This window comes from Marmota flaviventris, chromosome 3, assembly GCF_047511675.1.
Source record: "Marmota flaviventris isolate mMarFla1 chromosome 3, mMarFla1.hap1, whole genome shotgun sequence".
In the NCBI taxonomy this organism is placed as follows: Eukaryota; Metazoa; Chordata; class Mammalia; order Rodentia; family Sciuridae; genus Marmota; species Marmota flaviventris.
The window spans coordinates 103,523,192-103,640,666 of record NC_092500.1 but is presented as its reverse complement, the minus strand read 5'-3'; the positions used below and the strand labels follow the sequence as shown (position 1 = coordinate 103,640,666).

The window sequence follows — 117,475 nt, the reverse complement described above, 5'->3', positions numbered from 1 at the left end:
TAATGAAGAGTAGCAGGGAGGAGGTAAAGCTCTGTAGGGCGGCTGACCAAGCCGCTTGATTGGTCTTGGAATTCCCCATAGTAGTAAGGGAGGAGTCAAATTTGGTGGGCCTTGCAATGGATTAATCCCAGTTGGGAAGGCAGCTTGGAGGCTCGTAGTAGGCCAGAAATAAGTGTGGAATTAATGACTGCCATCCCTCTGGAGGTCAATAGCCCCCTTTCTTTCCAAATGGCTGCTTGGGAGATCAGGATATGGAAGATGTATTTGGAATCTGTATATAGGGAGAAGGCTTTTCCCTCATCTAGCTCGCATGCCCTTGTGGCAGCTATAATTTCAGCTTGTTGGTTGGTGGTATTGGGTGGGAGAGGTTTTGCCTCTATGATGGATGAGAGAGAAACAACAGCATACCCCACCCCTTTAACCCCTTTGTGTATAAAGGAGCTACCATCTGAGAACAAGACGAGGTCTGAAGAGGGCAGGGGTCCCTCAGAAATGGTGGTAGGGCAGGGTAAAATCATCTCTAATACCTCCAGGCATTTGTGGATGGGATCTTGTTAGGGAGAAAATGGGAGGAGGGAGATAGGGTTTAATGGAGAGCAGGGCTGAAAAGAGATGAAGGGATATTTAAGGAGAGACACGGAGGGATAGAACCCTGGAAGGAGGAAGTGACTGTAGCCCCTTGTAAGTGAGGAAATCCTTTCTTTTTTATTTTTTTAAAGAGAGAGAAAATTTTTAATATTTATTTTTTTTAGTTTTTGGCAGACACAACATCTTTGTTTGTATGTGGTGCTGAGGATCGAACTTGGGCGGCACACATGCCAGGCGAGCGCGCTACCACTTGAGCCACATCCCCAGCCCGAGGAAATCCTTTAAATGGTGAGGAGATGAGAGTGGGGAGCCAAAGGTAAGCTTGTGTGCTTCTTTCTGGAGGTCATGGGCCACTTCTAGGGCTCTGAGGCATGGGGGCCAGCCCCTGATGGTGGAGTCGAGCTATTTAGGTAGGGCACTGGTGCAAATGTGGGGCCATATTCCTGAATTAGAAAGCCCAGACTTTGTCCCTGTTTTTCATGTAGAGGGTGAAGGGTTGGGAGAGTTTGAGGAGATGCAGGGCAGGTGCCTGGAGGAGGGCCTTTTTAAGGATTGTAAAGGGCTTTCCTACCACTGAGGGTAGGGGTTCATCTTGGGGGCCCTTGGCCAGATTATATAGCCACCTGGCGAGGAGGAAGAAATTAATTGTAGAAATCCCTTAGAATGGAGCTTTGGTGTAGGTATAGACACAATAAGATGTTTTCTCTCTATTGTATTGGCCTTTTTCCCTTGAGAGATAGAGAACCCTAGATATGTGACCTCTTTACATGCTATTTGGGCCTTTTGTGGAGAGGCCCAATATCCCTTTAAGGCCAAGAAATTAAGTAGGAGAACTGTGTCATCTGTTGAGCACCCTTTGGATGGGCTTTGGACAGGCTAGAAGAATTTGGAGAGGTTTGCAAGAGGTGCAGAGAGCAGGATTGGATTGAAGCAAGAAAAAAGCCTGGAAGAGATCCCTTAGAATGGAGGGATCCAGGGACCCAAAAAGGGGCCATCTGCTTTGGTTGTCTAAGGGATAAGTGAGCCAGGCCTGGGTGCTATACTTGATCCAAAAGGCATTGTAGAGGAGAGTCAACTGGCAGAGAGTACACATTACCCATGTAAGGAGGAGGGAAGAGGATGAAGAGAAGGAGGAAACTGATTTATTGGCAAAAGGGGCGTCCCCGCTAGAGCCAAAAAATCAGGAGTACCTAAGTGGCAGATTTGAGCTGCAGAGATTGGTGGTCACCGAATCCTAACAGTCGAAGCTCTTGTCCTGGACAGAGCTGGAGCCATGGGAGACCTTTGCCAAGGCTTTTCAGGATCCCTCCTGGAGAGTCTGGATACTCCCAGGGATGGAAAGAGGAGAGAGGCAGGGCAAGAGAAGGGAAGGGTAAGCATCTCTCTAGCGGCTGAATCTTAAAGGTGAGAGGACTAGGACTTTAGGAATCTGCTCAAGGAAGGAGTCCCTAAGGGCCACCGTAGCCTTAAAGGCTGTGGTGGGGTGCTTTCCTCCCTGTAGGTGGGCAAAGTGATTTGCCGGATGATAATCAACATATTGCAAGAGGGTGGATTCAGGGCACTGGGGGTGAAAAGATTAGAGATCAGAGGTCAAGGTTTGTCCATAGAGGTGTGGACTATCTCAAGATCCCTGAGGAAGGACAGTCCAGGTTAAAGGCAAAAAGATATCCTTTAAATCTATGACCGAGAAGTGAGTGGCAGTGTGGGGGATCTGAGACAGCAGGGTGCATGGGTTGGGAACCAAAGGATGTATGGGCCTAAAGGAGGTGTTGATGAGTAGTAGGTCCTGAACTAAGTGATAGGACCCGTTGGGCTTTTTTACCACTAGTATGGGAGTATTGTAAGGGGAATGAACAGGACAGAAGTACTCCTTGCTAAGAAGGTCCTGAATAGGTTGTAGGCCCAGAAGAGCTTTTGTGGACAGGGGGTATTGAGCCTGATTGGGGAAGGTGTTGGGATCTTTGAGATGAATATTAACTGGTGGGCAGGAAACAGTGGAGGGGGTGTGGGTATCCCATACAATCAGGTCAACCAGGTAGTGATCCTTTTTAGTATGGTGTTTCATGTCAGCCTCACAAGTGGAGCAGAATGGCCAGTCTTCTGCCAAAAGGGCCAGAAAACATGAAAAGGCCTATTCTGGGGCCTGACTGATGCCAGGAGCCTGGATGTTGATTGTTGTATTAAATTTAGAGAGAATATCTCGGCCAAGCAAAGGAACTGGCCATTGGGGCATAACTAAGAATGTCTGAGAGAATGGGAAGTTGTCTATGGAACAGAGTAATAGGGGAGTCTTTTTTGGATAGATGGTCTTTCCTCCTACCCCGACAATAGGAGAGGTGGATGGCACTGTTTGCCCCCAGAATTCTGTCAGGACTGAGAAGGTAGCCCTGGTGTCAAGGAGAAAGTCAACTTTGCTCCCATCCACCTGAATCTGCACTCTGGGTTCCTGTCTCCTTATGGCTGGGGACAAGGACCCAAGGCTCCATCAATCTTCGATTGCCATGCCCAGAAGGTCGGAGGGTTCCCTGGCCATAGGCCTCCTATGGGATCTAGGACAGAGCCCCAATGACCTTGTTGTTGATATTTAGGGCATGGGGTACGCAGAGTGCATGGTGCAGGGCCCAATGTCCCTCCATGCCATGCTTGAAGCAGGCGCTGGGGGGTTTTGACCTGCGGTGATGGGCGGAGACCCGAGGAAGCACCCTGCAGGGCCTGGGCGAGCATCTGAAATTTCTCAGTCTGGGGGGTGGCAGGGCCTTGTTCTAGCTTTTTTAGTTTGGCCCAGAGGTCGGGATAGCTCTGCAAGAGGAAATATGTCATAAGGACATGATGGCAATCAGGGGTTTCGGGATATAGGTTACTGCTGAAGGGCTTTCGTAAGCCGATCCAGAAATTCTGATGAGTTCTCTTGTAGTTTTTGGAAACTGACAGCCTTACGTGCTGCTTTTTTGAGCCCAGCAATAATACATGCAGAGAATTGGTCCCTACTCTGTATGCCAGCTTGTGTATTATAATCCCAGTTGGGAGTTTGATCTGGGGCAGCAAGTGGCCCGGGAGGGATTGGAATTAACTCGGTGAGTTTCATCCACATGGGCTCTGGCAAGTTCCCAGACTCTGGTACGTTCCTCAAGAGGGAGAGTATTAGCCAATAACATATAAGTGAGGCTATAAGCCTGGAGGACCCATTGAAACTCTCTTCTGTGGTGAATGAGCCACTTGAGTTGCGTGAGGTCATTCATAGAGACTGAGACATGTACCCAGATAATGCCCTCAGGTCCAGCAACCTCTCTTAAGGGGGCCATGGTTTGTGGGACTAGGGAGCGGGACCTAGTTTGGGGGGGACTAAAGGTGTCAGCAAGTCAAGGGGAGCACCTGAGGGGCTGGACGGAGCCGATGGGGGAGGTTGGTAGGGAGGGGTTTCATCTGCTGGATAGGTTGGGGTAAGAACGAAGAAGAGAAAAAGCCTCAACATAGGGGATCTCCTTCCACTTTTTCGAGCACTCGCAGAAGTTAAACAGATCTCTGAGAATTGCTAGATCTAGGGATCCTCCTGGGGACCATTGATTTTGATTGTCTAATTGATAGTAAGGCCAATCTTGTGTGCAGAATTTAATAAGGGGGAGTCTGTATGGAGGGAAGAATAGGCCCCCATAGGTCAGGAAAGGGACAAGGGTGGTTAAGAGAGAGAGAGAGAGAGAAAGAGAGAGGGAGGGAGAGAGGAGTGCCTGTTCTTCCACCCCTCAGGACCTCCCGCTCATGAACCGGGTTCCAGAGAGTCCATGGTGACCATGAAGTTTGTGGTGGTGTGTGTTCTCTCCTCCAGAATGGGCGTCAGAGGTTTACGGGACGATCATGGTCAAAGCCACTGCGTAGCCATCTGAAGTTGGATACCCAATAGGAGAGCTCACCTACTGAAGAGCCGGTGTTGTGTGAGTAGGAGCAGCGCTCAAAAGAGTGGACAAGGATGGTAAGCCTTGAGAGAGGGGGCCCTCGAGCAGCGAGGCATTCCCTCTCCTGGGTTTTGGCACCAATGAAAGAATAAACAAGGCTCATTGTTGGAGAAAATGCCTGTTTATTGAGGAACAGCTCTGCATATTTATAGAGCTGAGGGTGGTTTGACAGTTATGACAGTTTAACAGTTTAATGGTTTGTAAGTTGGCATGGGGTGCTGCCACAGTCTGGCTGGGCACAATTCATGAGCCACTTATCAAGCAGAAACGAACTTTATTTTTAGAACACACACGCCACACCACACGAGCTCTTCAGGAATTCCTTCAGAGCCAAACTGCCACCACTGGCTTCCCAGGAGCCTCCCAACCCCCCCCCCCCCACTCCTCCTGCTCTTGAGGCCGATTGGCTGGGTGGTGTGGGCGGAGCCAAAAGAGTCCCCTAATGAGCAGCTCCATGGTCTGAAAGGGCAGGGAAACAGCCCAATGAGCATCACCACAGAGGAGCCAATCAGCTGGCAGCTGGAAGTTTGCTGGGGCCAAGGTGAGCCAATCAGCTGGAAGTTTGCTGGGGTCCCTTTGGCTGTGGCTCTCAACATCTCCCCCTCTCTATTTAAACAACAAGCATGTGGCTTAGGGACCGTGCCTGCTTTAGGTTGTCCAATACTACATATGGTCCTTACCCGTCATCGGATGAGCTGACCTCAATGCGTCAGCCTCCTGTCTTGGGTTGGTACCATTGCAATTGGATCTTACCCGTCATTGACTACTGGTCCAGCATACAGCCACACCTGTGGATAGGCCTTTGTACCAGCGGGGGATGAGGCTCTTTTCCTCACCTCTAATGGTCCCCAAATTTTAGCTGAACGACCATCACAAGCAGAAGGGAGGCGGATACACCAAGCCAATTGACGGCTCCTTTTGGAAAAATTGTACCATCGATGACACCATCAGCAAAAATACCCCAACACTACCACAAGTCACTGCACCAACAGATAGTTCACAATGCATACAAGTGATACATAGTCCAGACAAGTTCTGCAAGCAGTTCAGTGATAGCTATTGCAGAAGCTGTAGATTGGTTTTATCTTTGTCTTCAACTGGCACTGGGATGAAGATAGGAATTCTGGCAATAATGGCTAAAGAAAAAATTATGTAACATTCCAGCAGGCACTAAAAGAAAACAATTTTCTGAACAATTTACATTATCCTGAACAGAATTATTAAATATAATGAAAAGGAAAGGTGAAAGTAAACAAACAGATCTGTTAACCTACTTTTTTGTTCACATATTAAAACAATCCTCAACAGCTGTTTACTCAATGTAAATTAAACCATTTAAATCACATGAATAAGAAAAAAAAATATTTGGATCCATTTTTTCATGAGCGCTCATCATATATGATATATGGGCATACGTACATACAAACATAAAACACAAAACACAAGTGTGCACACATAGTATAATACACACAACACATAACATAATAGTAAAGGCCTTATAACTTTTTACAGGTGAAATCTCCATTGCAATGTTTAAAAACTCTATAGTCAAAAAATAGAACTGATCAGCAAAACATTAACCTAGGTTTGTATGAGCTCAAAAAAACAAAATAGAACTTCATGATGTGGGAAAAAGCAATAATAAAATAGATATTGAAAAAAGCATCCTGGTTCTGTTGCAGATGTAAGGATAGCCAAACTGGAGTTTTGGATATCAGCTGTTATGGATTTGAGCCAAATCATCTTCTTTTTCATCTGTAGAAATCGCTTTAGTTAATCTCTCTGGAATCTAAATCGGCTGCTGTTCTCCCTGTGGAAACACACAAACAGACCCCGGACTCCAGACAATCACTGGGTCAGGACCTTTCCATTGTCCTGTTAGAATATCCTTCCAAAGTACCTTGGGCTTATGTACATTTTTTGGACACATATGCCTTTCCACAGCACTAAGCCCTGATGAATCCAAATTTTAAAAGTTTAGAGTAAAAAGCTTATTTTAAGTTTATCTTTGGGGAATATATACCCCTTCCCAATTCCCTCTTTTCTGCTTTAATAAGTACATTTTAATAGTTTGATGAGCTCTTTCAACTATGCCTTGTCCCTGTGGATTCTATGGGATTCCTGTTATATGAGTAATGCCAAATGATGAGCAAAATTGTTTAAAAGAGGTAGAAGTATAACTAGGACCATTATTTGTTTTTAACTGTTTTGGAACTCCCACAGTGGCAAAATTTTGTAAGCAATTAGCTATAATATCTTTAGTTTTTTTCTCTGGCATTAAGGGAGCCCATCAAAAATCCAGAAGAAGTATCAACTGTAACATGCAAATATTTTAATTTTCCAAATTCTGGCAAGTGTGTGACGTCCATCTGCCATATATGGTTAGGTATCAGTCCTCTAGGATTGACTCAAAGATTAACTTGTGGTAAAAAGGTCACACAATTTTGACTTTGTTTTATTATTTGTTTAGCTTGTTCCTTAGTTATTTTAAAATGCTTTTGTAAAGTATTAGCATTGACATGGAACTTTATATGAAAATTTGTAGCTTCTTCTAGTGTAGAGAAAATATGTATGTCATGTGTAGTTTTATCTGCTAAATCATTCCCCAAACTAAGGGCTCCAGGCAATCCTGTATGTGCCCTGATATGTCCTATAAAGAACGGATCTTTTCTGTCCCAGATTAGACTTTGTATAGTGGAAAGCAAAGAGAAAACAGTAGAGGAAGGGGAAATCCTACCAGCATCTTCAAGGGATACTATAGCATTAACTATATACTGACTATCGGAAAATAAATAAAATACAGAATCTTTAAACATCACAAAAGCTTATAATACTGCATTAAGCTCTACATTTTGAGCTGATTGTTTGGGTACTAAAAATATAAAAGTTTGATCAGGTGTAACTATTGCTGCTGTACCATTATTTGACCCATCAGTGAATATATTTGGAGCATTCATGATAGGTGTTTTTCTTGTCATTTTTGGAAAAATTATAGGATGCGATGACCAAAAAGACAATAAAGGATTAGATGGTAAGTGGTTATCAAATGAAACATTAGATTTGCACATGATTATTGCCCAAGTATTTAACTCATTAGCTAACTCATCAATTTGATCCATAGTATATGGAGTAATAATTTTATTGGGAGAAATTCCAAACACTCCCTTTGCTGTTTTTATTCCTTTGAGTATTAATTGTCCTACAGCCTCAGGATACCTAGTAAGAATAGTGTTAGGAGAATAAGATAAATGTATCCATAATAATGGACCTTCTTGCCAAAATACTCCTGTAGGAATATTTTTTGTTGGTAGTACAATAAATAACAAAGGCAAACTTATATCAATTCTATCCAAATTTATATTTTCCATATATGTTTCAATGATTTTTAATGCCTTTCTTGCTTCAGGTGTTAACATTCGGGGTGAATTTGGATCTGATGGACATTTTAGGACATCAAATAAATGTCCCAACTCTCCTGTTGCTATGCCTAGATAAGGCCTTATCCAATTTATGTCTCCTAATAACTTTTGAAAGTCGTTAAGTGATTTGAGTTGATCTACTCGTATTTGAATTTTTGGTGGATGGACCATGGTTGAGGATAATAGAACTCTTAAATAATTAATTGGAATATTTAATTGTACTTTATCTATTGCTATCTCTAGATTATAATTTTTAAATAAGTTTGTAAGTATGGCATAACATTCTAGCAATGTGTTTTTATCTTTGTGTGCTAATAATACATCATCCATATAGTGAAATATATGTAGTCCAGGATTTTGATTTCTAAGTGGCTGGATTACTTTGTTAACATAAATTTGACACATAGTTGGGCTGTTAGCCATCCCTTGAGGGAGTACTTTCCATTCATATCTCTGATCAGGACCTTCGTGATTCAGTGCAGGGATAGTAACTGCAAAACGTGGACTATCCTCAGGATGAATTGGAAGTGAAAAAAAAATCTTTAATATCTATAAGTAAAACACACCAGGTTTTTGGCAAAGCAGACAATTGGGGAATCCCCAATTGAGCAGGTCCCATAATAATCATCTCATTATTAATGGCTCTTAAATCTTGCAATAATCTCCATTTACCAGATTTCTTTTTGATGACAAAAATGGGAGTATTATGGTGAGATACAGAAGGTTGTATATGTCCCTCCACTAATTGTTGTTTGACCAGGTCATGGGCTGCTTGTATCTTTTCTTTAGTCAGGGGCCACTGAGGAACCCATACTGGTCTTTCTGATTTCCAAGTAATTTTTATTGTCTCAGAGACACCTCCTGAAAATCCAATCCATGTCTGTCTGTTCCTTGATCTATTTGTATTGGTGCTGCTATACCTTGTTCTTGTTCTCCTAATCTTTTCCCTTTCCTAAAACCTTGTCTAGCCATAATAGTGGACACATTTGAATTGATGTTATTTGTTAATGTTAGTCCTAATTGATCTAGGACATCTCGTCCCCATAAATTTACGGGAAGATGATCCAATACATATGGCTGTATAGTTCCTGGTGAATTTACTGATATGCCCTTTGGAGAACTGGCTATAATTTTTATTTCACCTTCATAATCGGGATCAATTACCCCAGGACTTATAATAAGTCCTTTTAGAGTAGAAGAACTGCCTCCCAATATCTATTGATATGATAAATTACATGTATTGATTTCCATATGTTAAATTAACCTCGAATTCCTGGGATGAACCCCACCTGATCATGGTGCACTCTGTTTTTAATGTGTTATTGTATATAACTTGCCAGAATTTTATTGAGAATAATTTCATCTTTGTTCATCAGGGATATTGGTCTGAATTTTCTTTCCTTGGTGTGTTTTTGTCTGGTTTTGGTATCAGGTTGCTACTAACCTCATAGAGTGAGTTGGAAGGTTTCCCTCCTTCTCTCTTTCATAGAATTATTTGAGGAGTATTGGTGCAAATTTTTCTTTGAAAGTCTTGTATAACTCGGTTGAGAATCCATCTGGTCCTGGGCTTTTCTTCGTTAGTAGGCATTTGATGACCTCTTCTATTTATTTGCTTGAAGTTGATCTGTTTAAATTGTGTATGTCCTCCTGATTCACTTTGGTTAGGTCATATGTCTTGAGAAATTTTTAGATGTCTTCATAATTTTCCATTTTATTAGAGTATAAATTTATGAAATAGTTTCTGATTATCTTCTGTATTTTGGTAGTGTTCATGATATTTCCTTTTTCATCACAATTTTTAGTAATTTGTATTTTCTCTTTATTAGTATGACTAAGGATTTATAAATTTTATTTACTTTTTCAAAGAACCAACTTTTTGTTTGTCAAGTTTTGAATTGTTTTAATTTCATTGATTTTAGCTCTGATTTTTCATTATTTTCTGTCCTCTACTGATTTTGATGCTGATTTGTTCTTCTTTTTCTAGGCTTTTGTGATGTAACATTAGGTAATTTATTTGTTGACTTTCTATTCTCTTAATTAATGAGCTCAATACAATGAACTTTCCTCTTAGCACTACCTTCACAGTGTCTCAGATATTGATATGTTGTGTCACTATTCTCATTTACTTTTAAGTATTTTTTTATTTCCTCCCTGATTTTTTTCTACTCTCCACTGATCCTTCAATAGCATATTATTTAGTCTCCAGGTTTTAGAGTAGCTTCTATTTTTTTATTTATTATTGATTTTATAGTTTTATTCTATTATAATCTGATAGAATTCAAGGTGTTATTTCTATTTTTTTTATTTGCTAAGAGTTGGTTTGTGACCTAATATATGGTCTATTTTAGAGAAGGAGCCATGTGCTGCCGAGAGGAAAGTGTATTCACTCATTGCTGGATTAAATACTCTCTCTATATCTGTTAAGTCTAAATTATTGATTGTATTATTTAATTCTATAGTTTCTTTTTTGCTTGGAGGATATATCCAGTGGTGAGAAAGGTGTGTTAAAGTCACCCAGTATTATTGTGGTGTGGTCTATTTGCTTCTTGAAGTTGAGAAGGGTTTGTTTAATGTATGTAGGTGTTCCATTGTTTGGGGCATAAATATTTATGATTGTTATGTCTTGTGATGTATAATTACCCTAACCACTATGAAATGTACCTTCTAATTAATTTTGGCTTGAAGTCCACTTTATCTGATATGAGGATAGAAACCCCTGCTTGTTTCTGTCATCCATGTGAGTGATACTTTTTTTTTCACATCCTTCATCTTCATCTCCAGTCTCTTTGCCTATGAGGTGAGTCTCTTGGAGACAGCATATTGTTTGGTCTTGTTTTTTGATCTAATCTATCATTCTATGTCTTTTGGTTATTGAGTTCAGGCCATTAACATTCAAAATTATTATTGAGGTATGATCTGTATTCCCAGTAATTGTTTGTTTCTGGTTTTAATTTGTATTAGTTTCTCTTTTGATTGACTTTCTTTATGTAGTTCCTCTCTTTGTTGGTTCCCCCCACTCTTTTTTCACTCCATCTTCATTGGATATTTTGCTTAGAATGTTCTGTAGTCAAGCAACAAGAGCAGAAAATAAATTACTGTTTTGATCTCTAGAGCTTGGACTTGGAGTCTGCTGCTTCTGGGAATGTTTCAGTGCAATGATGCTGAAAGACATGCCCATTTGCAGGTAGCTGCTCTTAATGAGTAGAGTCCATGCCTGATGTGGAATTTATGGATTAGATAGCTTTGAATTCAGATGCCTGCTCTTCTGGGGTGGAAGATATATGGGTGTGCTCTATAGCCTTGTGGTGCCAGCTATACCAAGCCTAGAGATGATATCATGCAAGTAGGTGAGCTCCAATTAGCTTGTTCCTGCTCAACTTGGCTTTTTGTTTGCCTTAAAGAAGTTTTCTTTTACAATAAATCCTTTTAATATATATATTTATATTCATATATAATAAAGAACATGTGCTTTTCTTCTTTGTTAGGGGTTGGACCCTTGGGTTGAACAACCCACAGAGTCCTGCTTTTTAAACTATTTTCATGCTTTTTTCTTTATTACTTCTGAACTTTATTTTCTTAGCCAGCTCACAGCCTGCAAGCAATTAACTTCTCACTCACTGTTCACTCACTGTGCATGATGGAGCAAGATCTGGTGCCTGAACCTAGACCACTGGCTAGGTATTCAGAGAGAGAAGTTTCAGGTGAGCTTGGCTGCCCCTCAAATCAGGAGACACTCACATTAGTCAATTTAAAGAGAGGATGGAGTGGGGAGTTTTTAATAGCTTGCTGTTAAACATGGGAAACTAATTCTAAAGAGAGTGAATATTTTCTCACAATACTTAAAACTATGCTAAGACAAAGAGGAAATCCAGTAAACAATGCTCAGCTGGCACAATTTTTAAAAGTGGTACTGAAGATTTGCCCATTGTTTCCCAAAGAGAGTTCCTTTAATTTGCATTTTTTGGGAAAAGGTTGGTAGAGAATTATGCACTGGATATAACTCAGCCAAAATATTCAGGTGCATGATCGATTATCTCAGAGAATATGTGGACTTAATAAAACTTGTTTAGATTCAGATCAAGAGAGTATAACATGGTCAGCATGTTTTAAGAATGCTATCAAAGGTTATAAGCCCCCTCAGCCGGCCTTCCCCAGTCTCTTTGTCTGCAGAGAGCATGCCTGAGATGGAGGATCGAGATGAGCTAGAAGCAACTGAGTCAGAACCAGCTGAATTAGATGGAGAGATTCAGAGTGATAAGGGAAGGGAACCTGAACAGGAATTTGGGGAGGATTCTCAAGAGTAACTAGAAGAAGGTGAATTAGTTAGTAAGCTCTGTAATTTAATTTAATTAAATACAATGCTCCAGCTCTCTGCAAGGCCTGTGAGAAACAAGAGTGTCAGAGAAGATGTGACCAGATTCTGATTATATCCCATCTTTGAGTAGCCTGATCTTGCCCTGTCTTTTTTGTTTTTTTTTATAGGAGTTATCCTAATGAATATGAATATAAGATACTTATTATGGTTTTGGCTTGCATTTCCCTAAAGATTAGTAATGCTGAGCAATTTTCCAATGCTTATGGGCTATTTGCACATATATCTTCTTTACAGAAATTTTCATTCAAATCCTTTAGCTATTTTTGAATCACATTATTTGTACTTTCTTGTTGAGTTTTTAGAATATCCTACATATTTTGGATCTAAATCCCTTATCTATTATTTGAAATTATCATCTCCCATTCTATGGGTTGCATTTTTACTCTGATAATATTCAGGGCATATAGCTGAAAGAATTGAAGGCAGAGTCTCAAATATTTGTTCATAGTTGTTCACAAAAATAGTATTTACAATAGCTAAGTGATGGAAGCAAACCAAATATCTACCTATGGCTAAGTGATAAAACATGCATACATGCAATTTTTTAATAGCCTTAAAACAGAAGAATTTTTGACAAGTGGTACAACATGTGTTAAACCACAACTCAAATAAAAGACCACGGACTCCAATTTTAAATCGAATTCAAGCAAGCTTGTATTTCCAGCCGGGACTGTCTCTCCCAAAATCCTTGGGTTAGAGAACAGTACCCCAGCTCTCTAGGAGCATAGTTTTATAGCACCAAAAGTTGTAAAAGGGAGCTGTCTTGAGAACAAGCATAATACAAATGCAGATAATAGATTAATGATCTAAATGTTCAACATTTCAAGTTAGGGAGTAAATTTAGAACCCAACACCAGAATTTATGAGGGGCTGCTAAGGTTTCAGAGAGGGCTGTTATCTGGTCAAGGAAAACTAGAATTTATGAGGCACCACTAAGTTTTCAGAGAGGTTTGTCAGGGAAAGCCAGGCATGGGTGAGTTCAAGGCATAGGCAGGCTTTCCAAGCAAGTTTAGAAATTGCAGTACTTTATAGTAAAACAGAAATTAACTTCTCATGACTTTATGACCCAAAGATGACTCCCAATCTTAAGATATAATTAGGCTGGGTTCATCACATGGAGGAAACTTGAGGACATTATACTAAATAAAATTAGCCAGTCACATGATAAAAAATATGGTCTGATTCCTAATTGTTAGGTTCCCTACAGTACTCAAATTCAGAGACAGAAAATTCGTTGCCAGGCTTGGGGAAAAATGGGAAAATGAGGAGTTATTGTTTGAGTTTCAGTTTTATAAGATGAAAAGAGTTTTGGAGATGGATGGTTTCACAACAATGTGAGTGTATTTAATTCCTCCGAAATGTACACTCAAATATGGTCAAGGTGGTCAATTTTATGTTTTGCTATAGAGTGTTACTGTAGACAAATTTAAAAATTGTAAAAAATTGAAATTATTCTGATGAACCCAGCCTAATTCCATCTTAAGATTGGGAGCCGTCTCGTCACAAAGTCATGAAAAGTTAATTTCTGTTTTACTATAAATTACTACAATTTCTAAACTTGTTTGGAATTCCTGCCCATGACTTGAACTCGCCCATGCCTAGCTTTCCCTGACCAGATAACAACCCTCTCTAAAACCTCAATAGTGCCTCATAAATTCTGATGTTGGGATCTAAATTTATTCCCTACCTGAAATGTTAAGCCATGTAGATCATTAATCTACTATATCTGCCTTTGTATTATGCTTGTCAAAATCCTGTTATCTGTAAGTTCTCAAGACACCTCCCTTTGCAACTTTTTGTTTTATAAAAATATGCTCCTAGAGAGTTAGGGTACTGTTCTCTAACCCAGGGTTTTTGGGAGAGACAGTCCTGGCCAGTTTCAGTGTACATAAATACAAGCTTGCTTTAATCTGATTTAAAATTGGAGTTGGTGGTCTTTTCTTTGTGTTGTGGTTTAACAATTCAATCGACTGTAATATTAATCCATAAAAGGAAAGTTCTCTCCATGTTAACTCTGCTATCTTTCCATTTGTAAGCTCTGTATTTATAGAGAAAAAGTTTTATTTTGGCTATTTATTTAATGTCTTTAAGCCATAGGTTTTTCTAAGAAACAAAACTGTACAAAAGTGAACAAGCAGATTTTTAATTGTTTTTACAGGGTCATTGTTTAGTTATAATTTTTGCTTATAAGTCAATGAAGATAATAAAACAAAGGTAGTAGGTCCTCTGTTTCTGCAGTTTCCATATATGTAGATTAAATCAATCATGGAGCTACAATATTAAATATATATATTCTTAACAAAATCAGGTGGTTTTTTCCTGTCATTATTCTGTAAACATGATAGCATAACAACAATTTACACAACATTTACAATGTATCAGGTATTATGAATAATCCAGAGATGATTTTAAGTATATAGGGAGATGTTTGCAGGTTATATTTTATTTTATTTAAGGGACTTGAACATTCACAGATTTGGTATCCACTGAGGATCCTAAAAACAATTCCCTACATATACCAAAGGAGAACTGTACATACATTCATATATAGAACTTTGTTTAAACTTCCAAGTTTTCTTAGAATCCATCTTAACTATAACACAATAATTAGTTTTTTTTTTTTTTTTTTTTGGGGGGGGGGCTGTTATTTTTGTTAGTGGGGATTGAACTCAACCACTGAGCCACATCCCCAGACCTATTTTGTATTTTATTTAGAGACAGAGTCTCACTGAGTTGCTTAGCACCTTGCTTTTGCTGAGATTGGCTTTGAACTCAACAATCCTCCTGCCTCAGCCTCCAGACTCCTGGGATTACACACATGTACCACCATGCCAGACATTTGGGTCTATTTTTTTTTTTTTTTTTACCTGAGATTTAAGAAGTAGAAATTCAGTAGTAGATATAGTTATAATAAGCAATTGTCTGCTACAAAACATATTGTGAATTTTTTGAGGTTTGTATTTTCCTTTAATACAATAGTTTACCCATTGGCCCACAAAGCTTTGATATGGAATACAAACACTACCAAAAACTTCCCTATCAAATATCTAAAGGAGAAAACATGGTTTATAAAACCTTTACGTTACACCGCAATACACTGTAAATGTCAAGCTTTTGGGAAAAGGCACCAGTGCACAGAAGTGCAGGCCTTAATGTGCTTTAGCAAGTACAGGGGAGACGTGAAGGGGCACCTTTGGGGCTGTAGAAGGCTGGATTCTGCAATCCACAGAGCTGCCTTGGGCCTGGACAGACCAACCACGCCCTCCAATCTTTACTACTGTCTGGCTCCCCGGGAATTCCTTTGACCCCGCCCTGCAAGAGCCCCGCAGTTGGTGGCCACGAGACCCAGGCGTTGCATTACAACCGCCATCACTGTGGCCAGGCCGGTTAACCACACAATGCTGTCTCTCCTGATAATCCTCTCAGGCCTGGCGTGGCCGACCTCTGGCGGCCAGAGTAAGTAAAGGGCTCAACTGGATCTGAGGGCAGCCTTTAGCAGAGACCTTTAGCAAGATGAGCTTCAGCCTCCTCGCTCCAGAAAGCTCAGACTGGTGAAGGATGCAGCAGAGCCAAACCTGTTTCAAGGCTCTGATCCTTGAAGGCCCCTGAGCCCTGGTGGTGAGAAGGCTCCCTGCAAACCCCGGGATACTTGTCCCTCATTTATGTGACCTGTATAAGAAGAGGTGCATCTCCTGTGGAGGTGCGGGAAAGAGAGAGTCTTCATGGGGTCCGGACCCTGGGATGGGGTCTTCCGTTCAGGGCTGAGGTCAACAGGCCCCAAAGTGTCTCTGGATAGCAAATCTCTTGCTCTCACAGGATCTTCTACCTGGGATCAGCAAGGTGTAGTTTTGGAGCTTGGAGTGTGTGCAAATGCTGGGGCTTGGGAGTTTAAAAGGTGATGAAGGGAAAGTAGACAAGTGAAGACTGAAGATTCTGCTCCCCACTGGGGAACGTTGACCTGTGCTTTTTCTTGCCGCAGGCTCTAAATCATCACTTCTGCAAATTACAGTGCCGGAGAAGTTTGACAAAAACACCAACCGTAAGGATGTTACAGAAACACACGTAATTAAGAAATCAATTTTATAAAATTTATCCGTGCTTTATTTTTACTGCACTATGGCCCATATCAATTTATGTACATTCCTTTGTGAAATTCTGTTTGTGTTCTAATTTACCATGCTAAGGAGTGTTTTAGTTTGAGAACAATGTTTGATTTTTTAAAAAATTTTTTTAGGTAATGTAGGAATTATATGTAATTATTTTAAAACAGAAACTGAAGAACAAAACAATACAAACAGTGCCCAAAATTTTTGGAATACAAAATGGAGTGTACCATTTACAGGACTCTTACAAAATATATACATTTAATGATGTATGGTCTTGCACATGAGATCATGCTAACATTGACCTTGTACCAATTTTAAACTGGAATACAAAATAAAATAAAAAAACAAAAGCCAGAAAACTTCATGGCTATATAGGTATCCATATGTATATATAAAACCTTCAGAAAAAGGACATTATATCATTTAAAAAGGATGTACATTGCAAAGTTAAATCTAGACAGCACAAACAATTGTGAATACAGTGAATATTTACTTTGATTTTAAAGATAGTAAATTTAAAGTATGTGAATATTTACACATGGACATACACATTTGTAATGATCATCTGAGTCTTTATATGGTTGTAATATCACATATTTTACAAAACTTTTGACATGTACATCGTTTCATAAGGCTTTGGTAGTTCATCTACATAGGATCAATGAGTACACAGGTAAATATTTTTAGGATATGTATTTCAAAATATCTTCACTTCTTTCCAAATCATATAGTTGCTCTTACACAAATGGCACACTACCTTAATTATCATCATTTCATCATAAGTCTCTGAAATTTGGTATTTTTCTGCTTTTGCTTTTTTTAATTATTTTGCCTGTTTCATTTTTTAATATGTAAATCTTGTACATTGTCTTGCCAAATTTTACAAACAGCTTCCTGGGATTTTGTAATAGATAATATTCAATCTACAAGTCAATTTTTGAGTGAAATGAAATTTCAATAATATCAAGTTAATTTATGAATGTGATTTTTTTTCTATGTATTTGTCTAATTTTATTGTTCTCTGTCATGTTTTGTATTTTCAATTATAAGTAGACTGCATATATGCTTTAAAATTTTTTTAGATGTTGATGAACCTTTATTTTATTCATTTATTTATATGTGGTGCTGAGAATCAAACCCAGCGCCTCACACATGCTAGGCAAGCGCTCTACCACTGAGCCACAATCCCAGCCCAAGTCTGCATATGTTTAAGGTTTACTCACACTATGTAAAATGGTATTTTTAAAGTTTATTTTATAATTGTTTCTCATTGTATAGAAATAAACCATATATTTGTGTATGTAACTGTATATATCAATACTGCAAATAAGAATTTTAAATAGTTAATAATAGTAATAGGTTTCTGTTTCTTTTGACTTTTTATGCATTACATACATATTATTTACAAAAGAGCTTCATTTTTTCCCTATCCTTAGGAGTTTTTTCCTTTTTTTCATTTTTATTTCATAAGTAATGATGAGAAGCTCCCACATGACATTAAATATGAGTTAATAAATAGTTCATCAATTTCATCCATGTTTTTTTCTTTCTTTATTTTGTGCTTAACAGGCACACAAGTGTATCTGCACAGGAAAAATAACTAGCAATGTTCTATAGCACAGCAGCAGAATTATGGTTGACAACAATTAATACTATATTTTAAAATAGGTAGTTCAGAGGATTTTGATTGAATTTAAATTTAGTTATGAATAATTCTGTCATAAACTTCAATTTTGAGGTGTGCAGTACATAATTCATGTGTATGAAAGAGTATATACATATAAAAAAATCTTAGCTTTTTACTTTTAAGGATCTAAAATTTCTAACGACTATTTTCTCTTTTAAATACTTTGCTGCAGGTGACCTATAGTATCACTATTGAGGAGAAAACATACATTCTCTCTCTCAAAAAACAGTAAGTGTCCATTTTTCTTTTCATACAGTTGTTTTTATAATCACCACCCTAAATTGAGCTTAAATAAAAGCATAAATACTTCATTTCTTTAACACATTGTATCTGCTTTGGAGTTAATGTTAGGCTTGAATTTCAAACATTAATTGTGATTTAATAATCTAGCCAAATTCTAATTTAATGATAGAAATATTAATGCATGTTTGATGAATGAGAATTATTCTATTTTACTCCTTAAAATGTAAGCAGAAGTGCAATAATCAAAGGCCTTTTTTATGTCTGTTTAATTTTTTTTACCTGTAGAGATCATTTTACATATTTATATTTTTTAAGCATCTTAATTCACATTACACTTGTCAAAATAAAAATTAAAATGGAGATCAGGCCTGAGAAGTTCCTCAACCAAAAAAAAGAAAAAGAAAGAAATCAGATAGACCATGAAAATAGCCGTAAGTTGTACACATAATTACAACTTAAAGTGGGTCTTTCTTTGTAAATACCAGTGTTGGCAAAATAAAACTTAAGCCCAGCGAATCTAAAGTGCTCAAGTAAGGCATAATTATATGATCAGGGACCTTCCCACAAGGGAACTAAAAGAAAATTTTATAACCATAGCCAATAACATATTTCCTTTGTTTTTACTTCCAAAGTTACAATGTAGATACTTGCGCTTCAACTCTTCTCTGATTTTATGCTTTCCATTCATGAATTGCTGTGAACTGAAGTTCACTCTTTTTTAAGTTCTTTCACATTTTGTTGCACCTCACAATAATGTTTTTATCATTTTGCTACAGTTTATCCTTTTTTCTCTTAAATTCTCTTTTCTCCTGTTAGAAAACCAATGGCATTAACTTTGTACATAACCTTCAATAATTTCCTATTCTAAATTCTATCTTTTAAACAACACATAGAAATGGACAGAAAAGTTTGTTTTTCTACAAACATCTACATTAATTTGAAACTGGTAGATTTTATTAATAATGTGCAATGTATATCTTGTTATTCTCAGCATGACATTCTTTAATAGATAACATTCCACATTATGTAGAATCATGGATAATATTATTTTTAGGGAGTGTCTCTCTGGAACCCTACAGTGAGCATCCTTATATATAAATTCTTATACACATTTTTTGCTTTATAGTTTTGACATCAAGAAATGGGATGCCAGATCAAGAAGTACCAATAAAATGACAATAATAAATAGCAACAATGACAAAAGTGGCTGACATTTATTAAGCACATACTGCTTGCCAAACAGATTAAATTAACAATTTCCATATACTTATTTAATTTTCACAATAATCTCTAAGGGCAGGCATTGTGTATTACTCACATGTTTTAATGCACTAATAGTTCTAGAAATATTTTTATATAATTATAATATTTTATATAATTATGACCAATTATTTTCTGAAAAGTCAGTACCAGTTTAATTGTCCAAAATAATGCATGATGTGCCAAAATATCTTTTCTCAAGGTAGCATATCGTGTCAGGGAGCACATCGTAAAGCAAGCCATTTACCTGATAGCTGAGAAGCAAATAAGAGAGAATGAGGAGGAGACCAAAGTTCCCATGTACCCAATGACCCAAAGCCTCCTACAATAACCACAACTCTTAAAAGTTCTACCACATTCCAATAGTGCTTATAGCCTGGCGACCTGTCATTTAACCCATGGGCCTTGGAGGACATTGCAAATGCAATCTATAGCCACCTACTTGAATGCTCTGTTATTGCTCTATTGAGAGTCTTAGTCATTTTCAATAAGGGATCTTGCATTTTCAATTTAGTGTTGGCCCCCAAAATTAACTAGCTCATTTGTGGCTATGTTACTTAATTTGTTCAAAGAGTGTTAGCTGACATAAACAGAGGGTTGAAAACAGCTTTGTGATTTTCTGCTTCCCATCAAGTTTGTCTACCATTGCCATGAAAATATACTTGAACTAACTTTCTGGAAGCAGTGTCACATGGATTGCAGCCAAAATACCCTATAAGTCTCATTCAAGGTCAGCCAAAATTCACTTGAATCCTACACCAAATCTGGTTGAAGTTAGTAAAAGTACTGAATCTACCCTCACATTACCCAGAAAGGGACAAATATTTGCTTATTTTTTTATTGTGCATATTGTAGTTTTCTGGTAGTTTGGTATGTAGCATTTTATGTAAGATCATTATTTAGGATTGATTCATATTGATGTATATATACAAAATGAGTTCATTTATATTCAGTGCATATGTAGACATCAAATCAATATGTCTTACCTATTATTTATCCACCAATATTTGTAGGGATGTCCATTAATTTTACTCAATTGATTAACAACAATACCAAGAAAAGTTGTCTGTGGATGTCATTGTTCTTGTTCTTGACTTCCTCCTCGGAGGCACCTGTGAAATTGTTACGTCATAAATGAGAAAACATTCATGTGTGGCATACACTGCAAATATTTTAGTTGAAGAAGTGCATACTGACTGCCACTAACAATTCAAAGCTATCTCTAATCTCTATATCCTCAACCAAATGCACAATTTTACTCTTTTATTATTGCCAATTAATACATAAAGGATTCCACTTCATAGTAAAACAGTTCAAGATATATTTCCCTACTTTTTTTCCACTACTTATTAAGAGCATGCCATATGTTTTCAAATATTTGTCCACCATTCTAATTGAACCCTTCCCCTAGATTTAGCTTTTTCTTTGTGGCTTTATTTTTATTCCCTTGGTTTTGAAATATTTATTTTTAATATATAATTTATTTTTCTTTTTAGTTTTTTTTTTTACAATCAGCTTGGGAGAAATTATATTTTCTGTGTATATTAACCCTTTGATTTGTTCTAGATGTTGCAGGTATGCTGCCCAGTCTATCGATTGCCTTCTTTTTAGGATTTACGGCTATAAAAATTTAATTTTCATTTCAACAGTTCTATTCATATTTTGTCTGATTGATTTTAGAATTTCCCACTTATGTTTCTTACATCTTGAATTTGTATCATAATGATCCTTCAGTGATACTAAAAGTGTTTATACACTTCAGATGAAAATATAGTGCTGGTTTTATTGATTATCACTATCTTCTTATTTTTCTTGATATTGCAACTTTTATGCAGACCCTGATATTGGTTAGTCAGAAAACTTGCAGATTATTTTCTTCAGTTGAAATAAATGCATAGAATGCTTTCTGAATTGGTGTGTTTCTGCAAATTTTCCTTTTGTTTTCAATGAACAATACCTCATGAATCATATTCATTCATATATTTTTTTGTTCTAAAAGTTCATCTTAAGTGAATTTTTCAGTACATGTTTTGTTGTTGTTGTTTATATTTGTGTGTGTATGCATATGTGTGAATTTTGAAGTATTTATGCTTTACCAATTCAGTTCTTGGCCACCAAAATTTCTTTGATATATTTATTAAATTAAAAATTTTCAGTGTGATATGTTTCAGTTTTAGAATGCCCATTTTATTTTTCTTGAAATGATCTCCTTTGAAATCAATTAACTTTCCTTCAAATTCTAATTTTACTCTTAAATCAGTGCTACTTCAATAGAAAGTAGCTTTAAATTTCTTATTTATTTTCCTTACATGGAATATTGTTTTTTTAGTGATCAATTATCCCTTTGCTATTTAAGCCAGACTCCTTTGTAGTTTCATGTAGGAGTAAAAAAATATACTTCTGAGGGCCTAAGGTGAATAAACTTGAAAACTGAAGTGTTATAATTATGTTAGATTTCTTTTAACATATAATTTTTCCCCTGAATACGACTTCTGTATCCTATTTCCACTACCTTCATTTGCATGCTTTACAGATACAAAAATGTGACTCTGCTTTCATGCCATTATTTATTATCCAGGATCTTGCACCTAAATTTAGATATTTTCCTTGAATCTATACATACATTCAGTTTCCTTGAATAAACTGATAAATAACATTTTTTTTCTGCATTGGGAAGATTACAGTTTTGGTTCTAAATTGAGAAGAAAAATTTGTCAGGAATGAGAGAAAATGAAATAGATATAAAGAGTGAAGTGGGACAGAAAGAAGTCTGTGAGTGCCCCAGCATCTATTCTAGTCTGGCCTTGAAATGTGTTTTGGTGCCTGTGATCCTGATAGCTTGCTGCTTAATCTTCATTTCATCCCATGGGAAAATAATACCTCTCACCACTTTTTGTCAAGTGCATCCACAAAAATTGTTTAGCTTGTGAAATTTGAGCAAAATACCAGTATCCCCTTGAACTAAGCTTTAGGACTAACATATGCTTACACAGCTTCTTTTGCCTTTTTGCTACAAAAAGGCATGTTTAAGGGTAAGGCATGCCTTCCCTAGATTCCAGAGTGAAGTTGAGACTCCAGGAGACTCATGAACACTCATTGTTCTTTTTAGGGCACTGAGGAATTGAAGGTTGTTTTAATCATAGTATAATTTCATGAAAACTATTTAATGAAAAAATAGATTAACCCATTTTTAAGTGTTAGCAATTATTATTATTATTATTATTATTATTATATCTCATCCCATGGTATCTATTGAAGGTGGATCTTAAATAAAAGTCTCTTGAAATCTGAAATTCCTATTATTGCATGTAAGTTTGCATTGAACAATTTATCATTCTGAATTCATCACAGCTCCATACTAGTCCTGGTTATAGTAGTTACTTTTGTTTTGTAATTTTTCTTATGTAGATAATACAATATTAAGACAGGTGAGTCTATTTTAGTTTAGATATTTGGACTTAAAACATTGATAGTAAATCTTGATTCATTTCACTGTTCTAGAAGTTATTATTAATGATATTAATACAATGAAATTTCAATGTTTGTTTGAAATAGGTCATATTTAGCCCCAAATTTCCCAGTGTTTTCATATAGCAAGTGGGGATCATTACAAGAAGAGTCTTTATTTGTTAAGGTAAGTTTTGATATTTTCTGTGTTTTAATTTGGTTAAGGTGCTAGTGTTGGCAAGAAAACGGATGCTTTATACTCTATAATGTTGTTGGGGAAACAGATAACAAACACCTCCCCCCCCAGGCAAATATGGCAAATTTCTTGGAAATCATATTGACTAAAACAGATACTTTTACTTTACTGGAAATCACAAATCATTTATCAATCAATAAATAAATAAAACAAGAAGAAGAAGAAAAAAAAGGAGAGATCTAGGTATATAAGAAGTTCTTTTTAGAGAGAAAAAACAGAATGGTGAGTGTGAGGATGCAAAAATACGCACAGAATCTTAAGTAGGTTCACATGTGAATCATTGGAACGTGAATGGTTTCCAAAAGGCTTTCGGGAGCTAGAAGGTTTTGGAAATATGTGAGAAAATAAGTGTGTAAGATATTTATTTTGGTTGAACAGATTGGTAAGAGGCAAATGAGAGTGATGGGTCAGATTATTTTGCTATATCAGAACTGAGAGATAATGTGATTAAAAATATAGTAACTATAGTCTGTTTGGTTCACCCTACCTTATGCAATTAGTAAGCAGAACAAAATGAAAGAGATATGTTACAATAGGCTGATTGGGATTCAATTTGGCTTTCGGACTGGGGATACTATCTGGACTACAGCATAGGGGTTGGAAAGAAGCAGAACTCGAGTTCTGAGTTCAGAGACACTGAAGCAGTTGAAACTTGCATGGCACATTGTCAGAGATGTGGGGGTGTACTGTCTGCAGCCCACTTTGCTAGGGTAGTGGAATGGGTTGCCAAGAGACCAAAGAAAGCACCCAGAGAGGGCATGCAAGATGTATATTTTATTAAAAACTGCTTACAGGTAAGGTCCAGTGATGACAGGTTGAACTGATGGCACTTGCATCTGTTTTGTTGATAAAGACAGAATTTTACTTTTGTTGACATCTGAATATTCCACCATTTATACAAATTGCATTTTTCTTTTCCATTTTTCTTTTGTAAGGGAAGTTAGGCTGATTCCATATCATAGCTATTATCAATATTATTGCAATAAAATGGGCATATGGGGCCTTTTTGTAATATTGACTCCATTTCTTGGGCTATATACCCAGAGTTGGGAATCACTGGGTCTTAGAGTATACCTACTTATAGTTTTTTTGAAGAGGTTTTCCTTTTTGTTAATTGTTTTATGTCCTTGGGCGGTGCTTCCTTGCTTGACTGTGAATTTGGCTACACCTATGTGCTGAATTGTTGTGAGTAAAATAGGGATATAAATATCAGACACTATTGGGATATATTGGTATCAGCTGAGGTCTGGTGGAATCATCTTGCTAAGTCCCCAGGCATTCATCTAAGATAAGAAAAGATTTTACTAAGAGAAAATATTAAAAGTCTAGAGGGAGGTCCACCTTATCACCCTCAACCCTCTAACCCAAAGTCAAAACCTAGCAGTAAGAAGGTTAATTTGAGTTACCATTAAATTAATTGCCTTCTGTACAAAATGCAATACTGTATATAGAGAGGTTACACATAATATAGAATGGAAACCATTCAGATAAAGACAGAAATTAATGAGACAGAAACATAGAAAAGAATAGGAAAAAAATCTACAAGACCAACCTTGAATCCCTTGAAAGGATTAGTGAGAATAATCCCAAGTAAGAACTCTCTAGAACAAAAATAAAAATATCTACAAATATTAAGGATGGAGAATCATTATTACTAGTCATACATAAACCAAAATATTTTACAATTCTATAATGGTTTGATGCCAAAAATTCTATCATTTGTTTGATAAAGACAATTTATCAAAATTTAGACAGGAAAAAGTAAACAATCTCAGTTGACATTTATTTAAAATTTGAATTTTTAAACACCTACTTTCCCAGATTTAGTTAATCTCACTTTAGTGTATTCCCCATGTTCTGAGGAAGAGAGGATATTACCTATTGAGAGGTGACTTGGCTGTTGCAGCTATGGTATTAAAAATAATGCTTTCAAGAATATTCATGTGCAAATAGTTGTGTGGATGTAACATTTTATTTCTCTGGGATATGTGGGTAAGGGTGTGATTACCAGATCCTGTCGTAAATAAATGTATGTTTTGGTGATTTTTTTAAGAAAATACCAAATTATTTTCCAGAGTGTCTATAGAATTTTAATATGCTCACCACCAAAGTATGAGGGATAGAGCTCTTCATAATTATCAACATTTGGCATTTTAATTATGCACACACATAGACAAAATATTAGCTTCTCTCATTTAGCAGTATCTCGTGTGGTTTTGATTTGTGTTTCTTAATGGCTAGTGAGTGATGGATATATTCTCATGTGCACGTCACTTTTTGAGATAGGTCTATTTATGTTTTTCTTTCATTAACTGGATTGCCTTTTAAAACTATTATGCTATTATATGCATATATTTTAAATCCACATTTTGTCAGATGCTTTTTTCGGAAGTATTTTCTCTCAGCCTGTGAGGTACTGATTAGAAAGTAAGACTATTTCATGTTAAGGAAGTCAGTTCCTGAGACAACATGGTGGAAATTTGGGCCTACTTTTTCTTCTGTTAGGTGCAGGGTCTCTATTCTAGTGCTTAAGTCTTTGATCCACTTTAAGTTGACTTTTGTGCAGGGTGAGAGATAAGGTTTAATTTCATTTTTTTAACATATGGATATTTAGTTTTCCCAGCACCATTTGTTGAAGAGGCTATCTTTTCTCCAATGTATGTTTTTCGCACCTTTGTCTAGTATAAGATAACTGTATTTATATGGGTTTGTCTCTGTGTCTTCTGTTCTGTACCATTGGTTAACGTATTTGTTTTGGTGCCAAAACCATGCCAATTTTTGTTACTATTGCTCTGTAGTATAGTTTAAGGTCTGGTACTGTGATGCCTTCTGTTTCATTCTTCTTGATAAGGATTGCTTTGGCTATTCCTGGCCTCTTATTTTCCAAATGAATTTTATGATTTTTTTTTCCTAGTTCTATGAAAAACGTCATTGGAATTTTAATAGGAATTGCATTAAATCTATATAATACTTTCGGTAGTATGGCCATTTTGACAATGTTAATTTGGCCTATCCAAGAGCATGGTAGATCTTTCCACCTTCTAAGGTCTCCCTCAGTTTCTTTCTTTAGTATTCTGTAGTTTTCATTGTAGAGTTCTTATACTTCTTTCATTAGATTGATTCTCAAGTATTTTATTATTTTTAGGCTATTGTAAATGAGGTAGTTCTCCCAAATTCTCTTGCAGTGGATTTATCACTGATGTATAGAAATGCATTTGATTTATGTGTATTGATTTTATATCCTGCTACTTTTTTTTAATCTTCTCACTATAGAATCATGTTATTGGCAAATAGTTGGCCTGGGGTTTAGCATAGATTTGCTTTTACAATGTTGAGGTATGGTAAAACCTACTATTCCTAGGTTTTCTAATGTTTTGATCATGAAGGTGTGCTGTATTTTGTCAAATGCTTTTTCTGCATTTATTAAGATGATGATATGTTTCTTGTCTATTGATGTGATGAATTACACTTATTGATTTCCCCATGTTGAGCCAACCTTGCATCCCTGGGATAAACCATATTTGATTTTGGTGCACTATCTTCTTATTGTATGTGATTTGCTGATATTTTATTGATAAATTTTGCATTTATGTACATCAGGGATATAGGTCTGAAGTTTTCTTTCATTTATGGTCTTTGTCTCATTTTGGTATCAGGGTGATACTAGCCACATAGAATGAGTTTGGAAGGGTTCCCTCGTTTTGTATTTCATGGAATAATTTGAGGAGTATTGGTGTTAATTCTTCTTTGAAGATCTTGTAGAATTTGGCTGAGAATTCATCTGGTCTTATGGTTTTCTTGGTTGGTGGGCTTTTGATGGCATCTTCAGTTTCATTGCTTGAAATTGAGCTGTTTAAATTGTGTATGTCCTCCTGACTCATTTTGGGTATATCATGTTTCTAGAAATTTGTTGATGCCTTTGATATTTTGTATCTTATTTTAGTATAAATTTCAAAATAATTTCTAATTATCTTCTGTATTTTAGTAGTGTACATTGTGATATTTCCTTTTTCATCATCAATTTTAGTAGTTTGAGTTTTCTGTCTTCATTAGTGTAGCTAAGGGTTTATCAATTTTATTTGATTTTTCAGAATCAACTTTTTATTTTGTCAATTTTTGATCTTCACTTGTTTCTTTTGTTCAATTTCATTGATGTCAGCTCTAATTTTAATTATTTCCTGTCTTCTATTGCTTTTGGTATTGATTTGTTCTTCTTTTTCAAGATCTTTGAGATGTAATGTTAGGTCATTTATTTGTTGACTTTTTATTATTTTAATGAATGAACTCAAATGCAATGAACTTTCTTCTTAGTACTGCTTTCATAGTGTCCCAGAGATTTTGATATGTTGTGTCATTGTTCTTATTTATTTTTTTATTTCCTCCCTGATTTCTTCTGCTATCCATTCATCATTCAATAGCATGTTATGTAGTCTTCAGGTTTTGGAGTAGCTTCTTTTTCATTTTATTGTTGATTTCTAGTTTCATTCCATTATGATCTAACAGCATGCAGAATAGTATTTCTATTTTTTTTTTGTATTTACTAAATGTTGCTTTGTAGCATAACACATGGTATATTTTACAGAAGGATTCATTGCTTTTGAGAAGAGAGGGTATCCATTCAATGATGAATAAAATACTTTATATATGTCTGTTAAGTCTAAATTATTGATTTTATCATTTAGTTCTACAGTTTCTTTGTTTAGTTTTTGTTTGGAAGATCTAGCCAGTGGTGAGAGAGGTGTGTTAAAGTCACCCATATTATTGTGTTGTGGTCTAATTGGTTTTTGAAATTAAGAAGAGTTTGTTTGATATACTTGAACGGTCCATTGTTTGGGGCATATATATTTATAGTTGTTATGTCTTGAAGATGTATGATTACCTTAAGCAGTATGAAATTTCCTTTATCCCTTCTGACTAACTTTGGCTTGAAGTCCACTTTGTCTAATTTGAGGATGGAAACCCCTGCTTGTTTACACAGCGCATGCAAGTGGTATGTTTTTTCCCAACCTTTTACCTTCAGTCCGTGGATGTCATTGCCTAGGAGGTGAGTCTTTTAAAGACAGAATATTGTCAATCTGCCAGTTTATTTCTTTTGATTAATGAGTTTAGGCTGTTAATGTTCAGTATTATTATTGAGCTACAATTTATATAAATTACCATTCATTTTGGTTTATTTCTGGTTTTTAACTTAGTTTCTCCCTTGTTTGACTTTTTCTTTAGTGAAGTTCTTCCCTTTTCTGTTTTTCATTTTCTCCTCATGGAATAGTTTGCTGAGATTATTCTGTATTGCAGGCTTTCTAGTTGTGAATTATTTTAACTTTTTTTTTAATCAAGGAAGATTTTCATTTCACCTTCAAATCTATATCTTAGTTTTTCTGGATACAAAATTCTTGGTTGGCATTCATTCCTGGAGCTCTTGGCATTGAGGGTCTGGGTTGAGAAACCAGCTAAAATCTGAATTGCTTTTATCCTATATGTAATTTGATTTTTTCTCTCACAGCCTTTAAGATTCTATCCTTATTCTGTATGTTAGTCATTCTTACTATAATGCATCTTGGTGTGGGTCTGCTGTAATTTTTTTTTTTTTATATTTGAGGTCCTATATGCCTCTTGTAGTTGATTTTCCATTTCATTCTTTAGATTTGGGAAATTTTATGCTATTATGTCATTGGAAAAGATTATTTATTCCCTTGGTTTGTATCTTTATGCCTTCATGTATTCTGATAAATCTTAAATTTGGTCTTTTCATGTTATCCCATATTTCTTGGAAGTTCTGTTCATGGTTTCTTACCATCTTCTCTGTACGATCAACTTTATTTTCAAGAGTATACATTTTGTCTTTATTGCTTGAGGTTCTGTCTTCAAGTGGTCTAGTCTGTTGATGATAAGTTCCATTGAATTTTTAATTTGGTTTATTTTCTCCTTCATTTTGTGGATTTCTGTTTGATTTCTTTTTATGATCTATGCCTGACTATTGAAGTGATCTTTCACTTTCTATATTTTCTCTATGATACCATCAGTCTAACTATGTACCTTCTAAAGTCCTTCTCTGACATTTCTTCTACTGCATTATCTATGGATTCTATTGTTGGGACATCTTGGTTTGTTAGAGGTGCTTTATTCCCTTGTTTTTTTTTTCATTTTCTTTATATGTCTTCCCATCTAGCAGTATGGATCAGAGGCAGCACAGTTTCTACCCTGTAGTCTAATAGTGTCCCCGAGGCTTCTAACACCTCACCATTAGGGAGGAGACCAATATAACAGCACCAACTGCAAACAATATACAACCTTCAACCAATTCTCCTATTAAGGTGTTTACAGTTTTGTCACAATAAACAGAAATGATGTGTTCAATTTTTGTCCTCAATATAACAGTAAGTTTGCTAAAAGGGTTTACTGTTTCAAATGATGGACAAAGAGGGAACAGAAGTTGCAATGGATATGACATTTATGAAGGAGAAGAAGAGAAGATAGAGGTAAAAATTTATAGTAAGAGCATAGGAGGAATTAATAGAGGTTAGCTGTTAGGATGAGAAAAGTGAGAGAGAATCCAGGGAGACAGATAAGTGAGAGAACAAGTGTATACAGATTTAGAAACAAAGGTAAAAATATAAGGATACACAACAAAGTATAATATTCAATTCAAACATCTCATTCATCAACAAATTGATGCATAAAAATATTTGTATTCAAAGACAGTAGAGATGTGAGACAGGGGTGGGGAGAGAGAGAAAAAAGAGAGAATAGAGAGAAATTCTCAATGGAAAATTGAACAATTGCTTTTGTTGGCTTTCAAAAATTTTCTCAGCTGCCAATAGGTGGGGAATCTGAAGTTTTATGGTAGCTTCAGTCTGGTGGGTGCCAGACCTCTTCTAGTCTTCCTACCCACTGTAGATGCCCCCTTATGTCATCCCTGCCCACTTCAGGATTCACTAAATGTCTCCACTAAGTTGGAGAGAACCCGTTTTCCCCCCCAGTTTCTCCAACCTGTGCTTCCCCCCATACTTAGGGAACTGCCTCCAGTCTCTGGCTTTCCACAGGCTTTCTAGGCCTAGACTGGCCCACACAGACCCAGGTGCAATTTGATGGATTTGAACCTCAGATTCCCCAGGGTCTGCCCTGGTGGAGATGGTGGCAGTGGCAGCAGCAAACCTGCAGGCCCCTTGGCTCTGGACTCCCAGGCCCTCACTGGTGTCCCAAAATGGTGATGGCCATGTATAACCAAACCTGCAGTATTTCCTCTGCTTGAATTCTGAGTCATGGAGCTATAAGAAATGCAAACTTGTGGGCTGGGGATATAGTTCATTTCTTTTTTGAACCTTCTTCCATTGCCATACATGTGAGCTTTGGGGGGACACCACATCTAAACCATGACAATCACATATTCTTTACCCATTTGTATGTTGATAGGCACCTGGAATGATTTGATAACTGGATACTATACTGTGAATTGTATTACTATAAACATTGATATGTTTGTATCACTCTGTATGTTGATTTTAGTTCTTGTGGATAAGGAGTGGAATTAAGAAGTAGTGGAATACCTGGGCCATATGGAGGGTCCATTCCTAGTTTTTGAGGAGCTCCATACTGTTTCCAAGTGGTTATACTAATTTGCTTCCCTACTAACGATATATAAGTGTATCTTTGCCCAAATCCTCATCAGAATTTATTATTTGTATCTTTAATCACTGTCATTCTAACTGGTGTGAGATGAAATCTCAGTGCAGTTTTCATTTACATTTCCCTGATTGACAGATATGTTGAATATATTTTCTTATATTCATTTGTAATTTGTATTTCTTCTTTTGAGAAGTGTTTATTGAGTTCACTTTCCCATTTGTTCATTGGATTTTTTGTTGTTAAATTTTGGGGTTCCTTATATATTCTAGATATTAATCCCCTGTCAAAGGCGTAGCTGGCAGAGATTTTCTCCCATTCTCTAGGCTCTCTCTTCACACTCTTGTTTTCTATGTTGTGTAGAAGCTTTTCAATTTGATGTTTTCTCACTTATTAATTCTTGGTTTGATTTCTTGAACTTTAGGAGGTCTTCTTAAAGAAGTCAGTGCTTGTGCAAATATGTTGGAGTGTTGACCCTATATTTTCTTCTCACAGTTGAAAATTTTCTGGTCTAATTCCTAGTTCTTTGTTCACTTTGAATTTACTTTTGTCCAGGGTGAGAGATAATGATCTAGTTTCATTCTCTTAGATATAGACATTCAGTTTTCCCAGCACCATTTGTTTAAAAGCTTGTCTTTTCTCTAACATATACTTTTCTCACCTTTGTTAAGTCTCAGATTACTGTATCTATGTGGATTTGCCCTGTGACTTTTATTCTATTTACTGGTCTTTAGGTCTGTTTTAATGGCAATACCATGCTTTCTTGTTACTGTAGATTAGTAGTATAATTGGAGATCAAGTATTATGATGCCTCCTGCATCAGTCTTTTTGTTCAGTATTCTTTTAGCTATTCTAGGTATTTTTGTTCTTCCTTATAAATTTTTCATTATGTTTCTCCATCAGTGAAGAATATCACAGTCATTGTGATGGGAATTGCATTGGATCTGTTTAAGATTTTTGGTAATATGGCCATTTTGACAATATTAATTCTGCCTGTTCAAAGTATGGTTGGTCTATTGATCTTCTAAGATCTTCAGTTTCTTTCTTGAGTGTTCTACAGTTTTTTATTGTAGAGGTTTTCATCTCCATGTTAGATATACCCCTAATATTTTTTAAGGCTATTGTGAATGGGATAGTTTCCCTGATTTATTTCTCAACTGATTGGAGTATAAGAAAGCTGTTATGTATGTAGGTTCCATATCCTGCTACATTGCTAAATTTGTTTATCAGCTCTAGAAGTCTTCGGGTGGAGTTTTCTAGTATTCTACATATAGGATTCAGTCATCAACAAACAGAGGTAATTTGACTTACTTTTCTATTTGTATCCCTTTAATTTTTTCTCTTTTCTGTTTCTTCTGGCTAGAGATTAAAGAATTATATCAAATAGGAGTGATGAGAATGGACATGCTTCTTCCTGATTTGGGGGGAAATGCTTTCACTTTTTTTCCACTCAGTATGATGCTGGGTTGGGTTTCTCATATATACTCTTTATGATGTTGATGTGAGTTTTTTCTAAGTCTAGTTTCTCCTGCATTTTGACAAAAATAGGTGCTGGAATTTATGAAATACTTTTCTGAATCTATTGAGATGATCATGTGATTCTTGATCATGGTATATTATCTTCTTACTGTGTTCTTGAATATGGTTTCTTAATATTTTATTAAGGATTTTTGAGTATATTTTCATTTGAAATATTAATCTATAGTTTTCTTTCCTTGATGTGTCTTTGTCTGGTTTAGGTATCAGGGTGATACTGGTTTCATAGAATGAATTTGGAATTTTTATTTCATGGAATAATTTGAAGAAGATTGGTATTATTTCTTCTCTAAGGATCTGGTAGAACTCAGTTGAGAATCTCTGTGGTCCTGGGATTTTCTCTGTTGGATGACTTTCTCTGTTGATTGCTGCTTTAATCACATTGCTTGATATTGTTTTGTGTATATTTTCTATAGTCTCTTGGTTTAATTTAGGTAAGTCATATGTATCTGGAAATTTGTCAATATGTTCTCATTTTTACATTTCTAGTTGTTTGGAGTATTAATTTTCAAAATAGTTTCAAATGAACCTTCTGATTTTAGACATGTCTGTAGTGACAGATTTTTCATCCCTAATTTGTTGAATTGGATCTTCTGCTTATGATTTTGTTAATTTGGCTAAAGTTTATCAATCCTGTTTAGCTTTTCTTTGTTGTATTGATAATTTTTATTGTTTTTTTTAAATCTCAATTTCATCTGTGAAATTACTTCCTGTCTTCTATTAATATTGGGATAGTTTGTTCTTTTCTTTTTAGGACCTAGAGGTATAGCATTAGATTATTATTATTATTATTTTGTATTTTCTAACACTTGCTTTGTATTCAAAATGTGGTGTCTTTACAAAGAAAGTGAGTTTGCTTGACAATGGCTGAAAATAGTTTATAGATGTCTGTTAGGTTCATTTTATTAGTAGCATTTTTTTTTTAGTTCTGAAGGGTCTTTACTCAGTTTCAGTTTGGATGACCTATATGTTGAGAGAAGTTTATTGAAATCAACCAATATTATTTTATTGGGATCTATTTGAATCTTTCTGTTGACTAGTGTTTGTTTTATATATGTAGGTACACCATTGTTTTGAGACATAAATATTTACAATCATATATTTTGTTGGATGGTTCTCTTAACCACTATGAAGTTACCTTCCTTGTTTCTTTTACTTAATTTTAATTTGAAGGCTACTTTGTCAGATATGAGAGTAGCTATTTCTGTTTACTTTTGGTCTTTCCTCTCAGTCTGTGGATATCTTTTCCTATAAGAGGAATCTCTTAAAACAACTATGGTTGGGTCTTGTTATATTGAATTAAAACAATCTATGCCTTTTGATTGGAGCACCTAGACCATTTAACTTCAGTATTATTTTACAGTGATGATTTTTATTTCCTGCCATTTTGATTTATTTCTAATATTAAATACAGATTTGATTCTTCTTTGATTGACTCTTCTTCCAGTGCAATTCATCCCTTTGCTTGTTCTCATTTTTATTTTACCTTTCTTCTGGGTGAAATATTTCACTGAGTATGTTTGCTAGTGTTTAGTAGTGTTGGCTTAGTGGTTATGAATTGTTATAATTTATATGAATCATAGTAGGTTTTCCTTTCGTCTTCAGTTTGAAAAGATAGTTTTCCCAGACACAACAATCTTGGTTGGCACCCACTAATTTTAAAGTTTGGTATATATTATTCCAGGTCCTCCTGCTTTTTCATTTATTTCAAGAGAATTTGTAATTGCTCATTGGTGCCATTTTATTATAACTGCCTTCTAATCATTTTAAAAGTAGTTCTCATGTGTTATACATCTTAATGTTGGCATCAGTTTATTTCCTTTTCTGATTCTTATTGTGATTTTCTTTATTATTGGTACAATGAGTGATTTTGATTATACCCTTAACATTTACTGAAGAGTACTCCTGATCTTATTTAAACATTCTCTTTTAGAAGGCAGACTTCTAGTTTAATTTTATGTATAGTGTGGCCTGATATTCCAAGGGCAATGTAGCTTTCTTAGGACTTGCCTGTGCTGAATCTCCTGATTCATCTGAAGTGATTAAACTATAAATTTATATGGTACTTTCCTGGGCCAAATGGTATTGATATGGGAGCATGGGTGATGAATACCTGTGGGATGAATAGCAATTCCTCTGGTTATCAGAAGAATGGGTGTCATTGTACTTCTTTCTATCTCTTCTTATGTCCCTTAGTAAGGAATTCTCCTGTCTGGTTGAACTTTTACTGTATGGTTATTAGAAAATATCTTACAGGGATCCTATCCTTTCTCTTGGAGCATGTTCAGGAATTGGTAAATTTGTAATGCTTTCTATTTCTGGGAAGTGATTTGGGATCTGCTTTCTCTTCTACTCTTTGTGAAGGGAGTTACAGGGGTCTGCTACTATTGCTTAACATGAAGTAGGGTATTATATTCCTGTGTGCAGACAGTCATTTCTAGTGATGTGGGTGGGTCCAGCACTTTGCTGTCATTGTGTGCTAAATAAAAATGGATTAGCTCACCTACGCTCTATTGACTACCACAGAGAATAGATCTAGCTTGCCACTCTCCATGAGTAGAGGTAAGGGTATTGTGTAAATTAAAACAAACAAACAAACAGAAGTGGCCAGTGACGCCTGGGAGCTAATAATATATAAACAGACTCATAAGAGACCAATGTGATGACCTGAAATTTTCACAGTATTGACTACTATAGGAACAGAACTGACTCTAGAGATCACTAGAATTTAAAGGAAGGGAAAAAGGAATTCACTAAAGGAATGTTAGGGGAGAGCTGGGAAAAGAATAAGACTATGAAAGTCAATGGTAGGGAGAGCTTGAAGTAATGATCATCAGTGATTTCTCAAGCAAGATATTAAGAAGAAATCAAAGTGAGGGAATGTCATTTACTATGCTTTTAGGTAGCCCAGAAAAATTAATGGAATGTTTGCAGTTGATATTAGCTGTATTCTGTTAATTATAAGTTATAAAGGATAAGAAAGTTGTTCACAAAATAATTAGAATTATAGCAAGAAATGTTTGAAGTAGGTTGATGATCCTGATGGTTTATAGGCAGAAGACAGTTTAAAGGATCAATTTGCACACCAAGAGTAAGGACACAGAATATCAGATGACTGGTATTATGATGATAGCTAAATCTGAGTGCTTGATGATATCTAGGGAGTAAGAATAAAACTGAGGACTTCATTTAGAAATCAATTATGAATATGTCTTCTTTCTTAGGGTGATTGCTTTTATCAAGGAAATGTTGAAGATATTCCACAATCTGCTGTGACACTAGACATCTGCTCAGGACTCAGGTAATGGCATAATCTGACAGTGGACATTGATTGAGGTCTTTTGTCAACTATTGATTTTTAGAATAGAGTGAGACAAAAGAATATAGTTTTTGATTGTGTTTCTTTTCATATACTTTGTTTCCTCCTCTTGTGCCTATCCTTTCTCATATTTGTCTTCTTTGTTTTGACATCCTAAGAAAAAGCCCCTTACTAGCATGAAGAATTTTTATGTTTCTCTGCCATATTAGAACCACAACTCACTTTAAATGCTACAACAGAGGGAAGATCTGTATAAAACTGGTTTTGAAACTTAATTCAAGTGGGAGCTATTCTTGATATAAGATTACAGAGAAATGCAAATTAAAACCACTCTAAGATACCATCTCACTCCAATAAGAATGGCAGCCATTATGAAGTCAAACAACAATAAGTGCTGGCGAGGATGTGGGGAAAAAAGTACACTCATACATTGCTGGTGGGACTGCAAATTGGTGCAGCCAATTTAGAAAGCAGTATGGAGATTCCTTGGAAAGCTGGGAATGGAACCACCACTTGACCCAGCTATTCCCCTTCTCGGACTATACCCAAAAGACCTAAAAAGAGCATACTACAGGGACACAACCACATCAATGTTTATAGTAGCACAATTCACAATAGCTAGAATATGGAACCAACCTAGATGCCCTTCAATAGATGAATGGATTAAAAAAATGTGGCATTTATACACAATGGAATATTACTCAGCACTATAAAATAACAAGATTATGGCATTTGCAGGCAAATGGATGGCATTAGAGCAGATTATGCTAAGTGAAGTTAGCCAATCCCTAAAAAACAAATGCCGAATGTCTTCTCTGATATAAGGGGGGTGACTCAAAATGGGATAGGGAGGAAGAGCATGAGAAGAAGACTACCACTAAATAGGGAAGAGAGGTGGGAGGGAAAAAGAGGGAGAAGGGGAGTTGCACGGAAGATGGAAGGAGAACCTCATTGTTATACAGAATACATATATGATGTTGTAATGAGAAAAAGAAAAAAAGTGTGTCACATTAGATTGGATAGAGAGAAAGGATGGGAGAGGAGGGGAGGAGTAGAAGGGATAGGAAGGTCAGCAGAATAGAATAGACAATATGATTGTATGTACATTCCATGTATGTATCTGCTGTCATGTATGACTAAAAAATAAAAATAAGTTGTATGGTAAAAAAATGTTTCTTAAGATATCAATGTATATTTTTCGATGGGAAATTTGAACTAATTAAACTTTCATTTCTTTTACTGTATTTGAAAATTTAGGGGATTCTTGCTGTTAGAGAATGTCAGTTATGGAATTGAACCTTTGGAATCTTCAGCTGTATTTGAACATATGATTTACCAAATAAATAATGATCAAATTGAATATCCCCCCTTAACAGAAGGTTACTCTAGGCCCCACTATATAGGTCAGCCTTACAGGATTCTTGTGAAAACAGGCGTGAGTAACCCTTGTTATTATTATCTTTGTATATGTTATGTTTGTTAAAGTTGTTCACTTTGAAATTTTGAGATTTGATACATTACAATATTAAAAACTTTTATTTTGGGGTCTTTTTCATAAAATGTTTTTGTTTATTCAGATAGTTCTTAGAAAATACAACAGATAAAAACCTCAATGGCATGATTTTTATGCACAAACATATAAGGTTTCTTTTTACTGCATATGTACACTAATAGTATAATGATTTCAAAAGGTATATGTTATTACTCTGGAACCATTATCTTTGTCAATTCAAAGTCTTTGTTTAAAAGTAGGATGGAGACAAGATAATTACTAACAATTGTCTCAAACCTCAATATCAAAAGAGAGCACTGTTAGAATTTGGGGACATTTGTTCTGATTGTTTTCATTTTCTCAATTATGAATGTAGATTTTTGAGTGTATAGACTTTTAAAATAATATAATATTCTAAATTTCTTTGAAATTTTCATCTTGCTAGATGATAATACTTTACTTTATTGAATTGTTCCATTTATTATTTTAAAAATTAATATGGCTTAACTTATCTATCAATATAGTAAAGAAAAAATTAAATGGAAATATACCAAAGCATCATTTTTAGAGCTAAATTATGTTGCTTCATGCCCTGTTATCATTTTGATGAAAATTGTTTTTCTTTTTCTGACATAATTATATATGTTGAAATTTAAATTTATTCATTTTATAACACTGTATTATTTATTTTTAATACTTTTAAAACTTTTTTAAATTTATTTTTTAGGTGTAGATGGACACAACACAATGCCTTTATTTTTATGTGGTGCTGAGGATCGAACCTGGGTCCTGGCCATGCTAGGCGAGCGCTCTACCGCTGAGCCACAATCCCAGCCCAACACTGTATTATTTTGAAGTCTTATTTTTCTGTTTAAACAATAATTGACTTTTAAAATGTACAAAGTTTTTGAACAATCAAACTTCTTATAGATAATTACATTTAACAATATTATAACAATAACATATTTAAAAAATATTTTTGATGTACATCCTAACTTCTCTCTTTAGAATGATTTTATAACTTACATGTGGTTATCAGTGGAAAATAAATTATTTTCTTTCCACACATTGTCATCAACACTGCTTCACATTAAAGGAAATTCAAACAAAATAACAATAAATGAAGCTTGAATTTAATATATGACATAGTCCATCTCTTTGTTTCCTTACTTTGCTTTTATTTATTTTGGCAAAGGTATTAATAAAAGGACAGGTCAAGAAAATTGACCTTTGAGAAACCCACATACATTAGAATTAGCATAATTTTTAGTGAAACTGAAAAATGACGCCCAACTTCACGTTGGCCCTTTGGAAACACTCTTTGTGATGTGACATAAAATTGTACACAGTTGAAGGAAATATTCACCACTGAAACTGAGCCTTACACAGAAAGTAAATTGAAAAACTTTGAAGGATTCTATGAACACTTCTTCAGCAAGAGAAAAACATGAGAATTGATGTGTTAGGAAAGACAATTTAGAAACTGTTTGCAACCATCCTCCTCCAGTGAACCAGTAATAGAGAGGGACTGGAAGAGTCACGGATAACTTTCACCTCCATCTGCCTGAGTTTGAATTGCAAATCTGACATCACAAGAATGTGGAAAAATCACATAATTATGTAAAAAGTGTTTATATTTTATCATTTATTAAAAATATAATAACAAAAATTAATAATATTAACTAGTAATATGCAAGTCTTACAATGTTTAAACAAGTTTAACTGTGGAAATTATTTAGCATAGTATGTGGAGAATAAAAGCAAACAATGAATGTTAATACTATAACTATTACTATTTTCTTACCACATTTTTTGATGTAGTGGAGCCACATAATCAAGCAGTTATGAAAAGTTTGGTTAAGCAGTTATGAAAACTTATGAAAAGTTTCAAAGACAAAATGCAGCAATGAATTAAAACAGAAACAAATAGTTCCAAATTTCAGAAACTATTAAGAAGTCCCTGCATAGACGTCATTACAGGAGTAGAGATAACTGGGTATTGGTACATATTTGTGAATTTCATATCTTTCATGGGGAATCTCAATCATTGCTTTTCATTATCAATTTGATAGATTTAAATTTTAAATTTATATATATATATAAATTTAAATCTATATGTGCAAAACTGCTTTATAGGCACAAATAAGTGAATATCTACAAGATAAGATTTTTTTAAAAGAATGGAAAATAACATAAAATCTATTTAGACATGTTCTTACATATGTGAAAGGACATCAATAAACATGGAGTGTAAATTTCTTTCTTATAAATACAGTTGAAAACAGAACCAGCAGTCAAACGAAATATGATAAAGAGCTTTAAAACCTGAACACATCTGTTTATCCCTTCTCCTGCCTTAAATCCCAATAAAAAGGTATCAACATGCAGAGACAAGCAGTATAGGAGAAGAGTAACAGCAGTAGAACTTGAATAGAAGAGAGAGAACAGCTGATTTAGCCTCTCCCAAACTGATCTTATCCTAGAAATGAAGACAAGCTAGCAAATTCTAAACTAGAGGACAGTTATTTATATTGCAGAAACATACAACAAATTTCTGGGATTGTCTATTTAAATTCATTAGTTAGTGGATATGAAGGTATCTTCAGAGGGAATTTGGGCGAAAATTTAGAAAAGCCATCTTCTCCTAAGCAACTGCATTTTATAGACAGATGGAAAGCAAACCTGTGGGAGTGTTTGAGGTCATGATGCCAGACACAGATGTTCTGCTGTCTCTCACAATTAAGAGGAAAAAAAAAACACTGAACCTACCATGGTTAAATTAAATGTGTGGCACATGGGGTAATGGGAACCAGGCTTTGATATTCTTCTAAGGAGTTATATTGGAAAATGATTCTAAGTAAGTAAAGAAAATACCTAGCCATATTGACAGCAGAGCTGTTTTTCTAAATCAAAGACAAAATAAAAAATAAATTACTCTCTGTGAGGACTCCATCCCAAAAAACACTACAAAATCACAGAAGTTAGAATAAGCTATTACTGTTAGATTCTTAATATGGAAGAGACTCCAGTCACAGAATGATAACAGTGTAATATGGAAGACAGAAACATGACAAAAATATAGTTAAATTTTGAAGTAACAAAGAGTATAGAGGATGAGGACAAAAAATTACTATTAGTATCCTTTGAGAGATGTGAGAAAGTATTGATCCACCAAATCACAATCAGGAATTATTAAAAATAAAATTTAGCAGATTCACAAAAGTTATTGGAAACTTAATAAATGAAATAGAAGCAAAGATCATTGGTTAATGGATTTTTCACAATGTTGCTAAGGATTTTCAAAGGCTAATCAATTCTTAAGAAATGGTGAGAAGAGAGTATTGGATGTCCATACAGAATGACATGAGTTCTGAACTTTATACAAAAATTGAATTCACTGTAGACTTAATGGCCAAAGCTAAATGAAATTTTTAGTAGGAAATTCAGTAGAAACCAAGTTAATGAACTGCAAATGTGTGAAAAGAGATATTCAACACTATCAAGCACCTGAGAAATTCACATCAAACCTCAAAGAGATATTAATACAGAACAGCAGGATTGGATAAAATGAGGAAGATAAAGTACCAAACCTAGAGAAGGATGTAGAAAAATTGGGACTATATAAATTCTTAGTGAGAAAGCATAATGATCAACTTACTTTGGAAAGTCACTTGTCTCTTTCATACAACTTTACATACCCACAATTACTGTATAAGTAATCCAAGTAACCGTCATCAGTCTTGTGTCTAAATGAATTGTGATATACCTTTAAAATGACAACAAATCTGTTGAACTACTAATAATGCCAAGGATGAAAGGAACGCTGACTGTCACAAGCCTGATTAAAAAGATTACATACCAAATGAGGCCACTTACATAAATTCTGGAATAGATTATTCTAACCTGTGGTGTGAGAAAGTTTATTTACATGGAAGAACATGATGGAAAGATTCTTTCTCTTAATTATGGCAATGGTTATGTGAGTGGATAACATTAGTTATATATCATAACCGTATCCATAAATGGATGTATTTTATTGATTGAAAACCTTAATAAAGTTAATAAAGTCAAAGTACAAAGAACAAGAAAATACAGATCATGTTTAGACAAGTGCTGATGGAAATTTATTTTGAAGATGGTGATGTGGGAGTGTTCTGCAAGGCACATGGGAATGCTTTGAGAGGAAGAAAACATAGATTGCCATCTCATTTCAGTGATTTTTTTTTTTGAAGATTCTAAATGGCAAGAATATAAAGTGGAATGCTGTTGACTTATATCTAAGATCTTTATTTGGATTCTTACCTTTTAAATGATCATCCATACTCTTAATTTCATATAACACATCTATATCCATGTATCTAATGTGTTTTGTATCTAATGTGTTTCTGTGAATGTACAGAATACACATATATACATGTTTATAGCATATGCTAATTACATGTAAGAATTTTTAAAATGTTTTATTTCACTCTTCTATTTCACAGAAAACTTCAGAGATAACATTGAAAACAACACTGAAAATACAAATCATAATAGATAAAGCAATGGTAGGTATTATTGATATATTTTATTAGATTTTGCTTTGTATTGGAATTCAGGGGAATATGAATAAGAAACTTTTGATTTTTTACAATAGGAATATATTTTATTCTGTTCAAAATATGTGCTTGCTTCAGCACATATTTTAGGGCATAAAGAAACATTGTACATTGCCTTTACACTGACATAAAGAGACCAGGTTTTATGTGTTGTCCTTCAAATCAGTATAGAATTATAGAAATAATGTAGCACTTTGTATGGAAGGGTTCTACTATACTATAGCCTACTGAGTTATAATTAGCTGTGGATTCTTCTAGGTGCACTCCAATATTTAATGAAATTCTTTCCTAAATCTCTTTCCATATAAGCTATTTGATTAAATGCTAAATTGGAGAAACTTTTTTAAAATAAAACTTTCTTAAAATATTACTTTGTTTAATAATTGGTTCTTTCTCAGAACTTCTATTTTAATTAAGTTTCTAATTGTTGTTTAAAGAAATTAAAAGAAATTTCATGTTTCTACTCTTACTCATAATTTTCAAAGTTTTCATTCCTTCTAATAGGTGTGCATGACTGACATTTCTTTTAGCCTCCTGAATTCTCTCCATTGTTTGTTCTTGTGAAATTATGTTACTTTCATCCTTTTTAAACATTTTATCTGGAAATAATTTCAAGCTTTCAGGAAATTTGTAGGGATATGAACATTATATAGAACACCATTATTCTCTTTGTTCCCATTGTTAATATTTAATGCCATGATCACTAGTGCTCTCTCCACTTGATTTTAAAATGTAAGTTGTAAAGCATATCATGAAGCATAACTCTGAAGTACTTTATTGGGTGCTTACTTTGCGTTTGAAGAGCATTGTGTCATATAATCACAACAGTGTTATTCCTTTCAATTAAAGTAGCATTGCTAAAATGCTTTGTGAAGTCCACTGTAATTTAATGTCATCGAATTAAGATAATACTATCTAAGAATGCTCTGAATTTGGTGTCAACATACCTTATATTCAATCAGAGATATGATAAATTGTGGTATAAAGGTGTATTAAGAATCGTATTGCAAATAATAATAATAATAATAGAGCTCATGTATAATAGCATAATTTGGAGTGAACATACTTTATATACAGAGTTACGAAAAATGGTGTTGTGAATGGATAATTATGATTGTAATGCATTCCACTACTGTCATGTATGTAAGAAATTAAAAAAAAGTTAAAAAAAAATAAACAAGTAAAAAAAAAAGTACTTTTTATGTCTTACTATAGGTCAGTTTATATAAGACAGTTATCTATAGCCTTTCATTGTTAACATAAGTTTGTACATAAATACATAAAAAACATACCATATATATTAATAATATTAATATATTATTAATAATTATATGTTATCAATATTACATGTAATACCAATATGTAATAGCCAGTGTTTGCATGAATGTTTCAAGTCTTACATAATTTTACTGTTAATTTATCTGCTCTATCAGTATTAAGAGAATCATATAAAAATATCTCATGACACATGTCAATTTCTATTTTTAATTCAGTTAAATATTCTTTTATGTATTTTGTGGTAATATTAGTTACAATCAAGTTTAGAATGTTTCCATCTCCCCGAGCTGAATATTTTATCAATAGGTTGTAATAATAATATGCATTTTTCTCCTTTATCTTTATCTTTATATTTATTAACATAATAATATAGTTTTCACATAACATGTGCTTTGTGCCTAGTATTTTCCTGGTACTAGAAGATATATTTTTACCTTTGACTCTTCATATTCCCAAAGTTCTCTTATATTTTAGAGTTCTTTATTTAAACTCCCATATATTCCATTTTTATTTTCTTTGCAATGGAGTGTGTTCTCTGTTACTTTTTGATTATTTATATATTTGAATTCATTTGCACAATCATACTCCATTTTGATTTTCATATGAGGCACGTTCACTCAAACCTCACATTCTTTCTTACGTACATGTATAATATAGTTCATTGTGGAAGGTTACCGGCTAAGACAGGAACACAGTGTGAAAAACATTTCTAGAGTTCTTTAAAGAAGGATGCCATTTCTTTTGTCTGTATTGTAAATGTACTTGTTTTAGTTATTTTTCATCACTGTGACCAAAATCCTCAGGAAAAATAATATAGAATTGGAAAAGTGTATTGGGGGCTGACAGTTTCAGAGGTCTCAGTCCATAGATGGACAACTCCACAGATTTTGGCCCAAGATAAGGCAGAACTTTGTGGTGGAAGGGCATGGCTGAGGAGTGCTGCTCCATTCACAGTGGCCAGGAAGCATAGAGAGAAAGGGGAAGGGACTGCGGGGAAGATGCACCCTTCCAGGGCACAGCCCTGGTGACCCATGGCCAACACTAGCACCCAGATAGTCGACTCATAAAGTATGAATTTGTAAGATTACAGCTCTCACAATTTAATCATGTACCTCTGAATATTCCTGTAGAAACACAGGAGCTTTGCAGCGGGGGGGGGGGGGGGGGGTGCACCTTGAATCCAAACCATAGCAGTACTCTGTGTACTACATTTTATTTTTGTTAGGAGACTTCAATCTTGTTGGGAATCACTGAGAACTCTAAGCTGCCTATTTTTAAATATGTTTCCATCAAACATTTAGAAATGTGTGTATGTACACAATTAGAAATAACATTTTCAGAGATAACATTATGATTTTTGTTACCTTAAAAGAAGATATGTTCTTGAAATTGTTCACTATGGCTTTGTGTTTAGAAAGTACATTGTTTATCCAGGATATATGTTCAATTTGTTTAATCAGAATGAAGACAAATGATGGCAGTATATGATGGCAAATTAGATTTAGTTGTTTACTAAGTTTCAGATTTGATTCCTTTTTTTAAATCTTTATTGGCTATGCATTCTTGGAACCTTAATACTCCAATCCTTAATATGTGTATCTGCAATGAGAAGATTATCACAGCTATCTTAATTTAATATTCTGAATTGTTCTTCAAAGTCTCTAGGCTTATGTCTAATGCACAGTAAGCTTTTGACAAAACTTAATTCTACTTCATTATTTTAACTTTATATTAATAATTAAGAAACAAAACTGTTTTTCAGTTTGAATATATGGACTCTGACATAGATGTGGCAGCTGAGAAAGTGATCCATATCATTGGTCTCATCAATACGGTAAGTACTTGTCCTTCACATTTAACTAAGAAAAAATTCATATTAATGCATTAGCATTGCTTTTTTTTAAGTGTACTCATGCCAACTTAGTTTCACTCAGGAGTGGATTTGTCTCACAAAACAGTAAATTGAATATATTTGCACTGTGTATCAAAATGGATCCATTCTCTCACGGGACATTTAGTGTATTTCTCTATGGTTAACCCAAATTGCACACCTGTATCTTCTCTTTACAGATGTTTTCCCAGCTTAAAATGACTGTTATGCTATCTTCTTTAGAGATCTGGTCAGATCAAAATAAGATTTCAACTAATGGGAGTGCTGATGAAGTATTACAAAGATTTTTGTCATGGAAACAAACATATTTGTCTTCAAGGTCCAATAATATGGCATACTTATTAATGTAAGTACTTCATTCATATTGATAGAGGGTTTTTCAATATTTTGATGAGTTGACTATCAAAAAAGTTTTATGCATAATGTTAAAACATTTTAAAATTTGGGATAGTACTGTGTTGGCAAAATTAGAACATGAAAATCTAATAACCATGTAAGACACAAATCTTATTAAGTTGTTGTTCCCATACTGGATCAGTAATTTATGGGAATTGAAGCTGGAACTTGGAAAGCCTTAGGATAAACATGAGACCTCAACGACTGTAAAGATCCTCTAACAGGTAGTCCAAACTATCATTTTAACATAAAGTGTAAATTAGTTCATAGAGTATAATAGTTGCTTATAATGCTGGTGATAGTACCAAATATTTAAACAGTAAATAACTGAAATGGCCCTCTCCACTTTCCCTATGGTACAAGTAATTCTATACTGACCTAAGCTGTACCTATTTATCTGTGTCTTCCAAGAGTTTTTATGAAAACTTTTGTCTTATTTGAATATTATGAATGTAAAAATAAGAGTAAAGTTTTTAAAATGCTGAATAAATTATGAATCTTCTGATGCCTCCTGTAACTCTGAGGTCACATCTGGAGATACAGAAGTAGCATTAATAGACTAAAGTGTGAAGACACTTTGTACAAGCTATGTTCATTTTTCTGGGTACATCTCTTAGTTCTCTCTCCTCCTCACCTCCTCTAGTCCAATACTTTATTCATACTTTTAGGGTTTGTTTACTATGTGAAAATCACAATTCTTTATTTCAGATTTTAGAACACACCCAGTGTTGATAACAGTGAACTTTATTGTCATGGAAGGATTAGGTACTGCTAGGTTTTGTGCTGTGTACCAGATGATGTTAAACAGCTTTTCGAACTTAACTTCATATGAATGTGGGAGGAAACCCTCAGTAAATTATTGACAGTGTAAAATATAACATGTATATTATGATATTTATGTTTTAAAGAAAGCATAGCTTTAGTGAGGAATGCAGTTTGTCAAATGTCATTAGAAATATTTTGAAATGCATGGATTCATGAGCAAAACCTTTTTCACTTAGTTATAAGGACCATCCTAATTTTGTGGGAGCAACGTACCATGGAATGGCTTGTGATCCAAAGTTTTCTGCTGGAATCCTTCTGGTATGCATTTTGTTCTCATCTTTTCAGTAATAATATCAGGCTTAGAAAGTTCGTGCCCACTTCAATAAAAAAAAAGTATATGTAATCTACATTTACTCACATGTCTTTACGAGATTATATTTTTAGCCTTTGAAACTCAAATATTGTAATCATTGAAGTGTTTGCTACTGTGGTGAAAACTCATACAATTTGCAATTTTAACCATTTTGAGTGTACAGTTCAGGAGTGTTAAACATATTTACATTGTTGTCAAATCTCCAGAATTTCATCTTGCAAAACTGAAGGTCTGTATCAAATAAAAACTCCTCTTTTGTACCTGATAACAATCAATGAACCCAAGCACTAATTATAATGCTCTAATAAAAAAAGAAGGGGGACAATCTCATGAAAATAGAAGTGATATTAGTAAAGAAGAAGTAGTGGATCAAGGGGGAAGGAGAAAGGGAAGAAAAGAGGAAGAACTGATAAAAATCAGCCAAATTATGCTACATACATGTATGTATATACCACAATGAATCCCACTTTTATTTGTAATAACAATGTATCAATGAATAAAAGTATTTTATTATTTTTGATTCTTTCATAACTGGAATTATCAATTTCTTTTTGAATTATCATTAGTATATAGAAACATCATATTTTTATGTCCTGAATTTTTGCTCAGTTTGTTTACTAAACAGTTTCTTTCTTGTGGACTCTTTAGACTTTCTAACTTGTAAAATCATGTAGACCACAAATAGAGACCATGTACTCTAGGAATAAATCCCGGTTCATCACATTGCATTCTCCTTTTCTAGATTCCATCAAATTCTGTTTGCTGGTCTTTTGTTGGTGGTATTTTCATCAATATTTCAAGCAAATCTTGTTTATTTGAAATTCCTCCTGTTGCATTTTTATTCCTTGGTTAGTTTATGTCTGTTTTAAACTTTTACTTTCTCTTCTCTTTTTTCTGAGTTTCTTGAGGTATTAAGTTGGATTGTTTATTTTAGATCTCCTTTCTTTTTAGTGTATGCACTTCTGGCTATAAGCTATTTCTAAAGACTGTAAAAGTATCTTGAATTTTTCTTTTCATCTTCCTTTGTCTTAAGGTATATTCTAATTTCCTTTGAGTGTTCTTCTTTGACTTATTTGTTAAAAGCCGGTTTTAAAATTCCTACATGTTTATCAGTAATCAAGGTTTCCTTCTCTCCTTGATTTCTAGTTAGCTTCAGTTGAAATTAGAAAAGATACTCTGCATGACTTTATATTTAAAAAAATGTTTTTTAGCGGTCTATTCAGGAGAATGTTCTAAATATACTTGAGAATATTATGTATCTTAGTTGGCTGGGTAGAGTATTCTGTATACTGGTATACCAACTGGTATATCTTATTGTTCAATTTATATATTTAAGTATCAACTGCCTGGTTGTTCTGTCCCTTATCAAAAGTCAAGTACTGAAGTTTCCTATTCTTATTGTGTTGCTGTGAAGTTCTCCTTTCAATATTTTTCAGATATTCCTAATACTTTTAGGTATTCTGATATTTGGTGAATTTGCACTTTAATGTGAATGTAATACCCTTCTTTTTCTCTTGTAACAGTTTTGAACCATTTCTGTTATAACTACCCTTCTCTTACTTTGGTTATTATCTGCTGAAATAATTACTTTCTTTCCTTTCTTTTTCAGCCAATTTGTATTCTTAGATTTTCAAGTGATTCTTTCCAAGGCAGTGTATAGTTAGATCCTTCTTTTTTAAACCACTTCAATCATGTCTGTCTTGATTTGGGATTATAGTCCACTTAACATTTATAATAATTACTGATAAGGAAGAACTTATTGTTGATATTTTGTTTTCTCTGTTGATTATTTTATGTATATGTTACATATACACTGAATATCTTCTAGATGTTGTCCCTCCTTTCTCTCTCATTAACTTCTTTGTGTTTTATTGATATTTTATGATATGCTTTGATTCTCTGATATTTTCCTTGTGTATATATTTTATAGAATTTATTTTGATTACCATTGAAATTTCAGAAACTATCTTAACAATTTTAGTCTATTATAAGCTAATAAAACTTAATGTCAAATTACAATACACAAATTTTACTCTTTATAGATTTGTAGTCCACTTAATGTTATTTATGTCTCAAAATAGACATTTTTGTATTGAATACTCACTACATACAACTCCATTTTTTTTCTTAATTTTTGTTCTTTGAATTGTATGTAATCTATAAAAATAAGTTCAGGCATTGCAATCCCAGTGACTTGGGAGGCTGAGGTAAGATAATTGCAAGTTCAAGTCCAGCCTAAGCAACTTAGTGAGAGCCTGTCTGAAAATAAAAATAAAAGAATCTTGGGTATATGTCTCAGTGGTAAAGCATCTTTGGTTCAATCCCTGGTACCAAAAAAAAAGTGAATTCACACACCAAAATTATGATAATTTTTCTTTGTGTTTATCTTTCTGAGACAACTCAATAATTTTCACAAGTCTTGATTTTTTCTTGATTTTTGCACTTTCTTTTTAACCTGAAGAAATCCTTTAGAATTCTTGTAGATTAGGTTTATTGACAATGTACTTTTGTGACAACGTACTTTTGTATTTCTGAAAAAAATATTTTTCATCATTTACATATGACACTTTTGTTTTCACAAATATATTTTTGGTTGAGTTTCTTTCATTTAGTACTTTTACTGTATCTCTCAACCCCTACTGGCCTACAAGTCTTCTCCAGCAAAATTCACCAATAACATTATGAGAGTCACTATTGTATTGATGCATTCAAGATTTGTCCATGGCTTTGGACTTATGACCATTTGATTATACTATACCTCCTTGAGGTTCTCATGAAATTAGTCCTACTTGGATTTATTAACTTTCTTGATTCCAGTTTTATTAGTTACCAAATTTTCTGTCCGTTATTCCCTCATACCTGCTCTTTGTCTCTTTTTTATTAACTTTCTTGATTCCAGTTTTCTTAGTTAACAAATTTTTTGTCCATTATTCCCTCATACCTGCTCTTTGTCTCTTTCTATCTTCTCCTTGTAAGACATATATTCCTCTGCTTGATAGTAAGTCATAGGACTAGGAACTTTTAGATTTATTTCACTGTTTTCTTTTTTTCATTTTGTGCTTCTGGCATGATGATTTCATTTTCACTCATTCTTATGTCTAATCAATTGTGCTTTTGAACTGCTCTAGTAAATATTTCAGTTCATTTGTTGTAATGTTTGACTCTACAATTGTCTGTTGATTTTTCTTTTTTTTAGTTTCTATAGCCTTGTCTATCTATCTATATATCTATATCTATATCTATATCTATATCTATATCTATATATATATATATATATATATATATAGAGAGAGAGAGAGAGAGAGAGAGAGAGAGAGAGAGAGAGAAAAAATTTTTACAGATATTAATGCTGGTTCCTCAGTAAAAAGACAATTAGCTTAATTACTCATTTTAATAGGCTAAGTAAGAAAGCAAATCAAACAAATCAAAATCCAACAGTTAATTTCATGCTTATGTTGAGAAAATAATGCTTTACTCCTAAGATCAGGAACAAGGCAATAAAGTAGCCCACCACTCCTACTCAACATCATATTGGAATCCTTCTGGATTATTATTCATGGTTTAAGAAAATGAGTCATTAAACCATGAAAGACATAAATTAATTTTAACAGTACTTTAAAAAGGAGCAAAAAATTAATGGGCTATATATATTTATAATATTTATAAAACCTCTATAACATAGTATAATAGAAAAAAAACATTGAGACAGTAAAAAGATCACTCATTGCTAGGGCTTTAAAGGAATACCATTTGAAAAATATTATGTTCTTCTGCTTTTAGAAAAAAAATAATATAAATATTTTCTCAAACTATTTCTAAAATCATATTTGATTATCCATTTAACTCTTCATAATCTGAAGTTTTTCCAATGTTGTTTTCATAAATACAGTACTTAAATCATTCTTAACAAAATGTTTTTTGATGTTTTAAATCTTATATTATTATGATGTTCATCTTATTTTAGTATATTTTTCTGCCATTTGGGCTAAAATATTTTTACACCAAAAGAATATCAAAATTTACCAAAGTCTTTCATGTTCTATATTACTAAGAAAGTAGCTTTAGTAGAGTAGTTTCTCAAATTTGATTTTACATTCATGGCAATGGCACAAAAAGTTGACAAATCTAAGTGGTAGAGAAAAACTGAAGCGATTATTTCTGCTCTTGTTGTCTATTTAGCACCCCAGGACAATATCCTTAGAGGCATTTTCAGTTGTTCTGGCACAGCTAATTGGAATTAACCTGGGATTAGCTTATGATGACCTCTACAATTGTTACTGTCCAGAAAGTACATGCATAATGAATCCTGGAGCAATGTAAGATGTTTTTGATATCAAATTTATATCAACTTTTGGGAAGTAATTGTAGTATTCCTCAATATGTAATTTCTCACAATACAATGAATAAGAATGTTTTTATTAAATATATACATGCTTATTTAAAATATATGAAAGAGAGTGAGTACAGGACTTTATAGAAAATGTGATAAATAGTTCCTTATTCAATGACTGTATAGAGATGAAGTAGATATTAATGAGGTCATTCTGGGTTTTGTAATTATTGATATACTTTTCAAAGTGAGCAAATATAATAATACTTTAACATTCACAAGCTTGACTGTAAACAGAACTAGAATAACGATGCTTGGTGAGGTGTTGGAACAGGTTAAACAGAAATAAAGAAAGCAGAAATGGTTGGGAATATAATGAAGGGTGTTTTAGGCAGAGGGAAAAGAAAGTGATATAGGAAGCCAAAGAATCATGAGTCAAGGAATGAAGCCCAGGAAATTAGATAGGAAATGTAGGAAAGCAGTTGACAATGGAATCATGAAGAAAGAGAGAGATGGGCTTTTATAATAAATATAACAAAACACAATTTAATCAATTTATTCTGTATAGATAATAAAAATTATCCTGTAAAATATATCAGAGGGAGCGAAAATAAGGTAGCATGTGGGAGATGATGATTCTTATAACAATCCACAGAAATGTACCAAGATTGAGTGGAAGGGAGATTTTAAGAATTATTCATAAGTGCTGAATACTATAATTATTAATAAATATTGAGCAAAGGGCAATGCTTTAAGAAAGAAGAAAATGGGGAGAATTTTTAGGGCTGTTTCTGTTTGTTAATTCTGAGTTATTCTGAATCACCCATTGAAATTGTCTAACACAAGGTTTTATAGGTCTGGATATTGGAGGATAGGAGTTCTAAAGTACAAATCATCGGTAGATGGAAGAGAATTAAAATCATGAACTCATAATTTTGAAAGAAGTTGTAGAGTGAAATGAGGTATCATAAGATAAAGTTTTCAGTCATTCTCATGTATACAGGTACCTGAGGGAAAAGCAATAACATGAGATGGTTGAAAACATTTTAGGACAAGAACCCAAATAGGATGGAGTGTTACACAGGGAGGAATGTGTTCTTGAACCCCAATGCTAAAAGTATCAACTAGGCCTGTTAGTCACCCAAAGGCCTTCTTTAAAATAGAAAATTAGGACAAATACAAAAGCAAGTACTACAAGATTCCCTCACTGGAATGCAACAAAACTACTATGTAGGACTAACCCATTGGTAAAATAATATCTGCATGAAGTAAGTAGCTGTGTGGGAGAGAGTAGAAGGAACATAGCGGGCCCTCTAAAATCTTACAGATCTGGAAACTCAGAATTGTTGGCTAATCCACATCCCAAAACGTTATTGCCCCTGCTGGCATCGAAATGAAATATCACTATGTTCATGGCCACACAGGGACAAAATGAGTTGTGAACATTTCTTAATATGCAGGCATGTTCTAAGTATCGAATAATAATACAAGTATGTATCACCCATTCATGGTTTTAAAATGCTCTTCTCTACCAAAAGGAGAATATCAGAGAAATGGTTGATTTCAAGGCTAAGGCAGAGAAAATAAAAATAAACTTGTGATATGCTGCATCTGAAAATAAGGACAGACCCAAATATTTGTGGAAATGCATTCTGTAATAAAATCAACAGATCAAAATGACTTTTATCACTAGTAGAGCTAATTGAAACCGTGTGCCACTGTTTATTTGACAATGAAACAGACACTGCAACTCTCACATAGTAATGTGGCCAAGATGAATAATTTAAATCTACTCACAAGGATATATTTCATAAACCTAAATTGCTAGACATTGGTTAAAATAATTAACCTTTAATTATAAACCTTTCCAACGTCACAAATACTAACAAAGCATATGCAACTAAACTAAGAAAATGTGAGTGCTAAACACAGTGCTTCCTTGTAAACTGGGTCCTAATGTTATTGATATGTGGAGATATTTGAGTGGATGCACAGGATTAGGTATTAATAATTATCTTTATTTCCTGATTTTGAAGGTCCTGGTGTTGTTACAAAGAATTCAATTGTATGAAAGAATTATATATTAAAGTTCTTAGAATTATCAGGACTCAGTGCTGGTATCTATTAATGTTTCAGCAAGCAAAATCTGTTTTGGACTACATTTGCATCATTGCTATTTGCATCATTGCTCAATGTTTGAGCTTGCCATAAAAATTAAACAAAAAGATCACTAAACAGTACATGTAAATACATAGAAATACTGTTGCTGGGCTTGGTGACCTGGGCCTATAGTCTCAGCACTTTGAAAACTGAGACAGGAGAATCCCTTGAGGCCAGGAGTTGGAGACCAATCTGGGTAGCATAGTGAGACCCTGTTTTTCTCCAAAAATGAATAGAGGGATTGTACATTACATATTCCTCAGTGTTGAAAAACTATGTTTAATACTGTTACTATAAAACAACTAGCCATGATTTTTCTATAACTTGACAAATCATCCTTTAATCCTCTTAAAATTTCAGCCTAAGTTCCTGGGTTTGTTCCATATTCTTAATGGCCATTTGAAATTCTTGTAATAGAAATGATGCTGAAAACATAGAATATATACTCTTAATAGAATTTACGTGCAAATCATTTTGAGTGTTTTGTCACTTTAACTTCCTCTATTTTCTGTATGTCTATTATAAAGAATTACAAAGGAAGTAAAATTATTGCTTTTGTTTATGACCTGTGTTAAGAAATAAAGATGATCTCCTCTCCTTTGGCTCTTTACCAGAACTCATAACACTTTTTTGAAGAATGTTACCTTGATATTTATTGACTTTATTCTATTTATCTGAGGAATATAATTTAATTTTAGACAGTCCCAAGGTGTAAAGGTTTTTAGCCGTTGCAGTACAGACGTATTTCAGCAGATAATTTCACAACCTCAATTTGGATGTCTAAGGAAAAAAAAACTTCTTTCACAATTGACTGCCAAACAAAGCCCACCTGCTTGTGGAAATGGAGTTGTGGAAATAGGAGAGGATTGTGATTGCGGCAAGCCAGAGGTCAGTGATAAACTTTCATAACATAGCCTAATATTTGTTCTTGTGTACCTTATGTAGCCTTGTAGATAAAGAAGACTTGCTTCTTTAAGTTATGGTACCATTTTAGTTTTGATAGGGAGATATGTGACATGCAATGACTGACATATTCTGAATTGGATGCATTTGATGAACTTAAAAAAAACTTATCTACAGATCAGCATAGCATGGATAAAACAGATTTTTTTTTTCTATTTTACAACCAATAGTTGCATCAGTTTTCTGTACTGGCATCAGTAATCTAATGTAATCATCACTTAAATCATATCCACATTCCTCCAAATTGACTACATTTATTTTGTTATTCATCTCCTGATCTCCCAATTCCAGTCATTGACTTTGTGAAAATTCTTTATTTTAACTTGGTTTTCCAGAATTCAATTATTTCCATTGGATTATTTGACTTTGCCACCTAATAATGCATTATGTGAATAATATAGGATTACAGACTTCCTGTTTTCAAGTATTTAGTGAGTTTTGTAGATTTTTTTCTGATACTAATTAGGTTTTTAAATTTTTTTTTCTATACGTCTTGAAATTAATTCTTGTTGTACTTAAGCGTCTCAAGTCTACATATCTAGATATGGAAGTTTTGGGTTATCAGGTAGGTGAATAATGACTGGGAAAAGGCAAATTTATTTCAAATGTGGCATGCTAATTTATACTTTCAATGGCTGTTTACACTAGGACCCATACAATTTTTTTAATAGTGAATCAACACTTGCAATTGCCAGACAATTTTATGTTTAAAAAATATTTCAAGGGCTTGGGTTGTGGCTCAGTGGTAAGTGCTTGCCTAGCATGTGTAAGGCACTGAGTTTGACTCTCAGCACTGCATAACTAAAAAAAAATTTTTAAAAAATATTTCAATGTGGTTTAAATAGAACTTTTCTTAGTAATAGTAAAATTGATTATAAACTTACTAGCCATGTAAGTTTTCTTTGCTGTGAAGTGTCTACTTTTTGTACTTTGGTTTAGATGCACTTGATTTCTACACTGCAAACCACTAATCTTTTCTTTATGAGAACTAGTGGATTTTTATTTAAATAATTTAAATGTTCAAGTATTTTTCTTGACTTAAAATTCCATGTGATTCCTTTAAAAAAAATCTTACTTTACTGGAAGAAAAATGTTACACAAATTAAATGTAGCAGAGTTGTAGGCAAAAAATCAACTCACAAATCAGGGAGCCCCCTGAGCTAAGAGAGGCTCAGAAATGTCTACTTAATAATAGGGCCAGGCAGTTTTTACCGACAGAAAACGGATGTAGTGTACAGAAACAGCTTGATTGGTGATAGCTCAGCATTTGTTTTATTTGGACATGGTGTGATTATGCATTTGTCTTATATTTACATGGTCTGATCAGTTGCCAGCCTGTGATTGGCTGAAGCTCCACTGATGCGATTGGCTGACACTCAGCTATTATAAACTCTCAGCTTGAAGTTTCTAAGTAGGGACTCAGCAGTTTAGGCCAAATTTAATTTAAATTAATAATTCCCCCTTTAAAGTCAGCCTTTCAATTGGAAAGATTGATCAAAAGCTGTTGTCATCATAATGGGTTTGTTTGATTTCAGTATGGAATTAACAATTTTGAATATGAAATCAGCTGAATATTTCTTTTGGGACAATTTTTTTTTTCTGTATCCTACCATACAGAGATCATTTGATTGGTAGTGTACAGTTGCCTATGAGCATATTATATCCTTAAGGGGGATGCAAAATAGCAAGAAGATGTTATGTTGACTATCATGAAGATAGCACTAAGAGACTAGATGTTTACTCTTTACCAGGAGCATCCAAAACCAGACCTTTCAAAACAAAATGTTCAAAAAATAAGACAGAAGAGGAACCTTGTTTATGGATTTCTTGCTACTAAGCTTCTGTTATACCAAATATATTTATTCAAATGAAATAGGAGGTATTAGATAATATATACTCCTTCCTGTGGAGCTGACAGTCCAATGCAATCATATCATCTCAAACAAATTTAACAAGAGAAATTAAAGAACTTAGCTCTGCAAATGTACTCTTTGCAATGGAGACAGTTCTACTACTAATTTTGACATGAATCTCTAATCATAGCCTCGTTTAGATTGATATCAATTAAGGTAAGGAGTATTCTACAAAATGATGCTCACTTCTTAGAGATGTGCCTCTACTGGCAAATTCCTATTTATTTTTTAGTCTAGACCAATGTTCATTTCTAGTTGCTTACCAAATAGCAATAATTCTGTTAGAAACTGTAATCAATTTTGACCCCTTATTTACATTTGTTGCTACATGAAGTTGCTAAGGCATAGAGTTGATCATAAAATTCTCTAAAGATGAAACTATATCCTCTAAGAACAAAAGGTTGGTCCCTGTGGGATGCCCTTGTCTTAGGGATTAAGAGTAGGAAAGCACAGGTAATATTTGCTTATGGATCCATTATTGAATCATTGCATAATTAGAAACTACTTAAGTGAAGGGATTAGAGTCATAAATTTTCCTGCAAACCATTGTTCCTTTTGGGTTTCTTACTCAATTTATGACATAATTTAACTGCAAATCCCTCAAACATGTCTTGTCTATTATCATATTAGGCAACCTGACAATTTGTAGTTAATCTAAAAATCTGGCACTGTAGGAAGGGACCTGATTATGGACTTGGAACATCATTGAAATTTGTTACACACATTCTAATATTCAGCTGTTTCTTGTGGAGAGGATCCATTAACAAATCTTACTTATTGCATTATTTTGACATATATAAACTGGAAGGAAATATGGGGAAAAGAGGACAAGGGAAGAGAGAAGTCTGGACCTGTCATCTCTGGAAAGCTTTCCATGTCTAGGATTCTATGTGCTTCTGAAGAGAAACATCCATGGTCAGTTTTACTTTGAGGTCTACAATGAGTGTACAATAGGGGCCCTCTTGAATTGAGTGAGATAGCTACAAGACTGGTGGCTGTGAAATGTTGATGCAGAGAAGAATCGAGTGTGGTCCTTTCCAATGGAGTTCATGGGTAGTTCTTATGTCATTTTGAAAGACCTAATCTCCCAAGTTCTAGATCATGAAGTGTGTGGTTTTCAACAGTTGTTTGGTGACAAAGGGCATCTTTTACCTGGTGAAAATATGCTTAAGGAATGACGCGGTTGAAATCATATCCTTGCAATCAGCAGTCCTGTTAAGAGTAGGAGGAGACACATGAAGTCCTATTATTAGGCACATAAGCCTTCCCTTAACTTTTTTTTTTTTTTTTTACCAGGGAATGAACTCAAGGGCACTCCACCACTGAGCCACCAGTCTTATTTTGCATTTTAAGGTCTCACTGAGTTGCTTAGTACCTCGCTTTTTCCAAGGCTAGCTTTGAACTCACGATCCTCCTACCTACTAGAATTATAGGCTTTTGCCACCATGCCCGACCATAACTATTTTCATAGGGGTCAGTCTGTGTTTTCTATGGGAGATAGATCTGATTGCCTTTCAGGCTAACAATAATATCTTTGGCTAGGACAACTCAGTCAATTCAGTTAGCTTTGCATTGGTAGTGTTGTGTTTGTAGTACTTAGTTGACTCCTTTACAACATGTCCAATGAAACAAATATCTTTAGCAATGGAGACTTCTCCAGGAATTTCCCAGAAATGAAACATATTTTCTAATAAAGTTTTTGTTACTCTTATATCATCAGCCTTCCTGTGAGGGAAAGTTTCTATCAAAGCAGAAGACAAACACTGAAGTTGGTAATTGAGTGTAATCCATCTGTACATATTCAAATGACCCCACAGGTATAGGAAATGCATCACCTGTACTATCTTACTGGGGTGTTATGAGTTTTATATATCAAATATCAGTCACTCTACCAGTATTATTTTTATAATTTGGATGATTTTATTTACTCTATGATGAATCATAGATAGCAGTTTCAGAGTATTTTTTCCATATTGATACCTAGCCTCATTTGCTGGAAAGACTATTCCTTTTCATATTGGTTTAGTTTGGCATATTTATTGAGAAGTAATTAATCATATTTCATTCATATTTTTACAATCGCACTTCCTGAGAGTAGAAGACAACAATGGGGCTTACCAGGGTTGGTCAGGAAGAAGAAAGAGTTAGGAGGAAAGGATGGGCACAGGGCTTATTGGGTTTTTCATGGAGAAGGCAAGGCAGGGAAGGAAGGGTACATGATTTAGGACTAGCTAGCTTGAATAGTAATGCTGGTGTTCTCTGACCTACAGAGTTGGTACCTAGTTGTCAGTGTCTGTCTCCAGTGTTGTTATGAATTGGAAATATTGGCTTGCTGCATAAGAGTTAGATAAAAGTAGTGATTGGTGTTATGGGTTATGGACCGGTTGATTTGCATGTGAAAGGCTTTCTTACAGGCAAATTGTTCACTATCTGAAGGAATTTCAATTAGCTATTCCTTGGAGGGACCATTTCTCCACACCAGCAAGGCCCCTAAGATGTAAAAGCATAAATAAATACAGATAATAGAAAATATGATTAATATACATGCATGGATATTAGTATGCAAATAAATTAAAAATAAGGAAAATTCTAAATTCAGCTTATAAGTCACACTGGTTATCTTTCAGGGGCTCAACAGTCTCATGTGATGAGTAGCTAGTGAAATTGATAGCACAGAGAAAACTATCCTCATAGAATTAAATTCAAGACACACTTTAGTAAGCAGTTATGTGTCACTTAACAATGGGATGATTTATGCATCATTAGGTCATTTTTTTTTGTTTTGTATGTTAGACAAACCTAGATAGTATATCCTACTATTTACCTAGGGTATGTGGTATAAACTATTTCTCATAGGCTAAAACTGTACTTAATATTACAGATGTTTTAATTCAATGGTACACATTTGTGTATCAAATTTATATACAAACATAGGAAAGGTTCCGTAAAATTATGTCATAATAGAGCACTCTGAGTTAAGGCACTTATCATGAATGGAGTTTGCAAGACTGGAAGTTGTTCTGGGTGAGTTGGGGAAGTGAGTGGTGAGTGAAGGCGAAGGCCTAGGACACTACACTACACTACTGTAGATTTTATAAACACTACACTTAGTATGTACTGACTTATTAAAACTACTTTTCTGTTGTCTATATAAAATGAACCTTAACTTACTATAATACTTTTACTTTATAAATGTTCAACTTTTTAAAATTCTTTGACTCTTTAATAACAGCTTTAAAAACAAGGAAATTTTAAGCTCTCCAAAATACTTTCTTTCTGTCCTTTTTCTTTTATCTTTTATTTTATTTAAGTTCTTCCATTGTAACTGTAACTATATTTTGATCAAAAACTAAGAAACACCCACATTGACTAGCCTCAGCCTGTACAGGGTCAGGATTATCAATAACACTGTCTTTCTTTAGGGGCAATAAGTTGTTTGAAGCAAGTTATTCATAATAATACCATCTTCTGAAAATTTCCTGAAATATCTGAGACTGTTTTATAGTTAAATTTTCTTTTATTAGAAGGAGAACACTCTAAAATAATGATAAAAATTATAGCATAGCAAATATACAAACCAGAAACATGGCTATTTATTATTTTTGTGAAGTGTTACATACTGTACATAACTGTGTGTGTGATAACTTTATGTGATTGGCTTGCTTATACAGAATTGTCACTTATGCCAGAATTGTTACAAAGTAATGTGTTGCACGATTAAGTTATAATGGTTATGTTACTAGGCGAAATGAATCTTATCTCCACCCATTTAAAGGACTACTACTTTTTTTAAATTTTATTTTTACTTGTAGGTGAACACAAGAATCTTTATTTTTAGGTGGTGCTGAGGATAGAACCCAGTACTTCACATGTGCTAGGCGCGTGCTGTATTGCTGGGCCATAACCCCAGTCCAGGACCACATGTTTTATATGGTCTGGCCTTGACAGAGTGTAGGATTATATTATTACAAAGCTGTTTCTAGATTACTGAGAATTTATTATGTAGCATATGATCATGATGAACGTAAACAGAATTGTATAATAATCAAGAATCTCCGTGCTTTGTGTTTAATTATAGGTATGCAAATATACAAAGTGCTGTAATGCCAAAAGTTGTACTTTCACTAAACCTAATTTGGAATGTGGCAGTGGACCATGCTGTAATCCAAGCTCTTGTACTGTAAGGTTTCAAATATTTCATTATCTTCCTTCATGATTTTTTTGTGTTCTTATGTATCCCTTCCCTTTTATAGCTTCTTTGAATTACATCTTTCAAGTAATTTATATTCTATCCTGTGAGCTCTTTTTGGATCAAGTTATTACTCACATATAAATAATGATTTTGCATCCTTAGAATGTGTTTGTACAGGACACATTTTATTCCACTGAGGAGTAGATAGTAAAGATATTTTATGTTGTTTTTGTCATTTTGTTTGTTTCAAGTTAATTAGTGACTCCTGTTGGTAACCAAGAGAAACCCAATCATACATGATTAATTTACAGACTGACAGGATGCCCTTAAGGCTCAACTTTCTTAACTGCAGTTTTTACTGAGCCCATATGGAAGTCCCATTCAGTTCACATACAATACTAATTCTATATTATTTGGGTGTTGTGACTTTCTTTGGGTCATGCCTGAATATAACTCTTCATGACTAAATGATTGATGTCACATTTTGAATAAACCATCTTAACCACACACAGTTGACATGCAGTGTTTCAAGAAACAGGCAACAATAATAACAACTCTTATTTTGAAAAAAAAATTGCAGAAAAAGAATCAGTGCAGAAAAGTCAGCAGTATGTACTATATGAAATACTGAAGTAGCTTTGGTAAAGTTTTCTTTTCCACTCTGTGGACTAGTGAGTAAAGCCAATAGCTATTTATTTATAAGGTGCATGAATGCCAAAGACAGACCTAAGGTTTCTACTTTTTAGACTCTGCTGCTTTTCCATTCACCAGAGCCCTTGGATTGGCTTTTGTCTTCTGAGAAGTCTATTGCTATCTGCCTACATCCTAAAGGAATGGAGATAATTGCTCCTTTTGGTAAATGAAAATTCACAGCCCAAATTGCTAGGCAGGGCCTCAGTAACAATAACTGAGTGCATCAGATGTGTTCATATTTATTTTTTGTACATTATAAAATTTGACTTTTGCTGCCATTCAAAAGCTCACATGTGTTTTATACTCTTTCATTAGTGAAGAAGGCTTCATATTTTGTCTTCTTTCAAAAAGCAGTGTCTTTTTTTTAAGATGGACACAATATGTTTATTTTATTTATTTTTATGTAGTGCTGAGGATTGAACCCAGTGCCTTACAACGTGCTAGGCAATTGCTCTACCACTGAGCCACAACCCCAGCCTCCCAGTGTCTTCTTTTCAAAATAGATTCTTTTTAGTTATACACAACAGTAGGATTCATTACTACCAATGAGGTTCGATCCAATTTTTTTCTTATAAATTTTCAACTTAGACACAACTTCATACAAATACAAAAAAGAAAATAGTCGAACCAACTGATTGCTAACAATAATGAGGAGTGAATATCTGATCAGAACTTCAGTTACTATAGGTAATTAAAATTAAGTAGTATCACATTAGAATAATTATTATTGGTCAGTTTAATCTTGACAATGAATAGTCAAAGAAAAACAAATATTTCAGAAGCTTAAGTAGAATTTGTATAAGTGTATGCTCAGATGAGTCTTTCTTCAAACATTAACAAGAATTTTACTCTCTGTTTTGGATATCTTTGCTTTTCTGCTAGCAAATCTCAAAGAAGCCTTCCCCAAATATGTGGTATGGTTAGGTTATCACTTCTTACTGTTTTATTTCATACAGTCTAATATTTCAAAAAAGTATAGAGATTCTGTCTTTCGCAACATCCACAACAATTCTTACTTTTAAAAGGAAATCCCGATTGAGCCTGACAAATATTTGTCTTTTTCTTTGTCTCAAAGCTGTACGAAAGAGGACATTTGTGTAGGAGAAGTAGAGATGACTGCGATTTTGCGGAATTTTGCAATGGAACATCTGAGTTTTGTATGCCTGATGTGAAAGCTGCTAACTTAGAGCCATGTCATAATTATACTGCTTATTGTCTTTATGGGCTTTGCCAAGATCCGAGCAGACAGTGTAAGGACATATTTGGAAGATGTAATTATCATCTTTTTTTTCTGGTTTTCATTTTTAAAATGCAGTTAAGTTAAAGTCAGTAATCCATCCTATGGCCATATTAGAAAATGTTGTTTTACATTTACATAGGAAAGTAAACTTGTAAACCATCGTAACTTTGATCTATGCCAAAGGTAGAATTGGCTTACTAACTATAGAACAGATATTTATCAAGTTTCAAGTGATTGGAGGAATAGGAGTAGACTATTAGAATATGACTTCAAAGAGAAAAATGACTGGTTTCTTAATAATATATGGACTGTATTAAAGATTTTCACATTCGGGACAATATGTAGTTATTGTTTGGTTTCCTTGTATTACACAGTAAAAGGAATCAATATTTCATAGTAGATGGGTGGGCATTGTTGTCTACGTGTCTCTTTATTGACTGCAAGCACTTGCAACAATTTTAATGAGTTTTTAAATCTGAGTAATTGAAAATTCATATTTTTTTCAGATGCCTTAAATGCTCCTTATATATGTATTGAAGAAGTAAATTTTCAAAACGATAAATTTGGAAACTGTGGAAAAAGTTGTAATTTTGGGTAAGCACTTAGGAAATCATACATTTTCCATGTATATATACTGTGTATATACAGCAAAGTGTCATGTGATAGAAATGAGAGATGAATGTACACTTTGTTCTGCTTCATAAGATGGTTTAGTTTTGGTGTTATGATCTGTATAATTCTTTGAGTTATCTTCTATTTTGAATTGTTATTTTCCAAGTATATTAGAAAACTAACTTACAGACAGGTAACTTTTATGTTTCATATTGCCAGGTTTATCCTTTGTGGAAAAGTAGTTTGTAGCTATGGACATACAGAAGTAGCAGATATGAAAGATTATGATTTTCAGTATACGTACCTTGCAGGCCATGTATGTGTGTCTGCACATTTAAGAAATACTTCAAGACCTGATGATACGTATGCACATACTGCCAATCCTTGTGATGAAGATAGGGTAAATACAATTTTACTTGATATTACTTATGGTGTAATTGTTTGTGAATGTGTGAATTTGTGTTCATAAGTGCATGTGTGTATGAATATTTGTGACAGAGCTTATTATTTTAAATTTATAATCAATGCTAATACTTTTGGATACTGCATCATATCCCTTTAGTGAAAAGATCAAAATTTGTTTGTTAGAGGAAACTTTTGGTTCATTTTAACTGAAATTTTTCAATAGATATTTGAACTTGATTTCTCACACTACTGAATATAAGCCCCCATTCTCAAGCTAAGATGTGATCTGCAGTAATTATGTAATTGACAAACAAAAAGAATGAAATGATACACACAAAGATGGCACAACAAAAATGCCACAAAAATGACAGCTTCTCAGAACAACCTGAATTATGAGAACATTAAAGAGAAATTTAAAAGGTTAAGTATTTCCTCTGGTAGTGATTGTCAAGGAGAATTAATTTGGTTACAAGTAAAGTAAAATATTTATGTTGCTTATTAACCTATACTCCTAAAATTTCCTCTAAAACATAATATTTCTGTTAAAAAGTCTTTCCTCCATAAAATACAATAATAAAAAATTGAATTTTAAGTTATACTTTTCTTTTTTATGTAAATTTTTAAAAATTATATATGACAGAAGAATGCACTGCATTTCTTATTACATATATAGATCACAATCTTTCATAACTCTGGTTGTATACATACATAGTATATTCACACCAATTCGTGTCTTCATACACGTACTTTGGATAGTAATGATCAGCACATTCCACCATTAATTACCCCATACCCCCTTCCTTCCTCTTCAACCTCTCTGCCCTATCTAGAGTTCAGTCTGTTTCTCCTATGCTCCCCCTCCTTACCCTACTATGAATCAGCCTCCTTATATTAGAGAAAACATTCAGCATTTGGTTTTTTGGGATTGGCTAACTTCACTGAGCATTATCTTCTCTAACTCCATCCATTTACCTGAAAATGTCATGATTTTATTCTCTTTTATTGCTGAGTAATATTTCATTGTGTATATATGCCACTTTGTTTTTATCCATTCATCCACTGAAGGATCTAGGTTGGTTCCACAGGTTAGCTATTGTGAATTGTGCTGCTATAAACATTGATGAGGCCATTTTTAAGTCAGCAGGACAAACCAAATCAGGAGGCTATATAAGTGTAATCAATCAAATACAATAATTCCCTTCCTTCCTGGTTCATCGGATCAATGCTTCCCTCCTGTGTGTAAACACATTTTCTAAACCACTACTGGTTTGGAGATGCCGAATTCATAATTGACAGCTCAAATAAATTTTTAACATTTGGTGCTTTGATTTATATTTTAAACAAAGACAATTTTCATACACGTGAGGCACTGGGTTTGATCTTCAGCAAGGCATTAAAAAAAAGCAAATGGATAAAATAAAGATATCGTGTCTATCTACAATTAAAAATATTTTTAAAAAATATTCTGTCAGATAACATGAGGAAAGCCAGACATCATCTTAGAACATGCCTCAAAAGACTAAGTTTTAGTAGAAGAATATTGATATGTTAGGTAGAATATACATTGTAAAATTTGTGGTTAATGAACATTTACCATATGCCAAATGGCTTTTGTTCATTTGTGTGCAGCAAGTTTTTTCACTCTTATGATATGTGAGATGTTTAATAGTATCCCATATGCAAAGATGAATAATTGATGTCTGGAGAAATTCAGTAACTTTCTCCAGGCCACTCTGCTAATATGAAAGATATAATTATAAGTGGAGAAAAAGCAAACATGATGGGAATACTGCTTTTAGCATCAATGCTAAACAATGCCTTAGGTTCTGTGAGTTAAGAAGTTCTTGCACTGAGAAATAGTTCTTTCATAGCCTATGGCTTGAACTTCAGTGTGTAAATTTTATTCTCTCTCTCTCTCTTTTTTTTTTGGTGGTACTGGGGTTTGAATACAAGGCCTTGTGCATGCTAATCAAGTACTCTACCAACTGAGCTGTATCCCCAGCCCCATAAATTTTATTCTCTTCAAATATTAAATGAAAGTAAAAATGCTCCTCAAGGGTTTTATGAGCATAGAAAAGAAAAATGCATTAGGTGCAAAGGCAGTTCCTAGTCAAAATATTTAGTAAAAGCTTGTTTTGTTTGTTCTTATATCAATTCATAATAATTAATGTACAGCTCTGCTCCATCAAGGGAAAAATGATATGTTTTTGCAAATTAATACTTCATAAAGGAATAACACACTATGTTGATATTGACTCCAAGATTGTTTTGAAGCATGAACTATTTTGCATATCACCCCTCCAATATAAGTTTTACAACAAGTATGATTCCTCAACTCTTGAGTTTACATTTAAAGGTTTTGCTGTTGGTAGTTGCTTCAATATTTTAAGTTTTAACATGTGTTTTAGTCTTGTCATGGCAGGTCATGTGTTCTCGTACATGAACATCCCTTTAAAGCACCTTGTAACTCACATGAACAATGCAAAGGACATGGGGTATGTAACAGATTCTCTCTTTTTAAATATGATTATGTCAATAAGCTTTTATAGGATAATTATGTTCAGAATTATTTGATGTGGAAATTTCTTTTAGAAAATCACAATTAACAAGGAAATTACATTCCATTATTTACACAAATGTACATAATTTATTTTTATAATCAGATTTTTATATTCCTCATGAGCATATTAAGCTTTGAATTTGTGAAAAGGTAATGTGAAACATCGTGACAATGCTTAATTAAAATGATGGAAATTTAGAACTGGATTTATTAAGCATTACACATACATTATACATTTATATTTTTAAATTGAATGGGCATGTACTTCATATATTTATAAATACACAAAGTATTTTTAATATTCACACTGCTTATCATCTAATAACATTATGAAATTATTTCTTTTCCATTGACATTCATTTCATCTTTTGACAACTTCAATTTATTTCATTTTATGGATCTTTTCTTCTACTCTCTTCAAAGATTCATATATTGATGGGCTTCCAAATAATTTTAACTTTTAACTTCTGCAAATAGTGGTAAAAATAGACATTGTTGTGAATTTAGCTTTGCACATTTATCTGATTTCTTCAAATTATTAGCATTGAAATATAATGGGCAAAACTTATGTAACATTTAAATTTTCATAAGTACATATTGGCTTTTAGAAACACTATACCAACTTTTGATCCCAAATATCATGTATGAAAGTATGCATTTCCTCATATTTTTGTTAGACTATTTTATCAGTCTTTTTAATGTCTTCTAACATGCTGAATCCATCTCTGACTTGCATTTACTTAGTATTCAATGATATAGGGCTTAAATGTTTTGTTGTATCTGACCTTGGTATTTGTATTCATCCATCCATTGTTAAATTAATTGCTAGGTTGTAGAAATTTTCTAAATTTTGTAAGTTTTTCCAAGCTACATTTTGCTTTAGTTTGTGACCAGTGTCTTTATCCATATTGATGCTTTATATAGTAATTCTGCTAAAACAGAACCTGTGTCTCACATCAACATTTTTTTCTCAAGTCACATACATATTCTGTTACTCAGAATTTTGTTTCTGTTTCTTATATAGTTTTAATTTAACCTCTTATTTAATTTTTGCATGAGACTATTTCTGAATTCTTCATTCCGCTATTGCTGATTTATTTATTTGCTAATTATATTTATAGATATAATTTTCAATACTTCATATGAATATTGGCATTTGTAATTGACTAAATTATTTCTCCTTTTGTTTTCTTCCAACATTCATAGACATTGTCTCTTATCACAGTTCATTTTACAATGCATGGCATAGATTAATAATAAAACTTATCATCATTTTATTCTTTCTAGCTTCATTGTCTCTATTTTTTTCTAAAATAATGCATTTTAATTTATGGAAGGAGGATAGGAATAGAGAAGCAGTAGAATGAATCTGATATAACTTTCCTACGTACATCTAAGAATACCACAGTGAATCTCAACATTGTGTGCATTCACCAGACTGGGATCCTAATTAGAATATGATACATTCCATGTTTGTATAAATATGTCAAAATAGACTCTACTGTTATGTATGACTAAAAATAACAAACATTTTAAAAATAATGTTATGTAATTATATTTTAAAATATGAAAAACAATAACACTATATTTAAAAGGATGTTTCATGCCACTTTTATTAAATTTATTATGGTTTACTTGGTCTAACACAAAAAATGAATTAAGTTTTATATTGTATATAAAAAGTTCTTAGTTTTTGTTTGGTTTTGGTTTTAGATTTGCAATAGTAAATTACATTGTCACTGTGACGCAGGATATGCTCCACCAGATTGTGAAGAACTACTGTCATCACCAGGAGGGAGCTTCGATGATGGATTTTGGGTTTCATCAGGTTAGTCTCCAGATCATATTTTTCTAATAGAGCTTGTGATCCCATAGAAATGGTCTATAATTTTTTTGTTCTTTATGACTATTAAGCACCTGACAAGTGGGTAATACAACTGAGGAATTGAGATTTCCATTTTTATTTTACCTTTTTAAATAGCCACGGGTGGCTATTTTGTAACCACACTTTAAATTTTAACCTAGAAGTAGGCATTTTAGGAGTTCTCCCCTAAATTTTAATCATGATTGTTTGAACATGTTTATTTATATAGCAAATGTTTTTCATAGACATATATTTAAATTATATGAATGATGATATTTACATAGTCTGTATTATCCAAGAGTGTCCTATGTTGTGATGTCCTATTTCACAATCAAGTTGCAAGTTTAAGTGTAGCACTGAATAGGAAAAATATCCATTTCTTCCATATCCAAAGCATATGATAGTAGGCACTAAATATTTGATTCCATTAAATCTAGTTTGTGTTTTTTAAAAATTTTATGTTATATCCATTAATGTGTGCCTTAATCTGTACTATTTTTATTGCTCTAATTTCTCAGACTAGTTTCTAGAGATGAAAATCTTATTCTCCCTGATTTTAATTTTTTTCAATTTTTATGTATTTAAGACTATAAATATCCTTATGAATTATATCTGTAAAACTACATATACCCAGTAACAAAAATTTGATATGGCATATCAAATTTAACATAGTACTATTCTTTGAAAATGTCAGGATTTTATTAATTTTTATGGCTGAATAGTATCCCATCATGTTTATATAAATACATAAGAAAAGAAAATTATGTATATTTATATTATTAAATTATTATATTATTAAATCAGCTGTTATGACACCAATACATTGTAAAAAACATAACAACTAAATAAACTGGAATTAATAATAATTAAAAGTTGTTGTCAATAAAAAGGCACCATCAAAGTGAAAAGAAAATCCACAGAAACTATTTTCAAACCATTATCTGTTGAGGTAGAGAGTATGAAGAGAAAACCTACAACACAACACCACAATAAGAAAAATGGCCAAAGAACTCAAGTGGACATTTTTCCAAAGCTGTTGAGATGGCCAGTTGTACATGAAAAGATGCTCAATATAAATAATCCTTAAAGAAAATGCAGTCAAAACTATAATTACATATTAAATCATACTATTAGAAATGGCTACTATGGAAATGTTTAGAAAATATCAAATTTTGGACAGGATATAGAATATGAGAATGAGAACTCTTATGCATTGATGGTTGGATTTTTATTTATCCTTGAAAGAATTGAAATTTTAACAATGGTCCCAATATGAATACAAAATACTTTAAAAAAACCACTATAACAGGTCAAGTATTATATTATTCTGCTTCAAATAGTCAAAGATGAATTCTGATTGCCAGAGGTTAGGGGAAAGGCAAGTGTTAATATTTTAGATGGTTTCAGTTTGGCAGTGGGATGGTATTATTGATGGTGGCACAAAAATGTGAATGTACTTAATGTGACCTTTAAAATATTTGAAATTCTAAATTTTATGCATTTCATATTTTATTTTAATATAAATTAATTTAGGCAGATTTCATTTATTATATATCAAAATAATATAATGTGTAGAGATAATCTTAAGAAATGTGACATGCACTGAAATTTAAAAATTTATTATTGAAGGTAATTAAAGATATATGTAAAATATATATAAATATATCACATTCATTTAATGTTAAATTCAACATTGTTAACACAGAATGCTTTGCCCATGGATTTGACACTATTCTTAGTAGACCCAGCTGAAATTTTATATTTTCTTTACTTTCTTTTTCTCTATGTGTGTATGTATGTTTGTGTGTGTGGTTAAGTTACTCCTTTCATGATTTATTCTGGGGCACTTAACTCATTTACATTTTCTATTACAATACTAATGGGCTGATTGCCTGATTTTTATTTTTATATTTTGATTTTCTGGGGGTTTTGTTTGTTTTTTCATTACTGGGTATTGAACTCAGTGCTGCTCTACCACTGAGCTACATTCTCAACCCTTTTTTGTATTTTTGTTTTTAAATTTTGAGACAGGGTTTCATTAAGTTGCCAAGCAAGACTGGCCTTGAATTTGAAATCCTCCTGCCTAAACATCCCAAGTCATTGGCATTAAAGGCATACACCACTACATATAGTTTATTTTCGTTTTCAGGCTTCATTCTTTTGTTTAATAAAAATAAGTTTCCATTGGTTTTATTTTTCTCTCTTTTACTTCTTCTTTGCTCTGTCTTGTAAACTGAAGAAACTTCTATTAAACAATAGTAAATTTAGTGTCATAATTAGCAGTTAGAAGAAATTATGAGTAACATTGCATATATAAATTTAAGTATATGTAAAAAATTATAAATGCATGTCAAATATATATTATCAACGACTTTATTGTCAATTACATCTAAGTGTATTGAGGTAAAATAAATGTATAATGTATTTTGAAACAGACAATATTATTAAACTTCTAAATTCAAATTCATTAATTCTTTAACCATATCACTGGACTTGTAAATTTGAACATAGCTCTTAAAAATGTTAAAAAGTACACTTATATTTTCAGACCAAGCCAAACTTATGCTTTTAAACAAAAAAACTGTTCCTAAGAAAAATGGACTCTTGATCAGTTTCTACATTTTTCTACCTTTCCTCATTATAACTTCCATGGTTGTTCTTAAATGGGATAAAATGAAGGAATTTTTGCATAGAGAAGAAACAGTAAGTGGAGGGTAAGTAAACATAGTATTTTTATTTTTCTTAACTAATTTGTTATTGATTAATGATAGTTATACATAACATTGTGATTTATTTTGACATAATTATAAATTCAGGGAGTATAACTTGCTCCAATTAAGATCCCCTTACACTTTCCCTCCCCCTGTTCCCTGTCCTCTACTCTAGTGATCTTTCAACTTATTTATAATTTCTTTAAAAAATAGTATATTGTGGAGATACATAATAATGAGAGTCACTGTAGTTTATTCATACATGTACATTGGAAAGTTAGGTCAGATTCATTCTGAAGAAACTCTCCTGATTTTTCTTTTATTTTGATGGATCCCCCCACCTTTGTTTTCTGTCTCCCTTTCCCTGCCCCTTAATTTTAGACTAACTTCTACATATCAGAGAAACTGTTCAACACTGGACTGAGTCTGATTTATTTCATTTAGCATTATAGTCTCCAGTCCCATCCATTTATCAGCAAATGACATAATTTCCATTTTTTTAATGGCTTTTTTCATGATTCATTCATCTGTGGAAATGTGGCTACATTGGTTCCATAGTCTAATATTGTGAATTGTGTTGCTATGAACATTGATTTGACTGCATTCCTAGAGTATGCTGATTTTTAGGTATTTTGAATATATACTGGGGAGGGGGATTGCTGGGTCATATGGTGGTTTCAATCCTAGTTTTTTGAGGACTATCTACACTGCTTTCCAGAGTGGTTGCACTAATCCACCAGCAATGTATGAGTGTTACCTTTTTCCCACATCTTTGCCAACAATTATTATTTGTATTCTTGATAATTGCCATTCTGATTGAAGTCAGAAGAAATCTCAGTGTAGTTTTGATTTCCATTTCCGTAATTGCTGGAGATGCTGAATATATTTTCATATATTTGTTGACCATTTGCATTTCTTCTTTTGAGAAGTGTCTGTTTAGTTATTTTGATTATAGATGGAGCATGTGCTTTTTGGTGTTTGAGTTTATTCTATTAGTATGGATATTATTCATATATTCTGCATATGAATGCCCTATCTGAGGAGCAGGTGGCAGAGACCCTTTCCAATTCTGTAGGCTTGCTTCACACTCTTGTTTCCTTTGACATGCAGAAGCTTTTAAGTTTGCTGGCATCCCACCTATTGATTTTTAGTTTTATTTCTTGCACTTTAGGGGTCTTGTTAAGGAGGAAATTTCCTGTGCAGATATTATGGCCTCTTATGACTATATTTTTTTCTTGTAGTTGAAGAATTTCTGGTTTAATTCTGAGCCTAATTAATCCTGAGTCTAATTAAATTAAATTCCGGTCTAATTAAGCCACTTTGATTTGACTTTTGTGCAGGGTGAGAGATAGAGGTCAAGCTTCCTTCTTGTACATATGGATTTCCAGTTTTCCCAGTTCTTAAAAAGACTATCCTTCCTCCAAGGTATGTTTTTGGCACCTTTGTCTAGTACGAGATGACTGTATTTATGTGGGTTTGTCTCTGTGTCATATATTCCAATCCATTGGTCTTCCTTTCTATTTGTATGCCTGTACTATACAGTTTTGTTACTGTTACTCAGTAGTGTAATTTCAGGTCTGGAATCTTCATCTACTCCAATGATTTTTAAATTTGTTCTCTTGGTGATGTGCCAAATTTCTTTTGGTCATAGTCTTTATGGGTTGAAAAATCTGCAGAGATCCTAATTGGTTTCACCCTATATGTGATCTAATTCCATTCTCTCATGGCTTTTAAGATTCTCTCCTTATTCTTTATGCCAGGAATTTTAATTATAGTGTGCCTTGATGTAGATATGTTGTGATTTTGTACATTTGGTATCCTGTAAGCCTCTGGTATTTGGTTTTCCAATTCATTCTTCATGTTTTGAAAATTCTCTGACATTATTTCATTGAATAGATTGCTCATTCCTTTGGTTTGGAACTCTATGCCTTCCTCTATCCCAATAAGTTGTAAATTTGGTCTTTTTATGTTATCCCATATTTCTTGAGTGCTCTGTTCATGGTTTCTTACCATCTTCACTGTGTGATCTACATTCTTTTCGAGATTATGTATTTTTTCTTTATTGTCTGAGGTCCTGTCTTCCAAGTAATCTGTTGGTAATGCTTTCTATTGAGCTTTTAATTTGGTTTATTGTTTGTTTCATTTCAAGTATTTCTGTTTTTTTTCCCACAACCTCCCAGTTCTTTATCAAAGTAATCTTCTGCTTCCTATATTTGCTTATGTAGCTCTTTATCAAAACGATCTTTTGCTGCCTGTATTTGTTTGTTTATATCGTCTTTTAATTCACAGAACGTTTTAATTATGTACATCATCAACTCCTTCTCTCTGATTTCTTCAGTTGGACTATCCATGGATTCTATTAATGTAGTATCTTGATTTGTTTGGGGCACCTTTTCCCCTTGTTTGTTCATACTGTTTGTGTGTCTTTCCTTCTAACACTGAGGATTCATAACATCACTGTTTTTTACACTTTAGGCTTATAGTGCCCCCTGCAATGTTCCAATACCTCTCCTGCCTAGCTGATGTTCCAAGCTGGGAGTTTCCACAACTAAAAATGGCAAGGATGGGTCACAAGATGGAGGCAGCTGGTTTCAGCAATGGAGTGTCAGGTTGGGGTAGTGGGGGGTGGGATGGGGGTGGGGGTGGGAGACCCGGTGGTGGTGTTTGGCAATGTGTTCAAAGATGCAGCTCAGACCCAGTGTGGGCTCTGCGGGCATCCGTGGGGCTGTCCTGGGTCTGCCTCTCCACTGAATTTTTAATTTGGTTTTGTGAGTCTTTCATTTCCAGAATATTTGTTTGGTTCTCTTTGAGAATCCCTATCACTTTATTTAAGTGATTTCTTCTTTTCTGAAGAAAACTCTAATTGAATCTTGGTTTGGAGTTCATTAGGGTTTGAGACATTTTGAAGATGTTCCTCAACCTTTAGTTTTTGATCCCTCCTGCTGAAATGCAGGAGCCACTTCCCTAGTTGCTATGAACCTCTCATCAGCCAGTACTGGTTTGTCAGCCCAAGGTCCTAGAGCTGGCTACTGGGAAAGGTGTAGCATTGTGTGGTAGAGATCAGGATGTAAGGCTCTGGGTTATTGATGTGGTTCTCCATGTCCCAGCTCCCTTCTACAGAATTCTTTTTAAGGTCATATAGAGCCTGGTTGGCTATCTCTACAAGCACCAGTTCTGTAGTGTGGGCTCTCTGTGGGTGATCTGTGGGGCAGAGGTATTTCTCCTGACACAGCTCACTGTCCTTCCTCCTGAGTAGGATGAGTTGGTTCTATCTTCCACTGTCCCAGGTTGGGTATAGTGGGTGATATTTTCCTTTGCTGACTGTGACTGAGGCAGTACACAACCAGTTTCCCAGCAATGTCTAGAGATTCACCTGTTGTGGTCACAGGTCAGGCTATGTGCTGTGGCTATTCACTCTCTTGGACCTACACAACTCTGTTTTGACTGACTTCCCAGTGATTCTGATTTTGGTCCAAACATATTCTTTTCAAGCTTCCTTAGACTCACACATTTTCTAGGCTTGGCTTTCTACTGATTGTAGCAATGATGTATGGACAGTCCTTCTATGTTGCTGAATGCCCAGGCCTGAACTGTAGCCATAACCAGGGGGACAGACCTTCTAGATTTCTTAGGACCTCAGGCAATTTCCCATTATTTTTCCCCCAACTTCAGTAGTCACCAAAGGCATCAGTCCTAAGGGTTTCCCTTACTTCTGAGGCCAAAACTGCCTTCATGCTTGGATTAGAGCTCTTATTTCCTGCCTTTGGGAATTGTGGGATACCCCTCTGTCTCTGCCCTGGCTCCCACAGGCATTGCTGGGGTACCTGAAGCATTCCTTCCCTCTGGGGACACTGTATGGGGCATTCCTTCCCTGTCTAGGTTTTTGTGGGGGAAGTACGGAGGGCCAGAACCCTTCCAGGGATGCAACTTTCCTGCCTGGTTTCCATTCATTGCCCAGGGTTTTGCAGAGACTGTATGGAGAACTCCTCCCAGACAGTTTCCTTGGGATCCTCATTCCCTGTCCAGATTCTGTGAAGAAACCCTTTCTTGCCTAGGTTCTCACAAATGATTTATAGGGTGACTGGTCAGTTGTGGAATTCCACATTGCTTTCTGTTCTCAAATTGGTATTAAAGTGTTAAAATCTGGATTGAGGACAGTATTGATGCTTCTAATGCGATTAAATATGGTCTGTTCCCCTGCCCCCAAATGAGTTCTTTCCTGCTCCATCTTTCCCTCTCTTTTGTCCCTCCCCTGCTCCCATAGGGTTAGGGAAGTCTCGCTCTTGGTTTCTATGCTGATAATCCATCTTTTAGTCTCTCCAGATGTCAGTCTTTGTAATATTGGATATTAGAGCATTTATTTTGTCACCCAACTCTTAGATTTGTTTAGAACCATTAAATAAGAGATAAAACACACATGAAAGCTCACTTCAATTTCTAGCGGTTAAATATCCTTAATGTCCCTGGAGACCCAGAACAATTGAAGCAGCTCAGTAAATCCTCAGTCCCTTTCAGATAGAAAACCATGTTGACCATGATTGTTTTAGGGAGGATCTGTCAAATTTCCAAGCAACACCAAATTCCTTGCATTGACAGTTAAGTTGTGCTAAGGAGATCAACAGAGACAGTTCTGAAAGAAATGATAATTTTGGAATTTGAAAATGTTTGTATAAATTATATTTTTCAATATGTATAATATTACAATAGATATATTAATCTGCCATACAGACAAATTAGAGTAAATAATGGATGGATAGGTTTTTAGTTTGATATTTTAAAGAAATGCTTTACATCTTTGAAAGTTAGATTAGCATTTGCAAAAGACAAAACTGTAGATGTTTGAATGGGATATGAAATGCTAAGACAGTGCTAGTACATATTTATTGACTATTTAGCATAAATCTAATTTTTTGTTACTTTTTTGTTTTTGTTTTTGCTTGATTACTTGTTTTCTAACTTTAAAGAAAATGCTATTTCTTTTATACAGATCTACAATGGAAGACAGCAATACTAACAGCACCGAGTCATAGAGGTAAAAATGATTGAAAAAATTATATTGTTAACAAAAAGATACAATTTATAAAGTAAATTTTTATTGTTAACAATATCTTAGTATGACAACACTATTATTCAGGTGGTGTCATCTTGATTTCTATGTTTCAAATGCTAAAATAAGGCTAAGTTAAAACATTTGATGTTAATTTTGTATCATATTAATGTAACAATATTTAATGTAAACAAATTCTAGCCAGAAATTTATCAAGTTAATTACTTATAATAAGAAATACTTTAAAGAAATCTCTTTAATGAATAATAATACCTTCTGTTTCCTCACATAAGGCTCCAGGTGACAAATTGACAAAAGAGATTCTCTCTTCACCTTTATATTTCTTCCTCACTAAGACTCCATGTATCTAACTTTATTTTAAAAGGAGGAAATGGACATGAGGAATAATTTAAATAAGATTTTCATGAAATATATAGTGGTCAGAATGCAGAATTTAAACCCTTAAGGGCAGTGGTGAAACAAATAGCCTAACATGTGATTGTGGCTAAGGGATGGAACTGGCTTTGATTGAGGACCTCTGAGATCCCAGGAAGACTGCCAGCTGTACTCTCCCTCCAATGTAGAGAGAAGGTTTTTACAATGAGAAAATGTAGGGATCCAAATATATTATTAAAGTTTTATTTCAAATATGTAAAAAATGATTATTTTATATATCAGTCCTATCACTGGTAGTCATCACAAAAATTCATAAGTTCAACAAAGCAAGAGAGTTTGCCTAATTGTCTGCTGTTCGTTCATACCTCACTTTGACTGATGGTCAAGTCAATGGTTTGCTGTTTTCTGTGTTACCAAGTATTGGGGGTTGGTGACATTCAAGGTTCTTTGAAGATTCTTTATTTAAAATTTTAAAAATCTCATTATTAATCCTGCTGCCCGTCACTTGACAGCAGTTCTAAACCAGATACCCAGACTTTCCTAGAGATAAATATAGACCTTTATCTTTTTGTGGCTGTATAGCAAGGCTCTTTTATACAACATGTGGCTCCATATGTGTATCTGAGAAATAGCTGCTCATGGATGATTCAGTCAGAATGTTTGACGAGTAAGAAGGATGATAGTTCATCTGCATAGGAGCTGCATAGGAAAGTGGGCTATCACTGTGATTAGGTCAGAAAAGTCAAACTTATTCAGGGTCTTGGAGCTCTGGAGGACAGTGTCTTTTCCTGAGAGGAAAAGAAAGTAATGATCAGAGGATTCATATTCTAAGCATTAAACTTACCTGTTGAGAGAGTAGGGTTTAAAAACTGTTTATTATGGCAGGAATAAGAGAGAAACTACTACAGTACTTCAGATCAGGGTGATAAGGATATGTTAGTGATAAAGTTTGAAGGTAAATGTATTGGCAGCCTAAGAAAAAGTGAAAAATGTAGACATAAAGCAGAATAAGAACCTGGCTAAATTGTAATTTCAGAAAAGTATTAAAATGAAAATTAACAGCCCTGTTACCAAAATTTTCTCTCTTAACTAAAGGTTTTTAAAATTCACTTGTGAATACTGGGAGAGAAAACCTGCATAGCTAATCTTGAGTCAACACATGTATTGATATGACATGATAAGGAGTCTAATTTTATCAGATATGAAAAGAGACAAAGTGTTTCTGTTATTGTAAGAGGAGGAATTCACGTGGTATAGTTGATAGTCTACAATTTTCTCTAACATAAACTACAATAAAATGGATTCACTCAGACTTGGAGACTAGTAAAGTAGGTAAGAGACAGTTTCTAGACAGTTCCACACTAGGAAAGATATGGTACCAGCAAGATAGAAAAACAGGAAAAGAAAAGGCTCAAGAGACAAGAAATGGGTGAATCAATTAGTGTGCTGACTGGTTGTATGTATATGACTTAGAATAAACAATGAAGACCTCAACATTTCTTCCAGAATGGATATTGACATATATTATTGATGACACGGTGTATAGTAGTAATAGGTGAAGACTCAGGTTGGAGTTTGGGTGATAAGGTGGACAGCAGCAAAGAATGACTTTGGTTTTGAATATTATGGGAGGACAACTGCTGAAGATGCACAGAGCATTTTTGGATGTACTCTTTCTTTGCTGATAAAGAGCGACAAATTGATAGTAACTCTTCTATCTACTTGCCCATCTATATTGTTTTTTTTCCTTCCTTTTTCTTGCTGTTTTCCTTTCACTCATGTCAAGTTTAGAGAGTATAAATAAAACATGAATTTCATAACATTTCCTTTTTTTTGCATGTGTCAGAAACTATTCCTAGAAGAAAAACTTTATAAATTTCCTGGATAACAGGCACATATTACTACAATATCCCCAGTGCCATGCCATGCTAATTAATCACCATACTTGAGGTTGCATAGTGAAATTAGATAGTTACTATTAACAAGAAAAATATAACTTTTGCTTTTCTGTATTTCTTTTTCAACAGTAATTAGGTAACAATATCAAAAGCCATCTGCAAAAAGGATATTACCAAGAAACTCACTGTTAACTGGCCTGATGCAAAAATGAAACCATCTGTTTTTCTCTCCTTTTGTTATGGTGCACAGCATTCAGTGTAACAAACCAAAATAAACCCTATGACTGAAAGCATGCAACCCTGTATTTGTTGATTTGGAAGTAAGCAGCCTTGCCTCTTTTTAACCAGGGAGACTATAACATTCTAGCTGAAATATTCCACTGTCACTGCCACTCTGAGATGGCCATGGCCATGTTAACCGCTTCCATCTCTAGACAGGACACCACAGCCCCCACCTCTGCAATGGCTCATGATTCCTCTGCTCTATCCATGGTAGGCTTTGGGATATTAAAAAGGAGCATCAATAAGTAAGGCTACCTCCCAAGACCCCCAGACAGTCACTAGTGTTCTTTCTGTCTTAAAGGGATTGCTCAAGGTGTCTGGCCATAAGTACCTGTTCCATCTCAAGGTGACGTCTCCTTAGTCCCATTAAAACTGAGATTTTTTTTGTCCCTTTGGGAACTTAAAATTGCTACCTTAGTTGGGACCTGGAGAGAACAATTTTAAGGAGGCTCACAGTTGCAGAGGTCTCAGTCCATTTCGCGGAAGAGTGTGGTGGAGGGAAATGGATCGTATGATGATCAGGAAGCAGAGAAAGACTCCACTTGGCCAGATACAAAATGTATACTCCAAAGGCACACTCCCAATTCCCCATCTCCTTCAGTCACATTGTCTTTAGTTCCCACTGAGTTAAACCCCATCATGAGATTAATTCACTGATTTAAGGCTCTTATAACCCAATTTTATCTCTGAATGTTCTTGCATTGTCTCATGCATTAGCTTGTGGGGTATACATATCAAGACTATAACATGGCCTATATTTTAACTGAAGCTAAGATCCTATGGGTAAGATTTTCTTGCATCAGTCTTCCCTCTCCCCATCTCCTTGCTGCAGAGATGGGTGCACCTCTGCATTTAAGAAAGCATTTTAATGGTTTATGGAACCACCTGCCCACCTGGAGTCTGAAAAGTACCTAAACTGTCTGTATTAAAAAGGTGATTCTGTGTGAGGGTTGGAAAAACCTCATCACAGAAGGCCTCAGTTTCCTTTTCCAAGTGCTCATTAACTGATGAATGTGTAAACAAATATACAATGGGGTAGTTTTCAGCCATAAAAGTAATGATGCCCTGCTATAACCGGGATGAAACTTGAAATCATTATGTTAAATGAATAAAGACAATCACAAAGACCATGCATCATTCATTTGTATAAAATTTTCATAACAGTGACATCTCTAGATATAAGAATTCATTTGTTGTTTAGGACTAAGGGTGGAAGTCAGGGATGTAGGAATAGTGGAAAAGTGATGACTCTAGTGAACAGGGTTTCTGTGTGTGTGTGTGTGTGTGTGTGTGTGTGTGTGTGTGTGTGTTGCTGGGAATTGAAACTTGGGTTTTCTTTTTGATGACTAGGACTAAGGAACGTGATTTCTTTTTGTCATGTGAATACACTAAAAAAAAAAAAATTCAGTTGTGTACTTTAAACGAGTGAATTTCAAATACCCTTATATATTAATAAAGGCATTTGAAACACTAATTGGAATGGTGCTGCTACACCCTTCTCCTCATTGCCACTACCTTATTTGGGGCCATGTGGTTCACCCCCAGCTTGATATTAGCAATAACTGTTCAGGAACCAAATGTCTAGGCATCACAGCACCTAATGGATCCAAAGTTTAGTCCTTCCCAGAGGTTAATTTTTCACTTAGTAGAGTAAGGTGTCCTGTGTGAAAAAAGTTTTGAGAGGTAGGGGACAGGTGTGAGCTGGGTTTTGGACACCTGCAGTTTCAGACATTTGTTGGGAAGTTCAGGGAGGCAGTTGCAATCTTCTTCCATGGTGGTGTCACTTCCCCATTTCTCCTGGCCTCATGCCCGACCCGTCCACACAGCTTCTCAGTACCTAGAATGACCATTAACAAAACATTAAGGTTAGATTTTAAAACTTTCTTTCCCTTTCCTCCAAGTATAGTCTATCATAATAAAGGCATACAGTTTTTGAAAAATGTTTTTTGAGAACCTTATCAAAATCAATTTCTACTTTCTTGACATGTGTTCCTGTTTGCAAAGATAATGTTTTAGTCAGCAGTGCCATGTATTAGGAAATTGCTAGTAATAATAGGTAGTGATATTTAATATCTCCCCTTTCCCTTTATTGCCACCTGAGAAAATAATCTACCAAAAAACTGTAGCATGAACAAATGAAATCACCAAAACCTTACTAGCAGGGCAAATCATGTTTTACCCTACATTGCTACTGAAGGGTTTAAATACTTTACTTTTCACAGCAAGCCATTTGTAAGCAAATGTTTATGCTAGTGTCTGGTTTCCTCCTTCCATTCTGAATATTTAATTTCACTTTATTTTTCATTTCCAGAGTTTCAATTTATACTTTTTTTGTAAGTTCAATTCTCTCATTGATATTCTCTATTGAGAAATGATTTTAATACTTTTTCTGGTTTATATGTGGTTCACCTTTTACTTTTGAAATGATGAAATATAAATAATTCAGATTATCTTTCTATTAAATATATGATCTCCCTCGAGGATACATTCCCTTGATTGTTTTCTTGTGTAATGGCCACTCAGTTGTTTTTCTGCATATCTTTTTTGAAAACTGAAACTGGACATTCCATATAATACAATGTGGTAATTTTGAAAATCAGGTTATCCTGGCTCCCCAGAGACATTTTTTTGTTATTGCTATTTGTTGTAGTTTCTTTTGTGAGTTTTCTGAATTCGTTCTCTGAAGTCTGTATTGGTTGTGTGCATCCACTGAATGATTCTACATGTTATTAATGGTGTGTTAATGATTAGAGAGAGAATTGTTTAAATGCTTGGGCCTGTATGCCTCTCATTATTTGTCAAGGGCCTCTGGACACACATAGAAGCATGCTTTTATTACTCAACCAAGAAATTTTGTATCCTGCTTGCCTTAAGTCTTATGATCATCCAGAGGTGACAGTTTCAGGTTTTATCAGGTCTTTTCTAAACATATACACTTCCCTGTCCATATGCTCAGCCCTCTAGAGTCACAGTAATTTGTCATAGCTCTTCTTCTTAAGTTTCCAGTAAGGTGAATGAGAAATAAAAAGAAAATAGCTACAGTTGTTTTCAAAAAAATGTCCTTGGGAAAAATAGCTTACACACTGAGTCTAGTCTTTTATGATAAAATACAGACAAGCTTGAAGTGGCTCTTCTAGGAATCACAATAGAAGTCATATCCTTAGTATTTTCTAGGCTTGAAAGCCATGCAAATAATATGAAAAATCAAGGGGAAAAGGCATGACAATCTACAACACTTCAACAACTGATCCCATTGACAATAAGTGGAAGAAATATCAGAGAATGAATTTAGAAACTGCATAGTTATAATTGTCGATGAATTAAAAGAAGATGTAAAGAATAAACTAATAAAGTAAAGGAAGTAAAAATCATTGAAAAGAGCAAACAAACATAAATCCTGTCAATAAAAGGTAAGCCAATCATGATTTCTACAGATTTCTCAGCCTAGATCCTAAAAGCCAGAAAAGCTTGGAATAATATATACCAAGACTGTAAATAAGGGTCTGGGGCTGTGGCTCAGCGGTAGAGTGCTCGCCTAGCACGTGTGAGGCCCTGGGTTCAATCCTCAGCACCACATAAAAGTAAATAAAATAAAAGCCATGATCCCTTAAAAAATACTGTAAATATAAGAGCTGTCAACCAAGATCACTCTAACATCCAACAAATCTATCCTTCAGCTAAGGAAAAGACTCTTCAGAAATAAAAAGTGCCATTAATAAAGTGGAATTAACAGATATTTATAAAATATTTCACCTATCAGCAACCAAATTAATTTTATTCTCAGTGACATATGGAACATTATCAAAGCTATAACCATATTTTATTACATAAATGAAGTCTTAACAAATAAAAAAAATCCTTGCATCCTACCAGATCATGATAGAATTAAATTAGAAATCAATAACAAAATAGAAACATAAATCATTCAACACCTGGAGATTAAGTAATACACTTTTGAATGATGAATGGATCATAGGAAAACTAAAAAATATTAGATTTAAAAATTTCTTAAAAGCAAATGGGAATAGACATACCACATATCAAAATGTCTGGGATAGTAGGAAAGCAGTTCTCAGAAGAAAGTCTGCATGCTTTATTGTTTTCCATCCTTTCACTTCAGTATGTGGATGTCTTTGCCTTTAAGGTGAGTCTCTTGTAAACAACACGTTTGAGTCTGGTTTTTAAACCACTCTGCCACTATGTCTTTTGATTGGAGACTTTGACCATTTAGATTCAGTTTCCTTTCACAGAGGTGACTTTTGGTTCCTTCCATTTTATTTCTAATGCATTGAGTGTCTACATTAAAAAACGAAAGATTCTAGAGAGAGGAAAAAAGCTTATTTCAAAATAATTAGAAGACAGGAAATAAGATCAGAGCTGAAACAAAGCTTTGGGTCAAAAATACGATACAAAGGATCAATGCAACGATGAGTTAGATAAACCCAAAGCCAAACTATCAAGAAGAGAGAGAAGAATAACATTGACAAAATTAGACATGAAAACATAGATATCACCACAGTCATTCTGAAATCCAGAGAATCAGTAGAAACTATTTTGAAATGGCAAGTTTAGAAGTTAAGAATAAATTTCTAGACCCATATAATGTAGTCAAATTGAACCATGAGGACATAGAAAAACTAATAGATCAGTATTAAGCAATGAGAATGTAGCAGCAATTAAAAGTCTTATAACAAAGAAAAACCCAGAATAAGATAGATTCTTAGTAAGTTCTACCAGACCTGTAAAGAACCATGCCAATTTAAAAATACTTTATGAAATAGAAAGGGAGGGAACACTCAGAAATTCATTCTATGAGTCAAGTATCACCTGGATACCAAAATCAGAAGAAGACATACAAAGGAAAGAAAACTAGAGATCAATATGTCTAATAAACATAGACTCAAAATTCTTAATATTAGCAAACTGCATTCAAAAACACATTAGGAAATGAACACACCATGATCAAGTGGCTTTTATCCAGGGATGCAAAATTGGATCAACATATGCAAATCAATAATGTAATTCACCATATACATAGAATTAAGCCTAGGAATTGTATGATCACCTTGATAGATGCAGGAAAAGTATTTGTAAAAATCTAGCACCCATTCTAGTTAAAAATGCTAGAGAAACTTGGATTAAAATCCTGATGATTATATGTTCCTTGACTTACTGTGGGGTTACATCTGGTTAAATCCAGCATAAAGTCAGAAACTAGGCTCCCGAGCTTTTGGCAGCTGCTGAGACCCTGGCAGAGGTACCTGAACACATGCGAGGACCTCTGGAGGAAGTGAGGCTTTTCCAAGCAGCTCTTGACCAGTCCCGGATCATTGTCTGGGCAAGTAAACTAATTTTAAAGGGTAAAATGTTTGGGCCATTTGTTGGTGATACGAAAAAAAGAGCTGAGGTTAAGAATAGAGTATACATGTGGGAGTTTCACAGCCTCCCAGAACCACCAACCAGGGATCTTGACACATGGACATTTGGAGAGATTCTAACCATAGCAACCCTCCTGAAAAATCTCCGCAGAAAGTGTACACACACAGAGGTACACATTGATGATAAAATTCAGACTAACAACAGCAGTATTTCTGATGTGACTGAGATGGAATGTAATTCAGCGGACTTGCATGCCATAAATTGTCTGTTCATTCCAGTTACTGTGGAAATTACTCAATATATAAAGAACACACAGGTTACTGTAACAGATGAGCTTCCTAAAGAGTCATCCAGCAGCACAAACTTTGAGTCTAAGAAAGAGAGGACTGATAATCCACCTGTGCTCCCCAAGATTAAAGCTGAGACAGAGTCTGACCCAATGGCACCCTCTTGTTCCTTAAGTCTGCCTCTTAACTATCAACAACTGAGGTGGTGTCTTTCCACAAGGAGAAGAGTGTTTGTCATCAAAGTTCAAACATCAGGACAAGTTGACTCCATTTGCAGAGATTTCGGCAATTGAAATTCCTAAACTAAGTCTCATGTGCATGTCTGCTCCTGCACCTATGTTACTTGTGACCTCCAGTAGGTTTAAAGATGGAACTGCTCTCCATAGCACAGCCCTGCCTTTCGGGACTTTGGGAAACCAAGTGATGGAAAAGCAGAGTGGACAGATACAGCCCTAACTTCCAAGAAACTCAATTTAAAGAGTGGTAGTGACGTACCAGCATGGAGTTTGTCTGGGAGAGATGAGAGAGAAACTGGGAGCCCTCCTTGCTTTGATGAATACAAAATATGGAAATAGTGAATAGCCAGTTGCATTTTCAGTAATGTGTGCAACCAGTAGCCACTGGATTTATGTAGCAGTGTCAAACAGAAACTGAGGGTTCAGGCAAGTCTTTGATTCAGTGGGAATCTGTATTGGATCTCAGTGTGCATAAAAGCCTGATAACAACTCGAAGGCAGGCAGTTGAAAGAAAACCATTCGGTGCAGCCTTTGTGGTGCTGTGAAGAAGCAGCCAATCACCTGCACTCTCCAGGAGGTCCTTCTCCATGAATATAATGGCATCAATTTACCTGTAGAAAATACTTCTGATTGTGACCAGGAGCACAAGTCCTTGTAAATCTAGATGCCCAGTGAGATCCTGATCTTGTTCTTGAGTCCGGTTTCTCTGCCCCAGCCTTGAAGTCACCCCCTGAAGTTTGTCCTTCAGTCACCTGCATTACAGATGTCTTCCAGTCAGTTGCGTCCTCTCCTAATCCTCATAGATCCCTCTTCCACTCCACCCTGCCCTCCTGTGTTAACTGTTGCCACTCTGCTCCCTCCACTCCTTCCAACCATCCCTCTCCCTGCCCCTTCTTCTAGTGCATCTCCTCACCCATGTCCCTCTCTGCTCTCCAATGCCACTTCCCAGTCTCCTCTTGCAATTCTCTCCCCAACAGTGTCCCCCTCACACTCTCCCATTCTTCCTGTGGAGCAGCTCATGTCTGCTCCTTCACCTGGGCCTCCAACACTTTCTTCTTCCTCCTCCTCCTCCTCATCCTTCTCTTCATTGTTCTCTTCATCCTCCTCCTCATCCCCTTTGTCACCCCCTCTCTCAGTAGTGTCATGTGTGGTTTCCTCTAGTGATAATATGGAGGCTTCTCTCCCTGCAGTAACTTTCAAGCAGGAGGAACCAGAGAAGGAAGATCTGAAAGCCAGGGAAGAGTCCTAGTGTGTGTTCTATTTGTAAAAAAAGAATTTACTGTTTGGGGCAATTTGCGGCAATACCAGTGAGAACTCTACTTAGACAAGGTGTGCACACATCATGAGTTTGAATGTAGGGCACTGAGGCACCAGAACTTCACAGATCCCAACAAGGCCCAAGTAGAGCATATGCATGGATTTCCAGAAGATACTTTGGAAACTTCTAAAGAAGAGGAGGAATTAAATAAGTCCTTTGAAGAGATTAATGTCACCATAAAAATAATGGCTTCTGGAATACAGACAAAAGATTCAGATATTTGATTGAGTCTCAATCAGCATTACCCAACCTTTAAACCACCTCCATTCCAGTACTATCACCAGAAACCCATGGGTATTCGTGTGACAGTCATAAATTTTACTACCCACAATATTTCGCAGACTTTTACTATTTTTTATATATATTTTATATATTTTTTTATACTTTTACTATATTTTACTTTTACTACTGCCATTCACTGCAAAAAAATGTGGAAAAGGTGTTGACAACATGCCTGAGTTACACAACTATATCCTGGCATGAGCCTCTGCAAGTAACAAGAGGTATACACTAAAGAAAAATCTAGTACCATTGAAACAAACTGTGCAGCCCAAAGGCAGCAAAACATCACCAAATAAGCTCAAGTTGAATGCATTGAAGAAAAAAAAAATTGTACAGAAAATGATCCTAAAAAAAATCTGCAAAACAAAAGATCAACTTGAGAAGATCCTCAGAGGTCCATGTCTGCCCCTACTGCAGCTAGAAGTTCACTTAACACTGGGAGCCTGAAAAAGTACGCCATGTTCAGCTGCCCCCAGAAACCTCTTTCCTTCCAAAATAAAAGTTTCTCATTCATCCAAGAAAGCGGACACTCATCACCTGCAAGTATCCACAGACATGCCAGCAATAGCCACCACAGATGGAACGCAGATGCAGAATATGCAAGTGCCCCTAGGAAAGATCTGGGCTCAAAGCTCAGGCCCTGTACAGTGTCCACTGTCCTCCTTGTCCTTCTGGTCCAGGTAGAATGTCAAGTTTGCAGCTTCAGTCAAGTCCAAAAAAAACAAGCCCTATTAGAATGGCCAAAATCACTCACATGCAGGGGAAAAAACCCAAAGCTATGGCCAAGAATCATTCTACTCAACTCTCGAGTAAAATCTCCTGGAGCTTGCACGTGAAGTTGCAAAAAAGCAAAACTGTGTTGCAAAGCAAGTCTATTTGGCAAGTAAGAAAAGAACAGACCTGTATCCGCTATTCTGTACCATTCATTGGTCTATCAGTCAGTCTGTTTTGGTGCCAATACCAGCTGTTTTTGTTAACTGTTGCTCTGTGGTATAGTTTAAGGTCTGGAATAGCAATGCCACCTGCTGCACTCTTCCTGCTAAGGATTGCTTTAGCTATTCTGGATCTCTTATTTTTCCATATGAACTTCATGATTCCTTTTTCTGTTTCTATGAGGAATGTCATTGGGATTTTGATCAGAATTGCATTAAATCTGTATACTGCTTTTGAAAGTATGGTCATTTTGATAATATTAATTCTGCCTATCCAAGAGCAAGGTAGATCTTTCCATCTTCTAAGGTCTTCTTTGACTTCTTTCTGTAGAGTTCTGTAATTTTCATTATATAGATCTTTCTCTGCTTTCATTGACTCCTAAGTATTTTATTTTCTGAGGCTATTGTAAATGGGGAAGTTTTCCTTGTTTCCCTTTCTGAGGATTTGTCACTGATATACAGAAATGCCTTTGATTTATGGGTGTTGGTTTTATATCCTGCTACTTTGCTAAATTCATTTACTTATTCTAGAAGTTTTCTGGTGAAACTGAAATCACCAGAAATAGAATCATATCATCAGCAAATAGTGCCAATTTGAGTTCTTCTTTTCCTATGTGTATCCATTTCTTTCATCTAATTGCTTTGGCCAGTGTTTCAAGAACTATGTTAAATAGAAGTGGTGAAAGAGGGTGTCCCTGTCTTGTTCCAGTTTTTAAAGGGAATGCCTTCAATTCTTCTGCATTTTAGAATGATGTTGGCCTGGGGCTTAGCATAGGTAGCCTTTATGATGATGAGATATGTTCCTGTTATCCCTAATTTTTCTAGTGTTTTGAGCATAAAGGGGTGCTGTATTTTGTCAAATGATTTTTTGTACCTATTGAAATGATCATATGATTCTTGTCTTTTGAGTTTATTGATGTGATGAATTACATTTATTGATTTGAGTATGTTGAACCAACCTTGCATCCTGGGATGAATCCCACTTGATCATGGTGCAAGATCTTTTTCATATGTTTTGTATTTGATTTGCCAGAATTTTATTGAGAATATTTGCATCTATGTTCACTAGAGATATTGGTCTGAAGTTTTCTTTTTTGATCTGTCTTTGCCTGGTTTTGGAATCAGGGTGATATTGGCCTCATAGAATGAGTTTGGAAGTGCTCCCTCTTTTTCTATTTCCTGAAATAAATTGAAGAGTATTGGTATTACTTCTTATTTAAAGGTCTTGTAGAACTCAGCTGTGTATCCATCCAGTCCTGGACTTTTCTTGGTTGGTAGGCTTCTGATGACGTCTTCTATTTTGTCGCTTGAAATTGATCTGTTTAAATTGTGTATATCATCCTGATTCAACTTGGGCAAATGATATGACTCCAGAAATTTGTTGATGCCTTCAATATTTTCTATTTTTATTAGAGTAAAAGTTTTCAAAATAATTCCTAATTATCTTCTGTATTTCTGTAGTGTCTTTTGTGGTATTGCCTTTTTCATCATGTATGCTGGTAATTTGAGTTCTCTCTCTCCTGTTCATTAGCATGGCTAAGGGTCTCTCAATTTTATTTATTTATTCAAAGAACCAACTTTTTGTTCTGTCATTTTTTTGAGTTGTTTCTTTTATTCAATTTCATTGATTTCAGCTCTGATCTTAATTATTTCCTCTCTTCTGCTGCTTTTGGTGTAGATTTGCTCTTCTTTTTCTAGGGCTCTGAGATGTAATTTTAAGTGGTTTATTTGTTGACTTTTTCTTCTTTTAAAGAATGAACTCCATGCAATGAACTTTCCTCTTAAAACTGCTTTCATAGTGTCCCAGAGATTTTGATATGTTGTATCTGTGTTCTCATTCCCCTCTAAAATTTTTTTAATCTCCTCCTTTTTTCTTTGGCATCCCATTGTTCATTCAGTAGCATATTATTTAGTCTCCAGGTGTTAGAGTGTATTTTATTTCTTATTTTATCATTGATTTCTAATTTCATTCCATTATGATCTGATAGAATGCAGGGTAGTATCTCTACTTTTTTTATACTTGCTAAGAGTTGCTTTGTAGACTAACCCACAAAATTAAAATTATCTTATTTTAAACAAAGGTGCCAAAAACATGCATTGGAGAAAAAATAGCCTCTTCAACAAATGGTGCTGGGAAAACTGGAAATCCATATGCAACAAAATGAAATTAAACCCCTATCTCTCACCATACACAAAACTCAACTCAAAATGGATCAAGGACTTAGGAATACAACCAGAGACCCTGCATCTAATAGAAAAAAAAGTAGACCCTAATCTCCATCATGTAGGATTAGGCCTCAACTTCCTCAATAAGACTCCCTGGGGCAAAAATTAAAATCAAGAATCAATAAATGACATGGACTCAAACTAAAATGTTTCTTCTCAGCAAAAGAAACATCTGTGAGGTGAACAGAGAGCCTACATCATGGAAGCAAATCTTTACCCCTCACACATCAGATAGAGCACTAATCTCTAGGGTATATAAAGAACTCTAAAAGTTAAACACCAAAAAACCAAATAACCCTATCAATAAATGAGCCAAGAAAGTGTGAACAGATACTTCTCAGAAGATGATATACAACCAATCAACAAATACATGAAAAAATGTTCATCATTGCTAGCAATTAGAGAAATGCAAATCAAAACCATTCTTAAGATTTCATCTCTTGAGCAGTGTGAAGAAGAAGAGTCAAGAATGACCCCTGGACCGATCAAAGCCCTGCGGGCAGCTGTATCCCCACATCCAGCGCCTGTGTCCTGCTGCCGTCACCACCATGCCCAAGAGAAAGGCTGAAGGGGACGCTAAAGGAGATATCACCAAGATGAAAGACGAACCACAGAGAAGATCCACAAGGTTATCTGCTAAACTTGCTCCTCCAAAGCCAGAGCCCAAGCCTAAAAAGGCCCCTGCAAAGAAGGGAGAGAAGGTACCCAGAGGGAAAAAGGGAAAAGTTGACACTGGCAAGGATGGGAATAACCCTGCAGAAAATAGAGATGCCAAAACAGACCAGGCACAAAGAGCTGAAGGTGCTGGAGATGTCAAGTGAAGTGTGTGCATTTTTGATAACTGTGTACTTTTGGTGACTGTACAGTTTAAAATACTATTTTTGTCAAGTTTCATAAAAATGCAGAATTTTGTTTTGCTTTTGTTTTAAGCTATGTTGTTAGCACACAGAACACTTCATTGTTGTTTTTGGGGGAAGGAGCATATGTAACTAGTAGAATGTCTTCAAAGCTGGAATGGTGTGGGGGAAAACACCTTTCCCTTCTAGTTTTGAGAGACTTCCTCTTTGTTCCCAAGAGGAGGGATTACCTGATGTTGGCACACATGGCCAACTTGGCACAAATGCCTTGTGGTATGGAAAAACTCAAACTCATTTTATGTCCTCCTCTGCCTCTCTGCCATCAGCATAGACTTAATTCCCCTAAACTCAGACCTGTTGGGACCTGATTCCCAACAATTGGTTTTACCAGTGTGTGGGGCAATCTGGACTTTCCAGTGATGTCATTGAGAATAGTGTCCCTCAGATCAGCAGTTCCTTTTCTAGATTGTGTATCTTCAGATTAATAATTTTTGCCATTTCCATTTCATTTCCTGAAAGTCAGGATCAGCTTGTGAAAAGTTGTTAAACAACATGCTAAATGTGAAATGTCAACCCTCACTCTAAGCTTTCCCTATTTAGAGCATCAAATGAAGACTTCATTGGGTTTTATAGTGGCTTTCTGATTTTGGTAGTCCATCCAAGAAGGGAGTTTGAAAGTTGTTGTGTACTGTTAACGATTGTCTGCCCATGTTCTGCCTGAAATACCATGATTGTTTATGAAAAGTATCTTTAATAGAACTGGATACAGTTTGAAAAGAAAAATTTCAACTCACTTCAGTCAGAATGCAGCTATTATGCATACAAACAACAATAACTGTTGGCAAGGATGTGGGGGAAAAAAGGTACACTCATACACTGCTGGTGGGACTGTAAATTGGTTCAGCCAATATGGAAAGCAGTACGGAGATTTCTTGGAAAATTGGGAATGAAACCACCATTTGACCCAGCTATCCCTCTCCTCAGTCTATACCCAAAGGACTTAAAAACAGCACACTACAGAGACACAGCCACATCAATGTTTATAGCAGCACAATTCACAATAGCTAAACTGTGGAACCAACCTAGATGCCCTTCAATAGATGAATGGATAAAAAAAAATGTGGCATGCATACACAATGGGATATTACTCAGCAATAAAAGAGAATAAAATCATGGCATTTGCAGGCAAATAGATGAAGTTAGAGAAGATAATGCTCAGTGAAGTTAGCCAATCCCACAAAACCAAATGCTGAATGTCTTCTCTGATATAGTGGAATAGGTAGAGGGAGCATGGGAGAAATAGAGAACTCTAGATAGGACAAAAGGGTGGGAGGGAAAGGGAGGGGGCATGAGGTTAGAAATGATGGTGGAATGTTTATTATCCAAAGTACATATATGATGGTGGTCATTATTATCCAAAGTACTTGTATGAAGTCACGAATTAGTGTGAATACACTTTTTATGCAACAAGAGATATGAAAAATTGTGCTCTATATATGTAATAAGAATTGTAATGCATTCCGCTGTCATATACAAATAAAAAAATAAAATTTTATAAATAGTAAAAAAAAAAGAAAAAGAAAAAGAAAGAAAAGAACAGACCTACCTGTTCAATGTAAAATCTAGAGATCAGATGAAGGGGTGTTGGGGGTGTGGGCGGGAGGATCAGAGGAAGCCTTCAAATGGCAGCTGCAGGGGACCTGAGTGAAAGTAGGAGAGAGGATAGCAGTGCCAGGAAGGAGCTTCCCATAGAAAGGCCCCCCAAACAAAACAAACATTAATTTACTAAAAGATATTACATGTTCAACTAAGCACTACTGCAAAGCATTAGGAAATCTACCAAGCTTGCAAAACCAGTTGAAGCTGATTCAAAAATTATAACAGCTGATTGTGGGCAGGTTTCTTGTTGCCCTGGTTAGAGTCGGGCATATGCTTCTTCAGTGGTGTCCAGTATGTGTGCTGGGCTCCCAAGTGACTGAGATCCACAAGAGAAGGGCCCTGTAAGATGGGCTAGATGAACTGGCTCCCTGTCATGGGACTAACTTAGATGTGAGTGTGGCCCTTGATTTTGGCACAAAGCAGAGAAGGGAATGATCTGAACTGAACCTTGCAAAGCAAGTTCTCTTTCATCAGTACTTTGTCATAGATTTCAAGGATGACAGATTCTGATGCACTCTTTTTAAAACTTTTCCTCACACATCAGCTCTTGATGCCTTTCTTCTAAAAGAATCATAAAGCGAGGCATTAAGCTGATCTTCTGTCCTCTCCCCCTTTTTTTAAAAAAATCACAAGCAGATTGCCAGCATAACTGAGAGGAAAACAGATTGAATATAGACTCTATTTTAGGCCTTTTTTAGTGTTATGTTTATATATCTAGATAGACATTATCATCTCAGATGGTTATCTGGCACTAATTTATAACTATTGTGAGAGACTATGAAGCAATATACCTATGCATAGATGCATCCAGACCTGTATAGATATGTGTCTTTGATACCTCTGGTTACCAGTGATAAGTTCTGCTTCCTCATGTGTTGAAATATAACATTAGAGGAGTACACAGAGGGGAGCACATAAAGCAGGGCTTACTTAAAAAGGTGTAACATAGACTTCTCTTGAGAGGGAGAAGAAGGCTATAACTGGCAGCCTGGTATCCCAAGATGTGAGAGCATTCTGTCTTTTTTATATGATCTTGAATTCCTTTGTTCTTCTACTCTCTTCCCGTTATCTCTCTCCTTCCTGCTTACCTGACTATGCCCAGGAGATGCTCCAGGAGAATGGCTAAAAGGCGAGAAGCAGATGGACAGGGGAAGGGCCAAATGGAATGATCAGGGAAGGAAGTGGGCATTAACTAAAAACTTTTATAGCTCTCTGTAGGGAGGGACAATCCCTGAGACACGTTACCTCAGCAACAGGTTGGCGCAGGGGCAGGTTATCTTAAGAGGGGTGGAGAAAGGGCTCTGAAGGTATTAACATTTGAATCCCTTCATTCTCTGAATCCCACCCTTGCCAATCTGCCTGTCTAATTCTGGCTTCATTTATGCATAGGTATAAATGAATTTACATACCAGGTTTTACACTGAAGTCTCTAGCAGAGATTAAAAACAACAAATTGGCTTCTGCCAAAGTATATGAGTGTCATTTCTCCAATTGTTTTTAAGCCTTGTCCCAAATTAGTGATTGAATTGATAAAAAATGGCTAGATTTTATTCATATTTTTTTTGTTCTCAATTTTAAAAGGAATCTAACTCTTAAAATTGTAGTTTAATACTTGATTGAGTTTGTGCCACTTTAACCCTTTCACTATTATTCACATTTTGTTACATTTCTGTTTTGTTGAAATATTGTATAAAGCATTTGTAGCAGTTTAAAAGTAAAATATTTAAAATTATTTAAATTGTTTGGATGTTTTAATTGTATTATGTGTGATTTACATTTTGCATTTTTTTAGATTGTTAATCTGAAGGGTCTTCCTATATGAAGTTTGCTGTTATTTTCTTGCTTCTTGTTGGAGAGTGCTATAAAAAACTATTCTAATAAGAACATTGAAATTTACAATTTGACATAAAAAAGAATTATAAAAAATATAAATAAACAACGCAACATGATTACTTCTGAAGTTCAAAAGTGGAAGCAACTGATCCCAAAGATACTGAAGTTCATAAAATGTCAGATGAAGAATTCAAAAGAATAATTATGAAAAGAGGAGGGAATTCTACAAGAATAATGTAAAACGATTGAGTAGATTAAGAAAGACACAATGGATATAAACAAAGTCTAATAAAAAGAGATTTTGAATAACAAATAGAAAATTTGTTAATTAAATATGATCTGTATATATATATATATATATAATATATATATAAATATATATATTATATATATATATATTATATATATATATAGAGAGAGAGAGAGAGAGAAAGAGAAACACAAACACACATATATATGTAAATATGAATTATATAAATTAGCACCAATTAATGTACATAAACCAACAAACACAGATAAGTCACTACAAGCATCAATAGAAATACCTTCCCTTAATATTTTCTACTTCTTGAAGAAGATGTTGGAACTGTTAAGAAAGTGCTTCGGATAGAACAGGTAATTTCAGGCTGCAATTCGCCTGCGGCTTGCAGACAGATTGCTAGGGCTCAGCGCCTGGGTGCTTCTTAGAACCTAATCTTATCGGAGTGAATACCCAGCGCGGAGCGGCTGCTGAGCCCGCGGAGGCTGCTTCTTGGACCCTGCGCCTACCAGAGCATACAACAAGCACTAAGCAGCCGAATTACGGCTCCCGGAACTGAGCCCGCGGGGACTGCTTCTTGGAGCTTACATTTATAGGAGCTTACACCGAGCACGGAGTGGCCGAGTTCCGGCTCCCGGAACTTCCCTGGCCCGGGGCTAGGAGCCCGCGGAAACTGCTTCTCGGTCCGGGTCCTGCTGAGGGCCGGTCAGGACTCACCCGGTGCTTTGGTTGCCCGGCAAGGGGAACGAAATGCTGCCATTCGCATAGGATACCAACATGGCAGAGATCTGACGTCTGCAGAAAGCGGCGGAGGAGGGAACTTCAGCAATACCAGTGGTGACATAAGCAGTTGGTCTCCTGGTAGGGGGGGTGAGGCACAGTCACCCGAGTCTCCTCAATTTGTCGTCGAGCCAGAGGGAAGGAGCCAGGCCGCCGCCAGCGCCCGGAGCAGGCCCAGCGGCTTGCCAGCGTGGTGACCGCGTGACTCCAATTGGAGAGGGGGCGGAGCGGAGCCGCCACCCGCATCCACAAGGTGGGCAGACCCGCGACCCAGTGGTACATGGGCGTGGTAGGAGGGGCAGGGCAGAGCCGCGGTTCGCGCTGTGACGAATGAGCGTGCAAGGTAAACAGACCTGTGACAGCCTGGCGGGTCAGGCCCAGTGGCCTGCCAGTGTGGTACACACGTCACCCCAACTGGAGTAGGGGCAGAGCAGATCCTTCTCCCACGCCCGGATCAGGCCCTGCCGGTGTGGTGGTCACGTGACCCCAATCGGGGGCGGAGCAGAACCGCCACCCGTGCCCGCAGGGTGAGCAGACCAGGGATCAACCTGTAGATCAGGCCCAGGGGTCCGCAGGCGTGGTAGGAGGGGCAGGGCAGATCCGCCGCCCGCGCCTCCAAGGTAGGCAGACCTACAACAGACCTGCGGATCAGGCCCAGGAGCCTGCCGGCGTGGTACAAACACCACCCTAATTGGAGTAGTGGCAGAGCAGAGTCGCCGCCCGTGTCAGGAACAGGCCCAGTGTCCTGCAGGCGGGGTAGTCACGACACCCCAATTGGAGTAGGGGCAGAGCAGAGCCTCCACCCGTGCCCAAAAGGTGGGCAGATCTGCGACCGACCAGCGGGACAGGCCCAGTGGCCTGCCGGTACGACAGACACGTCACCCCATTTGCAGTAGGGGCAGAGTAGAGCCGCCGCCCGCGCCTGCAGGGTAGGCAAACCTGCAACCGACCGGCGGATCAGGCCCAGTGGCCTGCCGGCGTGGTACACTCGTCACCCCAATTGGAGTAGGGGCAGAACAGAGCCGCCGCCAGCTCCCAGAACAGGCCCAGTGACCTGCCGGCGTGGTAGCCACGACACCCCAATTGGAATAAGAAGAGAGCAGAGCCGCCGCCCGCACCTGCAGGAAAGATACGCAAGCAGTATGAAAAGACAAGGAAAGAAAGGACCACAAGCAATGCTGGTCAACGCAACTTTAGAAGAGGTAACAGCTGCAGCAGATGGAATGTCAGATAAAGAATTCAGGATATACATGCTTCAGATGATCTGGAGTATCAAGGAAGACATTAAACAGCAAAATCAGACAATGAAAGATCACTTCGACAACGAAATACGCAAACAAATCCAGGAAGCAAAGGATCAACTATACAGGGAGATAGAGGTTATAAAAAACAAACAAACAGAAATCCTAGAAATGCAGGAAGCAATAAACCAACTTAAAAACTCAATGGAGAATACTACCAGCAGAGTAGAACACTTAGAAGATAGAACATCAGACAATGAAGACAAAGTATTTCAACTGGAAAAGAACATAGACAGCTCAGCAAGACTGTTAAGAAACCATGAGCAGAACATCCAAGAAATATGGGATAACATTAAGAGACCAAATTTAAGAGTCATTGGGATACAGGAAGGTACAGAGCTCCAAACCAAAGGAATGAGAAGTCTATTCAATGAAATAATACAAGAAAACTTCCCAGACTTGAAGAATGAGACAGAATCCCAAATCCTAGAAGCCTACAGGACGCCGAATGTGCAAAATCATAAGAGATCCACACCTAGACACATTATAATGAAGATGCCCAACATACAGAATAAGGAGAGAATTTTAAAAGCTACAAGAGAAAGGAAGCAGATTACATTTAGGGGTAAGCCAATTAGGATAACAGCTGATCTGTCAACACAGACTCTGAAAGCTAGAAGATCCTGGAATAACATATTTCAAACACTGAAAGAAAATGGGTTCCAACCAAGAATTGTGTATCCAGCGAAATTAAGCTTCAGGATGGAGGATGAAATTAAAACCTTCCACGATAAACAAAAGTTTAAAGAATTCGCAGCTAGAAAACCATCTCTTCAAAACATCCTCGCCAAAGCATTACAGGAAGAGGAAATGGAAAATAACAATGAAAACCAACAGTGGGAGGTAGGACAGTAAAGGGGGGGGGGGATAATCAAAGAGGAAAACAAACCATGTTTAGTAACAGAAATAAACAAATATGGCTGGAAGAACAACCCATATCTCAATAATAACCCTAAATGTTAATGGCTTAAACTCACCAATTAAGAGACACAGGCTAGTAGAATGGATCACAAAACAAGACCCAACAATATGCTGCCTACAGGAGACGCATTTGATAGGAAAGGACATACATAGGCTGAAGGTGAAAGGTTGGGAAAAATCATATCACTCATATGGACTTCGGAAACAAGCAGGAGTGTCCATACTCATATCAAATAAAATAGATTTCAAGCCAAAGTTAATCAAAAGAGATAAAGAGGGACACTACATACTGCTTAAGGGAACCATACACCAACAAGACATAACAATCATAAATATTTATGCCCCAAACAATGGTGCAGCTATATTCGTCAAACAAACTCTTCTCAAGTTCAAGAGTCTAATAGACCACCATACCATAATCATGGGAGACTTCAACACACCTCTCTCGCCACTGGACAGATCTTCCAAACAAAAGTTGAATAAGGAAACTATAGAACTCAATAACACTATTAATAACCTAGACCTAATTGACATATATAGAATATACCACCCAACATCAAGCAGTTACACTTTTTTCTCAGCAGCACATGGATCCTTCTCAAAAATAGATCATATATTATGTCACAGGGCAACTCTTAGACAATATAAAGGAGTAGAGATAATACCATGCATCTTATCTGATCATAATGGAATGAAACTGAAAATCAACGATAAAAGAAGGAAGGAAAAAGCATACATCACTTGGAGAATGAACAATAGGTTACTGAACGATCAATGGGTTATAGAAGACATCAAGAAGGAAATCAAAAAATTCTTAGAGATAAATGAAAACACAGACACAACATATCGGAATCTATGGGACACATTGAAAGCAGTTCTAAGAGGAAAATTCATTGCTTGGAGTTCATTCCTTAAAAAAAGAAAAAACCAACAAATAAATGATCTCATACTTCATCTCAAAATCCTGGAAAATGAAGAGCAAAACAACAGCAAAAGAAGTAGAAGGCAAGAAATAATTAAAATCAGAGCTGAAATTAATGAAATCGAAACAAAAGAAACAATTGAAAAAATTGACAAAACTAAAAGTTGGTTCTTTGAAAAAATAAACAAAATCGACAGACCCTTAGCGATGCTAGCGAAGAGAAGAAGAGAGAGAACTCAAATTACTAGCATACGGGATGAAAAAGGCAATATCACAACAGACACTTCAGAAATACAGAAGATAATCAAAAACTATTTTGAATCCTTATACTCCAATAAATTAGAAGATAGTGAAGGCATAGATAAATTTCTTAAGTCATATGATCTGCCCAGATTGAGTCAGGAGGATATAGAAAACCTAAACAGACCAATATCAATTGAGGAAATAGAAGAAACCATAAAAAGACTACCAACTAAGAAAAGCCCAGGTCCAGATGGGTATACAGCAGAATTTTACAAAACCTTTAAAGAAGAACTAATACCAATACTTTTCAAGCTACTTCAGGAAATAGAAAAGGAGGGAGAACTTCCAAATTCATTCTATGAGGCCAACATCACCCTGATACCTAAACCAGACAAAGACACTTCAAAGAAAGAAAACTACAGACCAATATCTCTAATGAACCTAGATGCAAAAATCCTCAATAAAATTCTGGCGAATCGGATACAAAAACATATCAAAAAAATTGTACACCATGATCAAGTAGGATTCATCCCTGGGATGCAAGGCTGGTTCAATATACGGAAATCAATAAATGTTATTCACCACATCAATAGACTTAAAAATAAGAACCATATGATCATCTCGATAGATGCGGAAAAAGCATTTGACAAAGTACAGCATCCCTTTATGTTCAAAACTCTAGAAAAACTAGGGATAACAGGAACATACCTCAATATTGTAAAAGCAATCTATGCTAAGCCTCAGGCTAGCATCATTCTGAATGGAGAAAAACTGAAGGCATTCCCTCTAAAATCTGGAACTAGACAGGGATGCCCTCTCTCTCCACTTCTGTTCAACATAGTTCTCGAAACACTGGCCAGAGCAATTAGACAGACGAAAGAAATTAAAGGCATAAAAATAGGAAAAGAAGAACTTAAATTATCACTATTTGCAGATGATATGATTCTATACCTAGCAGACCCAAAAGGCTCTACAAAGAAACTATTAGAGCTAATAAATGAATTCAGCAAAGTGGCAGGATATAAAATCAACACACATAAATCAAAGGCATTCCTGTATATCAGCGACAAATCCTCTGAATTGGAAATGAGGACAACCACTCCATTCAAAATATCTTCAAAAAAAATAAAATACTTGGGAATCAACCTAACAAAAGAGGTGAAAGACTTATACAATGAAAACTACAGAACCCTAAAGAGAGAAATAGAAGAAGATCTTAGAAGATGGAAAAATATACCCTGTTCATGGATAGGCAGAACTAACATCATCAAAATGGCGATATTACCAAAAGTTCTCTATAGGTTTAATGCAATGCCAATCAAAATCCCATCGGCATTTCTTGTAGAAATAGAGAAAGCAATCATGAAATTCATATGGAAAAATAAAAGACCCAGAATAGCAAAAACAATGCTAAGCAGGAAGTGTGAATCAGGCGGTATAGCGATACCAGACTTCAAACTATACTACAGAGCAATAGTAACAAAAACAGCATGGTACTGGTACCAAAACAGGCGGGTGGACCAATGGTACAGAATAGAGGACACAGAAACCAATCCACAAAACTACAACTATCTTATATTTGATAAAGGGGCTAAAAGCATGCAATGGAGGAAGGATAGCATCTTCAACAAATGGTGCTGGGAAAACTGGAAATCCATATGCAACAAAATGAAACTGAATCCCTTTCTCTCGCCATGCACAAAAGTGAATTCAAAATGGATCAAGGAGCTTGATATCAAATCAGAGACGCGCCGTCTGATAGAAGAAAAAGTTGGCTACGATCTACAGTCGGTGGGGTCGGGCTCCAAATTCCTCAATAGGACACCCATAGCACAAAAGTTAATAACTAGAATCAACAAATGGGACTTACTCAAACTAAAAAGTTTTTTCTCAGCAAAAGAAACAATAAGAGAGGTAAATAGGGAGCCTACACCCTGGGAACAAATCTTTACTCCTCACACTTCAGATAGAGCCCTAATATCCAGAGTATACAAAGAACTCAAAAAATTAGACAATAAGAAAACAAACAACCCAATCAACAAATGGGCCAAGGACCTGAACAGACACTTCTCAGAAGAGGACATACAGTCAATCAACAAGTACATGAAAAAATGCTCAACATCTCTAGCTGTCAGAGAAATGCAAATCAAAACCACCCTAAGATACCATCTCACTCCAGTAAGATTGTCAGCCATTAGGAAGTCAAACAACAACAAGTGCTGGCGAGGATGTGGGGAAAAGGGTACACTTGTACATTGCTGGTGGGACTGCAGATTGGTGCAGCCAATTTGGAAAGCAGTATGGAGATTTCTTGGAAAGCTGGGAATGGAGCCACCATTTGACCCAGCTATTCCCCTTCTTGGTCTATTCCCTAAAGACCTAAAAAGAGCATGCTACAGGGACACTGCTACATCGATGTTCATAGCAGCACAGTTCACAATAGCAAGACTGTGGAACCAACCTAGATGCCCTTCAATAGACGAATGGATAAAAAAAATGTGGCATTTATACACAATGGAGTATTACTCTGCATTAAAAAATGACAAAATCATAGAATTTACAGGGAAATGGATGGCATTAGAGCAGATTATGCTAAGTGAAGCTAGCCAATCCCTAAAAAACAAATGCCAAATGTCTTCTTTGATATAAGGAGAGTAACTAAGAACAGTGTAGGGACGAAGAACAGGAGAAGAAGATTAACATTTAACAGGGATGAGAGGTGGGAGGGCAAGGGAGAGAGAAGGGAAATTGCATGGTAATGGAAGGAGACCCTCAGGGTTATACAGTGGAGGAGGTAGAGAGAGAGGAGGGGAGGGGAGGGGAGAGGTGGGGAGGGGGGAGGGTGGAGGATGGGAAAGGCAGTGGAGCACAACAGACACTAGTATGGCAATTTGTAAATCAATGGATGTGTAACTGATGTGATTCTGCAATCTGTGTATGGGGTGAAGGTGGGAGTTCATAACCCACTTGAATCAAAGTGTGGAATATGATATGTCAAGAAATTTGTAATGTTTTGAACAACCCACAATAAAAAATTAAAAAAAAAAAAAAAAAAAAAAAAAAAGAAAGTGCTTCGTGCTTCATAGGAAAGATTTTTTAGTTCTTTGTACATCCCAGATATTAATATTTTACCTGAGATTCAGATGGCCAAAACTTTCTCTCATTCTCTAGGTGAGAGATAGAGATTTAATTTCATTTTGATACCTATGGGTTTCCATCTTTGTGAAGGCCTGCTCAATGGGCCAGATTGGCTGGTTCTTCCTCGTGGCTGTGATGTACATTACTAGAGCTGATGTTTATGCTGCTTGGATTCCTGAGTGCTTCTTTCCTGGAAAATTTGATATAATATTCCAGTCCCATGAGATTGTCCATGTTTTGATGGTGGCATCAGCCTTTGTGCATTTCTATGGAGTCTCCAATCTTCAGAAATTCCATTGTGGCCTAGAAGGTGGTTGTACTGATGACTCCCTTCTTTCTACCTTGAGGTGGAGGAGAAACTTTCCAAGTGCTTTTAAAAAAAATTATATATATATATATATATATAATTTTTTTTTTTTTGCTGAAGTGAGAGAAAGAGTCTGAGTTGCCTGTTTCTAGAAGAAACCTCTTAGAGATTTCAGTACCAGTTAAGCTTTAGCTTGCTCTCACAGGTACTGGGCAATAAATTTTCTATTTCTATTCCCCTAACTGGGGAGAGTAAGGATGATCGTCCCCCTTCTAAGCAATCAACCTCCTCAGCAAGACAACTACTGGTCCTTCACAGAGATAGTATTTCAAAACTCATTTTGAGATTTTAACTCATCCTACAACAATTTTGGGAAAAATTAATGGACTTTGACTCTTTAGAACTTCTGTTTTGTTGTTTTTCTGAAAGAAAATGCCCATCCTTATTTATGTCCTTACTTTGTAACCTGTCTTATAACAGGACATCCATTTTTGTAGCACACTTTCCAAAAATAATTGTAAATGGACCTATCTTACTAGGGTTTAGATCTGCTTACATAGCAGGAAGATTAAAGACAACAACTTTTATGTGGCCCAGCTTATCATGGAAGTGTGTCCAAGCATCAAATAACTTGAGTTTTAATTTATTTTCATGGCAGAGTAATGTAAAACTGGGGAAATATTTAATATTTAATGCTAAGCTTTAAAAAGAAATCTGCTATCATTGCTATGTATCTTCATGCAAAGACTGTGAGGATAATAAAGAAACATACAATAGACACTTGACATTCAAAGGAAAAAATAAAAAAGAAAAGACATGGACTAGTGGAAAGGATTGAAAAACAAGATCTAACCATATGCTGTTTGCAAGAGACTCATCTCATGGTCAAAGACCCGTACAGGCTGAAGTAAAAGGATAGAAAAAAATATTTCATACAAATAGAGTTTGAAAGCAATAATAATATTTGATAATATTAGTACAATAATAATATTTAATAATTTCAACATACCTTCATCACCAATAGGTAGGTCATCAAAGAATAAAATCAAAAAAGATTTATCCAACCTAAATAATACTACAAATACACCTAATATACACGTACAGAATATTTCACTCCCAAACACCTGAATTCACCATCATTTCAGCTTATGGAATATATTTGAAAAGAGATCATATTCTAGATTACAATAAAAGTCTTAGCAAATACAAAAAGATTAATATAATCCCATGCATTATATCAGACCATGATGGAATAAAACTAGAAATCAACATCAAGAAAGATAATAGAAACCACATAAACACATGGAGATTAAACAAAGCTCTTTTGAATGAAAAATGAATCAAAGAAGAAATAAGAGGAGAAATAAAAAATTCACAAATATATGAAGACAAAGATACAACATATCAAAATTTTGGGAACAGTGTGAAAGCAGCACTAAGAAGAAAATTATTGCACTGAGTGCCTATATTTAAAAAATACAGAGAACCTAAGAAAATAAGCTTATGCCCTATGTCATAGCTTTAGGAAAGAAAAGAACAGAATTACTCCAAATTCAGTATAAGACAAAAAATAATAAAAATAGGAGGCAAAATTAATGCAATTCAGAATAAAATAACAATGCACAATATCAGCAGAACAGAGTAGGTTCTTCAAAAAGATAAGTGTGATTGATAAATCCTTAGTCAAACTAAAGAGTGAGAAGAATCAAATCAACCCGATCAGAGATGAAAAGGATGATATCATCACAGACACTTCTGAATCAAGAAGATAATTAGAAATATATTTAAAATGTTTCTTTATATATATATATATATATATATATATATATATATATATATATTTAAGTGCAAATATTTAAATATGTATGTATATATTTAAATGCAATTGGGTCAACAAATTGGGGCAAATCAAAATGCAATCTTGAGTCAACAAATTATAAAATCTAGAAGACAGATTTCTAGATACATGACAGATTTCTAGAAATTACTAGATATTGGACAACCTGCCCAAACAGAATCAAGAAGGTATAAAAAATGTAAACAGATCAATATCAAGTAATAAAATTTAAAAAGCAGTTAAAAGCTTTCCAACAACAAGAACAACAAAAAACTCAGGACCTGATGGATTCTCAGCAGAGTTGTACCTTTATAGGCAGAATTAATATTATCAAAATGGCCATACTACCAAAAGGGCAATCCAGATTTAATGCAATTCCTATTAAAATTCCAGTGATCTTATTCATAGAAATAGAAAAAGCAGTCATGAAATTTATTTGGAAAAGTAGGAGACCCAGAATATTCAAAGGAATCCTTAGTGAGAAAAATGAAGCAGAAGGCATCGCTATAAGCATACCTTGAATTAATCTACAGAACTATAGTAACAAAAATGGCATGTTATTGGCACAAACAGAAATGAAGATCAAAGGAACAGAATAGAAAATATAGAGACAAACCTATAATATATACAGTTATCTCATAATAGACAAAGTGCCATAAACATACATTGGAGAAAAGGTAACCTCTTCAAGGAATGGTGCTCAGAAAACTAGAAATCTATATGTAGTAGAATGAAATTTACCCTATATTTCTCACCTTGCACAAAATTCAACTCAAAGTGGATGAAACATTTAGGCTTACTAGAAGTGAACCCAACTAATATTCCAACAGCACAAGAAGTAATATCAAGAATCAGTAAAAGGGATTGTAATCAAACTATAAAGCTTCCTCACAGCAAAGGAAACAATCAAGAACCTGAAGAGAGAGCCTACAGAATGGGGGAATATTTTTGCCACCTGCACCTCAGTTAGAGCATTAATCTCTAAAATATATAAAGAACGCGAAAATCTTAACACCAATAAAACAAATAATTCAATCAATAAATGGGCAAAGGAACTAAACAGGCACTTCACAGAAGAAATATGAATGGTCAACAAGTATATAAAAAATGTTCAACATCACTGGAAATTAGAGAAATGAAAATTAAAACTACAAAAAGATTCCATCTTACTCTAGTCAGAATGGCAATTATTAAGAATACAAGTAACAATAAATGTTGGCGAAGGTGTTGGGGAAAAATTCCACTCATACGTTGTGGTGAGACTGCAAATTAGTGCAATTACTCTGGAAAGCAGTATGGAGATTACTCAGAAAATTTGGAATGAATCACCATTTTATCCAATTTTCCCACTCCTCAGTATATACCTAAAGGACTTAAAATCAGCATAGTTCAGTGACATAGTCACATCAATGTTTATAGCACTCAATTCACAATAGCAAAGCTAAGGAACCAACCGAGATGCCTTTCAATAAATGAATGGATAAAGAAAATGTGATATATATATATATATATATATATATATATATATATATATATATATATATATATATCTAAAGAAATAATTGCTCAGCCATAAATAAGAATGAAATTATGGCATTTGCCAGTAATGGATGGATCTGGAGACTGTCAGGCTAAGTGAAATAAGTCAGTCCCCCCAAACCAAAGGCCAAATGTTCTCTCTGATGTATGGATGAACCCACAACAAGGAAAGGGTGGAGTGGGAAGAATAGAAGTTAATTGGATTAGACAAAGGGGAATGAAGGGAAGGAACAAGAATGGGAATAGGAAAGACAGTAGGATGAATTGAATATAATTTTCCTATGTTCTTATGAGTACATGACCAATGAAGCTTCATATTCTCTACAACCACAAGAATGGGAAGATATACACTATGTATGTATAATACATCTAAATATACTCTACTGTTTTGTGTATTTAAAAAGAACAAATAAAAAGTATATAAATAAAAAATTTTAAAAAACTCAAAAATTAAAAAGGAAAATTTAAGAAGTGCTCAATAGGCTAAAATGTTGATATATTCAAGTTTAATATAGTTTGCAACTAATAAGACACGTGTGTGATACATTGAAAACAAGGAGTGTCATAAGTAAGATCAAAGTTAATTATGTTTACTCTAATTTACTGCTTCACATAGTGTTTACGAACAGCAGATTTTTGGAAAGCACCCCGGCACTGGACATTTAAGGGATAGCTAATTTGAAAGAAGCTGTTAAATTTTAGAAATTTTGTTAAAATTCTTATAGAAATCAGAAACTCTAAATTGTCTTGAAGGAATCCAAATAACTTTGTTTGTGTGTTAGACAAAATAAGGCACTGATCCAGAAAATCACCTGTTCATATAATAGTAGAATTCAGAAAGTTCAGCACTTACATTACTTCTCAAACTATTGCTGTAAAATAATTCATGCTAGCTCAGCAGGTTTATGATATGACATTATGTCTAGAGTTGGGTCATCTTCAAACAACTTCAAATTGTTTTTGTGGTTAATTTTGGTAGATACACAGTGCTCAAAGAGTGGAATTTAGAAGTATAAATTGTGATCTGAGAGGAAGAGTTGAAAAATTCTAAATGTGGTAGAAATAGTATTGGGGTTAAAGTGAGCAGGGATTTAAAGACTATATAATATTTTAGATAAAAATTCATGAAACATTCAATGGAGAAAAAAAAACATTATTTTTTTTTCCTTTAGAACCATGAAATAGGAGTTGTTGTTCCAGGTTGCTATTACCCTGTTCGGGATTGTTCACATGCTATTGCCCTAAGAGGCAGCTGGCCATAGTAGAGGTGAACATGAATTTGCACCTGTGTCTTCATGCTTTGTTTTAAGAGTCCCTGACTTTCCAAATACCTACTGACTGGAGCAATGCTTATGTGGATTTTGGAATTCAGCAGCCTGTGATAAATTTAAGATCTAGTATTAGAACTTAGGTGTAAATTATTCAAAGTTTGGCTTGGGAAACAGGTGGCCCCACTAAATGAGGTCATTGACTTGACATCCACCTCTAATATGAAAAAAACAGTAACAAAATAAAATGAAATTACTAAGTAGTAAATTTACAGCCAACTAAAAACTGATGAGGCTGTGTGAATTCTATTATAAACAATGCTAACAAAAGTTTTGGGCCATAAAAGGAATAATAAAAAAATTAGCTTTAATTTTTAACTATAAAGCTTTATGTAATGTTCCACACTGTTTCCTTTAATATGATAATATTTCATATTACAGGTTCAAACAGAAAATGAGGAGGTCTTTAAAAAGAAATAACAATTTAAGTATAATTGTTTCTTATTGAAAGAGGTTTGAGGAAATCATCTTTAAATAAACATTTGACTATTTAACTGTGCAGTTCCCTAACCCTGTTTTGTTTGGAATAAAGCTCACACTTGATAAATCTCTAATTGTTAAATATATTGAGCAAAAATATTTGGAAAAATGTTTCATACTTGGATTTTTTGTTTTTTTCAATTCTGTGCTTTAAGCTAAAAAAATTAAATTATCACATTTATTTGCTAACTCTATTGAGACCTACACATTACATCTAATTTAGTGTTTTAAAAAATCAATATATAAAAAGAAAGACAACTCTCTTGTGCCTTAGAACTGGTCAAGTTTCTGAAATTTTCTGGAAAAACATAGATATAGGATTACATCTTGATATATATGTGTCAGAAAACCTAAACATATAATATTTTGATTATCCTAGTTTTTAATATTTCATGTATAGGGTATATACTAGGGAATATAACTTCCTTTCAAATCTCCCAGCTAAAATATCTACACACAGATATGGATCCAAAATTCATCATTTTTTTTAGAAATTTCCTGTTAGCTTTAAATATATTTTACTCAAAATCCATTATTTTAAAATTTCCTTACTACATAGTTTTAGTAATCTATGTAGATATACATAAAATAGATAAGAAAAAACTAAAAAAAATTTTAAATTTTGTTGCCAAACTTCAGAGGTATAAATAAAGATGAATTATCTTTACATTGTCACACTTAACATAGCACAAATCCTGTCTGAAATTATTGAGTATAGGTAGTGTCTCAAGGTTAGGTTCTTTTTTTGGCATTTTTTAAAGATTTTTTTAAAAAATTTTATTCATTCTTTTTAGTTATACATGACAGTAGAACCTATCTTTATATATTATGCAAACATAGAATGCATCTTATTTTAATTGGGATTCCAGTCTGTGGAACTACACAATGTCGAGATTAGATTCTTAATAGCAGTTATTGTGAAGTTTCTATATGGAGTTCATAAGTGTTCTTTTGTTGACATTTGTTGATGTAGGGCCTTCAGAGTCCCTAAACTGCTGTAGCAACAATTGTATTTCCATCATGTTATCAACTTCTGATATAGGGCAGCTCCGGTTCAGTGACTCCTCCCATAGCAGAGTTGTCCTGTTTAGTGCTGTTGCATTTAAACACCTTGCAATCCAATTTCTTTAAACATCTTCCAAAGGTCTTCAGTTTTCTCACCTGGAGAATGAACATCTTATTCCTTTAGGTATTAGGCATCGTCTACCACTTTTTCACCTTTTAAGCATGTAGTTTCGGGTACATGTGGGAAAAAACAACACTTTAGTTACTTACTAGTTAATGTTTACTTAGTTTATTTTATTGGCTCATTTTCAACATAGCAAAATATAGAATATGTCACTTAACATTTAGGAATATGAGCTTTGTAATTAAAAAAAAAGAAATGTTAAAACCCACTCTTGCCTAAAGATGGACCATGAAATACATAGTTGGCCAAAGTATAGTCAAAATTCCCCAAAAGAGAAACAGCATGAAACCACATAGATAGGTCCAGATATTGCAAATTTGTGTGAATGCAGAAGATACACTTGAAGTAAGCTCCAAAGGAGGGTCAGGGTGGTCTGTGGCAATGTAGCAGATAGTCATTGTCCTTCAGCCAGTCAGGGACTGCATCACATGGGATCATCCTCCAATGTCCCTCTCAGACTTTATACACTGGCTCCTCCATCTTTTCCATGTCATGATGGGCCTACAGGGGAAGTTTTAGTGCCATACCTCCTCTTCTTCTTCCTGGGGCACTGGGCATGTTTTCTCTTCTTCAGCCTTGTTTAGGTTGGTGCGTACCTGCTTGTCCTTCTTTTCTAGAGGGGGTTCCAGTTCAACCACTTCCACTGAGTCAGTTTCCCTGCTACTGGCAGGAGCCCCATTGCCTTATGCCACCACAGAACCTTTATGGGAAGATATCTGGCTGGCATCTCAATACCCTGCAACTTCAGCTTGGGGAAAGACTGGGGTCTTTCAGCCCCAGGGGGCAGAGATCTCCTTGTGATGGCAAACAGGCTGGGTGGGCAGGCTCTTCTCGAGGCCACAGTCCTCCACCTACTTCCCACAGATCTAGAGGCAGCCTGCAGCTCAGGGGTCCCCAATATTCAGTGCCTTTCCCATGTTGGAATGCATGTGTGACCACCCAGTCTGTGTCTTTTAACTGAAAAGAGTTTAAAAGAGTTAAAAATGCAGCTGAGACCATTCATATTCATTATTATTATGGATATATATTTGTAGTACATTTGGATATATATTTGTAGTAGGCTGCCATTTTGATTTTTTTTGGTATATTTAATTCTGTCTTGATTCTCATTTAGCTTATTAGTCTTCCTTTGATTTTCATTTATTTGGGATTTTGGATTTTTTGAAGGGGGGATTAATCTGCATGCAATTTATCTTTGAGAATTCTTTGTAGAGGTGCTTGTTTGTATTTTTTTTTTAGTTTATCTTTGTCATGGAAAGTTTTTATTTCCCTATGAAATAAATATGAAACAGAATTTTGCTGGGTATAGCAATCTTGGTTGGCAATTGTTTTCTTTTCGAGTTTGAAATATCTCAATCCAGGCCTCCCTTAGGTTTAGTGTTTGCATTTTGAAATAAGTCTTATGTGCCTTTAAATGTGACCTGATGTTTCTCTCTCTCTTGCAGCTTTTAATATACTTTTCTTGTTTTCTATGTTAAGAAATTCTGATTATGATATGTATTGGAGAACTTACCTTCTGATCAAGTTTCTTTGGAGTCCTGTATGTAGATTTCTGTCTCTTTTTTGATATGAGAAAAGTTTTCTGTGGCTATTTTGAAAATATTTTAAATGCAATTAGCTTGTATCTCCACATTCTCCCTTGTCCCAATGATTCTCAGGTTTAGTGTCTTGATGTTGTCCCAGATTTATTGTATATTCTGACATGTCCTTTAAAAAATTTTAATGCTCTTTATTGTATTCTGTATTCTGCTCTCTATTGTGTTCTCTATTACATTGTATTCTCAAGTTCATATATCCTGTCTTCAAGGTCTGAGGTTCTGTCTTCAAGGGTTGAAGTTCTACTTTCTATGGAATCTAATCTGTTGGTGATATTTTCAAATAAATTTTTATTTTGACTCATTGTGTCTTTAACTTCCAGGAATTCTTTTTAATATATCTGGATTCTTTTTAATATACCTATTTCTTTATTGAAATCATCTTTCATTTCCTAAATTTGCTCTTTTACTTCATCTCTTAGATCTTCTTTTAGTTAATTGAACATTTAAATAATCAGCATTTTAAAGTCTTTCTCTGGAATTTCATCCACTCTGTATCTGTGGGATCCTTTTGGGAGTGTTGGGAGTTTGGGGGAGAGATTTGTTTGCCTGTTTCCTCATCAATTGAAATGTACTCCCCTTCTTCTTTTATACTCATGTCCTTAAGTGCGTAGTTTTCTTTCTTCCTTTCTTACATCCATCCTCCCTCCCTCCCTCCCTTTCTTTCTTTTTTCTAGAATTTCTCTCTTTTTTTGATATATGTATATACATCGAGGTGGCGGGACCTAAAGTTCCCTTCTGGTTGCTCTTCCTTGGAACCTGGTTTTTATTTTGACAATTTTGTCTCCCCAAGTCTATGAGTTGAAGTCATATTTAGGCTCAGGTGTTGTGTGGTATAAGATTTACTGTTGATTGGCTAAATTGTCAGAATTTCTCAGGAGCAAGGTCTCTAATCTATAATCTTTTGAGTTGTCCCAATCACTTTCCAATCCCTCCTGAAGGGGGAAGTTAGGAATAGCACTAATGTAAGTAACCTATGTACAAAGATAAATGTTCAGTGTCTACTTTGACTTCTGTAACACTAATTGCCCCCTATACAGAAGAGGTGGGGTTAGCAATTAATATCAGTATCAGCAATACAAAACAGCTAGATCCAGCATGACATTAAGTGCCTACTATGTCATTTGCTCTATTAATAATTACCTCAACATGAATGAGGTCTGAGTTGCATAAACTATATAATTCTATTATTCAGTGGGATTATAGTTTCTTAAATAAAGAGAAAATAGCATGGAAATGTGGTAATAAGTTTGAAATATTCAGAGAAAGAGCAGGAAATGGTAGTAGATGTCCTCTGTAAGAAGAAGGAACAAAAGATTGACTGAATGTAATAAAACAAAGAAAGGGATGAAGTTGAAACAGGAGATGTTGGCTATGAAGAAGGGAAGATAAAGGGTCAGAACCAAAGTAACTGTAAGATCAAATCAACTCTAACTCACATATACTTGAATCTCACCTAAAAAATATCAAGGCTAAATAATAAACAAGTGCTGCAGAAGAAAGCAATTGATGTGATCATAAAATTATAAGAAAAAATATATATACAGGGCTGGGGATGTGGCTCAAGCGGTAGCGCGCTCACCTGGCATGTGTGTGGCCTGGGTTTGATCCTCAGCACCACATAAAAATAAAGATGTTGTGTCCGCCGAAAACGAAAAAATAAATATTAAAATTAAAATTCTCTCTCTCTCTCTCCTCTCTTTAAAAAACAAAAATATATATACATGTATTCTAACTTATCATACACACATATGCCCACATACACTTACATAAAATCATGTAATACAATATAGTAAAATCTACTTTTAGTGTTTACAGACAAACCTCCACAGATTTCAGCTTCACTGCTGTGCATATGAAATACTGGTTGTCTGTCCTGGAGTGCAGATACTCCTGAGTGCCTGCCACAGTGCCAGCAATAAAGGTGCCTTTCTCTCTTGGGATCCAGAGTCTGAATGATCCAGGTGTAATTTTATTTGTGCCTATTTTGTTCTTTCTGGTTTAGGTGTCTTCCAGAAGTTCTTTTTTTTTTTTTTTGTTAAAGTCAGTTGGGAAACTGCCAAATTCCCTGCCACTGCTAACAATCGTGCCAGGCGCACTGCAGTGGTCCCACACTGGTTGTACATGCTGTGGAGCACCCAGGGATGATCCTTCCAGGCTGGTGTTCCCACAGACTATGGTGAAGGCACTGACAGCGGCGGTGGCAGAGTTTCTCACCAGGTGCATGTGTGAAGTGGGGGCTTTTCCTGTCAGACACACACACACACACACACACACACACACACACACACACACCCTGGTTACCACAGTGATTTTTCCTGTAGGGGGCCCATGTGGACTGTGGTTACTGTGGCAGGTGCTTTCCTCACCGGGCACTTGGGCAGAGCCTTTTTACAGTCCTGGTGGCTTTTCACACTGAGTGCTCAGAGCCAAGTGTCCACTTTCCTGGTCCAAGTGCATTTTCCATGCCCAGAACATCTGCTGATCCAGGGAAACTAATTTTGGGTTTTGCGTACCATAAATCACTTCCCCTATGGACTCTGTATCCATTAAAAGCAGCCTTCCTCCTTAATACACAGGTTGCCTCAATCCATTTTTGTTTGTTTGTTTATTTTTTAAAATTTCTTTATCTAACTGGCCATGCTCTTCCCTTTGTTTGTGCTGCCCCTCCCCTTTACTGGTCCCTGGGATGCTGCTGAAGCTGGTGCTTCTCTAACATTATTCTTACATTCAGGTTTCTGACTTTGTGTATCTCTATAATTTTAGTTTTTCTTTAACAGTTCAGTATTTAGGTTCTTTTTCTTTCTTTCTTTCTTTTCTTTTTTTTTTTTTTTGGTGCTGGGGATTGAACCCAGGGCCTTGTGCATGCAAGGCAAGCACTCTGCCAACCTAGCAATATCCCCAGCCTCAGTATTTAGTTTTAATGAGTTCCCTTTGGTCTTCTCATTTTGTGAGTCCTGTGCTGAGGAGTGGCACTGCAATTGCTACTGAGCTAGTTTTTCACAGGATGTATTTCTTGATACTATGTTGATCTTGTTCTTCCCTGTCCAAGGGCTGGAGGTGGTGCATTAGGTAACAAGGAGCTCTTTTTAGACCTCCAAATATGTGAGACCTGGTGTATATTTGCTATTGTTGTTTACAGGTCGTGGTCTTATCCCACACAAGACAGAGCTGGCAGGTAGTCTTTGCTGCAGAAGGGAGGAAGGGTGTTTAAACTCCCAGGTATATGTGACCTACTAACTTTTAAAATTTGTTGTTTGGGCTCTTCTCCATGCCATGGAAGCCTCAGATTATGTAGTGACGCTAGACTTGAAGCCAGAACATGTAGTAATTCAAGACAATAGCCCTTCCCAACTCTTCCTTTGGTGACCAGATCAACTCTGTTAGAAGACTGTGTTATTAGCTATTTGAACACCACTGCTGGCAACGTAAGCTATGTTTCTATCTGGGCCAGCATGGTCCAGCCCATTCTGTTTTCCTCTAGGTTACCTGTGATTTGAGAACCCAAGTGGATTTCCCTAAAGGCTGCAGAGGCAGGGTGTCACACTCCCCTGTTCTTTTTTTTTTTTTTTTCTTCCTTGACACCTAGGTATTTCTGTGGGTTAAAGCTGTGCTGCCTTCGGGAGAGGGGGCAGGGAACACCATCCAAGCAGAACTATTTCTTATCCTATCAGTGCTTTTATTCAGCTCTGAGAAACACACAGTAGACACAGCCCTATTTCTATGCTTGAGGAATTTCATCATGGTGTTATTTTCCGTTGGTAGTTGCTAATTTATCAATTGAAGAAGAAGATTGAAGATTGGGATTTTTTTACTCAGACATCTTGATGATGCCATTTCAAAAAAAATCTGCACAGAATTTTAAAAGCAAGTGCCAAGCCCAGGGTGCCTGTTTAATTCCATCATTCGAAGTTCCCACCAATAATATATATACTTTTTTAAAACAGCTTTGTGCATCACATCAACATTTAATGGTACATTTTTAAATTTTAACTATCATTTAAGGTATAAATTAATATATAATTGTAGTTTCAAGTTCAAATCCCCAATAGATAATGATATATGTTTGTCATCTGTATATCTTCTTTAATGAAAAGTTTGTTCACTTTTTTTGCCCATTTCCTAATTGTATCATTTAGATTTTTTAATATTGGATTTTGAGAGAATTTATGTTTTCTAGATACATGTATTTCCTTTAATACATGATTTGCACACATTTTTACAGATTTTGTGATTTGTGTTTTTCTCAGACCAAGAGTTTTTCATTTTAATTTTGAGGAGGTGTATGTTTTCCTTCTTTAATCATGTTTTTGTTGCCAAACATATGGATTCTATTAGTTCTAGTTCCTGAAAATTTTCTGTTATTGATTTCTAAAAGGTGTACATTTTGATTTTGGTAAGTTTTAATTAATATTTATAGAGTGGGGAAATTTTAAGTTAACATCTCATATTTTCTCTTTGAATTTCTAATTACTCTAATAAAATATTTTTAAAAAATTTATTAACCATCCAGTCAGTTGTTTTTGCATCTTTGTCAAAAAGTTAATTGGATATACTTGTACTGGTTCCAGTAATCTATATAGTATTCTCTTGACCAATACTCCACTGATTTGATTATTGCTGTGTCTATTTAGACTCTTGCCTTTTCATACATACTTAAGAATGAGCTTATTTATGTTTATAAAATATTTTCCTGTAATTTTTATATAACAATATTAAATATGTACATCTATTTTGGAAGAGCTCATATTTCTACTATTAATGAATCTTCCAATTTATGAAGAAAACATATCTAGCCATTTATTTGGATCTTCTTTGGTTTTCTAATTCAGAATGTTGTAGTTTTTATGAGATATTCTATACATTGTGAAATTTTGTTTTCTATTCATTTTCTTTAGAGCAATTGTAAATGATGCTGTACTTTCTGTTTTGGTTTCCATTTGTTCATTGTTAATACATCTATATGCAATTGATTTTTTTGTTGTATTTAGTAACATAATTGAATTTACTTTTAGTACTGATGTTTTTGGTAAATTTCTTGAAATTTCCATGTTGAAAATCATGTCATCTTCAAACTCAGATAGTTTCATTTATTGTTTCCAACAAATCACTTTTATTTTTACTGTCCTTTTTATAATATATACTTATATGTTAACTGTGAGTTGTGACAATAAAAAGCATATCTTCATCACTAATTTCCTAGGGAGAAATAATTTTTTTACCATTGAGTATGACATTAGTTAATTGAAGGGATTTGTAGATAATTTTTCTGAGTTTAAAGAAATTCTCTTCAATACATAGTTAATGAGATTTTATTTTTCTTATTAGTGATATTATTATAAATACTTTTAGTGTCAATTGATAAAATCATATGATTTTGCCTTTTTGCCTGCTGATACAATGAATTATATGGACTTCTGAATATTAAATGAATCTTGAATATCTTCAATAAATTCTCCTTTCTCTTTATCCATTATTTCATTATTATTATTTTATTTTATGTTAGTTATCTTTAGTTTTACTTATGTTTTTCAAATGGTTGTGCTAATTTATATTCCCACCAAAATGTAGAGAGTTCTGTTTTCTTCACATCCTTACAAACACTTGTTATCTTTAGACATTTTGATGATAGATGTTCTCACTGAAGTAAGGTGATATCTCATGTTTTTTTGTTGTTGTTTGTTGTAATTCTTCACCACTGATCTCCACTGATCTATACCTCCAGTCCTCACTGAATTTCATTTTTCTGATGACTAGTAATATCAAGCATCTTTTTTTTGTATCCGTTGGTCACTTATATTTCTTCTTTGTGAAATATTTACATAGGTCTGTTTCCCATTTTAAAATTGGTTTGATTTTTACTTTGTTGTTGTTGTTTTGAGTTTTTCATGTTTCTTACCTATTCTGGATATTAATACTTTTCCAAATGTATAGTTTGCAAGTATTTTCACCCATTTTATGGTTGTCCCTTCACTCCATTGACTGTACAGATCCTTTGGTCATTTTTAAATTTGGTTGTTTTCTTTCTATTGAATTGAATTTCTCATATATTTTGGATGTTAATACCTTACCAGGTTAAAGAGTTTCAGATACTTTCTCCCAATGTATAGACTACCTTTATATTCTGGTAATTGTTTCCTCTGCTTTGTAGAAGCCTTTTAGTATGATATAACCCCTTTTGTCTATTTTTTCCTTTTGTTGCTTGGGTTTTCATGGACAAATACAAGATATCATTGCTCAGTCCACTGTTATAATTCTCCTATGCTTCCTCTACTATTTTTACAATTTTAGGTCTTGTTTGTTAAGTCTTAATGTATTTTTAGTTGATTTTGAAATACGATTTTAAGATAAAGGCATAATTTTGTTTTTTTGCATGTGAATAGAGTGCATAGAGAAAACAATGAAGTTATAATAGATTATAGCACATAAACAAAGGTTGAATAAACATAAAAGATTAATATAAAAATTTCGACAATATTGGATATTGTTGAAATTTTTATTGTCATTGCTATATATATGTATACAGAAGTATATTGGTTGACATAAATATATAATGATTTTTGGGGCATAGTTACAGAATATTGGAAAACATTCTTACATTTAAATTGACTTATTTATTTTGTAACTAGATTATTTAAATTCCATATTTAAAAAATTTAAATTAATATTATTCTCTGATTATTGTTTTTCAAAGAGTTAAAAGGTATCTTCTTTTCAGCTGAAAGGACAGCCCTGCTTATTAAACAATGACATACTATTCAAGAAAAAGAAAATGGCCTCTTTTTTTTAATCAATTTAGACGTTTTTCTACCTCTTTTCATTTTAACTGCCATTATTATTCTCAAAAAAATAAAGAAAGAAAGAAATATTGGCCCAGAACAGGAAACTTAAGTGAAAGGTAATTAAATTTATTAACATATGCATTTACAAATATACTGTGGGAAAAATTTCAATGTAATTTAAAACTATTACAAGTAGGTGCACCTGGATAGATTCAGTTCGTTTAGAAATATTGAGTGACAGGTCCCAGTATATTCCAATGTTTTCCAGATTTCACACAGTTGGATATCCTTCATGTTCATATAGGCTAAAAACAATTTGAGCTATATAGCAAAACTTCAGTGTGATTCAGCAAAAAAAAGCCATGTTGGCTACAATTGTTTTAAGAAGTTGAACTTCCTAAACAGCTTCATTTTCCTCACATTGACAGTCAAGTTGTGCCAAGAGTATCAACAGAGACAGGGAAGCAAATTTTGTGAACAGAATATGTAGAGGTAAGAAAATAGGTGACAGCATAGAATGAGGAGGAAACAGATGTAGGATACAGTATTTTGCACATAATTAATAGTGGTCTTGTGTTTCTAAAATTATCATTAAGGTGTTTGCATATCTTTTTACTTTATTGTAACACTATTACAAGTGATATTAGCTCAATGAATTATTAGGAAAATGAGAATGCAGCAGGATAATATGTAGGTCTTCTTGTTCCATGACCAAGGAGAATAAATAAATCAAGTAATTAAAAGTTCAAGGAGGCTGTATAAATATTATAAATATGACGAAATGTTTCTAAATGTAGCTCGGGAGACAGAGGCTTCATTAAGTGTCTTGTTAAAGTGTATTTATACTCCAAATAATCAGTTATTTATATATTTATTTGACAGAAATAGTAAATTGATAATTTATGGGTGTGCATGTATTTTTTTTCTTTTTTCTTTGGAGAACGTTTATCATAGCTATTTTAATGTCTCATCCCATCTTCATGTAGACAATATGGAGAAAACTAATGGATGAATTTTTGGTTTTAAATTTAAAAAGTAAGCTTAACTAATTTTTTTAAATTAGAATACAACTAGGAAAACAAACCACAAAGAGTAGAATATAATCTCTGTTCATGGGATATGATAAGCAAGGTGGATATTTTTACATATTAACTGAGTAAATTACACAAATGTAATTTTTTATATTCAATTTTGCTGTTATTATTTAAGATTACAGTGGTTCCTTCCCCTTAAAGTAATGCAATCTCTTTTGTATTGATCTATATTGATCTATATTAGAAGAGAGCAATAGTAACAGCAACCAGTCATAGAATTAAAGGTCAACTAAGAAATCAAATTTTTCACATAATATAGCTGTTTACTTTTAATAATGCCTAGCTATGAGAAAGCTATTATTTTTATATTTCACCATCCTGAAACCAGTTTGTGAATATCATATGGTAAAACAAAACTAAGATAAATCATTTGATGTTAATTTTGCATTAAATAATATTTTTGTAATAATACATGACTTTAAAGAGATATTTTCTTAAAGTATTTATCAACAGTAATACCTCTTTCTCCCTCATTTGAGGCTCCAATTGTAAAGAGATTGTGTTCCCACATTTATATTTTTTTCCTAGACTCCATGAATATTGTTAACCTTATTTTAGAACTGAAGAAAGAAAACTAAAGACGTTAGGTATTGACTATTTGTATAGATTTTCAACCAGTTTGGGAGTTGTAGCTTAATTCAATGCATTTAAACTCTCAAGACTGCTGTAATCCTGGTACATGTAGTCATGTAGTCTAATGTATTACTGGGTGTGGAGGAATGGCATTTGCCTTGATTTAACTCTACTAGATGTCAGGCAAAATGCAGAAAGACAGTTGGGATGAAATAAATGTTTATATATCTTGTTCAAGAATCTAATTCATATATTAAAAAAAAAGGTATTTAATATGTTAGTCCTACCACTGGGGCTAAATAGAAACATTCAC

General features: G+C 34.9%; 1 protein-coding gene and 3 pseudogenes across 1 annotated transcript; all 4 read left to right on the top strand.

The window, feature by feature from the left end:
• Positions 1-12,132: 12,132 nt before the first annotated feature.
• On the top strand, positions 12,133-71,487 carry LOC114095859 (A disintegrin and metallopeptidase domain 3-like). The gene is made up of 19 exons (XM_027939278.2): positions 12,133-12,257; positions 12,440-12,507; positions 16,312-16,394; positions 35,712-35,788; positions 37,064-37,241; positions 41,783-41,845; positions 44,937-45,008; positions 45,245-45,411; positions 46,463-46,544; positions 50,779-50,915; positions 53,788-53,977; positions 60,044-60,145; positions 61,926-62,121; positions 62,597-62,684; positions 62,922-63,065; positions 65,530-65,602; positions 67,381-67,495; positions 70,080-70,245; positions 71,484-71,487. The coding sequence occupies exons 1-19, from the start codon at positions 12,133-12,135 to the stop codon at positions 71,485-71,487; spliced, it is 2,130 nt and encodes a 709-aa protein (XP_027795079.2).
• Positions 71,488-83,134: 11,647 nt separating this feature from the next.
• Positions 83,135-85,016, top strand: LOC139701310 (PR domain zinc finger protein 2-like; annotated as a pseudogene).
• A 20-nt stretch (positions 85,017-85,036) lies between these two features.
• LOC114095860 (PR domain zinc finger protein 2-like) lies at positions 85,037-86,363 on the top strand (annotated as a pseudogene).
• Positions 86,364-89,073: 2,710 nt separating this feature from the next.
• Positions 89,074-89,346, top strand: LOC114095910 (non-histone chromosomal protein HMG-17 pseudogene; annotated as a pseudogene).
• Positions 89,347-117,475: the final 28,129 nt, after the last annotated feature.

Coding starts and splice junctions, on each gene's coding strand:
- LOC114095859 (XM_027939278.2), top strand. CDS start 12,133: ATGCCTGAGATGGAGGATCGAGATGAGCTAGAAGCAACTGAGTCAGAA. Junction 12,258..12,439: donor TTTGGGGAGGATTCTCAAGA/GTAACTAGAAGA, acceptor TTTTTTTTATAG/GAGTTATCCTAATGAATATG. Junction 63,066..65,529: donor ACTTCAAGACCTGATGATAC/GTATGCACATAC, acceptor TTGTCATGGCAG/GTCATGTGTTCTCGTACATG.